At 36.5% G+C, this 109,398-nt stretch overlaps 20 protein-coding genes and 2 non-coding genes across 24 annotated transcripts; 16 read left to right on the top strand and 6 right to left on the bottom strand.

Annotated features, from left to right (window-relative positions):
* Positions 1-3,266: 3,266 nt before the first annotated feature.
* On the top strand, positions 3,267-4,957 carry LOC117636135 (dual specificity phosphatase Cdc25). Its single transcript, XM_034370614.1, has 3 exons — positions 3,267-3,523; positions 3,643-3,781; positions 4,555-4,957. Exons 1-3 carry the CDS (start codon positions 3,441-3,443, stop codon positions 4,729-4,731), a joined length of 399 nt encoding a protein of 132 aa, XP_034226505.1. The 5' UTR covers positions 3,267-3,440; the 3' UTR covers positions 4,732-4,957.
* A 619-nt stretch (positions 4,958-5,576) lies between these two features.
* On the top strand, positions 5,577-5,650 carry TRNAI-AAU. Its single transcript has one exon. It is a non-coding gene; the product is annotated as a tRNA-Ile (tRNA).
* A 60-nt stretch (positions 5,651-5,710) lies between these two features.
* LOC117634543 lies at positions 5,711-8,070 on the top strand. Its single transcript, XM_034368694.1, has 4 exons — positions 5,711-5,834; positions 5,909-5,986; positions 6,123-6,218; positions 7,709-8,070. Exons 1-4 carry the CDS (start codon positions 5,832-5,834, stop codon positions 7,784-7,786), a joined length of 255 nt encoding a protein of 84 aa, XP_034224585.1. The 5' UTR covers positions 5,711-5,831; the 3' UTR covers positions 7,787-8,070.
* Positions 8,071-16,287: 8,217 nt separating this feature from the next.
* Positions 16,288-19,941, top strand: LOC117635739 (ACT domain-containing protein ACR10). The gene is made up of 6 exons (XM_034370096.1): positions 16,288-16,701; positions 17,140-17,358; positions 17,523-17,628; positions 17,955-18,291; positions 18,784-19,068; positions 19,356-19,941. Exons 1-6 carry the CDS (start codon positions 16,548-16,550, stop codon positions 19,491-19,493), a joined length of 1,239 nt encoding a protein of 412 aa, XP_034225987.1. The 5' UTR covers positions 16,288-16,547; the 3' UTR covers positions 19,494-19,941.
* Positions 19,942-21,031: 1,090 nt separating this feature from the next.
* On the bottom strand, positions 21,032-24,121 carry LOC117635781 (heparan-alpha-glucosaminide N-acetyltransferase-like). Its single transcript, XM_034370141.1, has 13 exons — positions 23,858-24,121; positions 23,553-23,690; positions 23,275-23,356; positions 23,013-23,089; positions 22,787-22,902; positions 22,548-22,656; positions 22,349-22,465; positions 22,068-22,159; positions 21,910-21,976; positions 21,734-21,815; positions 21,522-21,613; positions 21,287-21,430; positions 21,032-21,178 (listed from the first exon to the last, which is right to left on the bottom strand). The coding sequence occupies exons 1-13, from the start codon at positions 24,119-24,121 to the stop codon at positions 21,032-21,034; spliced, it is 1,527 nt and encodes a 508-aa protein (XP_034226032.1).
* A 7,671-nt stretch (positions 24,122-31,792) lies between these two features.
* On the top strand, positions 31,793-34,693 carry LOC117634328 (protein NUCLEAR FUSION DEFECTIVE 4-like). Its single transcript, XM_034368394.1, has one exon. It carries the CDS (start codon positions 32,478-32,480, stop codon positions 34,371-34,373), a length of 1,896 nt encoding a protein of 631 aa, XP_034224285.1. The 5' UTR covers positions 31,793-32,477; the 3' UTR covers positions 34,374-34,693.
* Positions 34,694-39,603: 4,910 nt separating this feature from the next.
* On the top strand, positions 39,604-43,454 carry LOC117634206 (serine/threonine protein phosphatase 2A 57 kDa regulatory subunit B' beta isoform). Its single transcript, XM_034368178.1, is given in 2 exon segments — positions 39,604-41,231; positions 42,875-43,454. Coding segments are annotated over 2 exon segments (1,494 nt in total). The 5' UTR covers positions 39,604-40,061; the 3' UTR covers positions 43,199-43,454.
* Positions 43,455-44,020: 566 nt separating this feature from the next.
* LOC117634424 lies at positions 44,021-46,823 on the top strand. 2 transcript variants are annotated; one of them, XM_034368530.1, is made up of 5 exons: positions 44,021-44,414; positions 44,528-44,638; positions 45,406-45,474; positions 46,342-46,376; positions 46,508-46,823. In XM_034368530.1, exons 1-5 carry the CDS (start codon positions 44,262-44,264, stop codon positions 46,521-46,523), a joined length of 384 nt encoding a protein of 127 aa, XP_034224421.1. In that variant the 5' UTR covers positions 44,021-44,261; the 3' UTR covers positions 46,524-46,823. The 2 variants fall into 2 exon arrangements, with proteins under 2 accessions (XP_034224421.1, XP_034224420.1); XM_034368529.1 differs by lacking the exon at positions 46,508-46,823 and having other exon boundaries at positions 44,082-44,414; positions 46,342-46,488.
* Positions 46,824-47,587: 764 nt separating this feature from the next.
* LOC117635281 (transcription factor MYB27) lies at positions 47,588-48,649 on the top strand. Its single transcript, XM_034369627.1, has 4 exons — positions 47,588-47,720; positions 47,819-47,948; positions 48,093-48,190; positions 48,300-48,649. The coding sequence occupies exons 1-4, from the start codon at positions 47,588-47,590 to the stop codon at positions 48,647-48,649; spliced, it is 711 nt and encodes a 236-aa protein (XP_034225518.1).
* Positions 48,650-50,343: 1,694 nt separating this feature from the next.
* LOC117635275 (probable pectate lyase 12) lies at positions 50,344-53,079 on the bottom strand. Its single transcript, XM_034369621.1, has 4 exons — positions 52,752-53,079; positions 52,171-52,634; positions 51,194-51,845; positions 50,344-50,588 (listed from the first exon to the last, which is right to left on the bottom strand). Exons 1-4 carry the CDS (start codon positions 52,880-52,882, stop codon positions 50,372-50,374), a joined length of 1,464 nt encoding a protein of 487 aa, XP_034225512.1. The 5' UTR covers positions 52,883-53,079; the 3' UTR covers positions 50,344-50,371.
* A 6,585-nt stretch (positions 53,080-59,664) lies between these two features.
* Positions 59,665-61,865, top strand: LOC117635280 (alpha carbonic anhydrase 7-like). The gene is made up of 7 exons (XM_034369626.1): positions 59,665-59,921; positions 60,021-60,238; positions 60,333-60,439; positions 60,526-60,640; positions 61,060-61,227; positions 61,358-61,411; positions 61,531-61,865. Exons 1-7 carry the CDS (start codon positions 59,810-59,812, stop codon positions 61,621-61,623), a joined length of 867 nt encoding a protein of 288 aa, XP_034225517.1. The 5' UTR covers positions 59,665-59,809; the 3' UTR covers positions 61,624-61,865.
* An 871-nt stretch (positions 61,866-62,736) lies between these two features.
* Positions 62,737-64,666, top strand: LOC117635414 (alpha carbonic anhydrase 4-like). The gene is made up of 7 exons (XM_034369740.1): positions 62,737-62,830; positions 62,922-63,136; positions 63,492-63,598; positions 63,678-63,792; positions 63,880-64,041; positions 64,143-64,196; positions 64,403-64,666. Exons 1-7 carry the CDS (start codon positions 62,737-62,739, stop codon positions 64,664-64,666), a joined length of 1,011 nt encoding a protein of 336 aa, XP_034225631.1.
* A 915-nt stretch (positions 64,667-65,581) lies between these two features.
* LOC117635279 (alpha carbonic anhydrase 7-like) lies at positions 65,582-67,261 on the top strand. Its single transcript, XM_034369624.1, has 6 exons — positions 65,582-65,767; positions 65,861-66,081; positions 66,168-66,377; positions 66,468-66,677; positions 66,775-66,828; positions 66,964-67,261. Exons 1-6 carry the CDS (start codon positions 65,674-65,676, stop codon positions 67,051-67,053), a joined length of 879 nt encoding a protein of 292 aa, XP_034225515.1. The 5' UTR covers positions 65,582-65,673; the 3' UTR covers positions 67,054-67,261.
* Positions 67,262-68,430: 1,169 nt separating this feature from the next.
* LOC117635413 (alpha carbonic anhydrase 4-like) lies at positions 68,431-69,891 on the top strand. The gene is made up of 7 exons (XM_034369739.1): positions 68,431-68,527; positions 68,609-68,829; positions 69,023-69,129; positions 69,210-69,315; positions 69,403-69,564; positions 69,637-69,690; positions 69,796-69,891. The coding sequence occupies exons 1-7, from the start codon at positions 68,431-68,433 to the stop codon at positions 69,889-69,891; spliced, it is 843 nt and encodes a 280-aa protein (XP_034225630.1).
* A 753-nt stretch (positions 69,892-70,644) lies between these two features.
* LOC117635277 (alpha carbonic anhydrase 7-like) lies at positions 70,645-72,455 on the top strand. Its single transcript, XM_034369622.1, has 6 exons — positions 70,645-70,912; positions 71,007-71,233; positions 71,317-71,529; positions 71,627-71,836; positions 71,941-71,994; positions 72,101-72,455. Exons 1-6 carry the CDS (start codon positions 70,819-70,821, stop codon positions 72,188-72,190), a joined length of 888 nt encoding a protein of 295 aa, XP_034225513.1. The 5' UTR covers positions 70,645-70,818; the 3' UTR covers positions 72,191-72,455.
* LOC117635278 (E3 ubiquitin-protein ligase RZFP34) lies at positions 72,447-75,444 on the bottom strand. The gene is made up of 12 exons (XM_034369623.1): positions 75,125-75,444; positions 74,944-75,031; positions 74,778-74,837; positions 74,346-74,378; positions 74,174-74,251; positions 73,944-73,987; positions 73,731-73,771; positions 73,550-73,632; positions 73,375-73,466; positions 73,083-73,152; positions 72,947-72,988; positions 72,447-72,863 (listed from the first exon to the last, which is right to left on the bottom strand). The coding sequence occupies exons 1-12, from the start codon at positions 75,217-75,219 to the stop codon at positions 72,711-72,713; spliced, it is 879 nt and encodes a 292-aa protein (XP_034225514.1). The 5' UTR covers positions 75,220-75,444; the 3' UTR covers positions 72,447-72,710.
* A 3,554-nt stretch (positions 75,445-78,998) lies between these two features.
* Positions 78,999-80,367, bottom strand: LOC117633859 (aquaporin TIP1-1). Its single transcript, XM_034367674.1, has 2 exons — positions 79,746-80,367; positions 78,999-79,632 (listed from the first exon to the last, which is right to left on the bottom strand). The coding sequence occupies exons 1-2, from the start codon at positions 80,127-80,129 to the stop codon at positions 79,258-79,260; spliced, it is 759 nt and encodes a 252-aa protein (XP_034223565.1). The 5' UTR covers positions 80,130-80,367; the 3' UTR covers positions 78,999-79,257.
* A 2,631-nt stretch (positions 80,368-82,998) lies between these two features.
* TRNAH-GUG lies at positions 82,999-83,070 on the bottom strand. The gene has a single exon. It is a non-coding gene; the product is annotated as a tRNA-His (tRNA).
* Positions 83,071-88,974: 5,904 nt separating this feature from the next.
* LOC117634723 (zinc finger protein ZAT5-like) lies at positions 88,975-90,343 on the top strand. Its single transcript, XM_034368919.1, has one exon. It carries the CDS (start codon positions 89,261-89,263, stop codon positions 90,191-90,193), a length of 933 nt encoding a protein of 310 aa, XP_034224810.1. The 5' UTR covers positions 88,975-89,260; the 3' UTR covers positions 90,194-90,343.
* A 1,687-nt stretch (positions 90,344-92,030) lies between these two features.
* On the top strand, positions 92,031-93,952 carry LOC117634380 (poly [ADP-ribose] polymerase tankyrase-1). The gene is made up of 6 exons (XM_034368470.1): positions 92,031-92,322; positions 92,758-92,852; positions 92,923-93,001; positions 93,083-93,177; positions 93,343-93,438; positions 93,512-93,952. Exons 1-6 carry the CDS (start codon positions 92,151-92,153, stop codon positions 93,590-93,592), a joined length of 618 nt encoding a protein of 205 aa, XP_034224361.1. The 5' UTR covers positions 92,031-92,150; the 3' UTR covers positions 93,593-93,952.
* Positions 93,953-94,418: 466 nt separating this feature from the next.
* Positions 94,419-97,405, top strand: LOC117634988 (pentatricopeptide repeat-containing protein At3g57430, chloroplastic-like). Its single transcript, XM_034369301.1, has one exon. It carries the CDS (start codon positions 94,528-94,530, stop codon positions 97,093-97,095), a length of 2,568 nt encoding a protein of 855 aa, XP_034225192.1. The 5' UTR covers positions 94,419-94,527; the 3' UTR covers positions 97,096-97,405.
* An 8,425-nt stretch (positions 97,406-105,830) lies between these two features.
* LOC117634268 (ras-related protein RABC2a) lies at positions 105,831-109,187 on the bottom strand. Of its 2 annotated transcripts, XR_004586756.1 has the most exons (7): positions 108,792-109,187; positions 108,248-108,316; positions 107,999-108,064; positions 107,391-107,512; positions 106,572-106,700; positions 106,174-106,360; positions 105,831-105,923 (listed from the first exon to the last, which is right to left on the bottom strand). XR_004586756.1 is itself a non-coding variant. In XM_034368288.1 (6 exons), the coding sequence occupies exons 1-6, from the start codon at positions 108,925-108,927 to the stop codon at positions 106,250-106,252; spliced, it is 633 nt and encodes a 210-aa protein (XP_034224179.1). In that variant the 5' UTR covers positions 108,928-109,187; the 3' UTR covers positions 106,011-106,249. The 2 variants fall into 2 exon arrangements, 1 of the variants encoding a protein (XP_034224179.1); XM_034368288.1 differs by lacking the exon at positions 105,831-105,923 and having other exon boundaries at positions 106,011-106,360.
* Positions 109,188-109,398: the final 211 nt, after the last annotated feature.

Here is a 109,398-nt window from a genome sequence, read left to right as displayed (position 1 = left end):
TATGACACCCAAATTAAATAAATCCGGATGTGATTATACCCATTAACTATCTCTATCCAGTACCATTTCCTTTCCTTTGGACACTACTTCCCTCCTTTCAATACATTTTTTTCATGAATTTTATTTAATTAACAATTGTTTTAACCTTATTTGTTTAAGTTCATTTTTCACAAGTGAATTTTGTCACACCCCGATTCGAAAGTAATATTATTGGCTCTACTTCTATCATATCATAGTTATAGGAGCTTGTTGCTATAACCATGGTATGATTCATGCTTTAATTCAGAGATAATTCTTATTTTCGAATCGGGGCATGACAATTTTTATTTATATATATAGTTTATTTTTATGAATATTTTAACCTAAAAAATTTTGTCCTTCAACAAAAAAATAAACGTATGGTGTAATTTTTCCTAGATTGTGATAATTTTAGGAATTGATCTTATTTTGATCAATTAATATTAACATTTTTTATGTAGATTATTTTACCGCCATGTATTACTCATTTTAAGTTATGATCGTCGAACATGAAGTAGTCGTTAGGTTTTCATTTTAATCAAAATCGAATTCATAATATGTGGTTGTTGGATGGCAATGACCATATCATCTCAGTCATTAAACAAAGTTGAAGATGCCTTGCTAGTAGTGGCCAAGAAAAAATGATATTAGTGATAAGAGACTTATAGTTTAAGTTGTTAAGAGTATTTATTTTCGCACTCGAGGTTATAGGTTCGATTTCCCCCTCTATTGCTTGTATCAAAACAATAATGTTGGAAATGACCCACTTTTCTATCTCCCTTTCACATGGATTCGACTAATTTTGAATAGGATCCACCATTTAGGTATAACTAAAATGAGATATGCTATTTGGCCCCAGAATTTTAGCTTAGCTCCTCCACCGAAGATGGTCTAATCTAATCGATTCATAGTGAGAATTTGAAATTAAAAAGGTGAAAGTTAGGTTTTTTTTATAACAATAATACTAAAAACACAAACTTTTGCTTATCAATTGATGTAAATAGATGAAGTTCAAGGAGCCCAAATATAAAACACAATCACATCATTTGGTAACTAAAAATTTGTGTAATAAGTTGCTGTCTCTGATACTATTTCATTAAGGAGAAAAATTAGAAGAAAATTGTATTAGAAAAAGCAAAAGATTAACAGAAAATTCAGAATTATTTTTAGTTTAAACCGCAAAATTTTTATTTTAATATTTTCCTATTTAGAAAACAAAAAATAGAAAACAAAAAATAGAAAACAAAAAATAGAAAACATAGATCATAACAGACAGAATGAGGTACAAACTGAGTGATACTTATCCTCTATAACCAGCAACTGAGTAGTGTTGTCTTCCCAGTTCAATCTTTCTTCTTACCAGAATGAGTCTTTCTTTCATTTTGTCAAGAAACTGGAAATAGGCATGTTTCCAAGACCTCTTTACCATGAAATTGCCAAAAATAACCCAAAATCTAACAATGAATCCCAGTTCCATGCTTACATAGAACCCTACCTCGTCAGAACAATTGTCATCTTCAAATCCGTCTTGTTTAACTTGTGCATCCCCGTCATTGGAAGTCGAACACTCGATTGGCAATGGAGTGGAATTGGCCCGGATAGATTGTTGTATGACAAGTTCAATGTGCTGAGCAAAGTCATAGAGGTCATGCTTAAAGGAGTTGGACCTGAAAGGTGGTTACTTGATAGGTCAAGAGATTCCAATTGTTGCAAGCTTCCAATACTCTCTGGTATTCTTCCTATCAGTTGGTTCCGCAAGAGGTTTAAGGCAAACAAGTTCGATAGATTTGTTATCTCTTAAGGAATTTCTCCCCATAAATTATTGCTCGAAGGATTTATAGGTCTCGTTTGGTTAATGGGAAGGGAGATTTGGGGATGGGAAATCAATTGCTTTCCCATGTTTGGTAAGTCTAGACATGAGAAATTGTTGCCTTGCACATGGGAAAATAGAGGGGAAAATGAAGCTCTCCTCCCCCCTTAGGTTTTGTTTTCCTTCTTATGGGAAAGTTTGAGAAAATGAGCCAGCATTAAATATACATTTTTCATGATCATATTGTCCATTTTTTTATTTTTCTTTAGAAAAGATGGTATTTCATTAAACCGAAAGGAACATTACATGGTAAGAACTAGCATGTTAAAGGCGGCCTCGTTAAAACATTCCCAGAGAAACAAAATCCCGAGGTAGGAAAGAGTACCACCCATGCTATTGACTAAACAGAAGAGTCAAACAACTTATACGAAACAAACCAACCTAAATCCCAACCACAAAATCCTAAAACAACATCTCATCACTACGTAGGTACTGTCAAAGAAGTCCTCCTATGATCTAGAAAAAGCATTATAGTTCTTCGTACAGAGTCAAAAACATACTATGGGTAGGGTATCACAATAGATCCAGCCAATCACCCAACCGCAAAACCATTGAAACACATCACATCACTACGCAGATACTGCCAAAGAAAGTCTCCTATGATATAAAGAATTTAGAATTACAATATAGCATTAAATGTATTTTTTTTTAATTTGATTTCATATGGGTATAATTGGAAAATTAAACAAACTTTGTTTTACATTCCTATACAAACTAAACATGTGAAAGGAAATAAAATGATATTTCTTAGTTACTTTTCGAGAATTACCAAACATAGGAAATAAATCTTCATTTCTCATCCCTTGAAAAATAACATGAGAAGTGATTTCTTCTCAAATCCGTTCATGTTTAGCATATTTAATCGATCACTATATTCATATTGTCTTCCCTTCACAGTTAAATCCATGTAAGCTGCTATTACTGCACTCAGACAAAGAATCAAGAAATTGCTTTATCTCCCCACTCACAGAATTGCTTGATATATCTAAAACTCTGCAAGCTGTAAAGATTTCTCCATGCCATTTTTGGGATAGGGGCAGTAAGTTGACAATCATAGAGATCTATTGTGTCACAAGGGTACTGATATTGAACAGCCACTGAGGCAACGAAGAGTTGAAGTTGTTAAATGAGAGAGGTCAATGACCATGAGTGATGTGAAATTTACATATGGATGAAATTGAGCCCTTTGGTGAATGGGCACACCAAAGGATATGGGCCCTTAGATTGAGATTAGTGGAATTTGGATTAATCTAAACTCTTGGTATGGAAACCGGGAAACCTGGTACTTGGGGTAAAAAGGTTTATTAAATATTAAAATATGTTACAGTTCAATTGCTAATCTACACATCAATTGTCAAATCGATACCTATTAATGGGCAAATTGATACCCGTCATTTGCCAACTCGATGCCCCATTAAATTGCCAAAGTCACTTGGCGTTGTAACCACGGTGCAAAAGCTCGGAAATTCCAACTCAAATCTTGTAATCGATAAGACTGAGGAAGAAAGAAGAGGTGGGCAGAGAGATTCGTCTTTAGAGAATTAGCTTGTCCATGGCTCGGAGTATCTCCTACGTAACAGGCGCTCAGCTAGTCTCTCTCAAACGCCGCCCAAACATCGCCATCATAGATGTCAGGTTTACAAGTCTTTCACTTGCTCTCTCTGGTTCTCTCTCTGTGCTTCTTCCATGGAGTTTATATGAAAGTCGTATGCTGAAATTGCTAATGGGTTTTCTTTTGGTTTTATTTGTTGAAGGGATGACGAAAGGAGTTACGATGGGCACATAGCAGGGTCTTTGCACTACGCCAGTGGCAATTTCTATGAGAAGATCTCCAATCTCGTTCAAGATGTCAAGGGCAAAGACACCCTCGTTTTCCACTGCGTTCTTAGCCAGGTTCTTTGATCTCATCTGTCCTTTTCATCTGTGAGATTATTGCATAACCCAATTGAAATTTCAGTAAAAAAATTTCTTTTGATTTTGTGCTGAAGATTGTACACTTGGGTTGCCCAGAAACAGACTGATTTGATATCTGTTGTGGAGTTTTGATTTCTTAATTGCATGATCAGAGTGTTAAAGGCATAAAGCAAGCTCTAATATGCTTTTTAACATGCATTTCTTGGCATGTTTTGAAAGTGAAGACAAGCATCTTGAAAAAGGATTTGTTGGGTCAATTCTATTTTCGCTTCAAACCAGCAAAGTGCAAGTCCTATATGAAACTTGCTGATCAGCTTGCTATGCTCTTGAAAGTGGAAACCTTGTTTGATATATTTTGTACCTGTAACTCTGTACGTACTTGGAAGAGGAGTCAGCTAATTGTTCTAGTAGAAAGATTTAGTCTTTTCCAAGTTTGAAATTTTTGTAATTCTATATATCTCATAAATTACTGAATCAGGACTGTTTCTTGAATTTTAGAAAAGCCAATGTGATTCCCTTTTATACCACAGAGCCTCAGAAGACTGAACTGCTTTCATACAATTAAAATCTGCCCTTTAGACTTAGTTTATTGAAGGTCTTAACTCCTTCTACTTCCCCTTTCTGTTATTGGGTTAAAGAAATGAGTTGAGGGCTTTCTTGACACTGATTTCTCTCTCATGCTCACTCTGTCATGCTTGAAGGTGTTCTTGAAAGATATATGTAATGCTGCAAGTGTTGTGATGGTTTTGTAGGTCCGTGGCCCATCTTGTGCACGAAAGTTTGCCAATTATCTTGAGGAGGTGAAGGAAGACACTGGAATCAAAGACATTTTGATTTTGGAGCGTGGCTTCAGTGGCTGGGAATCTTCTGGCAGACCTGTTTGTCATTGCACCAGCGTTCCCTGTAAGGGTGAGACTGGGAGTGCGTAATGCTTGATCAAAGGACATAGCTGTGGGGGAGGGAGCATGCCCTTTGCCCCATTGCTACAGGCTATCTGCTTATAAAATGCATATATAGACAACTGTATTGATATAATAAATTAAGATATGCGACTGTCATTGCTACTTCAGCTCTGTTCAGTCTCCCTTTTATTACATAATGTTTTTGAAGATGAACAAGGAAACCCATTAATGGACAGCATATTTTACCACTTAATTGCAAGCTAAATTGTTAAGATGTAGTTTGTCAAAAGGCGGGCAGGAAATGGTAACAGAGAAAGATGGCCCTAACCTTAACTAGATTGACTATGGCTGGAGATGTGGGTTGGAGTTAAGACACATTCATTCTTGAGCCTATATGCACTTGTCCTCGTCATGGATCATATGGTGGTTGGGATTTCTGAAATTGATGCATGGACATCTGTTGCATCCGGTTCAAGTAAAGGGGTGTGGCCTATCTCCTGCTTAGTTTCCCTGTTTCCACATGAATTTCTTGCATGAAATCTCTCAATTTAAATTGCATTCACTGCTATCCAGGCCCAAAAAAAGGGAAAAAATGCGTACGGTTAAAACATGGAATGTCAATGTCTCTGTGCCATCATGGTTAAACCAGTGAGAGCAATCAATCGCTTGAACATTGTGTGGATTGAGTAGATTTCAATGAACGTATAATACGGTTACTAAATTTTGAGGGTGAATTCATTCAGATGTATTCATAGAAATTTTGAGGGTGAATGTTCACTTGTGCTGTGAAAGTGATGAAATGAAGGTTATTTTGGGCGCATATATATATATATATATATAAATAAATAAATTCGCTCCAAATTGAACAACAAGGCCTATTAGCTCAGCTGGTTAGAGCGTCGTGCTAATAACGCGAAGGTCGCAGGTTCGAGACCTGCATGGGCCAAATTTTCTTTTTCTTCTCATTTTATTTTTTTATTTTAGAAAACAAATAAAAAATCATTTTTAAATTTCATTTACTAAATTACCATTCGAGAGCTGGCTGGAAATCCCCCAACTCTGTAAACAACGACGAACATAAATCACAACAAGAAGAAGAACCCGTTCGATCAAAATCGCGTTTGAAGATGGTAAAATTTCTCTCAAATCCTCATCCAATTTCCATTTAATTTTCACTTCTAATTCTGTTTTCCTCTTTCATTAGGTTTGCGTGGCGTGTCTCTTACCACTTTTCCTCGTCCCAATAGTCAATTTTTTGCCCCTTCTCTTCTACTACATCGTGGTAATTTCATCAGGCCCTGTTTGGTTGCCGAGAAATTTAGGTCACCTAACAGGATTGAAATTGATTTGGGTTACCATCGAATTGTCCAAATTATGGTGATTTTTAATCAGAAGTTGAATTTTGTGTTCGTTTTCAGGGAAAAATTTATAGGCTTCTCGGGTGGGAGTACAGAAAGCCAGAAATAGCTCCTCCGGCATGCCCTTACAAGCCTATAGCTAAACAGGACAGCAAAGTGAGACGAATTTTCAGTTCTCTTCAGTTTTTTTTTTTTTTTTTTTTTTTTTTTTTTTTTGGTTCTTGAAATATAAATGTTTATATTTTTTACCTGCTTTGATTGTCCCACAGTTATAATCTGTTCAATTTGGATGTTTGTTGGGTTTTCTTCAATAGATTGATGTGGTACTGAATGGGATGCAGGATTTCTAGAACACTAGTTATATGCAATTTATGTTATTGTTTTGTTGTGTGGAATGGTTTAATGGTGAATTTTTACATTTTGAGATATCCACTTGTAGCAGCCTTTCATCCTATACTTGAAAAAACAAACAGAAATAAAATGCCATATCAAACATAACTGCTGTGTTGGTTGCAGTCCACTATATTAGTTCAGGTGGATTGAAATTGGGTTTGGTCCTATTCATCCATTGTTTTTACCCTTTTCTTGGTTTGTGTAAGTCAATCACTCAGCACATAATGCCATCTCATATAAATACGAGGACCGTGATAATGGTAGCTCCATATGTGATGAATAACTTAATCTTTTTATGGATAAATGTTGCCCCAAGAAAAGTAGTGGAGAACTGGTGACAATGAAGTTTGCTTGATTTTGAGATTATTTAGGGTGTTAATTACTTCTGATTTATACCTGCTGGGTTGTGTTTCTCTGTGACAAGGAATTCAATAATTAATTGACTTTGCCTATTGTCCCTTCTAGTCAGACTAAGTATATATATCGATGGTTGGTATATGAGTTGTGCAGGAAAATGATATGTAGCTCTTCAGGTACTAAGATCTTAGTTCGTATTTGTTTTCTATGTGTTGGTAGATTACAGTTTATTACTCTGTTTTTTGGGGATTTGAGGTAATGGTGAGATCTTTATCCAGTTGAAAGAAAAGATATATAATTTAATGAGAGCTAGTGGGAGTGAAGGGAGGTATGGATAATGGGTAAAATTAACATTTCAAGAAAAGAAATTCCCTCCTGCAGCTAAAGAGAAAAAGAAATTTGAAGTTGCTCATTTACTACTGAAATGAATATAGTTGTTGGAATCCCAATCAGTTGCATGTTGATTTATGGACATTCATTTGCCTTCTTCGTTTTAAGAGGGAGTTACTTGTTTCCAGCTGTGTTAGAATATCTGTAACCTAATGAGAGCTCATATTATCTAACTAATTTTGATTTGATTGTTTGCATTATTAATCTGTGAATGCATTACTCTTTTCTGGTTATTCTTTGTGCTTGATTCCTTCTTAGTTATGAAATTTACAGAAAACTAAACATTTTGAAATGTAATTGTTGCCCTGACACCACTCATTGCTGGCTGGTACAATCATTACATGTACTATGTTCAGCAGAGCTGGCCTCACTACAGGCACACCATCCATTATTGACCCTGTACTGCTGCTGCTGATATTTTTCTTGCATCGTTGGTTGCTATGATTGCTTTAATATTTTCAAGGCTGCTTTGAGTGTTGCTAAATTTTCATTTCCGTTTATTTCAGGTAAATGAAAAAGCTGAACTTGCGCAACCAGACTCTGTTCCCGAATTTGTTGGAGCTGTAGGTTTGAAGCAAGAATGACCCTCGACTTTTCTGGCGTTGTAGGCATGAACCTTACATATGTATAAGCTTAAGGCTCTCTCTCACTCTCTCGCTATTTTCTTTTTATTCAAAAAACATCTTCCTTCGTCAGCTGGGGTGACACAGATATGATGCAGTAAAATATGTAGTTGGTTTCAACCACGTCCTTAAAAATCTAGTTGGAAGCTTTCTTTTTTGAACACCTTTACTTCCGTCAAAAGTACATTGGCAATTGTTGTCCTCAGTTGATTATACAATGAGAAATGGTGAAGTACTCATAAACCTGTCTGAATTTGTTTTCAATCCTTTTTCTTCTTGGATACTTATATAGCCCAAAATAAGGCCATATCTCTCAACTGTTACCGTATTTCAAGAATTCTATAGTGAGGGCCGTAGGTGAGGTTCTATCTCTTAACCATTTGATCAAATTGGTTAGCCGTTGGATTAAATTGGTTGTTAGTATGATCCAATGATTAAGAGATAGTCTCACCTAAGGGCTATATATAAGGCGCTCACTATAAAATGACTCGACTGTATTTAGGCTTCTGGCCTTGGGCTCCTATTTGGGCTTTGGGGCTGATGCAGTATTTTATTCGTACGACTTAGAAATATTGGACAAAATGGCATTAACAAATGAAACTGGAGATAGCGATGTAATATTATTATAAACTCCTAAATCTTCTCCAACCTTAAAAATAGTACATGAATAGTCGCTGAAAGACACAGGAAAATTCACGACCTTTGCGCATTCTAATTAATTAAACTAAGTAACATATATTATCTGCTCTGCCCCCATTTTAATTACATAAAAAACTCTGCGGACCTTTGATCGAATTTAAGTTCTTGTTTTCCCCTCCATTGACTTGAGGAATCTACAGCAACGAATCTATGGAGATCCTTAGAGCCAGTGCACGACAGATCAGCCGGAATCAGGACCACCGTCCGATTGAAAACGACATGGACATTTACAATGATTAATTACAATAACTTATATAAGCTTCTTGATTTGATCCAGCAGACATGGAACACCGTTGGGGTTCACGGGTCATCCTCCAATGTTGTAAAAATTAAATATATTATATAAAAAAATATTGAGAAGTTGGGAATATATTTTTATTTAAGTGGGTAGGTGGGCAGCTGAGTGTGTTAGAAAATGGAGATGACTTTGCTGTAAAGTAGTTTAAGGGACAGTCAAGCATTGGCCAATGGCATCCATGGATGGTTCAGTTGAAGCCCAAGTGTTCAGCCACAGCTGTTAAAAATTCTTTAGGGTTTTGCTTGGGTTTGGTGTGATTCTCTTCTTACTTGCTTGCCTGCCAAGGAAAACCAAAGATTTATGGCCCAGTCTTGATGGTGAATTTTGAATGTGGGGAGGGTTTATTTCATGGATTAGGTCAGTCTTGACTTGGTTACTTGTGGGAAGGGAAAAGAATGTCATTTACTTATTGAAGAGCTTTGACCAGAAGAAATAGAGGGAAGAAGAAAGCCATGTGTGAGAAGTAGCAGGTAATGATGCATCATGTGAAAGATGCATGTTCTAGCATGTGCAAAGAAACTTAACCAAGTTCACCCAAAAAAATTAAGGAAACTTAACCAACGCAAAGTACTGTTCATGATATGGACCTTCTATATAGGATGTGCTAAGCAAGGAAATGCATAAAACAGTTATATTATCTCCCACTTGGCTCTCGTTTGTACCCAAAAAACAAATGTTAAATTATTTGTGCGAATGTGTTGAGCATGCACGTTAATCTGAATTAAAACAACTCTGACCAAATAGAAAATCTGAAATTAAAAAAAGTAACTCACATGTCAGGTTTCGGTTGAGCATCTTTTAGTTTGGTTCGATTAAGTTTGGTTTCTGATCCCAACTAATTAATAGTCTTGACTTGAACTTGAGTTGGTTTAGATAAATTGATTTAATTTACGGGAAGAAAAACTCGAACTTGAGTGCAAGGGAACGAATTCACTCCCCTGACCAACTGGCATAATTCACTTATGCAAAAAGAAAATAAAACAAACGGATTCAGAATTATTTATAGCCAATAACTCCAATAAGGTAGTAACACCAAGGAAGTAAAGCATAGCTTTTCAACCTAATATGACCCTCTCTCCTTAAAAAAAAGGAGGGAGAGTATTATGTCATTATACAAAGCCATGCCCAATCCAATCTTTTATTCTCCTCTCCCTACAGCATCTCCTTGCATCTTCTTCTTAAGGAATCCTCCTCCACTCACTCTCTTTAAAGTTCTCCTAGTTATAGTTTTCTACCCCTTTGATTACGTCAGGCCTTAACCTCTTCACATCCACAATTTGACTCAACCCTCTCGATTTGCTTTTCATTATTTTCCCACACCACTAATTAGGGGTGGCATTTTAAACCGAAAAACCGAAAAATCGCAAAAACCAACCGATATTTTACCGCAATAAAACCGCAATCGCGGTAAACCGAACCGCAATCGCGGTATTAAGAACCGAAACGGTATTTGATTTTCAAAATTTGCGGTTACCGCAAACCGCAAAGTATAGCCGCACGGCTATTCTCTATGAATAATTAAGTAAAATTGTAAACCCTTCTCTTCTCTCTCTGTAGCCGTGAGATGAAAACCTGGAATCTGTTTCTTCTCCTGATTCCCATTCGTCTCTCTCTCAACTCTCTTATTGTCTCTCTCTCTCTCTCTCTCAACTCTCAAAATCGGCTTCTCTCTCACAGACCTGAATCGAACTCATCTCTTCCTCTCTCTCTCGATCTCAATGAAGTGGATAAGTACTTGACGGATCCTTTTGAGAGCCCCTTGAGTAAACAATTCAATCTCTTGAATTGGTGGAAAGGGAACCAAACAAGATATCCTATTCTTTCACAAGTTGCCAAGGATATCTTTGCAATTCCAAGTTCTACGGTTGCTAGTGAAAATGCTTTTAGCCTAGGCAAGAGGATTGTGGATCCTTTTAGAAGCTCTTTGCATCCTAAAATGGTAGAGACATTAGTGTGTACTAGTGATTGGCTTAGAGCGGACGAATTTTCCTTTTACAAAGAACCAACGGATGATGAGGTTGAATTCTACAAGGAAATGGAAGATATGACAACTTGTAAGTAATTAGTTTATTTATGCTAATGTTATTTATGCTTCTTCTTATAATAAATTGTACTAAACTATGTTGTTTTATTTGTAGATAGCATTGGTGCTCAAACAACACAAAGGGGTTCTTCAAATCCACTCACCACCAACACTTGAGTTTGTAACATTGGTGTATTGCATTTTTCCTTTTAGTTTGTAACTTTAATTAACTTTGAATTGGATTTTTCTTTTTTGTTGTAACTTTAATTCATTTTGCTTTTGGTTTGCTTGGAATGCTTGAGTTTAACATACAAATGTTTTCAGAAAACACTCAGAAAACACTTCCAAGTACTTTGTCAGATAACACTTAAATTTTTAATAAGAACTTCAATATTGCTTTTTCCAACGGTTCTAGCAAAATCACTTCTATATGCAGAAATGCTTCCTTATAAAGCAGTTTCAATCAGATATGATCTCTAACAAAAATGGACATGGATTTTATTTAAAATAAATATATGATCTAGAATGCTTTTTTTTATTTAAATTTTTTAATGTCATGTCTTTGATGGAAACTACTTCCTCATACTATTAATAAAATTGGATGGCTAAACTAGAATGCCAGAGGCTAAAGCTAGCCACCCCCGTGCACACACTTGTACAAGTCATTATCTGAGACCTACATGGTTAGGTCAGGACTCACGCATGCCGCCCGACAACGCAACCGGCCACTGGACAATTTTTTCAACCAGGATCTTTCCCATCATCAATATCCAATATAACATATAAAACCCTAATATGCGAATAAACATAACTTGGAGCATTGAATCTTCCTCAATTTTCCAAAATTGAGCAGTACTCCACTTGGATTGCCGAAAGTGAAGTGTGTTCATACCACAACAAGAAGCCCACTGCTAATTCTATATTACAACTTGTATCCAATACAAATATACTTGTTTAATCATTAAATTTATAAATTATTAACGCGCATACCGTGACTCATGTATCAACTATTAAGTAATTGTAAATAATTCATACATTAACGGTTGAGAGACATACACACGAGTGTTTGATTCGTATTGCAACTCTTTAATAATTTCAATTTATATAAGTTGAAATTAACAGTATTTGGAGCAATCATCCATGCTCGCATATATGACTCGTGAATCAACTATAAATTAACTCTAAACAATTGATACATCAACAACTAAAAATCACCAATCATTTTGCACAGTTTCAACTATGTTAACGGCCGCTAGGTTATGGAAACTAGTCACGGATGCAATCATATCACTTGATTGTGATCCACTTAGCCATAAACACATAGGTGGGGGAGATATCTCAAGTTCAAGATCCTAGATATGCTTAGCCAACATAGGAAAATACCATGACGCAGTCTATGAATCACTGAGCCATAAGTAGATGAACATGCCAAAAGTGAGTGCTCACTGCTCAGAAGAAAGCAACCTCCCACAGAGCCACTGGTTGGGTTGTCTCCATCTCCTCTCCTAAAGAGGACAAGTGCCAATTAGCTATCAACAACACCAACAATGACTTTATTGTAAAACCCAAAACCAAGGCCAAGGGAAGAACTACTGGTTTCTTTCACGTGATTAAAGACTTTTAAGTCTTTTATCTCCCGCGCTAGTTAATTATTGTAAGAAAATATTTTTCTAATGATGGTTGTATTGACTACGTACGATGCAAGATAGTCCAATTTGAGGCATGTAACGTGGGATACTTGGCCACCGTCGGCTTTGTAGCCTTTATCTGCGACACACAGGCCTATTGTTGGAGTATTAGAAGATCTCTATCTCCATGGGATCTCCATGGGAGTATAAGTTAGGGAGTCTTTTCAACCATGTTCACGTCGATATAGATATATAGTTTATCAAAGCTTAATTCAACGGATTGTAGGGTAAGAAAACCATCTTTTTCAGGATTTAGTGTGTTGTGTTGGTAATGACAGCTAAACTAACTATCTTCTCATCTCCTACCATTCCAACACACTTGCAAGCAAATTCTTACTTTTTAATGGATTGAAGAATGTTTAAACCAGTCATGTTGGACGCACATAAATTTACAATTGACGGTTATTTATTTGTGTGAGATTGGGTGGAATTAGGTTTTTGAGGATAAAATAAATCAAACTTATATATTTCACTTGTTTTAAATATAGTCAAGTATGTATTGACCTATTAAAGTTTAATTCTTTATGAATTTAATTGCAAGGCATCAATAAAAATATACATGAAAACATGTACACTTTCAATTATGTTGCTGAACATATTTTTACTTTGATAATTTGTGTTTTTTGGTTGCATTTAATTTGTATTTGTTTTATGCTAAAGCTTATGAGAATTTAGTATTTAGTCTTGTACTCGAAGAACTAGTATGGTTTACATGATTTAATGTGTACTTTTATCTCTAGAAAGACAATAATAATTAAGAAAATGTATAAAAAAAATTATTATTAAAATTGTAAACTAATAACTTTAATCAGTCCACTCGTTAATAAATTTTGAATTCATCCTTAGAGATAGATGATGCCTTGAGTTGGGTTGGTTTGATAAAATTACACTACCTACCAAGGGGAAAAATTAATTAGAAATAATCATCTATGGCAAAAAGATTCCGATACCTACCATGCGCGCACTACAATATCAATGCAATTTCCGTGCAACTCGATTATAATAGGGATATTTTTCACAATGCTCTTTTGGTATTTTCAATGCGCAAGTACTTTAGAAAGATTCAAGCCCATCTTGGCCGTCCATTTATTTACTAATCAAATTATTATTATCTACCAAGATTGATGACATGGTGCACCTGACCTCACTCCTTTCCTCAGGAGGTGTCACCATTTTCTTTTCCAAGTTCAATGCATTTCTATGTAAAGTTCACTTTTTATTTAAAAGGTATTTAAATATTTTTTCTTTTTTCATTATTAAAATTTTTTTTCAAACTTTTACATATTTTCTTATTTAAATAACTAGATGGTGCCCAGTGATGCGGTCCATATATAAGAGTTATTTATATTCATATTTTTTGAGGTTTCTTGTGTTTTTATAAAAATTCATCTTATGCAAAGGACCCACTAGTGTAGTAGTTTGGAGTATTTACTTTCTCAGGCAAGGTTCTGGGTTCGAGTCCTAGCATCCGTGTTGTGTGTGTGAATTTAATATGCTATCGCCTCTTTCAATAGGAAAGGACCTCAATAAAAATTCATCTTATTTACAAAATTACACAAACACCCATTGAAGTTTTAGTTTGTTTCACAAAACTCCCTTTTGTTGATTGTTTGTCTAAAAATTGATGATTTTATTAAAAAATAAATTTATACAAATGAAAAAATTAACCACAATGAAGTATATGCAATCTAATCTCGAAAGCCAACTTTGTCATTTGCAGAATTTTTTTTATTATAAAATCATCAATCTTTAGATGAAAAATCAATGAAAATGAGTTTTGTGAAAACAATTTAAAACTTCAGGGAGTATTTGCATAATTTCTAAAACCTCAAGGAGTTTTATAAAAAAGTCGAAAATCTCAGGAGATGTTAGGGTAATAACTCCATATTTCTCCTTTAATAGGTTTTTGAACTACAATTGTTTAAGGATGTATCGATGATCATGATTCGTTGATTGCTAGATTCATATTATGATACTCATTTCAAACAACCCTCTATAATTCTTCATACTCACCAGGACACTTATTAATCACAGACAACTTTGTGGAATTTATGAGTCTAGAACAAGACTTGGATTCTCGTCTTATCACTATATGCAATAAAAAGATACTAACTTCATTAATTAAAAAGCTACAAAAATTTCCTCAAAAAGGTAATCAGAAAACTAATAAATAAAGCAAATTACATCCGATATATTAAACACTAATTAAAGCATCTATAATTATGCTATTTATTTTTTAGTTAAAATTTAGTTTTAAAAAAAATATATATTTTAGGAGCTGTCTATAAAATTTAAACTCCAATCATATTCTTTAGTTTAGAGAGTCATAAATACAAATTTTTTTAAAATAATCCATCTCTATTAAAAAAATAATTAACATTAATTAAAAGTTTAAAATAAACATTAAATAAAACAACATTTAATTATAAAGAGACACCAAGAATCATTTCTCTCTGCTCGGAAAAAATGAACTCCTTATTCTTGAAGGTGGATAAAGGGCACTTTTTTTTATTTAAAACGAAGGTGATTAGGTGGAACTGATTAAAATTAGCAAGTGGGGAAAGATAGCGGGAATTGACAAAGGAAGTTTTCTTGAAGCATCCGCTAAGATAAGCACGTGAGGGGACCGCAACAACCAAAAAATAAGGCACGTGATGGCGGCTGACGCTCCATATGTGCGCGTGTGGCATCGGCACTTTACCCGAGTCAAGTCACGAGCGGTGGCTGGTGTTACACTGTTACTTTGCATGCCAATTTATCGCCACGCGAGATGATATTTGTTCCACGTTCTCCGTAAATGAGTTGATGGAGTTTCGGGTGGCTAGGCCGACCTGTCTCAGTTCAACAAGGTCCAATGATATTGAACCGTGTCGATGCCACGTCATATTGCTGTTGATTGCTTACGTCTCAGATAAGCTACAGTGGCACCAAGTTGGCAATGCAATTCCAATTTTTTTAAAAGGGTGTTTAAGAACACCAACTTGGAAAAAAGAAAAAGAAAAAATTCCTCATCTTTTGAGTTGGCATGCAAATTTGAGTGCATTCCAATTATTCAAAAAATTTGTTCCTTTGAAATTACTTGTCCAAATGTTTCTTAAGTGCCCCTACTATCTTTGTTTTCTTTATTATTCTCAAATTTCTTTTGAATTACATATATTTTGTTAGTGTGTATAAGTTTTATGTAACAAGTAAAGAAACGATTGTAATTTATGAGATTTGAAATTTAATATGTACCTGTTCGAATAAAATGAAAATTAAATATCATTAGACTAATAGACTTAACATTGTACAGAGTAAATATTTGATTCATGTGTTTTATAATGCTGTAAAGTGAAAATGAGTTTGAGTTTGATTGTGTTGGGCTTTCCTATCCTTATTGTTGAAGATAATTATGATAAGTACCTTAGAAGTTGTCCTAGCAATATTTTTCTTAAAATTATTTGGACCTTTAGTCCTCTCATATATCGAAAATAATAATAATAATAATAATAATAATACAATAATTTTCGGACAATATAAAGAGCCCAAATAGCCAAAGTAATTAATTTTAGACTGAATAGAAAATAAAAAAATTTAAATAAATATGAGCATATTTTTAAAGGAATAAAAAAAAGGTTAAAGATGAACTTTGTGATGTAGGCAACAACGGGTGGAGCTTCTAACCCGCCAACCCGTCCATGAGTACCCTCCTCCGGAAACCAGTATATATCGTGGTGAGATTCACAAGACCTACAAAAACACGAGAGAGATAAAAAATAAAAAAGACAATAAAACAACGACAACAAGAAGAACAAGTGAAGCAGAAGGTGAGAAGTGAGAGGAAAAGCCTCAATTCTCTCTCTCTGTTCATCTTCTGCTTTTTATGCGTCTCCACTGTGCTCCTTGCTCAAACCAACAGGCTCACAAACAAGTGAACTCCTCTCACAAAAGCAAAGAATATTGCTCCAAAAAATTACACATCTCCTTCTTATTCAACAACTAAAGCAGGAAGAAGAGCAAGAAGAAGAAGAAGACATGGGTATTCTACATGATGATGTAGTGATCATAACGCAGGCAGAGAAAGAGGGAGACCCAAGTGTGATTACAATAAATTGTCCTGACAAGACTGGCTTGGGTTGTGACTTGTGCCGCATCATTCTCTGCTTTGGTCTTAGCATTGTCAGAGGAGGTCAGCTAAAATGGGATGTTAATGCTTTTACATGCTTATTACAATTAATTCATCTTCTGTTTTGTTGCTGAGAATATGCAGAGAGAGAAAGGATGAGAAATTTGAATGCTTTGGTTGAGCTAAAAGTTTCAATTTTTGTGTCTTTTTCCTTTCCTCTGCTTTCCTCAGCAACCAAACCGTTTTGATTAGGCTCTTTCTATTTAAAAAATAAAATAAATTTATATAGATTTTCTTAAAACCAAGTGATGGGTGTGTGAGAATTGCCTTATATTTTGCTAAACTAGACATGGGTAAATGAGATTTTCCAGTGAATTTGTGAAACAAATTTCGGGTGTTTTGGGTTTTGATAAGATTTTGTGAACCTAACAGAAAAAGGGGTACTTGAAGCTGAAAGTGTTTGCTTTTTTTTTCTTTTTTTTTTCTGTTTGTGTTTTGAAGATGTATCTACGGATGGGAAATGGTGCTACATAGTGTTTTGGGTTATTGGGAGTCCAGAGACAAGATGGGGTTTGTTGAAGAAGAGGCTAGTGGGGACCTGTCCTTCTTGTTCCTCAGCTTCTGGGATTTCTTTTTACCGGTCTGAATTGCAGCCACCAAAGCCTCCTGATGTGTTCCTTCTCAAGTTCTGTTGTTATGATCGAAGAGGGCTCTTACATGGTAAATTTCTGTTTTTGTATCTGCATGTTTCTTAAATTTTCTAAGTTGTTGGTAGCTGATATGAATGAGGAGCTTTGTTCTTCATTTTATTTCTAATCTTTCTAAAAGATCATCAAATTGAAGGTTATTAATTGGTGCCTTACGTACTTTTGGTTTTTGTGCAGATGTGACAGGGGTTCTCTGTGAACTCGAGCTGACCATCAAGAAAGTTAAGGTATCCACCACGCCAGATGAGAAAGTGATGGACCTGTTTTTCATCACAGACACCAGGTTCTATTTTCTTGATATATTCTCCTAAACATAATATTGGGTGATTTTCTGGTTTCCTGTTTTCTTTTTCCTTGTAATTTCTATGGGGTCCTTGCGGCTGTAAACAATCCCAATTTGAATTTCAAGTTAATTGACTGCAAGACATAGATGAGTACAAGTTTGATAGGCATATATTTTGCACACAAAAAATACAAAATGTTGAATGATTCAAACATTCCAATGCTTTCAGCACTTGCAGATTGGAGCAGCACCATCTCATGTTGCTCTATTAGGAAACTTATTCTTCTTTATACGTGACTTAATCTCTGAATTTGTTTCTTTATCAGGGAACTTCTGCATACAAATAAGAGAAAGGAGGAGGTGTCTGACTACTTAAAAGCAGTCACGGGAGATGCCATGATAAGTTGTGAAATTGAAATGGTTGGTCCTGAGATTACTGCATGTTCGCAGGGGTCTTCATTTCTTCCATCTGCAATTACCGAGGACATGTTTGATTTGGAAATGCCCGCTGAACTCCCAAGTGGATCACTCACCTCCAGAAGTGTTTCTGTGACTATGGACAACACGCTGAGTCCTGGTCACACGCTGGTCCAAATCATTTGCAAAGACCACAAGGGTCTTCTTTATGATATAATGAGAACGCTAAAGGATTACAATATTCAGGTAGATATATAAGTAATGTGACATTTGCATCAAATAAATATTCTAAGAAAGCAAGAGTGGTCAGTGGATGTCATGTACTCTATACATCATAGGAAAAGGAGCTGTTTTCTTTTTCAAGAAAAATTGCCGTTCTCATCATTCTTTCCGGAAGATTTAAAATGCATTCAAAAGATATTTAGTTATAATTTCCTCTAGAATGCTTTTCCACTCTTGACATGGAAGCCCATTACAAAGAATAAGTTTCAGTCTTGCTTTGGTTTTTTTGAGGGTTAAGATTAATTTATGTATCCATGTGGCTGAGTTATTTAGTTCTTGCATTATTAGTAGCCAAGGGACATATTTGCTCATTGTTTGCAGCATTTCATGCTTGGTTGGCATGCATACATTTGGTAATGGAAAATTTTGATCAAATTTTAAGAGGGTTAACAGAATCTTCTGGGGTTACAATATCTAATTTTCTGATGATGATATCTGAATGCTATGATGAACCAGATCTCTTATGGCCGCTTCTCTATAAAACAAAGAAGACACTGTGAGATTGACTTGTTCATCGTGCAAGCTGATGGAAAGAAGATAGTTGACCCTAGCAAGCAGAAAGCATTGAGATCCCGCTTGCAGCTGGAAGTGCTTCGTCCTCTCAGAGTAGCTATTGTTAACCGAGGTCCAGACACAGAGCTGCTGGTTGCAAACCCTGTGGAATTATCTGGCAAGGGCCGGCCTCTTGTTTTTTATGATATCACCCTTGCTTTCAAGATGCTGAACACTGGCGTCTTTTCGGTACTTCCTGATCTGCACTTTGTACTTTCAAACAGGCATATTTTGGCTTTCCCTTGTATGATCCAAGGACATTAATATTGGAGACAAAATTGTATGCTCTTTTACAATTTGGTTTTCTTCATGTGTTACATGTATAAGCAAATGGAACAAAGGTTTATGGTTCTTACTAAACAGGCTTTCCTATCTTGAACTGTCTTAATGGAATTTATTTTCTTGACCAATTGTTTCTTTGTTTACCTTTCTCTCTCTGGCTAAGTAACTTCTGCTCTCCTGATTTTTTTTTTCAGGCTAAGATTGGACGGCATCTAATTGGAGATAGGGAATGGGAAGTTTATAGAGTCTTGATTGATGAAGGGGATGGCTTGTCAGTTCCGAGGAACAAGATTGAAGAACAAGTTTGGAAGATGTTGATGGGTTGGGAGTGATAACAAATGCAAATGCTGTTCCTCTTGGATGCCTGCGTTGTTCTGTACAGCAGAATTCTCCCCATTACCACATCTCTAAATGTAATTGACGGGATGTATGCCGTTAAAAGGCGAAGCAGGTTGCATATCCTATATTACAGCTTGTCCATACTAACTCTGTATAGTAAGAATGAGAAGAAATCAGTAGTGAAGATGGAAAAGGAGAGTGCAGCTCTCATGGCACTTGCACATTGTTGTAAAAAGGTAGATATGGTGCCATTTCTTTCATGTGCTATTATAGTTGAAGTTCGTTCTTGTGATGGATGGATGTGGTTGGTCAGTTGGATCAAATTGTGCAGTTCAACATTTCCAGGCGGCTCTATCTTTATTTTTTTGTTGTACATACCTCTGTAGGCTGAACGTTGAATTATAATAGAAATTAAAGAATAACTATTTGTCATTGCCAAAACTCTCTCTCTCTCTCAAGTTTGATCAGATATTTTAAAAAATGAGATTCAAAGCAGATTCTTTTGATGCACCCCAAGTTGGATCAAGTTTGAGTGCCCAAGAATATTGTTCTTTATTTTTATTCAGAAGGGTTGAATGAGTTTTCTTGGCTGTCCTGTCTTCATCCTTTTTAATCAGAGCTGACAAAGTCTTTAGCCTCAGCATATTAAAAAAAATCAGCTTACATCAAATTATGAGTAAATTTATTTTGTCGGCAGATTATATTCCATCACAGGAAACATATTCTCTACATGGTCTTTAAGTCAATCAAAGGTGAAGCCAACATGCCAAATAATCTGTACTGATTGAAAATGACTTTCAATCATCACACAGGTAATTTTATTGTTGCTACAAATATCAACGGTCCAGAATCCAGATCATCATTGTTCTTTCTTAATTAGGTTAATGCTGGTAACATTAGGTCTCTGTCATGAACTTTGAGTTTGCCTTTTATTTATTTATGATTTTTGACCTTTAGATGCTTTTTTTTAAGCTCCAATATTTCATGGTTGCCCTGTTACTTACTTGTCCCTTTCTAGGCTTATTTTAACCCCTTTTTACTCAAATATTTCACCATCAAATTTGGGACATCTTGGTCAGGACAGACAGGGTAGGGTTCCTAGTACCATTGGATCTTATAAGTTTTATTTTATGCATGTTGTCTTGTTGTGGCCATTATTATTGTGGTTGTTTCTTTCAATTTACTAGTATTTTTTTTTTTTCTCATGCTCTTTATGAAAAGGTGAAAAGTCTTTGCTGGTAAAGAAGGTGGCTCTAACCTCTAAGGTCACAAAGTTTCCCCAACTTTCACTGGTGCAGATAGGTTCAGCTAGAAAGATTGAAACACTAATTGTGTACATATACACTACTTTCTGTATAATAAGCAAATAAAACAAAAGAACCCATGAAAAATCTATTCACTAGAAAATTTAAAAACAGCAAAAGAAATCCACACTGAAAAAGAACCCATGAAGGGTAAAAGTAAGATATGTCACAAATACAGCAATTGCTGGGTCCTCTTTTAATCTTTGTTGCCTTCTGTTTTTCTGCTTCTACAGCTTCCAGTATATTCTGAATTTGTGCAAGATGCCTGCAACTACTCCCCAGAATAAGATCTCACCAAATATGACATATAGGAGGGTTCCTAGCCTCTCTGAGTGCCATACATTGATGAAAACATGTTCCTGGATCCAATGCACCTGTTAACAGTTTGGTTCCTTCACTAAATTAGATTAAATTTCCAGACAAATTGTATCAAAGCAGGAAAATCTAGTATGATTTTGATAAAGGGGATTTATTATACTTACAAGTGAATTGTCTGGAGATTTATAATACCATCCATTTACAAATGCTGCAAAGATGCCCTGAGCTGCCATCACAAACACGAGCATTGCATTCATTCCTATCCATTCTAGGAACAAAAAGGGCATCCGGTAGCCCCAAACATCAATCTGTTTATGTAGAGGATAGTCATTAGTTGTCCCTGGATTAATCTTTAATTGAACTAGAAGCGATAGCTCAGATAGGTTTTAACTTGTTTACCAGTAAATAAAATCCAGAAAAAACCAGTCCAGCTGCACCAGCTGTGAAACAAACGTAGCTGAAGCTGTAGAGTTGCTTATTGATGGGAATAGCTGCAAGCAAGTTGACAAATTAAGAAGTTTAATTTTGGAACATAGATTGCTTCAAGATTTATTATCTGGGGCAGATGAAGATAGCCAAGAACTAGGCACAAAAAGGTCAAGGAAGATCACCATCTGTGAAATGTAGAATGATGGCTATGACAATCAAGATAAACCCCATTGAAACCCATTGTTTGAGCCTCTCAGAGTGACCCTGCATGCATGAGAATCCAACCTCACTATCCTAAATGAATTTCCAAATATAACTAAAAAGTGCACTAATCTGTGAGTTTAGAGAGATGGGTAACCTTGAAATGGATCAAAACGTGGCCATAATGGATGCCAATGGTGCCGCTAAGGATAGCTGAAATGGAACTGAGAAAGAAGAACAACCAAATAAATCCATGTCTCTAGCACAGTGATTAAAGTTTTATCTTTGTTCCTTATAATTATGTAATTAACATACCTCAGCAAGCCCTCTGGTTCAAATGGACCTCTGCACCAACTTGGAGCTCCCTCTCGAAGAGGACCGTCACTCGGAGAACTAAGAGTGCAGGCCTACAAAATTGTCACAAAAATAACAACAAAAGCTTAACAATTATTCTCCCTCTCAGTTTTTTTTTTCCCGCTCATTAAAGGCACGACAATTGAAATATGTGTAAAGCTAATGTAATGCAGAGATGGGTACATATAGTTTTTCTGATTATACAACTGCATCAAACATATATAGCTATTAAGAGCTAAAACCTTCAAGCGTCTCCAAACAGGTTGTGTGTAGAGATGGTTTATGCCCCAGACCTGTCGATCCACATATCCAACTGCATTGCAAGCAGGTCCTAGATGTCCTCTCATCCCACACTTAACCTGAAAAAAGCAGAAAACAAATTAAGGCATGGTGAAGTGAAAACTTCCTACATTTAGTCATTAAACAAACAAACATACATACCAAGTATTTTTTCGATCTATGATCGTTGTCTACCACGAAACTCCAATCTGGAACATATAATGAAAATGTTGTGATCATGTAGATGAGGAACGCGAGGAATCCTCCAATCCTGCAGAATGGTACTTTAAATCAATACTAGATATCCACATTGAACAAAGTTACAAAATTCAAACTGGGATAAATTTGCTAAACTTTGCTTATGTGATAGTGAAATTCAAGACCTTGGTCTGTTTACTTACCACTGCCATTTATATGCAGTGAAAATAGAGAGGTGGCCAGGCTCAAGGACAGTTGGTCTAAACTTGGTGGTGAGTGTCTCTATTAGAGCAACAACAAAGTAAACCAATGCTATTCTCTGTTTACCATTTACCAACACATACAATCCAAGAAAGAAAAACAATGTCAGGTGAGCCCTTGTGAGTTTCATCAATGTGAAAGAAAAGAAAAAAGGGTTTGGGGAAACACCTGGAGGATGCCAAACCATCGAATTTGTTTCATGTCAACTCCATAAGAGAGATCAGCCGGCGCATGGGAGTATCCTCCTGCACTACATGGGAGAGCGAGAGTTCATACACCAGAGCCAAACAATATATATTTTAGGGAAGAAGATTTGAATTTGGCACATTATTAATTCTCCTTAGCTAAGCGAAGTCAATGTGTTATTGTTTAAGCAAAGTTTATTGTCCTCTTGACAAGGAAAGCTACTTCCTTAACACAGGACTATTACCTTGCAAAATGATTCCCCAAAACATAAGCTTCAATGTCCTTAAAATAATCTTCTTGATTGCATCATTGATCTTGGGAATTTTCTGCAAAACCAAAATTTTATCATAAAGTGATCAAATTGGCACACAAAGTTAGAAACCTACACACAAAATTTTGGTGAAAGATTATTGTCTTGTGGATTAACCGATTAAGATGTCGTGCGTTACATAATATATCCAACATATAAAAACATTGAAACATTTAAAGGAGAAGTGTGTATTAATGATTAATGTATTAAACCTTGAGAGCAAGGGCTATGGCGACCCCCACAATGAAGAGGAAGAAGGGCATCACAAAGTCGGCCAATGTGCATCCATTCCATGGTGAATGGTCAATACGTGCGTATGCTCCTCCAGCATCATCTACCAATATCATCACCTGCATGCACATATACACATGATCTCTTACTTGTCACAATATGCATGCATGCATGCATGTACAAATTAGCAAGATCAAAGCAATCATACACCATAAGAAAAGGCACTGTGTATAATATGTTATGTTGTTAGATTGTGAAAATAGAATGGTTGATCATGAATATATACCACTATGGTGAGGCCTCTAAATGCATCCAAAGTAGCAACCCTCTTGCTTTTCTGCTTAACCACTAGTACTGGTTGCTCCTCCCCTTTGATTTGGTCCGCCTCCAGAGGCGCGGCCGCCACCGCTGCTTTGTTCTTCTCCTCATGATCATGGTCAATGGCATCTCCACGACCATTGTGATCAGATGTTGTATTCACTCTCTCACTGATCAAGTCATCCTTGTTATGAAGACGGCCTTCTTCCAACTTCTTAGCATCATCCTCCATAGCTTTCCCTCTCGATGCACTAAAGTTGTTGGATAAGTTAGGGGGTGATAGTAATAGAAGTGAGAGGAAGGAAGAGCTAGCTAGCTAGGAATCTCAGCAAAGACAATTGTGTAAAGAACAAAAGGCCGGCTTTTAACGTTGGCTTTGACTGGAGCAACTGGGCCATGCATATATATTGAAACTCTAAGTATATAGAATGAGAAAATTTTGTACATATATATATATATATATATATGTAGGTGATAATTGTATAAGAATATATGATGAGTCGGACAAATCAAGCAACTTTGGCAAGAGAAGACAGAAATGTGGTCTGGATCTCATGGTGGGTGGCAGTAACTGCCATAACATCCTTCTTTAAAATGGATGGTTTAGTGACATATATGTGCAAGAGGGTACGTACGTATATGTATAGTGTTTGTGCAACCAATGTTTTGTTTGTTCATAAACTGCATCTTTGGATGTATTAACACATTGATACGTGCGTTCTGTTGAATGTATATCAATTGTAATTAATTGTATGAATATTTTCTTGTCAAACTATGAATCTAAAAGATTAGATTGAACGCATGATTCGGATTCATTTTCTGAGTTTCTCAAGTACCACTTGTCTTGACAATAGAAGATTACTTCATGATAAATGTTGAATGTATATAATATACTTGGGCTTGGGGCGGATTGTTTCACCTTAATTTGCTGTAAATGCGCTAAGGCAAACCAAGAAAGGGTCTAATTAACAATTGGGACGGCCTATTGGTAATGCTTTTTAAAAGAAAAAACACATATACATGTAGAAAGGTGACCTCTCCTTTGACTAATCGTTTAGGCCTTTCCTGTGTCAGTCTTCAAAATATATAAAAAATGGAAAAAAAAATCCAACAAACAAGAAAAGCTAGTATTCTATATATCATGGCAATCATGTGATCCAATATAATACTACGTACCTAGATTTCTTGGCCGTCCAATTGTCAGACTGTTTATTGGATAGCTTGAGCATATACAAAAGTTATTGCCGACCACGTTACATATATTTTAAATCAACTTTGTTTTATTTATTTTATTAAAATTTGTCATATATCATCTCCCAACAAAGTAGAGACTGAATGTCACTAGACGAAGAACTAATTGGCATGCATAAAATGTAATAATCTAAACCCAACATTCATAATTTATGAATAATTTATTTTGAGAAAAGACAATTTTGCTCTTGAAATATTTTATTAAGAAAAAATTAACTTTTTGACCGGAAAGGAATTTGACAATTCTACAGACACCGTTGCGTAGAGCACAGTGAAATGAGTTCATAGACAGGTAGTGGGCCCGAATCGGAGTTGTAACGAGAGAGTTATGGTCAAAAGAAACTCAGTGGCACAATCGTAAATATTTCGAAATAGGATTTTATAAAAACCAGATTTCTCATTCATAATTTATGAATAATTTATTTTGAGAAAAGACAATTTTGCTCTTGAAATATTTTATTAAGAAAAAAATAACTTTTTGACCGGAAAGAAATTTGACAATTCTACAGACACCGTTGCGTAGAGCACAGTGAAATGAGTTCATAGACACGTAGTGGGCCTGAATCGGAGTTGTAACGAGAGAGTTATGGTCAAAAGAAACTCAGTGGCACAATCGTAAATATTTCGAAATAGAATTTTATAAAAACCAGATTTCTCTCTCTCTCTCTCTCTCTCTCTCTCTCTCTCTCTCTCCTGCGACTTCTCCCGCGCCGTCCTCCTTCTTTCCTTCGCAACTCCGACCACCGGCCACGGCTGTGGACGAGGCCGGTACCAAACAGACCGGGATGACGTCCTCTTCCAACCCCAGCCAGCTCCCGCCTCCAGCCGCCGCGGTTTCGTCGGAATTTGGAGAAGAAGCGGCCGACGTCGCCCGATCTTCACAGCCGCCGATCTCCCTCCTCCAGCCACCGTTTCAGTCGAGCTAGGTATGGATTTTGAACCTTTCGAGCTGTTCTAGCTGCCTGTTGGGTAGGAATTGATCGGTTCTCAGTGTAGCTATTGGATTTTCGAGTTTGAAAATTCGGCCGAGTTTCGGCCTCCGTGATTGGTTACTTCCGGTCAGTTTTTGGGGTAGGTCAAAGAACAAAAGTGGTTCCAAATATGGTGTTATACCTAGGATAGGAGTTTGGAGCCGTGGTTTTGAGTTTTTCCTGCGAGGTGTAATCTCTTTGGACACTCATCGTTGCCGGCGCGTGCGGCGGCGCATGGGTGAGGGTAGTGCAGAGACACTGTGTCTTGTTGCGATCTTTAGGTTGTCACGAGCGCGTAGGAATTCGCGGATCTCAATTTGGATACCGTTTGAGCCTCGAACGGATATTCCATATTATGCGATTTTTGGGTTCAATACTGTCGAGCCGTTGGATAGTACTCAATTTCAGATATGTTGTTCTAGATAATTTCAGAATTGTGTAGGATTCGACGGATTGTGAATCGGACTCCCGGATACTCCGAAATCGTGAACCCTGGGGCTAGGGTTTAGAAATTATGCGATTACACGATCGTGGTCAATCCGATCGTCCGATTCAGACCAGACTTACAGGACATGGTTACTTAAATGTGAGGAACCTATAGGAACTCTCAGATTTGTAATTGGAGGTCGTGGACCCCAAGGGATTCCGTATTGACCAATATGGACGTTTATCGCGTAGTGAAGTCTTGGGTCTTCTCAGACAGTTCTAAACATCTGAAATGCTTAAGCGGGCATAAGAATGACGTTAAAGTTAGTGTACACACTTCTAGGAGCCGGGGGTCAGGGTTTTAATTAAATACTTATACCGAGCAGTTTTATTAATTAAATATTCATGGTGGTTTAACCAAGCACCTGGGGCCAGACAGACCCGCAAGAGGGACCTTCAGGAGGTCTAGCTAGCTCGGACCAGGAGTGAGTGGACTTTTGACAGGACCCGACCCAATTTACACTTTGAAATTCGAGCCAAGTCCTGTGCGTGTCCGACACCTGGCAAATGTCGGGCACAAATGACCTTTTTGCCCTCTTACTTCAATTTCTCTTTAAATTTCCCTTAGACTTCTGCCGAAAATTCGGCAGAGTCTCCCCTGTATTTTGACCAGTCCCAAAATTTCACCTGTAAACAATCTCAAATATTCCACCCAACTGCCAGAATAGGATAAACCAAAATTGCCAAATTCAAATTTTCCAATAAACTCGATATCAGAGCAATTTTCTAAAGTTCACGGGTTTTCAGGAAAAATTTCTACAACTTTACCTGACTTTGAAGCGTGGAGGTTAAGAGGGGCCCGGTGGTGGATCCTATGCACTTCTACAACCTGGGGGCGAAAAACAAGTTTTAAACTGTGAGTGGACAAAAAGTGAGATTCTTAAAATCAAGTTAGAATATGATTCCCCCATTTTGAAATAACTAGAGATGTATATACATCGAAAATTTAACTATATCTCCATATAAAAGATTCTATAAGCATGAATTAGTATACTAATAAAGAAACTTACATAATCGATCTGATATAAAGATATTACTGCCTGGAAGAATCAAAGAACTGGTATACTGAATAAAAATACCAAAAATACACATGTGCAATTACTGAGAGACCAATATAAAATGGCTGAAAATCATCCTTGAATAAAAGAAAGCTCAAAATCCTTTAAAACTTCGTTCGACTGAATTTACTAAAAGAATGAGTAAACAATATCTGCAGTAAAAGCTTTAAAATCCTTTAAAACTGCCACCTAATTGTACCCCTGTTATATCCGTCAATTCCCTGGCAGGTCTCGGGCGCCACGCAGTCCACCCGAGCCGCAAACTGGCGAAATCAGGGGACTATGATCAGCCTGTCCCGCCGGCAGATTCCTCGGTGACACCAAGTCAGCTCGAGTCGCTCTGGCAGGATGCAGGGGACCGTAGTCAGCCTGATCCGCAATCCTGGCAGGTCTCGGGGACACAGAGTCAGCCGAGCCGCAATCCTGGCAGGTCTCGGGACACCAAGTCTGCCGAGCCGCAAATCCTGGCACTCACGGTCCGAGCGTCCCCGAAACTCGTGAGGCAAGTCAAGTGCACTGACTGAACTATAATCAGACTGGATGTCCGTAGACATCGGTCCAACTCTGGGTAATCACTAAAGAAAACGGGTACGATGTGGTTTTAAAATAATGTCCTTTTAAAAAGAAATATCTGAATAATAACTGTAAAACTCAAGTCGTGCTGCGGTCTTAACTGATTCAAAACTCAAACTCTGTTTCTGTAACTGGTAAATAAGCAGCACCGACTTATAGCATTATTACTGTACTGCTCATATTCAAAATCGAATTAAAACTTACTCAAAGACTGAATGAAGAAACTTACTCAAATAAACTCATTTATAAAACTCATGTAGATAAAATCATTTATAAAATCTATTTTATATAAAAGCACATCAATTCATATAAAAGCACATCAATTCATTCATAAAATCTGATTTATGAAAGAAGGTCCACTCACAGATGGTCCGAGCTACTTCGATCCCTCAGAGGTCTCCTTTTAAAATCTTGTCGGGCTCCTGGTGCCTCACTCGAAAGATTTGGTGAAGAAATGAGGGAGATATTCGAACTGGAAGTTCGGGTGGCATTCGGACGAACCGTCGGCTTCCATGGCAGATTCCGGCCGATTCTGACCACAGCAGCGGCGGAGGTGGGTCGGGAAATGTCGGCCGTCGTGTGCTGGTTCGTTTGGCACCGGTCTCGGAGATCAGCTCCAAGCGAGGCGGCCGGTGCGACGTCGGGAAGGGAGGAAGGTCGCGGGAGGGTTGCTGCGGGAGGAGAGAGAAGGAGCTGACGGGGGAGAAGAGAGAGAGCGCTATAAAAAGCTGACTTTTTGACCAAATTACCATTTTGCCCTTCGCAGTTTTTAGACCATATCTTCTTCGTTACGGCTCCGATTCGGGTCTACTCCGTGTCTACGAACTCCTTTCGCCGCGCTCTACGCAATGGCGTAGGCGAAATTCCCAAATTTTTTCTCGATTAAAAAGTCAAATTTTTCCCTATTAAAATATGCGAGGGCAATTTGGTCCTTTCGCTAAAAGATATTTTCTTTACTTTTTAGATATTTTCTTTCTTTTTAGATATTTTGTTTTGGGTTCTTACAACTTTTCTTTTATAAATGATTTTATGCAAATGAATTTCATTATTTGATCTTGAATAAGTTTTATTGATTGTGATTTTTCCTAGCATGATTTGTGAAGTTAAATATCTTTATTTATATGCTGCTTAGTTGAATATGCTAAAGACATATGGAAAGTAGAGATTGAGATTTATATCAGATAAAATGGCAGCAGAGTTCCAGATTTAACAAAAATTCAGTTATTTATCAGAATTTTCAGAAATTCTATATTTTCTTAAACCACTGTGGGTACCCAGTTACAGAAACAGTTTGCTTTCAGCATATGTTGCCTTCGGATATGACGATGTCCACAGACATCCAGTTTACCTTCAGTTTTGTCAGTGCACTTGATATTTGCCTCACGAGTTTCGGGGACGCCCAGACCTTGAGAGCCAGGATTGCGGATCAGGCTGACTATGGTCCCCTGAATCTTGCCAGTTTGCGGCTCGGGTTGACTTTGTGTCACCGAGACCTGCCAGGAAAATTGACGAAATTAAAGGGGTACACCTAGGTAGTAGTTTTTAATTGATTACAGTGCTTTTATGCGAGTTTTATTGATCTTGAACATGTTTTGCATCTGCGTATATAATTATGTGAATGCTTTGATTTCAGTATGGATATAATGAACAGGAAAAATCTAACTTTTGCATAACTGTTTTTACAGTGGGGTTAATATGTTCATATACTGTTTTCTAGAACTTTATTTTTGTCCACTCACATTTTCAAATGTTTTGCGCCCCCAGGCTATAGAGGTGCACAGAAAATCCACCACCGGGCCATTTTTCCGTCGTCCGCGCCTTTCCCTCGTTATAGACCCTTTGTTTTGTAAAAGGATTGATTTATCTGTAAATTTTTAGTAATTGCTCTGATATTTGCCCTAGATTGAGAACTGGACTGTGAATCGTATATTTAAGTATACTAGCAGTTGGTGGTGTAAATATACATGCTTGTTTTGACATGTGTAAATTTGGGATTGAACAAATTTCAGGGGAGACCCTGCCGAATTTTCGATAGGAGTCAAGGCTAAATTGAAAATAAGTTGTAATTAGAAGGGTAAATAGGTCAATTGTGCCCGACATTCGTCAAGTGTCGGACACGCACAGGGTTCGACTCAAATTCCAAAACGAAATTTGAATCGGGTCCTGTCATAAAATCCGTCCGCCATGAAGTTGTGAAACTTGTACCTTTGTTATGCATATTTCATTAGAAGCGCTTAAAGGCGTGAGTACTTTTTATATTAATAATTCTGAATTGAGCTCTTCCTCTCCCGACCCAACCCGCACTTTCCACTTGGGCCTTTTGAAAATGTTATTCTATTTTTGCTTGGGCTATAAGGATTGAAACTTCCAACCCAGCTGGCCCTTGCCACTTGGGCTTTGTGAATCAACTAAGACATAAATCCCCACTAATGGACACGTGTAGTTGACTAGGCAAGTTATCGACCTTCCTCCAATAACTCACATGTGATGGTATCTTTGAATACACAAAACCAAACATTCATTGTGTGGTCCAACGTGATTCTTGTGTCAAATTATACGAATGCAATTCAAATCCCATTTGGAATTTGATCACAAAACAACCACGCAGCTTTGCTTGTCCATTTGAATACATGCATGGATTGACTCGAACTGTGTTTGATTCGTGTTCTTTTGGGGTTTTCTCCTACTGGTCTAGTACTAATCAACCTTAATTTTGATGTTTAATAATATGCGTCTTATACCTAAACTAATTGAGACTAACAGAAGAAAACAATAATAATAATAATAAAAATTCACCGGTTTAATAATTAAAGATTCACATGATACATGTTTATTTGATGTTAACACAATTCATTTAGCATTTGTGTTAGCACCTATCGCTATTTTTTTGGTTTTATATTAAGCAATTATTAGTCCGAATCAACTTGCGTATTTTGATTCGTATCATATCAATTATAAGATTGTGTAACTAAATCATCAACCCACTCAAATAATATCTCATTTCCCTTATCCAAAGCTGGTAACAGACAAGCTTTGGAACATAAGATAGAGCCAAATCACATGCCATATTGCCATGGTTATCTTGTCATTTTCCTGAAAGACGGGCTTCCATTTTTACCCAAGTCTTTGCTCTTTAAAGGTATGATGCAGTTAGTGAGGTCACCATTAGGCAAGCCAATTGCTTCCTTGGCCATCAGAAAATTCAGGAGGGTCCATGAATTTCTGCTTTCTTTCTTTTTGGGTTTGGTAAGTTTATGCGCACAATGAGCTTTCAGAATGTGAGGTGAATGTGTTTGTAAGGCAAAACTCTGGACCACAAGTGATAAATACATTATTCATGCGCTTGGAAACTGATTTGGGGAATGGTGGATTCATTGGTTAGCTTTCATTTCATTCTCCAACTGGTTCTGAAAGGCCCTTGCTTGGGCTAATTCTGACCTTTGCTTTTACGACTTCCACCAAGTGCGTCAGATTGAGATAGAAGGGTCAGGTCCAAACCATCTAGAAGTAAATATACATAATGAGGAGGATAAATAAGTAAATATGTTTTGTTGTCAGTCGTTGATAAGATTCACCTAATTGCCCTATAATCACGTCGTCAACTGTCCCTAGTATTATTCTACCGACATGTCACTCTTCCAAGATGCAAAATTAATTTGTTTTGAAGATTTTTTGGGGGCCTGGATCTGGAGTTGGGAATCTGGAAGAGAACAGGACAAAGCGAAGTAAGTTTGTCTAATATTGAATTTTGACTGACAGTGAAAAGAATATATTCACCTCTCATTTTCCTTGCTCGTGCTAATCATATGATTCTGTTCACAATGGGTGTGATGTAACCACCAAAACTCCTAAATCAGTCATCCAATCCGTATGTTCTTTAATTGGATCAACTAATAAAATAATCATCCACATCCAATTTGTGTATGTATTTGGTTCGTTTGTGCAAGAAGTGCTTTTTCTAACAGCAGACACATGTCACAAAAGATGGACAGGTTGACCCAAAGTCTCCACCTTATCTTTTACTCTTCACAGAAAGCCTTTCATCCATTCCTAGTGGCAGGTCAACTATCCAGTCAATGTGAAACCCCTTATTCATTTCCCACCTCCCTTTCAGCCAAATCTCTCTTGTTCATGTATATATGTATATATATATATATGTGTGTGTACAAATGGTACTAAGTAACCACTAATTAAAGACCCCAACTGTGTTGGAAATTCTTTTGTTTTGAAGAAGAAGAAGAGAAAAAAAATGGTGGCGGCTGAGTTCAGTTTTGGTGGTGGTGGTTTAGGCCACAAGGAGATGAGGAGCTTTGGCTTGCAAGTTGTCCATGGAAGATGGTTCATGGTTTTTGCTTCAATGTTGATCTTGTCAGTGGCTGGAGCAACATACATGTTTGGCCTCTACTCCAGTGACATCAAAAAATCTCTAGGCTATGACCAAACAACAGTCAATTTGCTGAGCTTCTTCAAGGACTTGGGGGGCAATGTTGGGATCATAGCCGGCCTCATCAACGAGTTCACAGCTCCGTGGGTGGTCCTGTTAATCGGTGCAGTCATGAACTTTTTCGGGTACTTCATGATATGGCTAGCAGTGACTGGTCGAACGTCGAAGCCCCGGGTGTGGCAGATGTGTTTGTACATTTGCATAGGTGCAAATTCTCAGACATTTTCAAACACTGGTGCTGTAGTGAGTTGTGTTAAGAATTTCCCGGAGAGTAGAGGCAGTGTTTTGGGGCTCTTGAAGGGACTTGTTGGCCTAAGTGGTGCAATTATTACACAGCTCTTCTTAGCTTTCTATGGTGGCGACTCAAAGGCTCTTATCTTGTTAATTGGTTGGCTTCCAGCTGCTGTTTCAATGGTGTTTCTTCCAATAATCCGATTGTTGAAGGTTGTTCGACAACCGAATGAGCTCAGGGTCTTCTACAATCTTCTCTACGTTACTCTTGGCCTTGCTGGGTTTCTCATGTTTTTAATTATCATACAACACAACCTGAGATTTTCAAGAATTGAGTACATTGGAAGTGCTTCAGTTGTGCTTGTGTTACTCTTTCTTCCGCTCGCCGTTGTTATTTTCGAAGAATTCAAAATCTGGAAGAGCAAAATGAGAGCATTGAATGATCAATCTCAGCTCAAAGTAGTAGCTGAGAATCCAGCTCCTCCTGTTCAAGTAGCCCTGCCACCTGTTGCAGCACCACCATCTCCACAAACCCAGCAGAAGCCAAATTCTTGCTTGCAAAATGTTTTCAGGCCACCAGATAGAGGTGAGGACTACACCATACTGCAAGCAGTTTTCAGCATTGACATGTTGATCTTGTTCACTGCTATAACCTGTGGTGCCGGTGGGACATTAACCGCCATCGACAACTTGGGTCAGATTGGGGGCTCATTAGGCTACCCAACTCACAGCATAAGCACTTTTATATCTCTGGTAAGCATCTGGAATTACCTTGGAAGAGTTACCTCTGGCTTCTCTTCAGAAGTGCTTTTGAAAAAGTACAAGTTCCCTCGTCCCCTCTTGCTCACTCTTGTGCTTCTTTTATCATGCGTTGGCCATCTTCTAATCGCATTTGGCGTCCCCAACTCTCTCTACGTTGCTTCTGTGATTATTGGGTTCTGTTTTGGGGCACAATGGCCATTGATTTTTGCCATCATTTCAGAAATCTTTGGCCTCAAATACTATGCCACTTTGATCAATGTTGGTGGTGCTGCTAGCCCTATTGGGGCTTACCTTCTGAATGTGAAAGTGGCTGGTAATTTATATGATGCAGAGGCCTTGAAGCAACTGAAAGCTTTGGGTAAGGTTAGGAAAGCAGGTGAGGACTTGACTTGTGAAGGAGTGCCTTGTTACAGATTGGCTTTCTTTATAATGGCTGCAGTGGCTTTGTTTGGGAGCCTTGTTTCATTTATTTTGGTGATCAGGACTAGGAAATTTTATAGAAGTGATATTTACAAGAAGTTCAGAGAGGCAGCTGAGGCAGCTGAATCTGATGTAGCTGCTTCAAGTGGCATGGTGCCTTTGACAGAAATAGAGGCCAAAGCAGCTGTTGCTGCTACTGCTGCTGCTCCAAGTTCAACCTCCTCTGCAGCACCACAAGGTTCAGAGACCAACTTGGATTTGAAAAATAGGGCAGGGGAAAATCAATGAGGTGGCTAATTAATTGCTCAGCATCTTCTTGTAATTTTCTATGGAAATAATTTACAAAGGAAAAAAAAACATGATCTCTCTCTCTTTTCAAACATTGTAATTCAGATCATTAATATATTTTCTTAATTAGAATTTAGTTATAGTATGAGAAGCAAATAAACTATAGGGATGGTTTTTCAAGAGGGTGCTTGTACTTTTCTTTTCCAAAAAGCACTTAAAATGGTTTTCTTTTTAAAGTGCTTTTGTATAGCAATTTAGAACATGTCACTTAAAAATGATATAGCTAGTCTCCCTCCTATTTTGATAATGTTTTCAGTAAATTTGTTTCTTTTTCCAAAAGCTAAATCAATCCCAAAAGATTAAGTATTGTTGACTATGCCATTATGGCCTTGACCCATTTTGCCAGTTGTATGACAGAATCTGAATTCCTCTTGTCCATTTCCTCCTCGGCCTCTTGTGAGCCAAACCCACTGCATAGAAGCAATAGATTGCCCAGTTCTAGGTTTGGCTGGACCAAACTACAACTCTAGTTTGTCTCTTAGTTAAGCTAACTTCAGGCACTTGCCACCTTTAGCTATAACAACATTTGCCCAACTTGTTCTCTTATTCCACCTGCCTCACAAGTCTCTTCAAATATTTGCATAAACCTCCAGTTTGCTCTCTTTCTTGGTTCAAGTAGGATCAAAAAATCCCAGCTGCCACTCATTAATTAATGGCAGCAATAGTGCTCTTTTTCTGTAGGTTGTTGCCATTCATTAGTATGTCATTTATGTGGTGCGACGAAGCATAGATAAACACATAATTGTACATAACCAGTTGCCATAGGAAAAGTAATTTTCAAAATTCGGCCGGTGAAATATGCCACATAAAAACACACAATAGGACGTGTAACTTGTAAGCGTGCAATTATTACCTTTTTGACGTTTTGGGAAAAGTAGGGTATTTTGGAGGAAGGAGGAAAGGGACAAAGGAGCTTTCGCCATTATGCTTGGAGACACTTTTAGGCGGTGTGCTTTGAATTCCTTGCCTGGGTTTTGTATGAAAACAAAAGTTGTGCCCACCATTCATTCTCACTGTGCTTAATATCAAACCATCAATATTTTTGGGGCAACTTTTCGGTGCCTCACGTTCTTAGTTTGTTAACCCCACAGAGCACCAATAATACATAAGACAAGAAAACAACTCACAATCACCTTGCTTTCTGTCATATGAGTTATCCCCACAGCACCAGCTTGCGTCTTTGTGAACAATTCTTTAATTATACTCTTTTTGTTTTTGGGAACTCTTCATTCAAACTTTCAATTTAACCCTACTAATTCAAACTCGGAGCAGGGTACATTATTTTCGTCAACTAAATTAATTCATATTTGCATACCTACTTATTACCTCAAACTGTCAATTTAACCTAATTATAATACCATCAATTAATTTGCCTAATCACATGTCTCTGGTAGGTAAAATGTCCATTTCCCATCTATGCATGAAATTTTACCACTTTTAACAAGAAAGGGATTTTCTCTTCTTCAACTCTGTGCAATACTATGATGAGCTGCCTCAATCCATAGATGAGTAAGTAAAAATCTACCTTGGCCCTCTTACAAAATAGACAAAGCAGTTCTCTCAGGATCAGCTTTCTCTTCTTAGCTCAAAAATCTACTAGCTACATGGACCTTGCCCAAAACTATTCTTCATCCTTTTTCTTTCTCTTTTTTCAAATGATATGAAAATAGTAGTTAACATGTTTTTAGTATTGCAAGTATAAGTTTGTGTTGAAAAATGCAAGAATACTATATCGAAAGCTTAATTAAATAAAATACAATATATATCGAATAACTTCACTACTAATAACATCGATGCATTTTATGCTAAATCTAACACCGATAGTAGTTGACCATCTGTCAATCTCTCTAAGTCTTAACACTTTGTGCATGATTTATGAACATGTGCATAATATATATACAGATATATTGCCACTACATATCACTAGATCAGATACTGGTCACTGGGTCTGGGTGCATTGGTGGAGTGGTGGTTGTGTTAAGGAAACACGTGAGTCAACATTAAATATTTGAACCCGATAGAAAAAACAAAATTAAAAAGGCCACTTCTTCGTCGGAATGCTAACAAAAAGATTATTTTATTATACCCATTATAGAAGTCATTGATTGAGCAGTTGACAAATGATTCACGAGAATTTCTTCGGAGTCGATTTTTAACGTTTGAACCATGATATGAAATGGGTTCAATAAAACAAGCAGAACATAAATAAAATTTCTAAAATAATAAAACAAACGGTAAGTGCGCATGACTCACCCAAGACAATATTTTAATATGTGCAGTATCTCGTTGGACAATATAGAGTTTGTGAATACAATAATCAGTGCTGGATTTTCTTGGGACAAAAGAGGATTATCATTAGATGCATAATTGGCCAAGATTAACCACAAATCCTCAAGCCTAAACACTTTCTTTTTCTTTCTTTTTGGTTGCAGTAAGGGGACCGAGGCCCAAAATTAAATAAAAGCTCACAAAAGAATTTTCCTGGCCCTAGCCCACAACCCAAAATGAAAAACCAACTTCAATACATGATTTCAGTCTGGCTCTGGACGATGTGTTTGGTTTCACATCAATATACGATTACATTTGCATGTTCTTGGATTTTCCCTTTTTCCAGATTCTGCTGAGATGAAAAGGTTCTAATTCATGGTTGAGGTGGTTGGCTTTTATAATCAAACTAAAATTCCAATTTTTTTGGCTGAGGACTTCTAAGGAGACCCAGGGAAGGGGGCGCTCTGTTCTCTCTGATCACTATGCGGGAAGAGGGTAGGTTACCGGGTAGTTTGATTACCAAACCCTTATGTGTAGAGATGCTCGCCTAATCTCCTAGGACCTAGTCGATTCTTTGTAATAATTACTCCATCTCCTAAATAAAATCCTATAGTTTCAACCAAAAAAAAAAAAAAAAACTAATTTTTGTTGTATGCTTCCTTTAGTGTACCTTAAATTTGAAGTTTAATTAATAATGCATTTCCAAAACAAGGAATATCTAGGAAACCCCTACTAAGTACTGAATTAAGAATCTTCTTAGCTTGTTTAGCCTTTAATCAACCAATTTATTAGATAAATATATCCAACTAAAGTGGTTGTTTCTAACCAATTGATTCTCGCACAAAGATAAAGAATATTAGCCAACGATGTCTAACCCAATAAAAAAAAAACATTGACTTATAATTTAAATTATCGCTTGTATTCAAAAGAAAAGAAAAAAATTATGCTAATGACCAAAGCTTCACATAATTGGGTGAGAAATTTGACTAATTACAATTATCTTATCTACTCTCAATAAATTAAAGACTTGAAAGTCGCATCCAATCAGTTTTTGTCAAATTTGGGTCCACTTTAGTACTAAAATTCCTTTCCCATGCACTTTGACAAAATGAGGAGTTTTATTGCGGATTATAAATTTAAAGCAAATATAATCCTGTCCCAAAATATGATTAATAAAAAAATAAAACCTGCCCTTCAATCACTAAGTCAAGTCCTATAATTGAAACAATCATAGCAGCGTTAATGTCTGGTTGTGTGTTTATGACCTTGACGTGGATGGTGTTTATCTAATCAAACAACTCTTTTGGTTTAATCATTTCATTGAAAAAAAATCAATTTCTTTCTTGCCTACAATTCAACTCAGAACTGTGTCATTCATGTCATTGCCTAAAAAATTCATGATTCATAATGGATTGAATTTTTTAAGTAATGTTTGGTGTGACAATACTTGGGTCGTATTTAGGACCACGATATCCTTACTTTCTTATGTGGGCCAATGGCATGAAAATGGGATAGTTTGGTATTTGGTTAGGAAGATATTTGGTTAATTGTTTAAATAGGTTAAGATAACATGTGTTTTTCATCCTAGTGAGCCACATAAGAAGTAATGATATTAGGATCTTTTTGAGAGAAAGGCGATAAATTGCATTCATAATTCAGGTCAAAAGGCTGTGAGTCACAAAGACAAAATAAATAACCTCATAAGGTTAATACAAATGATTAATCCAAATACAGAGGAGTCCATCTCAATAACAAGTGCACAAGGTGTACCTCCACTCATAGCCACACATGACCTAAGAAATTCCATCAAAAAAGCCACAAGCTTGGAAAAACCAGACATATATCTCATTGCACCAAATTAGAACTAAAACTGCAACCCTTTAACTCTCACAAGTGAAAAATACTAGTAGAAACTAAAAAACATGCAACAAACTCAGAAAGAGTTAACACACTTATTACAACTCAAAAAACTGCACAAAACAAGTAAAATAAAACTTGATCTACTACCACGTTGTTGCTGATGCAGCCAAATAACCACCAAACTCAGTCAAGACGGAAGCATTAAAGGCGATGAGCGAGGATCAAAAGTGGAGAGGGCATGGGAAGGTCTAGGATAAGGAGGGGAAGGAAGGGGATGAGGAGAGAAATAGAGGCCACCCACCTAGGGAGGATTTAATTGTGATTTTAATAAATTTCAAAGAAATTTTAAAATCTAAAGTATTTAATTCGAACTTTTTAAAGAATCTACAAAAATTTAGGTATATTCAACTTGATCTAAATATCTTCGTTATATTTCGCATAAGGAAAAAAATTATGCTAATTGGACTTCCCTATGGATAATATAATATATCCAATACAAAAGATAACAATAAAATTTGGAGATGCTTGGCTTTTTTTTCTATTTTCTATTTTGGATACCACCCAGCAAATTACACAAAATTAGAACCAACCTAAAAATAGGAACTTTACTATTTTTTGCCCTCAGCATTATCCTCGAAACAGTGGGGGCCCACCAACACCTACAAGGATCCAATCCAAACTTCCATCCAAGGTTAAGGAAACATAAACATGGTAAGATCTCCCCAACCTGAAAAACAACACACACATCTCAGATTTTAATACCAAAAATTTAAATTTAAATTAAAAAAAAAAAAGTCTTATATTTTCAGATTTATCAGTTCCTTCACTCGTGCATCACGTGCAAAATAACCGAAAACTTAAAAAACTAAACTAAACTAATTTTTTTTTTGTTAAACTAATTTCCAACAAAAAAAAAAAAATAAATACAAATTATTCTTTAAATAAACAAGTGTCAGTGTGTTTTTTTTAAAATTATTTATAAAGGGCGTTTTTGCAATCATTCCCACTTTTGCTGTTTTAAACTTTTCTTGGTTTTTTAATTTTCTCATTTTCCTCAATTATCCGCCCTCCACTTCCATACACACTCTCTCTTTCTCTCTCTCCTTCGCTTTTTCTCTCATAGGGTTGATCGCCGGAACCACTACCGTCCGATCAAGTAGCCGGCATTCTGGCGATCCGACTCAGATGACTTTCATTTCGGATCCACCAACCACCACCCACATCTCTCTCCGATTCGAAACTCCAAAGACGGTACATTTCTTGGTTCCGCACGCCCCTTTTCAGTTTCAATTTCGTCTTCCGACGCAGAAATCACAAATTGAATAAGAGTTGCAGGGATTGATTGATTGATTGATTGAGAATCTGGGGTTGTTGTTCCATGCATGCTGAATCTGATCGCCAATCGTTTTTTTTTTTCAACATCTCCGAGCTCGTTTTGATTCCAATCCAATCCTCACCCCCAATTCTAGGGTTTAGGATTCGTTGCTGCATTGGGAAATTATGTTCAAGAAGATCATCAAGGGAAACAAGAAGCCCTCCAAGTCCGATTCTCATGATCCTTCGTCGTACGGGTACGGCCCGCCGGGGACCCAAAATTACGGGGCAGTCGCGAATGTGGTTGTAAACCACGCGTCCCTGGCCGGGCCGGCTGCTTCAGGTCCCAATTCGGGTGGGGCTCCGGGGATAACGGCGTTACCGCCTTCGGGCACCATCGAGCCTCATCCGTTCTTCCGTGACGCTCCCGTCTCCGAACGCCAGACCCTGTTTCTTCGCAAATTGCAGGTTTGTTGCTTTCAATTTGATTTCTCTGATACCCTTAAGACCCCTAGAGAAAAGGAAATTAAGCGTCAAACCCTTTTGGAATTGGTTGATTTCATACAATGTGGGTCGGGTAAGATCACCGAGACATGTCAATAGGAGATGATCAAAATGGTTTCTGTTAATATATTTCGTTGCTTGCCCCCTGTGTCTCATGAAAACACGGGCCAAGAGAATGCCGATCCTGAAGAGGAGGAGTTTTATTTGGAGCCATCATGGCCTCATTTGCAGTTGGTTTATGAGCTCCTTCGTAGGTACATTGTGTCATCTGATACTGTTACCAAGGTTGCCAAGCGTTATATTGATCACTCGTTTGTGTTGAAGCTACTCGATTTGTTTGACTCTGCTGAGGACCCGCGTGAGCGTGAGTACTTGAAAAACATTCTTCACCGAGTATACGGGAAGTTCATGGTGCACCGACCCTTCATCAGGAAAGCCATCAATAACATATTCTATCGGTTTATTTATGAGACTGAGAGGCACAGCGGCATTGCTGAGCTTTTAGAGATTCTTGGGAGCATAATTAATGGGTTTGCACTACCAATGAAAGAGGAGCATAAGTTATTTCTTGTTCGGGCACTTATACCGCTGCATAAGCCGAAGTCAATTGCAGTTTATCATCAGCAGCTGTCCTACTGCATAACCCAATTTGTTGAAAAGGATTACAAATTGGCAGATACGGTTGTTAGGGGTCTGTTGAAATACTGGCCTTTGACCAATTGCTAGAAGGAAGTTCTTTTCCTTGGAGAAATTGAAGAAGTTCTGGAGGCTACACAAGCTGCCGAATTTCAGCGTTGCATGGTTCCTCTTTTCAGACATATTGCTCGCTGCCTCAATAGCTCTCATTTCCAGGTTTGGGAATATTTACAAATTTTATTGGGTATGCTTCATTTTGCTGAAGCTTTAAACTAATTCTTTAACTTCTTTGTTTAAGACAAATGGATCCTAATGATATATTTTTTTTCACTGTTTATTTTATGAATATAACTTACTGGCATTTTTCCGTTTCTGCTTGGTCCAAAGTTTCACCTTTCCATTTTCTTTTTCTGAATTCAAATTTTTTTATTTTGTTATGCCTTCATTGTACATATATTTTGTTTTCATGTTATCGATGGATTGAGCTGTTTCTTCATATGACATGTTTCACAAATGGAAACTGCAGCTGTTTGTGAAAGGTGCCATATTATGTTATATTCTCGCATTTGCTTATGCATAGAGAACATTTATTGTAACCCAAATACAGGTTTCCAAAATCTTTCTGAAACTAGTACTCCTCTTTCTGCATGAGGCTGCAGCTTTAATCTGTTTATCTTTGTTTGATGAATTTACTTATTTGTAGTCCTTTTGATGCTGATAATGTGCTAATGAGAGTCCCATTCTGTTATAGTGGGGACCAAATGAATGTTTACTTGCGTGTTTCTCCCATGGGGAAAGATCTTTGATATGCTAATTTCTTAGAAATGCCCATGTAGTACGTTAAAAATGCTAGTGTTTTTGACATTTTGGATTTCTATTGAATAAGCAGATAGGCTGCAATAAAGTGGATGGAATGAGAGATCAACTTGTACTCTGTCTGTAGGAATAGATGCCAAATAACTTGATATGGGAGAAGTAGTTAGATACTTATCACATCAAGAACCATTATAAGATAACTGAAAGCATGCAGTGTCAACCTTAGGGGGAAAAAGCACAACTAGGTGGGAAATATCCTAGAATGGTTCACCTTAGATAACCTAACTTTCAACATGCTTGCTGTGTTTGACATTGTTTTGGTGATTTCCGTCCATCCCTATTTAGCTTTCTGCTGATAAGTTTCCTGATCTGTGAAATACATTCTATATTGATCCATGCATGAATTGTTATAAATAAACCTGGCACCAATATGTAATGATCCAATGAAACAGCCCGACTTATTCTTATTATAGCATCATCAGCAGTAGGTTTTCTTTTTCCCTTTACCATTGATATTTGTGCANACTAGTTTTTCTAGACTGCAGCAAAGATTTGAACCTAAAGTGCTCCACTTTTCATTTTTATGAATTAAATATTTTGGAATTTTGTCAACTTTTGTGCTTGCTGTTATGCATGTGCTTAGTGCTGCGCGTGAGGCTATATTTTGGTATTCTATTAAACAAGTTACAAATGTCAACGAAAAGAATTAAGGAGGTAAAAGATTGGAAATTTTTAATTGGGTTCCTGTCTTGTGTTATGAATGTTGTTGGCTTGAAGCAAGTTTTCTGATAAGAGTAATTTGTGTTAATTTGGTGAAGGGACATGTTGTTAGGACTATATAAATGTAATGTTTGTTAATTTTGCAATAACTTGTGTTGATCTGGTAAGAGTAATGTTGTTAGGACTTTGTACTAATGTTTCCAAATGTTCATCATTAATGAATTGGTGAGAGGATCAGACTCCAAATCAAAACTTCTAAAGTTGTATTTTACTCTAAGAATATCCTTTCTTGAAAATTTTGCTTAGTCACATTTGCAATGCAGGTTGCGGAACGAGCACTCTTTCTGTGGAATAATGAGCACATTGTGGGTTTAATTGCTCAGAACCGGAATGTCACTCTACCAATTATTTTTGAGGCATTGGAGAGGAATATCCAAAGTCACTGGAACCAAGCAGTTCATGGGCTGACCGTCAATGTTCGAAAAATGTTTTTGGAAATGGATGCTGACTTGTTTGAAGAGTGCCAGAGGCAGCTTGCGGAGAGAGAGGCCAGGTCCAGAGAGGTGGAAGAACAGCGGGAGTTGACATGGAAAAAACTGGCAGATGCGGCAACACAGAGAGGGGAAGATGATATGGTTACAGCCTAAATGATCAACGAGGGTTTCATGTGCCCCCGCAATTGGAAAATGAATGGATGGATTGAAGATAAATCCTCTCCTCTCATTTTGGTGGTATTCTTTTTTAATATATAATTTTTGTCTTTTAATTTTTTGATCTCTGTTCCAATCATTGAAAATATCAGAAGAAGCAGTGATAAATGTAATTTAAGATGTACGGAATTTGTTAGCAATATGCTGCAGATTAAGAATTATTTGTGAAATATATTGTGCACTTCCCCCCCCACATTTTTTGAGGTGTTTTTTTTCCCTCTCCAAGCGTTTCAGATTAATTAGGTGAAATTATGCCATTACATAAAGAAGCGTCCCAAAAGTTGTGAGATTTTTTTATTTTATTTTATTTTATTTAAGACCTTTCCTATTGAGAGAGGGATAATATACTAAATTCACACGTACTATATGAATGCTAGGACTTGAATTCAAGACCTTATTTGAGAGAGTAAATACTTTAAATTACTACATTAGTGGGTTTTTTGTCAAAAGTTGTGAGATTTAAATGTCTGTAATTTTGTATTTTTGATATGTGTTTCAAAAAGAGCTTAAGAGAAATAGAGAGACTGGAGATAAACTAACAGATTAAGATATGATCCAAATACAGATTGTGTATTTTCCAAAAAAAGGAATTTTCTTTTAGTTTTCTGAAAATTTATATAGGCTTTGACCTGTTCTATGCAAAGTTGCAAAGTTTTTCGAAAGAACAATTTTTCTAGATCAAAATACTAAGAAGAAATTCCTGATATAAAGCAAATAAAATTATGAAAAGAAATTAGGAATTGAAAGGTTTTTATTTTTATTTCTGTATGACAAAAAGAAAAGCGTCCAATAAAGATATATCATTTTCCCCTATCTCTTAGTCACAAATTAGAAAACCCCACAAATCAAAAACAAGAAAAGGAAAAAACAGAGGCCGCTCCAAAAGATACAAACCTCAGGTCCTGAGCGATTTATCCATCATCTTGTGGCTTCTTCAGCATCGATTCATCATCAACTCAAAATCAGACACACAGACTCTCTCTCTCTACGAAAGAAGGGCATGTCCCGTAAAGGAGGAGGAGGTGGTTCTTCACTGCCAAAGGACGTGCCTTGGAGGGCCTCAAACACCAAACCCATACCCAAAATTCACCATTCCCCTGTTCTCCGAATAACCCAGAACCCTACTTCCAATTATGCCATCTCTGTCATGAAGGTTCCTTTTCTCTATCTCACACACCTCACTCTCCTTCTACACTTGTAATTGCTTTGTTTTTTTATTATTTATCTTTCTCCTCTGGGTCATCGTAAAAAAGTCTAATTTTGCAGCACCCGAACCCGGTAGGAAGTGGGTTAGCAATGGAAGCCATAGTGGAAGCAGCAGGCCCTGAGTGCATTGTCCCGGGACAAGTTACACCTATCAAGTTACTTGGTGTCAAGGTTGCCTCGTACTCTTTTTCTTTTTTTTCATCACTAAAATATATGCAAACTTATTTGGTTCATTCTGCCTTCAATAAGTTTCTTAGCTCCCAAATTTTGACCAATGGTTTCATGGGTTAGTTCAATTTTCCTCATTTGTATGTAAGTAATGCGATTCTTCAATTATATTCACAAATAACTTGAGCATTATGTGGGTTGTGTGTGCAACTATGGTGGCATATGCGAATAAGTAGTAAGTATACGCCAATAGTTGCTGGCTGTAAATTCTTGGTAGAGTGCTATGGCTGTTATTATATGTTTTCCTCGTATATATGTTGTGCTAACTATGCACATTTAGAATAGAAACTTCTGCTTCTTCTTGGCGCCAATGTTGTTAGTTTGCCTTTTGTTCTTTTTTTACCTTTAAACCAGGTGTTCATTGTAAAGTTCGAACTTTGTACCATAAGACATTGCCTTTATGTTCTAACTAGGGTCTTATCTTTTTTCTCTATCTCATGTTACCCGTAAAATTTTATTACTTTATTAAAAGTCTGGAATTGTTTTGTATAATTATTTATTCTGCTTCTCCGGAGGTGTATTTAGTCATGTATTTCTACTTTTAGGAAGGCAGATCCTGTGCTTGAATAGTATAGAGAAATCTTAATGCTTTGATTTGCATATTGTGCCCGTGTCATAGATATATCAAGTTTTTACTTATTATTATGTATACCTTGCCTCTTGTGCTTCTTTGTTATTATTCTTTTAATTGATCCCTGATTTTCATGCAGGTATGGCCTATTGAAGTTAACTTGAAATTTTTGGAACCAGTTGGACGAGAGCTCAAGCAGCTTGGAAAGGTAAATTTCCATGTTTCATATCTGTTTTCACCTTTTGGAGTTAACATTCTTGACTCGGTAATGAGAGCAGATAGCTTTATACCAAAAATAAATACATAAATAAATAAAGTGCAAATGCCCTTGAGAAACGGTGCTGCCCCCAACTTAAATTGCTGATGAATTGGTTCCCAATTTCATGGAATGAAAAAGTACGAATAAAATGAAATTTGTCCAATAATAAAACCAGCTTGTGACAGAACATTCCTGGTTTGCCTGGTTAGATTTGCTGAAAATAATATCATGCCATTTTGTTCTCTTGTATCATTTGAAGAAATAAAAATTAATTCTTTTGTGTCAAATTGCCATAAAAATTCTGAAAATGATCTTCACACAGCACCATAATGAAATTCAAAACTGGATACATGCATATATTTCATTGCTGCCAAATGTTTTCTGTGGTTAAGCATTCTGTAAATTAATCAGCTTGTCTTTTCAGGCTGTGGCCTAGTGTATGCAGACTAGACCTGGTTTTCCTAAAAAGTTATGATTTTTGTTACAAGGTGGAAGGAGGTTGGGTTTTAGTTATAGCTGACTAGTGGAAGATTTATAGTGCTAAATTAAAAGTTCTCTGGAAATTTTTTGCCTTCACTTGTTCTGAAGTGAATGAGCAAGAAAATACTTTATGCTCCACCCTTTCTTTGAGTCCTCGGTCTTAAATTGTAGTTTCCACTATTTGTTGTTGATAATTGGTGGTGTACTCTTGTTTGATTCTTGTCAAGTACTTAGTTTTGACGGGAAACAACAAACTATGCTTTCATACATAAAACATGAAAATCCATATTTGCAAAGGACTTTTTAATTAATACATTTGTCATGTCTATGATGCAGTTCATGGATGATGCTGTCAATCTCATGAATAAATCATTCATAGATCGCTAGTGCATGCATTCCCGTTATCAAGAGGACAAGTACTTGCAGTCAGCCGAAGCCGGTTCAGGAAGAATGACATAATAAGATCTCCCCTTGTGTCGCCTTCTTGCTCTGCAGAATAAACATTCATAGATCGCTAGTGCATGCATTCCCGTTATCAAGAGGACAAGTACTTGCAGTCAGCAGAAGCCGGTTCAGGAAGAATGACATAATAAGATCTCCCCTTGTGTCGCCTTCTTGCTTGTTCTGCAGTTAAGGTGTACGTAGTTCCTAGTATCTATAGATCAGACGCGGGAGGGTTCTTGTTTTGGATTGTGGCATGAGTTCCCTTTTTTCAATGTTGTTTTGGCCCCATAACTCTACTGCTTTTAGTTCAATATGTTACATTAATACTTTAAATTTAAATTATATGAGGTTTTGAGTAATGTGAAGTTTCGTTATTTTTGAACGCTTTCGCTTCACTGTACATGCACTACGCGAATGTATGCATATAAAGTTGGCATGCAGCTTATGCTCTTGACCCTTGAAGCTTGTAAAATGGTTTTGAATTAAATGAAAGCCCCAAATCAAGTTCTTGGATCCAATCGCCATCATCAACACAATTCTAATTTCTTTATTAAATTTGACTATCATTTCTGGTTTCATTTGAGAACAAACCCTTCCTCCTCTCTAGGATCAAGTGATGTGCAGCCGGTCCAGAGTTGTTTCCAGATATGCCAATGAAAAGTATCCACAAGATCTATTAATCTATTTCAAAATCTTGCTTCACTTGGCCACCTTCCAAAACGTTATCTCTATCCTCTCTTTTTTATGCAATCATATAGCAATGTTGCTCTGCTAACTTTCTAAAATAAGCAGAGACAAAATAAATATCTATATATGCTGCAGTAAAATCAATAATATAATTTTCATGGAAGGACAACATCTGCTTATAGAGACAAAAAATGTGATGCAAGAAGGGAGATAGAACAAGAATTATCAACTGTTCACCTTCATAGATGACCTAATTGTTGCCTTATTAGCATGAATTTATGTAAACCAATGGTGGAGTTCCCACAAACTAGTGATGTGTCCACCTAGTGTGGCATGTAAGAGGTTCTAATCACCATTTCGTTTTTTCTCTTTTTTCTCTTTTCTCCAACTCCTAGTTACCTTTGCTTCTCGTATATAAAGGTTTAATGTCTCTTGGTTTGTCACACCAATAATGACTTGTCAAGCAGACATGGAAGGAGAAAAACTGCGCAAAGGTCCATGGCTTGAAGAGGAAGATGAACGACTCACAGGCTACGTAAATCTAAATGGAAATCGGAGGTGGGATGCTTTAGCGAAAGAATCAGGTACGTACATTACATGTGATTCTTATTAGTTAATTTTGGAGATAACTCAGTTTACATATATGGAGAACAGAAATTTAGAATCTGTTTACATGCTGCAGGTCTAAGGAGGAGTGGTAGGAGTTGCAGGATGAGGTGGTTGAACTATCTCCGTCCAAATCTTAAGCATGGACGTATCACTGTCGAAGAAGAGAAAATAATCCTTCATCTTCATGAACGTTGGGGCAACAAGTAAGGTTCTTAATTTTCTTGTCTTTACCTATTCAAGTTTTGACATTACCACCTTCATGCTGCACTACTAGCACTGCTGCCTAAGTGCATAAGTTATGTTTACCAATTTTGATAAGTGGTCCTCTAACTAAATCCGTCATGTAGGTGGTCGACGATTGCTCGAATGCTTCCAGGAAGAACCGATAATGAGATCAAGAATTACTGGAGGACATATTTAAAGAAGAAAGAACCAATTCAAGATGGTACAGAACTTCATCATTCTTTTCTGCTTTCTGATATATGTTACTGCTAAGGTTATTTATCTACTTACAGTTTTTTCCTCTGCATTACTAACACTTGCTCTGTCTGCAGGAAACTTCCAATGTACATCAAACAAAGGCCAGCAAAGTCTTTTCTTTCAGGAAGGTGATATGAGTGCTGAAAAACAGTACAACTTTAATCAACACCATGACTCTGTTTCAAATTTATGTGGAGCCAAGGATGCTTGCTCTGATGATCTGGGTTTATCGGAATTTGCATTGACAAATTCTCCGTACGAAACCAGGTTATCAGATTGGATATCCGAATTATCAAGCGAACAAAGCGGAATAAACTATAATCAGGACTGTAATAGTGTAGAGTCAGATTTGTGTCATCCGACATGGACTCCAGATGATAGCAATAGGTGGGAGTGTCCAAGTTTCCTCTGGGACATGAACTAACAGACGCTTAATATTTTGAATTGCGGATCACATGAACTCCGAGCCTCTAGATTGTAAATCGCGTTGCTGCTACGAGAAACACAACTTCTTCCTTCCAACTTCAGCATGTCTACATGAAACAATTATGGCGCAGCTGATTGCCTTACAAGAATGAATGGGCCAGAGTATGAATGGTGAATATTTTTTGTCACTTCGATCACTTAGAGCCTTCAAATTGTAATTCAAAGTGGCATGCATGTATGTGATGTAGAACCATCTTAATCAAATTGAAATTTTCTCAAGTTTCTCTTCTAAACTGTTGCAGTTTCCTATCATCATCGTAAATGCTGGTAGATATAATCATATAAGACAAACAGTTTAGGAAAAAAAACGACTAAGCTTAACTAATGCATCCAAACTTTCCACCCTAAAGAGAGAGAGAGAGAGAGAGAGAGAGAGAGAGAGAGAGAGAGAGAGAGAGAAGCATCCAACTTCAAATTTCATAACCAAATAATTCAAATTAACGAACAAAATAACCAATCTTGGCATATATATATATACTCTTCACTTCAGTAATGTGCTTTATGTCAAGTGGATTTCAAGCTGGCAGAGCTTATTTCTTGTTATTCTACATGCGAATTAAGGTCATCTGATGTATAATTAAACAGACCTACCAAGGTACCGTAGCTGCTAAGTAAGAGTTAAAACAATGAAGAAGAAAGTGATCGATGACCAATTTATTTTGTTAGAGAAATAAGATGCATGGTGGGAGATAGATTTAATCAGCAAAACAAGCTGCTAATAGAGTTGAGATCAGTAACAAGAACTAATCTAAGATGGCTGTGATTTAACCCTTCAACTTTAACTGATAAAAATTCTGCAGCATTTGGGAGTAAGAAAGCATCGCCGTAAATTAAGTTGCTCTCCAACATTGAATTATAAAGATCAGTTAACCAAGTAAGTTTGGTAATTACATGAATCTCTAAAGATTCAAAATGCGCAAAGGACTTGCTAGTGTAGTGGTTTGAACTTTGAAGTAATTGCTCCCCCAGACAAGGTCATGGGTTCGAATCCTAATCCGTGTAGTGTGTGTATGAGTTTATTATATTATCGCCCCTATCAATAGGGAACGTCCTTAAAAAAAAAATTAAAAAAAAAAAAAAAAAAAAGCTGGTATCAAAACCTACCACCAATACCTCGTTACCATTCTGTCCACCCAGCCGAACATTACTATTTAAATTGGTAACCTGGACTGAATGTTCCAATGGATATAAAGAGCTGTTCAACTTCAATATAAATTGGAACTAGCTGGGAACTGCATCACTCTTTGTCCATTTTTAGTATAGCTAAGGGCTCATGTGAGACTGCTTTTATAGGAAGCAGTTATACTTATGAGCGTTTTTTTAGAAGTGCGTAGTGTTTTTATTAGAAGAACGTTGAAATTATTTTTTATTAAAAATCCAAATACTTACTGGAAAAACACTTCGAAATGATTCATGACTTCTTCAGAAAGCACTTTTAGTCCTTTCAAATGTTGTACAAAACCTGCCCTAAGAGTTAGATGTAGATGCTCCAGAGAAGACATCTCATCCTAATTAAAAGTAAATTAAACTATAGTTATAACTAGTCTAAAGCAAAAGACTGCAGATTCTATTGCTCTTATGTCTTCTCTATCTTCTCTCTTGTGTACCAAATATGCAGAGACATTGATGATATAAATATAAAAGCAATTGAAACCATTGATTATTTTCTCATTGTGAAATGCATGTCTGGGATAATATACAAAAATAACAAGCTTGACAATGAGATAAAAAAGGAGAAGAGGATGGATGTGGATGAAAGTGGCAGTGGATTGTTCCTGCTGCTACTTCCCGACATGTCATCCGTATAGTCTGGACCTGACCCTAAACCGTTTCCGTCACCGTTGGATCCAGAGCTCCACTTCCCCAGGTTGTTGTCCCTGTTCATTCAAAATTGCATCATGCATTGCCATAACTTCCAGAGTATAACATTGCACGGGTCTTAGTTTTACCATTTCAACCCAAGACTTTACATATTCACAGCAACTACGCGCTTTTTGAAAATTTGTCCACTAGATAATTATGTTTCTTTGACCGCAAAAAGCACTTCTGTTTATTACCAAACACTATCAAAAGTGCTTTTGTAAATTCAAAAGTTGGTTTAGCACTAAGAAAAACCCTACCAAACACATCCTACATGAATTGAGTAGTCAATTTCAATTCTCTTTTACCAAAAGTAAAAAGAGACATCTTGGGCTCATTTTCATGGATGCAGAGATATCAAAGAAGTGAAACATTGTGCTACAAGTCCTATTTGGTCCAAAATTAAGCAAAATAGAGGCCCAAGATGAGCCCAACCTAAAACCAAGTAAATCTAACTTCTTCAAGTTTGAGCTTAGAATCAGCCCACCATAATTTTGGCATGAACTTAGTGGAGATAATCAAAGTAGTACATAGATAATTAAGAAAAGTAAAAAAGAGTAAAAAAGAGGGAAAAAGAGAGCATAGAGAAAGAAAAAGAGACAAAAAAGAAAAAGAGAGAGACCTGCCACCAACTCCAAGGGCACCAGCATGCATGATGAGCTGGTCAATGAGAACAGCAGACTTGGGCTCCACACTGTAGGCCTTCTCATAGTTAAACTCAACACCCTTCCCTGAAGCCACAAAGAATGCTCCGTTTACCAAAATGTCCCCCTCTGATCTCCAGTTCCAATCCTTCCACTTCCCTTCTGCTGTCTCCACCCTCTTTGTCACCTCCTTGGCATTAGGGTTTGATGGAGCAGTGTATCTATTGCCTTGGCTATTTATTGTAGGATTTCCACTGCCCCCGATCGCATACATTTCCCATTGAGTAAAGTCATTGTTGACCACATGGATGTAGCCTCTTCTGCACCTTGGCATTCTCTGCACCAGTTCTTCACCGAAGTGATTGAAGGCTATGGTCACTTGCATGCCTGTGTCAGGCAAATAGTCATCACTGTGTCCCAAAAGCATCACCTCATTGTGGTGGGAGAAGTAGTTGTTTGATATTGTGATCCCTGTGGACCCCATCACTGCATCTATCAGACCATCCTTGCAGTGTGATAGGCTGCAATGGTCTATCCATATGTCTTTGGATCCAAAGATGGAGATCCCATCACCGTCTGATTTTGTGCGGTAGCCGTAGTGGGTTGGGCTTGAACGCACATTAGCGTCACCTACATGGAAAGGAATCAAACTCTTAACTTATTCTAATCCTAACCAATTTTTCTCAAACTCCTCCGCCACTTGAGCTAATTCCAAGAGCGTACACCGAAATTATTTTTTAGTAAAAGCAAAAACAACTCGGCAAAGTGTTTCAAGGTAAATCTAAAGTAAATCTAGATACACTCGGTCTAAGTCACATATATTAGATAAAACTAAATATGTGCAATCATTCGTAAATCATAAGTATCAAGTAAATCTGGATAAACTTAAACTACGAGCAAACCATGCATATATGGTAAATAAAAATTCATGAAATGAAGTGGAAAACTCATGTACCTGACGGATAACAGTGGTGGATATGCACATTGTGGATGATGACATTGCTTATGAACTGCAACGTGATGCAGCCACCACCCACAATGTGGACATTGGCTCCACGGCCATCAAGGGTCTTGTAGCTGTTGAAGATGAGCTCTTGGGAGAGCTTGATGAGCATGTTGCCAGGGAACACAATCCAGAGAGGCTCAGTCTGTATCACAGCATATCTCAGTGTGCCTGGCCTTGGATTCACAGCATCATCATCAGAAGAGTCTGTGACAATATAATACTCACCACCTTTGCCTCCAAGAGCATATTGGCCAAACCCAATTGCACAATCTGCTAAGCTCTGCCTGTTGTTTGGCCAATTTGGGTCACATTTCCAACAGTCATCTATTGGGTTTCCTGTTAGGCATGAAGAGTCCTGGTATTTTATGGTTCCTTGCAGCATTTGCCTTCTTGCCAAAGAAGCATTAACCTTCCTGAAAAATAAAGGGAAAAAAAAGTTAAGATTGATAACTCAGATCTACAAAAGGCTGAGAAACAGAAGAAAACAGAGGAAGAAAAAACAGAGGAGGTAATTAAAGCTATGTATTTACCTATGAACTTCTTGAACAACTTCTTCTGGGTTGGGATGTTGGCCAGGAAGAGTGAGGTTGAGGAATGCTGTGGCAAGAGAAGAAAATGAGCAGAGAAGAAAGAGCAGGACAATGCAGGTTCTGGGAACCATTTTTGAGGAAATGTTAGGATAGTTTTTATAATTGCTAGGAATCGTATACCAATTTGGTCCAAGAATCTAGTTAGTGTTTCAGTGATTGAGCTGCATGTTTAATTTGGGAAGACAATAAACAGTAATTGGAGTGAGTGGAAAAGATGGTCTCTTGCCTTCTTCTCTCACACTCCTTTCTTTCTTACTGTACCCATTAGTGTCACTTCAGTGCTCTTCTTTTATAATAATTGATATAGACTTTTAGGGAATCCCTAATGGAGGTAAAAAGAAAAAGAACCACATAGAGAGACTGTTCGAGGAGCAAAAAAAACTTTATTGTAACGGGGATAGGATTGTTGTTCTATCCTCGGTCAATAATACAATGACACATAAAAAGGTTATTTCAAGTGTCATGTCGTTATTGGCCGAAAATAACAAAAAGTACTATTTCTATTACATGAAAGTCTATCTTCTAAAGGAGCTGGTCTCCATTTTGCTTTCCTTTTTTATTTTTTTTAAAAAAGAATTCAAACTTGAATGGTTTCAAACATTGTCATTTTAAGTGTTTTAAATGGAGTAGACTGATAGACAATAATTAAACATGATGGGTTAAACTGTGCTCCTAATACAAAATGGTTTATAATACCAAATTTCAAGCAGCTAGATCCTAGATAGAGTGACATGGCACTGGCTAATTGGACCATTATACCAATTAGCTAGGGTTTTGCAAATGGAAAGGTAGGTAACGAAGTTGGTATCTCGTGGTGTCTGGCAGGGCTTTTTGACTTTTTGGACCCTTATACTCCAAACCACATTTAATAAGGTTGTTCACTGCCCCATTAATTCAGCTCGTACATTGCAGCCTTGATTTTTCACCAGCATTTCATCTTTTCTTCTTCATCAAAAGCCATGAAATTATAGTACTAATTGTGAGAATGTGTAGGTGAAAAAGTGGGACTTAGTAGTATGGACTTATAAGGTGTTGGGCTAATCCCCCATTGTCAATTGATTTTGATGGAACCTCAACTTTCTTCAGATTGTCCACTTATAAAAGTCCAACAGCCACACATGCTTCACGTCACTCAATATATGTTGTCCACGTGTTATGTTTGAAAATTTGTCACACGTGCGGGGACGTGTGAGAATGCTAAGGTGGGATCTACTATAAACTTATCCTACTCCCCCATTGCTAATTGATTTGAGGTAAAACCTCAACTTCTTTCAGTAACGGTTTGTGTTCAAAACTCAACATCAATAAATAAATAAAAAGGTACTCAAAAGATGTAGCTTCTTTACTCTTCGTGGAAACAAACATATCAAAATATCCGGTTCCTTGAAACTAGCTTTGACAATTGGTGCTTTTATATGATTAACAAAGAGGGATACGTATCTGACAAAATGATACACATCTTTTTCTTGAGCTGAGAAATTTTGTTTCTTTTTGAAACATCAGTGCATGAATTAAGCTGAACAAATACAGTTTCAAGAGCAACTGGCCCTTTTCATCCAGTTATGAATCTGATTGGTTAATTCAATCAACCCCAGTTTCAAAGCCGCAGCAGTTAATAATATAAAGGGCCTACATTTACACATGCAGTGCAGTAAACCCAGCAACAACCAAATATAATTATGTCATGTATATCATCAAATATGTATGGAGCCTCCTCCTGCGGATCCGGGAACAAATTGATCACCTCATTCTTCTCTCTTTCTTCGACATGAGGGCCCCACTAAAAGAAAAAGATTAATTTGGGGAATCAGAAGTTAGGAAATAAATAATACTGGATATACATAGATGCTGCTATCTATGCTTTCATTAGTTTTCAAATACCCTACCCTGTTTTGTGCTTTCATTATGACATTACGCTACCTTTTATTATTATTATTTTTATTCTAAACTATATAGTATATACACTTTTGGCGTTGCTGCATGCTTTCATTGCCAAAAGTTCCAATGAAGTTGATAGGTGTAGGCCCTCCTAATTTGGTTTAGGATAGATGATTAGTTGAATAGAGACGACGTTCATTGTTGTGGACTTTTGTTAGGATAATTGTGTGCATATTCAATAATAAATTGTCATCCAAGCTGCATAAGTGACTTTCTACATTGTAGTTTCCTTCCTACATTGCACCGAAATTCTTTAAGATAAAACTATAAATTAAACCGTGAAAAAAACACACACTGAAATGGGAACATACGCATATTCTGTAAAACTCATCGTATCCAACATACTATGGAAAAACCTATGACCTACCTTAGTATAGGTCACGGGTGTACCAATGGCGGATACAGAAGTTTTCTAGTAGTGATTGGTGACTGCTCAAAATCGTTGCGCTCAATTTCTTGATTTAATGCACCGCGTTCACTTTGCTAGTTTGATACTTATGACTCGTTTACAATATGATAGATGCATTTCGTACGCTTCATCAGATTCTCAGAAGAATCAGACAAATGCGTGGTCCATTGTTGAATATTTATGTTAGAAAGGAGCTGTATTCATATTCCTTTCCTCTCCAACATGTAAAGTGGAAGAGAGAAAAGAAATACCCCCTCTCTCTACAACTTTAACTGCAAACCATGGCCCCCATTCAGTTGAAGGATTTCAAAATGCATCGATCCTAATCCCTATGCCTACACCCACCAACTTTTAGCTAGGGTTTAATGAGAGCTAGCTTTTGAAAAATTTGACGCACCCAATTCAGAATAATACCTCGAAAAATTAATCCAATATATAATCTCTCAACTCTCGTTCTTTGATCAAATCATATCCCTTAATTTAGGCTTTTCATTTTTAGATCCATGCAAACTCTCTAACTAGCTATATATAGTAACAGAAGAAAGAAAAAACTACTTAAAAATATATGAAATATAGATAGTTATTCTCTAATGTTCGCACGTTATTATCATGCATAATGTATTATAAACAGACAGAAAAGTAGGGAGATGTAGTACAAAATACGTAGTGTTCACACGATAATAACGTCGGAATGTCTGCATAAAAGAATTTTTCTGTATATATATATATAAGAATCTGCTTTTGGATAATGGTTCTTAATATATACAATACAACGTTCTCTTGTTGAAATCATTGGAGTAGTGAATTTGCTGGTACCTGATCCTCATCGGCCCACTAATACGTACGTTTGATGCCCTTTTGACTCTTATTACATGTTTGGTCCTACCTCTTTGACTGAAAGAAGATTTATGGATGTAGATGATTAAGTAGATCCCAAATGTATAATATATTTATATATATCTCTGTGTGTTTGCCTAGCTTCAACTTGAAGTCGCTGATTAGCAGTCAAGGGCTTTATGGTAAACTAGAGACTGATAGTTCTACGCTCCTAGCAAGTTGCTCAAAATGCATTACAACTTCTTCAACCTCCCATCAATGATCAATCCAATAGTTGGGCCTCTAGAGATCCCCTTCTTCCTAATATCCCTTAAAGAAAGAAATATTTAGGTTTCAAAAATGAGGTAGACAGCCAAAGAAAAAGTATACCGTAGTCTATAGAGGACAACTCAGACAATACAGAGGAAAATTTTGAAGCTCATAATGCATATATATAAGGAGTAGTTATAGTTGTTCACTCATGTTATAACGCATTGATGAATTATATTAAGTCTCTGTATCTTAATATATCATATAAAAGTTTGCGATTGTGTGTGGGGTTTTAATTGAAAGAAAGGGAAAACAGAATGAAACTCAATTTGTATATAATTTTTGTGTGTACATATATGTAAAATACCTCGAAACTCATCACTTAGATTTTTCTATAAAAAATGAACGGAAATTTTTTTATTTTGTTTATCTATTGTCTCCCACGTAAAAAATGTGTAAAGATTATTCACACCTAGAGTTATACGAAAATTTTCAAACTCTTGAAAAAATCGAAGTGAAGTTTCCTCAGCTAGTCTTGAAAACGCACAAAATATGAACAGTTGGAGAAACAAATAGTGTGATGACTCCCTTCATGCTTTTATACCCTTAAATAATAAATTTCACCTATTAACCAACCATTTGCATGATATATTAGAATAAATAATGCTTGTTGGAATTGATAAGTAATGGTAAGATTGAGATTTTAATCTTTGCTTGTATGGGTGGGTATAACACTATTTTCTTATTTTATTTAAATATATTTTAATTTACATAAGATATTAGAGTGAACTAAATATATTATTATAAAATCATTTTATAGTGTGATGTGGTAGAATAAATTGAGAAAGATTGGACTAAACCTAGTGTACTCTATAGAAATCCCGAATTATATGAAATTCTACCTACATATATACTGGCTCAATCATCTTTGCATACTCATATTCATATCCCAAGTTTTATTTTGGTGAACTTAATATATTCACTAAGAGGTGATTGGCTTCAATGTCTTGAGGTGCAGGAAAAGAGTGAATCAAAAAACAATCTTGAGAAAAAATACAAAATGATATAATTGTTCAAAAAGAAGAATTGAATGTGGGTGTTTGTGTTTGTGTTTGTGTTAAGATCAGAAAATAGAGAAGAGATAATGAAAAAAACAGAGATAAAATGAAGATCATAAAATAGAGAAGAGGTAATGAAGAAAACAGAGAGAAAATGAATTCTATTATTGGTTCTGTTAGGTTTTGTCTAGCTAATATTTTTAGCTTTTTTTTGACAAACTTGTAATCTCTTATGTAATCAGTCAAGTTCAATATTTTAGGCTATGTTAAATCTGCACTCAAGATAATTACAGAAATTGAGATTAACCTTGTCATGACTCAAATGGAATCAAGATCCTTCAAGATAAAAATCATACAGTGCATTCATTTAAATATTAGGTAGTATGATTAGTCAACCGAAATGACTAGTCATCTATTCTCATGCGAATTTGTTTTTACTGCCAGCTGTACAACTCACCTATTCTAATTTTGTTTTTTGTCTTATTGTGAAGCCAATGTTTGGCAGCTGGGGGAATTCAGGGTGGACCTTATTTTTGCTAGAAAATGAGGCTACATCACCTTGATTTCAATTAGATGAAAGTAAATTCGATCTTAATTTTTAATTTTTAATTTTTTTTGGATTCATGGTCATTGTAGTTGCATTTGAAATTTAAGCGATCACGTTAAAAAATGTCCAACTTTCTGACCCTTTTCTTTTTCTGATAATGATTTCAGACCATATTGAAGCAGGTTCTGTTCATGTCAATTTCTTTAATCACCAAAAAAAAAAAAAAAAAAAGGTGATATACGTCTTGTTTGGCTTTTTTGTTTGAGTTCCAAGATGCTCGTTTTTGTTTTCTGAAGTGTCAGCCGCAGCCTAGATATAGAACTTGTAAAATTACATTTGCAGCCTTCTATTCGCAAATTAAGGGCCGGGCAGGAGCTGTAAAATATTCTCGAAAACACACCAAATGTGAACCAAAAGTAAAACGAATAGTGTGAGGCACTCAAGTCATGCTTTTTTATATCCTAAATAATAAACAACTGACTTCTTAACGAACTGTTTGCATTGCATGATCTGCTGCAACAAAATACAAGTCTGTGTATGCTAAGAGCATAAACACAACTTTTACTGTTTGTTTGTATTGGGTGAGCTCTTTTTTGTAGAAAGATGTTAACTGATTTGACTACTCTAATTTGTGTGAGATATTGAAGCGAACTAAATATGCAGGCAAGTCTCACAATTTCAAAGGCAATTCCAAAGTAAAAGTTAAGAGTCACTACAATGTATTTTAGTTAGCAATTTTACATTATAGCACTTGTTGTAACTAGAGTTAAATTAATTTGGTATAATGAGTACACCCTTTTTGTAATTAACTCGGGTTGAATTTAGGATGAGATTTTGATTCTTATGATAAACGCTTGGGTATATGAAGCTCTTAGGCTTCCTTTATTTATATTGATTTTCTGATTTTGATTCTTGAATTCGGTGTTAGTTGCATTTAAACCAGCTTTTAATTTCTTTGTTTTTATTTGGCATTGCTAGCTTGGTGATGTGCAAAGTTGGTTATAATTTCGGGTATTTCTCCTCTGCCAAAGTAAATGCTATAATCCTGAAAACACACAAAATCTGAACAGTAGATAAAATAAAAGGGATCATCCAAGTCATGCTTTTTTATACCCTGAAAAATCATTTCATTGACCTATACATCAATATATTTTGCATGATATATTGTTGGGAAACAATTTAGATTTTAGAATATTTTCTAGATGCATGTATGGGTATGGCTAGTTGTTTAGAAATTCTCCTATTTATGAGAGAAATTAAGAAGAACACGAAGGTTCATTGTATTGCTAGCTCAAGCGTGCGTGTGTGTCTCTATATATATATATATATATATATTATCATACAAACAATATTCTAATTTTAATTTAATTTAAATTATGGGAGGATGATTCAAACTCGGGTGCAGAGTGGGGAGTACATCCGCTCTAGCCAACTTAGCTAAGTCCATGTTAAAATTCCAAATTATGCATTTTCTTTATTTTCTTTGTCCAAACAAATTTTACTTTATTTTCTGTTCGGCATAAACAGATGCAATTACTTTGGGTTTAGAGTTTCCAAAGTAATATAAACCAAAGTGAAATCCTTGGATTGTGAAACTTTCCTTTTACATGTCTTCTCAAGCGTGATGCGATTTATACCTAAAATCAACCCAAACTCTACCCAGCTCATGTTCGTCTAAGTTTTACCGGCTTTTCCTCATTGATCAAAATCATGCAAAACTTTCGGTAGCAAACTCAAAACTGGTAGTGTACAATACAATTGCCTTTGTAATTTATATGGCATTCATTAGTACTGAGACGTCTCATGTTATACCGCCCAAGACTATCCAAAAAACTTGTGATTGCAATGCCTCTCCCTTTTTTGTCCTCAATTTAATTGCAGTGGTTTTTATCTATATATACCAATAAAAAAACTCCTACTGATCAGAACATCACAAAGACTTGCATGTTTTATCTGATAAATGATCAACATGAAGCATCGAAGCAAACCCATCTTCATCATTTCTTGTTTTCTAGTTTTTGTACTTCTGTTCATGCATTCGACAATATCAGTCGTCAAAGCTCAAGAAGTTGGTATGCAGAATGAAAATGCATGCTTTTATTCTTTAACATTTAATTAGCAGTTCTTAGATTGAGTTGCTCATACATATATGTTATATTATATTGGTGCAGAGGATGAGAGAGATTTTGATTATGTTGAGGGAAGCAAGAAGGGGCCAGCTTACTGGGGAGAGATCAAGAAAGAATGGGCAGCATGCAAACATGGAGGCATGCAATCTCCAATAGATTTGCCACGTAAGAGTTTTCAAATACTCCCAAGCTTAGTGGAGCTAAAGAGGATTTACAAGCCTTCTAATGCCACTCTCAAGAATAGAGGCCATGACATTATGGTAATTAAGGAAACTCTGAAGTTCATAATCATATTTAGGAGATATTAATTACGCAAAAGGGTAGTTCATAATCATACTTATGTGGTGGATGCAGCTTGAGTGGGCAGGCAACGCCGGATCGATTGAGATCAGTGGCATTCAGTATTTCTTAAAGCAAAGCCACTGGCACTCTCCCTCCGAGCACTCCATTAATGGCAAGAGGTCTCTGTCTCTCTTAATGCCACATAATTCTGACGCATAAAATTTGTTTGTTGATATGTCTCTCATTATCTAGTTTCCTGTGTTAGGTACGATATGGAGCTCCACATGGTTTATCAAAGCCCGGATCCGAAAGTGGAAAGCAATACTGCTGTTGTTGGAGTCCTCTACCAGATTGGTAGCCCTGATGCCTTCCTCTCAAAGGTGAAAGAGCATCCTACATTACACCACTTAGCCCGAGTTACCAGTATTAATTTTTGACAAAATATTTTTTTTGCTTATCACTAATACAAAATATTACCACGCATCAAATCTCATACTATATGCCTTAATATACTACGTACATCACATGCCATGCTATAGGCGTAAGACTATACATTGTGCAGGAAATCTAATCTTTCTTAAAGACATGACGTGTCGTGAAAACCTCACTTTCACTCAATTTTCTTCAACTTAATTCGATATTATTTATTAATAGTTGACTGTTTTAGGGTGCAGGATCATCATTTAGAGCTTAGATTTTTAGGTTTTCAATATCAAATTTCTAAGAAATTAGTGAAGTCTTCTCAGGACGTACCACACGTCCTAATAATCTTTAACATGTGCTGGTTCTGAATTTCCAGTTGACGAGGGATATAGCATCTATGACGGATAAAAATACGGAGAGAAGCATTGGGGTGATTGATCCTGCAGAAATAGTAGAATTCGATGGAAAAAACTACTACAGATACACAGGCTCACTCACCATTCCTCCATGCACTGAAGGCGTTATTTGGATCATGAGCCAACAAGTAAACCCTCTTCAACTATAGGCCTTTTCTTTTTAATTGCATTAGTCTTTTTTAATTTCTATTTCTTGCGTGCGGGCCAAGAACGTTATCTTATTAGTTCCTTACATAAATTTTAATTGCCTCAATGCAGTTTGGGACAGTTTCAAGCGAACAGATAGACCTACTTCGAGTGTCTGTGTATGATGTAAGTGGCTGTCTGTGCTTCCATCCTTTGATCACATAGAAAATATTTTTGTTCTGTTTATTTATTTATTTATTTATTTATTTATGCTTTTTCTAATGTGGTTCTTAAACTAATTGCAGTATGCAGAGATGAATGCAAGGCCATTGCAACCTCTCAATCATCGAATGATCCGCCTCTATTTCCAAAAACCAAAGATTATTAAATACAATTGAAGATATAAGAGAGTTCGCCAGAAACCCTAATGGACTCACAAACTTTATAATTGGCTCACAGCAAGATGGAGAAAAAAAATTGTTCTCTTGTCATATTTGATTTGTAAAAATAAAATTTGGAACACATATATGGATTTCAATGTGCTCGATATATCTCTTGTTATAGCTTGAATTTCCTCTGTTCTTCAGTGTATTTGTTTCTAGTTGGAGTTCCTAATTTATAATGGCATCACAAATGATCATTCAAAGTATTTGTATACGTTAGTATGCATCAAAAAGAAAAACCATGCATTAATGAATTGTTAAAAATGGACTAGTACTATAGGACACGATATCCTTACTTCCCAATCATATGGGGTAATTTGCCAAATATGATATAAATTAATAATGTCACGAATATAATATCTATCATTATTTTGAATTTTTTTTCTTGTTGTTTCAAGAAGCTCCATCAAACTTTCATCCAATGGCATAAAATCACATGGGACTAGCCGTTGAACCTAATCGAATATCGAAATCATTCAAACCCCATTTCTAAAAGAGTGATATTATATAAGTATCTGGCATCACGTCATTATGGAGTTTCTTTAGTGAAGGAGAAGATGACCTTGATGATGATTAATCTATTATCCAATCGTTCTGGTAAAATAAAATTAAAAAAATAAAAAAAACCACCAAGTAATTGGCAAATTTTTGTGTATCTTTTTTTAATTTTATTTTCTTTGTCCCTTAGAAAATATAAATATAAATTGGGACTCTGGATCCAGCCTGAGCTGATTGGTTGTTGGCAAATTCTCGTCTCTCTCTCTCTCTCTCTCTATATATATATATATATATATATATATATAATTCTTTTAATTTCAAGTGAACAAGTCAAGGCAATGTTACTTATAATTAGCATCTAATATAGGTGACATGGATTTAAAACCAACAAAGGGGATAACATTAGCTAGGGTAAAGGGATATCTGATTTCTTTCCACATCTAGATCCTGTTACTTATACAGTGATTGCTGCCATGTGTGATTGAGGAAGCTCCATAACATACACTCACAGTTCATCAATATTGTCTTAACATTTGCATAATCTTAATTGTTTTCTTTCAGCTGTGAATGATGGTTGAATCAAAGCAAGCCCATCTTCAGCTCTTAGTTTTTACTTTTTTTCTTCTCTACTGGCATCCAACACTGATTAGAGCTAAAGAAGCTGGTAATGCAATATATATGCTTGGATTCATATCATTATCAAGAGCAATATAACCATTATCACATTTTATATTGAATTTGGGTTTTTGGTGCAGAGCATGAGTTTGATTATAAGGAAGGGAGTAAGAAGGGACCAGAACACTGGGGAGAGTTTAAGAAAGAATGGGCACGATGCAAGGATGGGAAATTTCAATCACCAATAGGTTTGTCGGATGATCATGTCACCAAAGTGACCCCAAGTTTAGAGGATCTTAAAATGAGTTATAAGCCTTCAAATGCAACTGTCAAGAACGAAGGTCCCTATCTTGCGGTGAGAAATTGAAAATCCGATTGAGTTTTCTTTTGGTTGAGATGTGGATAATGGTCTTATTTATTTATTGAACAACTATCGTTCCTGATATTTGAATCCAAGATTGATACTAAATGATGGCGTTAATTAATGCTGAAATTTTTTTTTTTATTTTTAACAATTCCTTATTTCAATTATTCCATAGTTCATTGGTCCTAAGTATGTTGACACTATATTTGTTATTAGCAAAAATATTAGTGTGTTGCTTTTCACATTGTTACAAACAGAGCTTTGGTTTTGTGATCTTTTTGCTATTAGAAAACTTATTCCTTTGTCCATTTCTTTCTTGATTTTGTATTGTATTCAATTGGTGCAGATCGAATGGGAAGGTGATGCTGGATCAATCAAAATCAACGGCACAGATTACTTCTTCAAACAATGTCATTGGCACACCCCCTCTGAGCATTCCATTAATGGCATAAGGTCTCACTCTCTGTCCCTCATCTCCTTTGTCTTAAAAATCCAAAATGTTTCTTCAATGTCTAAAGAGTCTCTTCATTAGGTATGATCTGGAACTGCACATGGTTCATCAAAGCACCGACCCGAAAATAAAGAACAGTATTGCTGTACTCGCATTTCTATACCACATTGGCAACCCCAACTTTTTTCTCTCAAAGGTAATTAAAAGGCCTCAAGATTAACACAATTGTATAAAAGAAACTATAGGAGATGAATGGTGTTATTCCAACTCTTACAATATTCAGGTGAACAAAGATATAATGTCTGAGGTTGCTACAAAGGAGGTACACTTGGGAGTGACTGATCCAAGGGAAATAAAATGGACTAGCTTCAGTTTTTACAGATACATTGGATCACTCACATCCCCTCCTTGCACTGAAGGAGTTATTTGGACCATAAACGAAAGGGTACAAAACCTCTTCATCAGCCCTAATTAGTTAGCATTTCTTCATATCCTTTTTAGCCAAAAAAATTATGAGAGACTTAGCTTATCATAAACTGCCCTCAGGTAAAACATGTTTCAAGAGAACAAGTGGAGTTACTTCAAGAAGCTGTGGATGATGTAAGTAACCTTATCTTCGTTAATTGTTTCCTCGATTTTTGTTTTCTTCGTATTCATCTACCGGCGTCTATGAGATTTGAACTGACAACCTACTTCAAGAAAGTGAAAACTCGCGAGAGTAGTGTCTTTCAAACGATCAGTACCTATCATCGAAGTAACAATTTTTCACACAAATTAATTTGTACTGTTGCTTAACTTGAATGCAGTATGCAGAGATGAATACAAGACCATTACAACCTCTCAATGACAGAGAAATCAAGCACTATGGCCTGTCGTTAACTGATGCACCAAGCCCCCATGAGGGCAACCACGGCCCCAAGCAATATAGGTCAGTTAGTGCACAAAGCCCCAAGGAATCTGGCTCAAATAATGCACCAAAACCAAGCCACCCAGAGGGTAACCAAAGCCCTAAGCAATCTCTCAGATTATTTACGCACATAACAGTGTGTATCTTCACATATCTTCTCTAAATTACTGATTTTTTTTATTTGATTAGAAAGAAGATATATTGTATTATTTTCCTTTATTGTTTTCTCTTTTCTACTTTTTTTAATAGTGAGGTTTGTGCACTATAGAAGCGTAGCCTTGTAATTCCTGTGTTAGTTTGTTGAAATTATGAAATTTATGAGAAATTGTGGCATGAATTTGTTGTATCTATCAGTTGTGAGTTTGCGTTGTTTTATTTGAGAAATTAAAGAATAGTACGATAGTATGATCACATGGTACGAACAATGTGATGTCCATGATAATAATAAATTACAAGCATACGAGCCTGGAAGATTCTATATGTTCTTCACAATGTTTATGAAAAATGTACTAAAACCATCCGTTGGTAAAATGGACTTGTTTTATGACAGATCAGAAAGCACGCATCTCAATTCCGTTAATTTGGTTGGTTAACAACATTCTCTGTTTGATTTGGTTAGTTCCTTAAGGTGAACTTACAACATATTTTTCGTGAAACTAATTCTGCTGTAGACATGTTTGCGTGGATGTCGTCGTTAGTTTTTAGTTATAGCAAAACAAAAACAAAAAACTACCAAGTCATTTGTCTTAATTTTTATTTTTTGTTCTCTGTACCAAGACGTTCTAGAAAAGTGTATAAATCCCCCAAAATCTAGCGCTAATTATGAGGATATGCTTGCTTAATCACAACAAAAAAAAACTGCACCAAAACTTCTTATTTTCTATATATAGTAACTCTTGTATATATAGACAGAAAAATCTTCAATACTAGTATAAGTGGGAGAGCTTACATAAATCAAGGAGTTAATACAACTTCTTAAATTTCCATTAACAAAGTATAATTGCAATGCCAAGAAAGGTAAATTATATAATTGCTTAAAAGTGGAGAAGCTGTGATTTGTTTCCACATTCAAATTCTGTAACTGGAATTGAACATTGCTATATAAACCCCAACAGAAGAAGGCTTTTGGGTGGTAGCAATTTGAAACTCAACTGTTGTTGGCTGTGAAAGATGGCTGGATCAAAGCAAATCCATCTTGGGTTACTTGTTTCTACATTTTTTCTTCTGTGCTGGAACCCGAAACCCGTTAGAGCTGAAAATTCTGGTAATGTCAAATACGTACATACATATATAAACTTACATTATTCTCTTATTCTTCTTCATCATAATTTATTGAGTTTGGGGTTTTTGTGTGCAGAGAATGCAATAGAATTTGAATATAAGACAGGGAGCAAGAAAGGGCCAGAGCACTGGGGAGAGCTTAAGAAGGAATGGAAAACATGCAAGGATGGCAAATCACAATCACCAATTGATTTAGGGGACGGGATTGCCACCAAAGTAAACTCAAGTTTAGAGCATTTTAAAGTCAGTTATAAGCCTGCCGAAGCCATGATCGAGAACGAAGGTCCTGTTATTGCGGTAAGAAAGTGAAAAACTCCGCTTTAACTTGTTTATGTACAAATTAAGACATGAATTTTTACTGCTTGTGTTGTAATTTGATGCAGGTTGTGTGGGAAGGTGATGCTGGATCAATTAGTATCAATGGCACAGATTACATCCTCAGACAATGCCATTGGCACTCACCCTCTGAGCATTCCATTAATGGCAAAAGGTATGATTTGGAATTGCACATGGTTCACAGAGCCAAGAACAACAATGTGGCTGTGGTTGGATTCCTCTACGAAATTGGCAAACCCAATCCGTTTCTCTCTGAGGTAAAATCCTTCCAAATTATGTGCTAAAAATTCGTTTTAGTTAAATTAGAGAAGAGGATAGGAGATCAATGGTGTTGTTCCAACTTTCAGGTGACAAAGGAGATAGCATCTATGACTGATGTAGAGAAGAATGTACAACTGGGAGTGATTGATCCGAGGAAGATGAAGGAGGCTCAGACAGGGTTTCAAGACGCGAAAAAAAGGAAGATGAGAGAGGATAGCTCGAAATTTTACAGATACATGGGCTCATTCACAACCCCTCCTTGCACTGAAGGAGTTACTTGGACCATAAACAAACAGGTACAACCGACTTCATCATCCCTGAAAATTTTTCCTGCTCCTGTAATTTCACATTTCAGTTGCCAAAAATGAGAAGCTAGTTATAAACTGTCCTCAGGTACTTTCTGTTTCAAAATCACAAGTGAATCTTCTTCAACAAGTCGTTTTCGATGTAAGTAAAACCTGTCTTTGTGAAGTGATTCTTGTGCAACAGATTCTTTGAAATGATAATGTCCACCAAAAAGCATATCAAAATATCCATTTTTGAGCATATAATAACTTTTTCTGTTGATTACCTTGAGTTCAGTATGCAATGATGAATGCAAGACCACTACAACCTCTTTATGGCCGGGATATCAAGCTCCATGGCTCATCGTTCTCATCCTTTCTCCAGTGACATACGTGTAACTAACCACATCGGCCTCCATTGTCGCCAGTGGTGGCTGCATACTAAGAAAGTCTTTAGATTACCTCCAAGCTACTAAAGCAAGGACAATGGAAGTTCTGAACTGATGTAGGACAAATCATGTGTTTATTCCTAGGAAGGAAATTTCAAAATCAGAAAATTGGGCTTCAAAATTGGAAAATCATGCTTGAGCATTAATTATGGCGGTAGGAAAAGAAGGAATGCGTATCTCTAGGATTTTCAGGTTGCCTGATTTCTTGAGAAGATCTATATTATATTTATATTTTTGGACAAGTTATCAATCAGGATATTATTTTCCTTATATGATTTAAAGTATTTTCTTATTAATTAAGTTTTAGGAATATTCTATAACCTAGTATTTCTTTGTTTTCTATTTAAGTGGACTCATGGCATTGTATTAATAAGTTTTATCATATTATTAATCAAAATTTAGAGATTTCTCTATTTTCTAGTGGATTTCAGTTTATCTTTTCGGGTTTAGGCGTTTGTCGATCCGTCTTCCGTGCTGCATCATGAACACAAACTATTTCCAACTCCAGGTCTCTCTCATTGCCAAGTCCCTATGCTGGTTTTTAGTCAAAAAAAGAATTAGAATGAATGTGTAACATTTTATGAAATTTTCCATTAACATTGAATTGTTGTAAATGGATTGAAATCATTTATCTTTCCAAATGCTATCCACGGGCACTACATAGCACAATGTACCAACTTATAAAAATAAAATGAGAAGAAAATTCAAAATGAACCTAGGAAAGAATTGAGGTAAATCTTTCTGCTACCAAACAGAGATAAAGACTTTCCAAAAAATAAAAGGGCAAGATTGGGACATATCCACATTTATTAACAGATACCTTAGTTAGCAGAGACTGATGATTCTTTCTAGTTTCCACCAAGAGAGAGTCCAACTCGTTAAGAGGTTTTCTCAAAATGCAAGTGTATTAGACGAGGATACAAATACAGCGAGACACCGAGAAGCTAACATGTTTAATACGTGGATTAATAATACCACGTGGCGGTGTTAGGTCACATAAACTTCTCCATCGTAGGGAGTGAAAGTACTTTCGCATGCAAACCACAGATGCATGCATGTCCTAGCTGTTGAGCGTCATCAAATTTCGAAAATCATTCAAACCCTATTTTAGTATGCAATAAAAGTGATTAGTAGTACAAAGATATTACTAGAGGGATGATGTATGGATTTTTTTCCACATCTAGATCCGGGAAATTGTATATAGGCGTAGGCTCATAGTGCATCATTCTATCATTCTTCATTGTAGCAATTTCAAACAAAGAACAGAGGCTCCTCTGTCTTAACATTTGTATGATTTTAGTGGCTGTTGTCTGTGAATGATGGTTGAATCAAAGCAAGCCCATCTTCAGTTCCTTGTATTTTCTTTGTTTCTTCTCTACTGGCACCAAATACCAATTGGAGCCCAAGTTGTTGGTAATGCAAATATATTTACTTCTTGCACTCATCTCATTTACCAGCTTCATCATGATCACAGCCATTGGGTTTTTGGTGCAGGTCAAGAAATAGAGTTTGATTATAGGAATGGGAATGACAAGGGACCAGAACACTGGGGAGAGCTTAAGAAAGAATGGGCAGCATGCAAGTATGGAAAATTGCAATCACCAATAGATTTATCGGATGACCGTGCCACCAAAGTGATCCCAAGTTCAGAGGATCTTCAAATGAGTTACAAGCCCTGCAATGCAACCATGAAGAACGAAGGCCACTATATCGCGGTGGGAAAATTAAAAATCTCATTGAGTTAATTTATTGTTTTTTTCAAATGTGTAGCATTCAAGGTCTTATGAATTTTTACTACATATGCTGCGTGGAAAATGTCTAATTTGTCACCAAAAACAAAAACATATTTTAAGAGACATTCATAGTGCTGCAATTTTCATTTCTTCGTATTATATTCAATTGATGCAGATGGAGTGGGAGGGTGATGCTGGATCAGTCAAAATCAATGGCACAGATTACTTCCTCAAGCAATGCCATTGGCACACCCCCTCTGAGCATTCCATTAATGGCATAAGGTCTCTCTCTTTCTCTATCTCAGCTCCTCTGTCTTAAACATCCAAATTGTTTGATCAATGTCTAAAGAGTTACTTATTAGGTATGATTTGGAGCTGCACATGCTTCACCGAAGTCCGGACCCAAACAATAAAGCTGTAGTTGCACTTCTATTCAAAATTGGCAGCCCCAATCCTCTTCTCTCAAAGGTAAAAAGACTCAAAACATATATGTGAAACAAATTATAGGAGCTCAAAGGTGTTACTTTTTCAACTATAATATATTCCAATTTTCAGGTGCACAACGGCTTAGAGTCTATGATTGGTACAAAGGAGACACAACTGGAACTGACTGATCCAAGTGAGATAAAATGGAGCAGCTTAAAATTTTACAGATACATTGGCTCACTCACAACCCCTCCTTGCACTGAAGGAGTTATTTGGATCGTAAACGAAATGGTAAAACCTCTTCATCTGCCATGAACATTTCTTGAACTCTTGTAAATTCACATTTAGATAATTTGCCCTCAGGTAAATACTGTTTCGAAAGAACAACTGGAGTCACTTAAACAAGCTGTTTATGATGTAAGTAACCTTGTCTTTGTTATGTGATTCCTCTGTTAGAACTAACTAAATTAAAGTATCAATTTTGAGCACGTATTTAACTTGTGTTCATTAACCTGAATGCAGTATGCAAAGATGAACGCAAGACCATCACAGCCTCTCAACGACCGAGACATCATGCTCTACAGCACGTTGTTAAGACAGCCAGTGTTGCGAAACTAGCAACATCCATGATTGAAAAGAAAATAAAAAGTTTGCATTCTTTGCTGTAATAAATTAGTACTTGCACAGATATATATGTTAAGCATACCAGCTTGGAAAATTCTTTATGTTCTTTAGAATGTCTATGATGTCTTCAATTTTGAACCGAAAATAAATTCCATGGACAGATTACATTCTCAAGGAGTAACTCCATAGAAACTTGGACACCAAGAAACATGAAAATCTCGGACTCAACAGTTGATGCTATTTTGAGTCGTGCTCGTTTGCCTTCACAGTTATTTTCGTTGGTTAAGGACATTCTGTGTTGGACATGATTAGTTCCTTGAGGCCAACATACAACATATTTTTCGCGAAACTAATTTTGTTGTACACATGTTGTTTGCGCCGGTGTCGTTGTTAGTTTTTAGTCAAAGCAAAACAAAATTACAAAGCCATCGGCAAATTTTGGTGTCTTTTTTTATTTTATTTTTATTTTCATTCTACGTTCTAAAAAATTTTGGATCCCATAAATCTAGGGCTAATTATAAGTAGAACTGCACCAACTTCTTGTTTCTATATATAGTACTTTTGTATATAGACAGAAAAATATTCCATATTTTTAGTGTTAGATAGATAGAAAGAGAAATAGAACACCTAAATCAAGGAGTTAAAAAAAAATGAGTGGCCAGACTGGCTGTATTGAATTGATCAAATTCAGTTAATGCAACTTCCAAACTTTCCATGAAAAAATGGTATAATTACCCCAAAATGTTGAAGGATTGAAATGCCAAGAAAGGCAAATTAGAATTGCGTAAAAGTGATTGATATCTCATACACATTGATCAAGGACTTGAACATTGCTATATAAAATACCTAACAGGAGCAGGAGGCATCCATCCTGTTGGGTATAACCATTTGCATCCTAGCTGCAATAATTGGCTGTGAAAGATGGCTGGATCAAAGCAAATCCATCTTGTGTTCATTTTTTTCACATTTTTTCTTCTGTGCTTGGACCCAACACCAACTAGAGCTGAAGTTTCTGGTAATGCCAAATACATAAATATATAGAAACTTGCATCCTTCTTCTTCTTCTTCTTCTTATTCTTCATCATAATTTACTGAATTTGGGTTTTTAGGTGCAGGGCGTAAAATAGAATTTGAATACAAGGCAGGGAGCAAGAAAGGACCAGAACACTGGGGAGACCTTAAGAAAGAATGGATGACATGCAAGAATGGCAAAGGCCAATCACCCATAGATTTAAGGGATGGGATTGCCACCAAAGTGAACTCAAGTTTAGAGCATTTTAAAATCAGTTATAAGCCTACAAAAGCCATTTTGAAGAATGAAGGTCATGCTATCGCGGTAAGAAAGTAAAAATCTTGTTTAACTTGTTTTATGAACAATAATGAAGGGATGATTTTCGACTGCTTGTAAATTTGATGCAGGTTATATGGGACGGTGATGCTGGATCAATCAGTATCAATGGCAAAGAATACAACCTCAGACAATGCCATTGGCACTCCCCCTCAGAGCATTCCATTGATGGCAAAAGGTATGATGTGGAATTGCACATGGTTCACAGAGCCAAGAACAACAGTGATGTAGCTGTGGTTGGCTTCCTCTACAAAATTGGCCAACCAAATCCTTTCATCTCAAAGGTCAGAAAAAGCATTAAATTTTTTGTGGTAAAAACTTGTTTTGGTTCAATTAGGAAAGACAGATATAGGAGATCAATGGTGTTATTTCTACTTTCAGGTCAAAAAGGCGATAGCGTCGATGATGGATGTAGAGAAGGATGTACAACTGGGAGTGATTGATCCAAGGAAGATGAAGAAGGCTAAGCTCGGGTTTCAGGACCCGAAAAAGAGGAAGATGAAAAAGGCTAGCTCGAAATTTTACAGATACAGTGGATCATTCACAACCCCTCCTTGCAGTGAAGGAGTAACTTGGACCATAAACAAACAGGTACAGCCAACTTCATCAGCCCGGAAATTTTTTCCAACTCCTGTAAATTCACATGTTGGTTCAATATCACAAGTGAAGTTGCCCTAATTAAAAACTGTCCTCAGGTACATACTGTTTCAATAGCACAAGTGAAGTTGCTTCAACAAGCCGTTTTCGATGTAAGTAACCTACCCATCTTTCTGAAGTGAGTTCTTCTGATTTAACTTTGACATGATAGTATCCGGAGCACATATTAACTCCTTATGTTGATCAACATGAATGCAGTTTGCAGAGATGAATGCAAGACCAGTACAACCTCTCAATGGCCGGGAGGTCAAGCTCCACGGTTCAACGTTTGTCAATTTGAAAAACTAACGACCTCCGTGATTGGAAAAGAAAAAAACTCTACATTTCCGATGTACTAATTAGTCCTTGCACAATGTTGATTAAGATACCCATCTTGAAAAGTTCTATATGAACTTCAGAAGCTGTGTGGGCAAGTCTATCTCAGGAAGTCAATGATTGTCTTCAGTTTTGCTCCAGTCTAATTCATTGTCTCTTCATTCAATTTATATGTACTTTTGAAGTTGCAAACCTATTTGCAATTGAATTACAAATTGATATCATGATATCTTTGTCATATGTTGAAACATTTTCCATTGATGAAGCTTCATACAATGTTTTCCCGTACTTTCAAATACATCCTGCTGACCCTACCCACTGGCATATAGAAATTGGCTCAAATATGAGCCAATGTTTTGCACAATTAAACCTACAAAGAAACTAGTAAAGGGACTGGCACTACTAATTTTCCCTCCTTTGCCACAACTAAAGCTTCCTTTTGTAATACAATTTCGGAAGTAATACATCACAAATTTTGATGTATTGAAGTCATTCATCTCACCATATCTGTAATCCTTGATGAGCATGAGGCTGGCCCTCCTTGTGTTTGCCTTGTATTGTAGGAGTTGCATTTCAGGCACTTGTGTGCTACAATGTGGAAATTTACCTCTGATGTTTGCCCACAATCATTGCAGAGGATCCAAACCTAACCATACAAAAAGTGTATGCGGAATTTAATTACCCAATAGTTGGAGAAATCAAAGATAGTAATCATATATGTATACTTACCATCTTATTTTGATACATTTCAGGCATGGGAGTTGCAGCAATCTGATATTTAATTTGAAAGCGATTAGTAAACTAGAAATGACAGGCAGTCATGTGACTCATATCGTTACATTGAATCATCGAATCATAGATTTACCTCCTGATCAAGTTTTTCCCACACACGGGACATATCGCGATATGATTTTGAGCAAACCGGGCATGAATACCTGCAAAGTTGTATACAATTACTATGGGGCTATTGTTTCATTACTCTTTATACTAACGATTTATATCAGATAATCCTTTCATTACGTTTACTACTAACGATTTATATCAGATAATCTTTTTATATGTATATGTATGTATGTATGTATGTATATATATATATATATATATATAGAGAGAGAGAGAGAGAGAGAGAGAGAGAGAGTGAAGAAAAAAGGAATTACTGGCAATGTCGCTCCATCTCTTTTACACATTCCAAATGTATAGTGTGTCCACATAGCAAGACAGTAATGTCTGCCCTTGTGTCGAAAAGAAACTGCACAAGTAACCGATGTGAGTTGGTGCACCATAAAGCAGAAAACAGGATAATACTTGGGCATAGCAAACTCCAAACTTTACCTCAAAGCACACAGGGCAATTATGATGCATTGCTTTCTCCACACAATTGTGTGAATCCTTCAACACTTTTGAGTAACAACATTCTAAAACACAGATAGAGATATTCCAATTTAGACTATTATAAATAAAAAAATGATTAAAACGATGAAAAATTAATGAAAAAACAGGGTTAACATCTTACCACATTTGTTACAGTGGAAAAAATTCTGCTCGCCTCCGGTTCTGTAATACCAATTAAAACAAACTTAGACACGTGCGAATGTTTTATCAATGAAGAAGCTTTACTGACGTAAGATAATGAAATGTAACGCGCATTTATTAAAAGAAAATTTAAAAACAACGAAAAGACAAACAACTGAAGGGAACAACGAAAACGTGCAGAAAAGTGTCTAACCTGCAGATACCGCATTCATCACAATGGTACTGTTTTTTCGAAACCTACAAATTTTAGAATAAGAAAAAGTGAATTTCTAATAACACATTCATCACAAAAGGAACTGTTTTTTTCGAAAACCTACCAATTTTAGAATAAGAAAAATTGCATTCGAAACAGGGTTTCATATTTATGAGGATATGAACTTAAGAAGCTCCCTTTTTTTATTAGGTAAGAACTCAGAGGCTTACATCATCATCAAAGAACTTGCATTTGGAGCAAAAATAGTTCCCCATGCAAACGCCGCATTGGATACAGTGCTGTTGAACCTGAAAGGTTATCAGAACTAGAGAAGTCATTAACCTCATCCTTCAATTTATAATTAATAATACAATTATCAGAGTTTTCTGCAAGAAGGCTTACATCTTGTTCTGTGTTGCACAGGGAGCAGATGACCTGAACCATACAAGGCAAACAAAGTGAAACTTTTTAATTATTCAATATAAACTTAAAATGATAAGGGTAGGAAGAGGGAAGAAAATAAAAGGAAAGAAAAGAAAATGACTATTTCAAGTTGGCATAATATGTGCAAGTAATCAACAGTCCATAGAGAAACAAAAGATAGATGCTCTGAACCTTATCCATAAAGTTCAGATCTTTTGATGTGAACCCTTTAACGCTCAGACAACACAAGGAGATATAAATGGAAAGTAAATAAAAGTAAATTCATATCCAGCAAAATCCGGATAAAATCAAATCTACTTGAAAAATAAAAAGGCCACAGTTTCTAATTCCATTTCCCATTCCTTTTTTAAACTAAGCTGCTATGAATCAGAGACAGTAAAAGCAACTAACCCTTTTCACATCATGGCGAGGAACGTCATGGCGATCAAGAGGATCAACTTCCAATGTATTCTGCTCCAAAAACAAAGACACCCAAATTATAACATGCTTATCAATATTAATCAAAGTTAAAACAAAAACCATTCCCAAAAAAAAAAAAAAAAAAAAAAAAACTGACCTTGGATTCGTTATGGCAATGCCTGCAATCGAATATCTCATCACAGCAAGGTGCTCTGATCTTGCACCTCCGTCTATAATGGGCGCACCTTTAAATTCATTTACCAGCAACAACAAAAATCAAAACTTCAGCTCAAAAAAATCAATTCTTTTTTAACAAAAACAAATTTATAGATGAATACCCGAAACTCCCAGATCCCATCTCCATGATAGAGTGATCATTCTGATGAGAAGTGTTGTTGTTCAAATCCATCTGGGTCTCGGATCCGCTCTCCATTCTCAAATGCTACTTAACTACTATGATACCCAGAAGAAAAAGATTGAAGCTTGAAGAAAATTGTGAAAATGGCGAAGATAAAAGGAGAGAGAGGAAGGCCAAAGGCCTACCTGTGCAATGCTTTCAAGTTTTCAAGTAAGCAACAAAACTGACGAAAGCCCCCTGGGAAAATGAGATGCCTTTATCAACTGGATTGATATTTCCTTTGCGGGAATAATGAAAGTGCTGACGAGGCAACACACCAGCCTTTGCCGGTCTAATCTAATCCTAAATAAATGTAATAATTGTACCCAACTGATTAGGGGTCCTAATCATATGATTTCGAAGTTGATATCTTTCAATTATTTGGCTTCCAAGGGACCCCAATACGCCGTCGTTTGGGTGTTCGGGTGTGCGGGTTGAAGAGATTGGGATTTCAATAATTGTGAAGAAGGTTTTTCATTGTCAATAAAAAGGAAAATCAAATTCAAATATAACGAGACGGGTATATTATCTTAATTAACTGAATTAATTCACGTCAAAGACAGAAAAGGTTTGTTACATGAGTAATGGTTGTGCAGGTCTAAATGGGTTGGCGGGAATGGAAAGGAGGTGTGTGATTTTACGAGTTGAACTGAGTGAGTTAGTTGTACAAGGCAAAATTAGGAGGGCATTTTAGGCAGAGAAAATTACCCTTTTTGGGATATTTTTATGTGTTCATGGAAATAATGAGAGTCGTATTGGATTCGGATAGGATTGGTTTGTTGGGCTTTGCTGACGCGGGTCTCCGGATATGGAAAACGCCTGGTCCCGAAATCAACATGCTGTTTGTCGTTTGGCGGGCACACAGTATTTAGAATTTAGAAAACGCTTTTTTAGAAAACAGCGGTGTTGTTTGACTACGTGTCGGCTAACTTTGGGGTTCAGGACATTTGTATATATCCACGTGGTTAATGACGTGAGCGTTATCAAGTCTATGCTTGCGTGGCCACGTGATAGCAACCCAACCCAACAATAATTCATTTGGGCCTTTCTGAGTTTGGAGGCACCCCTCTGTTCTTGCAGTTATTGGAAGAGCCCAGCCCATTTTTAGTGTGGCACTTTCAACCAATGTTCATCAGATTCTGAGTGAGGAAACAAGAATCATTGGTGGCCTGGTCCGAGCTCAGAGGTCTAAGACCACAGGCCCATAATCCAAGCTTTGGACTTGAGTCCTAAGTACCACATTCGGACTACAGCTCGAATCTTGATCTCGCCTTGCACTCTCGAGCTGTAGGTTGGCGACTATTTGCATTTACGGCATGTTTACTTGCTTGGAATATGGGAAGTCATCTCATGAAGTGGGAAAGTAGAGAAGATAATGAATAGGTCAGGGATCGTGCATGGCCGGAGCTAAGATTTTAAATTTTGGGGAGCCAAAATATAAATAACAAGCTTTAGTTGGATTGATTTTTACACAAGTTTAACAAATTTCACATCCATACACATGTTTAGAGGGGCCGATTATGTAAATATGAGAGTTTTCCAGCAATATTTTCGGGGGCAAGGGGCAAGGGGCAGGGTCACTACTAGCCCATGAGTGGCTCCACCTCTCAAATCGACCATTCTCTCCTAGTCAATTTAATTCATGGTTTTATGGATATTAAATTATGAATTTTAATGTGAAAGTCTCGTAATACCCATGTATAATTTAAATAAGTAAACATGTCATCTGTCTAGCTTTTATTTTAATTGGTTAAACTATGATATATAGCACTTATGGGGTGTGTGTTGGATTGACCCAAGCGTTACCCCTACAGTACTCGTGTGTGTGAGTTTTCCCCCATCCCTTTTTTAACTTTTAAAAAAAACAGAACACTAGAATAATTAAAATTGTTCTTGCCCCCACAATAATTTTCCCACCATAACAACTCAGGCACCTACCACAAACCATTATATTCAGTACTCCAGACAGCTTCCTTAATCATATAAAGTCCCTCAATATTTCAATATTTCAAATTCTCTAGTATTATTGTATTCTGAGAGCAAGAAATGAAGGCCGTATTCGGTTCCCCACACAAACAGACATTTGTTCATTATCATCATCATCCCCAACCTCTGCCAAACTTCTCTCACGTTTTGTTAATAATTCTAGCAAACTGGGTAGGGACAGGTCACGTCAAAACGACGTGAGAAGCCAAGCCATGGTGCAGTCTCCAGTTGCAACTGGTTCGACATAACTGGCTAAGAGCCAAAGGCTTCATTTGGGTCAGAAGAAAAAAAAAATAAAAATTACTTTCCACCAGCTTTGTGTGGTCAATCAATCACTCCACTGCAAAGTTTCACTAATATTGTATTGTGTGCTTCAGTGAGTTTCGTCTTCACTCGTTTACACAACATGAGAATATCAATCTCGATCATTAATCATTTGGTTCTTATTTAAATATGTGACGTGAGTTTTGATATTGATCATATTTAATTTTTATTTGATTGCATGGGCAATTCGGATTCATAGTCTGTCAATATGCATATAAATATTTGTGTGGTAACATAAAGTTTGGCAAGAAATCAACATTACCATTTGAAAAAGTAAAAACTATTTATAAACCGTGTGATAATAAAATTAGAAAACCAGAATGGACGGTGAGCCATGGGACCCCAAATCTTCTTTAGAAGATCCTATGAAATTGAAAGGTAGCATTGCAAGTTGTGCGGTCAGCTTGAAACCACGTCTTGGCCAATGTTTGCACAGTGAGAACCAGAACATTTACGAGAGAGAGAGAGAGAGAGAGAGAGAGAGAGAGAGAGAGAGAGAGAGAGCGGGGCAGCTTTCGGGTTTGAAAACGACCGGGCCACAAAGGTGGCCAAAAGATGCAGATTAAAAAGGACAAGATACAAAAGTATGGTCCAGAAAATTATCATGTGCTCTTCATCTTCTTTTTTCTTTTTTCATGAATGAGAACGAGATGATGATGACGACGAGGAGGAGGAATCTCTATGAAATGAAAGTAGGTCATGCCATTCCTCTAATATTTAAGTTGATCACGTTCATTTCATATGGGTAGAGTCTTTCAACGTGAAACACACACCTCTTGTGCTTTTCACATGAAAACCCAACCACCCAAAAACATATTGAAATCAATCAATTTCAAAATTCCTTTTCCAAGACCCACACCACATGATTGAATACGCATGCATAAATAATATTATTGCCTATAATATTTGCATTTATGTGTGTCATATAGGCTCCTAGTAGTCACATGTCAAATAGTTCTCTACCAGAGTATTTTATTTTAGCTAGCTTGGTTTAATTACTTCTAATTAGTAACTTCATGGACGAGGAAATTAATCTTCTAAACAAATCATTAGATCGTATTGTAAGTAATTAATCAAATTATCCAGCACGTGATAATGATACATATCAGCAACCTACTTAATTACCAACTAAAACATTAAAAGAAATTCTAAATTCAAATCCGACGTTCATAAAAAAGAATGTCCTCATTATTCAAAATATTTTGTGTGACATGATATACGTAATTTATTGCTGGTCTAAAATTATGATTCTTAACATTACTCATGCATGTATCTTCCCCCGATTAACTACTACTACTATTGGCGAATGGTTGGTGTCGGCAGGGCCAAATCAATCACATGCAGGAACAGTAGTTATTCACTTTAGGGGGTAGGTAAAAACTACCAAAATCAAGCACATTCTAGATTTAACTGTTTAATCCAACCCAACCCTATCTCTATCATATGACGCGTGGCCGCATAGGTCCAAATTAAAAACAGTAAAAAGAAGTAAGAAGAAGAGTATCTTCAAGAAATAAATTACAGAAAATTTATAATAATAAAAAAGGATAAATTAAATTAATCACACAACCGGAGCATGCAAATCGCGAAACAAATACAATCAACGGTGGCAACGAACTCATGATGAACGATCATGATCTCTCTTGATGAAATAAAACACAAGAATTCAAAGGTACAAAACCCTCATAAAAACAAGTGAAGATCCATCATGCATGCATATCTTTTGATTGAATCTTAATTAGGGCTTAATTAAAGCTTAATTAATTAGTAATCAGCAGTCGGGAGTGGCTCGTGGCTAGAGTTGCCGATGAAGACGAACTCGTAAATAAGCCCAGCAAGCCCACCGCCGATCAAAGGCCCGGCCCAGTAGATCCAGTGGTTGTGCCAGTTCCAGCTCACCAAAGCCGGCCCGAATGAAACGGCCGGGTTCATGGATGCTCCATCGAAAGCCCCACCCGCCAAAATGTTCGCGCCAACTATGAAACCGATCGCGATCGGCGCGATTGTTCCCACGCTGCCTCTCTTCGGGTCAATGGCTGTGGCGTACACCGTGTACACCAACCCAAACGTCATCACGATCTCGAAAACGAACGCGTTCCATACCCCAACCCCCTCGGAGAGAGCAAATGCGGAGGTAGTCTGCAAAGCACATAATCAAAACCCGTTAGTCACACTTTTAATATAAAATGATATATTAACGAACTTAACGAGAAACTTATAGTTCAAAAACGGCCAGAAAGTGATAAAATTACCTGGTAGTTGGTTGCGAACTTGAGGAGACCGCAGGCGACGGTGGACCCGAGGAGCTGGGCGATCCAATAGAGGATGCCGCGGAGGAGGGAGATATTGCCGCCGACGAAGGCGCCGAAAGTGACGGCGGGGTTGACGTGTCCGCCGGAGATGTTGGCACTGACGGCGACGCCGACGAAGAGGCCGAATCCGTGGGCTAGAGCGGCGGCGACGAGGCCTGCTGGCGTGGTCGCGGCCCCGTGGGTGAGCTTGGCGAAGGCCATGCCGGAGCCCTCGCCGGCGAAGACGAAGATCAGCGTGGAGATGAACTCGGCGAGACCCGCCCTCAAGGCGTCCGGGTGGTACGCCTCCTCGGGTCGGCCAACGGCAATGTTCCGGATCGGCATCGTCGGAGGATGATTAAGATCGGACGGTGGAGATTCGCTGCAGAATTAAGCTGCGTATGGTCGCTCACAAACTACTTCACTCTTGGCTCAGTATAGTGATAGTGTTTGGTAGTGGCAGTGGTAGTGTTTGGTGTTATATACTGAAGTTGATGACTGATTTTGAACCGGCTGTAGCCGGTTGCCGGTTCGTAGGGAATTTGAAGGTGGAACGTGATTGGTGAACAGCCTGTGAAATAGCGAAATAATTTTTCTTTTTGGGTTGAGGCGTCGACGTATCTCACAGTAATCTCTCGTTTCTGTATCGTTGCTGTTCATACAGCGGAGCATTGCCGCCCATAAAGGCTTGTGGTAGTGACACGTGTAGATAAGTGACAGGGGACACGTAACGTGCGGATGTTACTGGGTTTTGTCATCTCTGGTTCGTCTCTAGAAGGATCAAATGGTAGCTACGATATAAAAATTTAAATACATGAGTAAAAATAATTTGTTGTGATTTTCTTTATTTGCAAAACTAAATAATTTTATAAACTGGGGTATACTTGCTTGTATCAGAATTATTCTAATTATAAACTTCTCATGATTTATGATTTCTCGCAATAGAAATAAATAAACGTAAGATGACTTCTCTCATTTCAAATAAGTTAACGTGAAAGACTATTATATAAAGGTGACGATAGTGTGTTGGTTATGTTCTAAGGATGCCTTTGGCATGTTGCCTAAAATGCCATTTTCTTTTTAATCCAATAAATATATTTACTCGATATAATAAATATAAATACATTTTCTTATTAATTAAATGCAGGGGCAGAGGGAGGCCTAGGGCATTAGTAGCCATGGCAGCACCACCCCTCCCCGGAAAGATTTTTTTTCCCCTATGAAATTAGATGATAAGGAAAATGATAAAATTTCCGCTTATGCCTTTCCAAACCTAATAAACGGTTTGCTAAATTTCCATCCCAACATGAATTTATGGTAGTAAATTTGTACTATATTGTAGCGTATAGCCTCTCAAACATTGAATTTGGGCTCCGCCATGTTGATAGGCACGTATGTATATGCCCTAATAGGTAGATCACATCAATACTTTAATGGGTAAAGGATAGGAGCCATTTCCATTTTTTAATTTTACTTTTTGTGGTAGCACCAAAGCCAAAATAGTGGACACATAATGCCAATCTTTTTTATTCCTAAAAAAAGATAGTATTTCTATTTTTGTGAAATGAAATTATATCATCAATTACAACCAAATTGTTCTTCATATTTTCAAAATTTATAATATTCCATTCATTTTTTTTATTTTATTCATTTCTGTGTGATAGTTTGTGCATGTTTTTTTTTTTTTTTTGCACAATCCGAATCTTGAATGCTTGTGATTGAAGCATAAGATATCAGATCAACTTGATTTATGAAAACAAGGAGTGCATATCTCCATACGTATTATAGTTTATTTGTTGAGTAAATAATGGCTTAGCGAGCTTATTTTGACTCACAGTCCGTGCTTAAGTTACCAAATAAGGGAATTGTCAATTTTTTCTTTTAAATTTTTAATTTTTAGCTAAATTTCGAGTTATATTCCCTCATCTAAACGGAATGTTTTATCATTTGTGCAATTTTTGTGATCATTCAAAATGCTTGAAAAATCAAGGAGATATATGTTATATACAAATCTTTTAGTTTTCTCTGAACGTTTATTGTCTACAGCTTCTTCAGTATAAAGTTGAATGTTCTTGAATCTACAAAGGCAAATATACATGAAAGCTTTGAAATTCTTGTCTTTATATACATCAAGTACTCCCTAGAAGGTTTGAAATTTATACACAATATTACTTATTTGGGCAATGAACCGACTCATGGTAGGAGGTAGAGGCAAAATTTGAGACAAATTCAAGTAGGAATTTAACTAAAATGACGTTGATATTTTGATAAGAAGTATATGAAAAGGAATATGAACCGTAGAGTCGTTCTTAGGGTCATCCTTTCAACCAATCAACCATCTCCTTAAAAAGGACAACCCTATTCTCAACTTAACCATGGTTTTGGCGATTGGGATATACCCTCGAATATTACCTGGATTTTTCTTTTAAATTACTGTTTTTTCTATTTATTTTTGCCTATTATTCAATGTGGAACTTACCAAATAGCCACATCCAATGTTGATAAATACATAAATAAAAGTAGCCACATCAAATTGTCTCAAAACCTTAAAGATGAAGCAAAGTACCCACTATAGTGTAGTGGTATAGAGTATTTATTTCGTCCCGGAAATAAAAACTGATAGTTTTTTACTAATCCTAATTTGACATGTTCGTATATATTTTCATAAATTATTTTTGTATATTCGTTAAACTATGATTTGCAAGAATAAAACAATTAGTGTCTTTTGATTTCATTAGTTTCATGTATCTGTTGATTATGACTTTGTCAATATCTGATGATGCAACTTATGATAATAATAATAATAAATAATTACATCCCAAATAGAATGAAATTATATATGGATGATGGTCCAAACATTAACGGAAGTGATTAACTCGTGGATACTGGCCAATTAATATAAAACTGCTCACGTGCTATTCATAAATTCAAGAGTCTTCCGATTCATGACTTCTCGCAATCTTTTTAAACAAACATTGAGCCAAAAAAATGGTCCCTTCCTTGTCCACTGGTATAATATGAGTAGTCAATATTTTGAGGTGGTTTGGTCAAGCTTTTGTCTTCAACAGCAATCATGATGCATAAGGTTCCCACATCCACTCGTGTAAACCGACACGAAGACATGTTTTTTGAATGACAATTGTACTTGTACAAATTGAATACTTGAGGAAGAATGAAGAAAACAGCGTAAAATATAAACAAAATAAACAAACGATGTGGCTGCTGGGATTCGAGCCCAGGTCTTCACGGCCACAACGTGAAATTCTCACCACTAAACTACAGCCACCGCCGGTATTCCGGCTCTGAAATTAACTATTTAAATAGAACCGGTGTGAGTAAATTGACACAAGAAAGAAATAGTGGTGGGGCCCAGCAATTGACCTCTCGATTGTTAGAGACAAATACTAAAGCTTATCAACCTAAAACAATAAAATAAATAAATAAACTTACAATTAAATATAAAATGCATAGAAAATGAATTAAATATATCATCCTAGTGTATAATGGGTGATGTGACTTACATTTTATAAGTTATCTAAATACTAGAAGGGGAGCACGTGAGTGCGTACGTGGAGGTGGGGTACATGAAGCACGATGCACGTTCAGCTACAAGGCTGGCACTGGCCCTTTTGATTGGTCACTTCACAGCTGTACCCAATCCATCTTGCTTCAGGAATGGGGTGTGGGACACCATGTGCTTGGTGGTGGGACCCCTTGCCTTTTCAGCGGATTATTGGGACCAAAATTTGGACCATGCCATTTGTCAATTTCATTCAATTTTTATTGCAATGATAAAGTTAAAAAGCAGATAAAGCGTTACAGTTCAAAAGTGTTTTTGTTTTGTTTTTTGGGCACTAAGGTTTTCCCGGCATTTACTATACAAATCCAACATTAGATTCTTATGATAATTTCCTCAATTTGTCGTTAGAGTTGTTAATTACTTCGTTTAGTGACAATTTTATATAACTCAATTGGTTTAATAATTACATTTAATGGATCGCTATCCTACTTTTCAAAATCTTTTAAATAAAGTAAAGAATATGATAAAAAAGAAAGGACATTGCTTTCCTCCTTAGCTGGAAGGAGGCATTCCTACTTTCTGTAAATTAAAGTTTGACACATAGTCAAAAATAATTCATAAAAAACACAAAAAGAAGAATCTCAACACACATATCAAACTATAATTAGCAGGAAAGGACATTGCTTCTCTCCTTGCCCATAAGGAGAAACTTCTCCTTATCATGATGTGGCTCAACTACAAACTAACAATTGTCATTTTATTATTATTATTATTTTATCAAAGTTGCATTTATTTTTCACTTTAATTATTCTTAATAAGAGAGACAAGTGCCATATTGTGGCTAAGCCACATCAGTAAGCGAGGAGGAGTTCCTCCTTATGGACAAGGAGGGAAGCATTATCCAAAAGAAAAAGAATGTTATTCGTACTCTTGGTATTGTCCAAAGTACTCTAGACATAAATGATTACTATTTTAGAAGTATTGTTGCCTAAATATTCGCGTGTGGCCAACTAACCGTTGTTGATATAAGCTCACACTTCTATTAATGAACACTTGAGTGATTGTACTTAGCTTAAGCATCTCCAGGAGGGTCTCCAAATTTTAGCCAAATTTTAGCTAAAATATATAGAAAACTATTATAGCAAATTACTTAAAAGTAGTTTCCTCCATCAATGTTCTCTACTTTGGCTAAGCTCTAATATTTTATTATTTCTCTCTTCTTCTCTCTAAAGAGAAGATGAAGAAATGGAAAACCCTCAAATTCTCTCTCCTCCTCTCCATATGTAGAGGCCACTAATCTCAAATCGGGAGTTCTTCAAAATAAAAAGCCAACTAGTAAGTCTACTGGAGTTGTGTTTTGCCCTCATTTTAGCCAAAATAGCTAAGAATTAGAGTATAGCAACTCTACTAGAGATGTTATTAGCATAAATCCTAATTTAAAGATAAACATCACCATCATAATATTAACTACAATTCATGATCTTACCTCCTACTAAAAAGTTTCAAGTATGTTTCATTTCATTTTTTTGAATACAAGTGACAGTTTAAATTACGAAAGGGAATGAAATTTCTCACAAACACACACTATTAAAGTGCCATAGGATTTGATATTGTCAAAGAAGGGCTTCGTCTTGTACCAAAAGCACGGAGGGCTAAGTTTCTGGAGCTGCATTTCTAAAACAACTTAATTCCAAAAATTATTGATGGGGATCGGTCCAAATAGGTCATTTTTGGATGTTAAAATCATGCAAGGGGCAAAATACCACAAACAAAAGGAAATAAACACCATTTTGGGCCTATTATCTTTTGCGTACAAAAGCAAAACAAATACGTTGCTATTACACGTTTGAATCAATGCAACTCAACTTGCACAAAAGTCGGTTGTGCGTTATTTGGCAGCAACATCAAGTCATTTTCATAGTCATAAAGTATTTGTTTTCAAATGGTAGCAACCCACGCCTGCATATACATCTAATCTCTCAGTAACCAAACTGTTGCCAGGTAAAGTAACCGGAGTTGGAGTGAGAGTGGTCAAAGGTAACCACCACACCATCTTGGTCGGCAATGAGATTTTAGGGAGTCCGAGGTGACAATAAAAAATAGCCCCACACTGGACTAAAAATTTTCACTTATTTAAAAACCTACAAAACACAATATGGAAGTTGAAATTGGGCCCTAAAGTTAGAAAACCGACATTCTACTAACTACTACCATATTGTAAAATTTGTAAATTACAATATTATTTCAAAGGGCTTCCTTTAAGTACGATCTTGATCAAAGTTGAGATAAAACCTTAACATCAGTGAATCATCATCATGATGTCTATTAGCCAGCAATTGCACAAGTCCTCTGCAATAATGTAGCAAAACATGACCCTTGGAATATTTTCGGTATTTAAAAAAAAAAAGAAAAAAAAAAGAAAAAAAAAGAAAAAAAGAAAAGCCAGTTATATTTTTTTCCCAAACTTACGGATTTGTGGTGAGGTTTTTGATTGGGCTCTTTCGGGCTTTGGCCCTTACTGGTTTATTTTCTTGTTTACCTATTTGTTGGGCTTCGTAATCTTAGTTTGAGCCCTTTGTGTTGTTCTTTATTTTGGGCTCTGGCCTTTTACTTTCTCTGTTTGATAAAAATTCCTTTATTTAAATTAAAATAAAAATAAAAAAAATCTGTGAATTATGGTTCAGCTTGCCAACTTTTCACAGAGGGACCAAGACCAACTGTAATTTGAGTGATTTCTATCATAGTAAATTTAGGTTTTGTCCATAAAAAAACTTTCACTTTTGGAAAAAGTCAAAACTTTTTCAAAAAAGACAGAAAAACCTCTCAACTTTCAAACCAAAGACATGCAAATGTAAAGGATTCTTTAGGAAATCTAAAAATAAATAAGGGCAATTTTGTCCATTTTGGCTTCTTTTACAAATTTTCTCTCTCCTTTGGTTTTTTCCAAAGTCTCCCTGAAAATAGGAGTTCGTATATTTTTGTCAATAACAGTGTGACATATGTATATAAATTTTTCTTTTTATGTTTTGGATGAATTATTTTTACATACGTGTCAAACTATTATTCGTAAAAAGAAAAAATATCACCATGCAAATAAATAGTCAAGTGGTGTCCAAATCATAATATGAGTCAAAAAATAGGAGAAAACAAAGACGTTTTCTCTTGCTTCATGTGAGTCTGTGAGTCTGTGACTGTGTGACCAACTAAACCTATAGCCTAGCTTTAGTAGAGACAGAAGGCAACCGTAGTTCTATGGAAGCAAGTGCCTTAACTAGGTCTCTAAATTAACGTGAACTAATTATATGCTTCAAATCATAAGAAAATGACAAATAATTTTGAGGCTTTGATTGACCCCCCAGCAGCATCCTTATCAACTATCAGAATGTGTTTTTTAGCACCGACCAGGCTTTTTTTTTTTTTTTCTTCTTTCTATCAGCTTGCATAATTTAAAGAGTAAATTTGAAATGCATACAATTATTATCGATATCAATATTTTTATATTATATATATTATCTCTGCGTATATTTTTGTATTTTAGGATTTTAAACCGTCTAAATCATAATACTCGAAAGAAACTGTACAGTTTCTGTACATTGTATAGACATTTCGCATAAAACAACGCTCGATAGGCAAGAATACTGTTTCTTTCATTTGTTTATGGAACTAAAACGGTGCTTTTTACACTTGAGAGAGAGAGAGAAGAGAGAGAGAGAGAGAGAGAGAGCCTTGACTCTGTCTTGCAGCTAAAGCTGTCATGAACTTATAGCATTTCGTCATCGTTTTAAGATTTCAAGTTATGTATTTTTTATTATTTTCAAAACTGACTTCAAAAGAAAAAGTTCTGAGGAAGAATATGAATTCTACACGCACATGTGAAGTGGAGTGAACACATGAATTTTGGAAAAGTTTTAATATTTTTCTACAGATTTAGGAGCTTTGGAGGATAAGGAGTGGATGAGAAGTAGCAGAATTATACGAACAGTGCAAAAGAGAATTATATGAAGCAAACCCCATGTTATGTCACCAACCAAAATCCATAAAATAAAATAAATAAATAAAATAATTGAATTTGATGCTTTACTTTGTGTCACTAACTACTGCTGATGCTGGCCTTGGCATTTACGTGCCCCTCACAACCTCTCCTCCTCTATCTCTCTCTCTCCCTCCCCTATAATTCCTTACGCCAAGAATCTCTCCCTCTAAGTCTAAACCCTATTCCTCTCTACCCTCTACTTCACACTACTCTACCCTCAATTTAGTCACCGTCCAAACAATATTTCTTTATTTTTATAATATGTCTTTACTTTTTCATTCACATTAAGTAACAAAATGACACGTAAGTCGTAACCGCTTACAATTATTATTAATCACTAATAAGATCATATTACGTATAAGGAAAAATAGAAACTCCTTTTTTTCCCTTTCCCATTCCATTTCTACGGATTAATGTAATATATAAAATTTGTTTTTCTACAATAATGTTAGCTTGGTGGTAATTTGTACTCTTGCTGTTATTGTTATTACGCAATCATTGGAGATAGAGTATGCATGCAGCATGAGGCTGTTTGAATTCACTTTTATAATCATGCACAAGTCATCAATTAGCTCACCTTACATAACTTCAACTTTTAGAATCTAACCATTTGCTCACCTCATTCCATTGCCATTATAAGTATTTTTAGAGTTTCGGCTACTTTTCGTAGAACGAGCAGTTAGCGTTGTATTAACTTATTATAACTGTTTAACGCTACTATACATATATATCACTGATTGCTTTCGAAAATTGTAAGCATTCATGTGATTTTGCAGCTAAGTTCTACTAAGAAAAGTGTTATCATTTTGTGCTTTTTACCAACCATTAAATTTTATTTCATTACTTCTTCTTTTTTTTCTAATGGAACAGCCCTAATGATTGGAGGGAGCATAAAATGTCAATCCAAATAATTGGATCATAACACAGACTTAGGGCGGCGTGATTTTGGGGTTATTGTCCATCCAAGAAGTGATTAGAGTATAATATGAAGTGGGTGGGTCAACTGCACATGAACTGCTTAATTAGTTTGATCAAGTCACTAATGAATTTGCAGTCTATTAATAGTTAAAAAGATTATGAAAATCCCCTCCTCACAAGTCACAAAAGATCTCCTCCACCAACAATTTTCAAACATTTGGGTGATGGCTTATTAAATTAGTTAATTAGTTAATTAGTTAAGAGTCAGTAATGCTACATTGCTGATCGTGATTTCCGTCACGTATCTCTCACCTCTAATGTAATAAATAATGTGATCGATAAATATGATGTTGATTAATTAAACTGCACTGTTAAAGAACCCAAAAATAGTTCAAACTAATGATAATTAACAGACGTGTAGAGAGCAAGAAAAGTAAATTAGTAAGAAATAGGGAAAAAAAAACAAAAAAAGGTGGGCGGAGATGCACAAATTCTGCGGCACTCACAGGCTTGCAAACCAATTTTCTTCCTCTACAGAAAGGAATCGTTGGAAAAAAGTAATGGGTTTGCTTCAAAGCCAACCGAATCTCACTCGTTGCCTCGCTTCCTCACACTTACATTGCATCTCTCTCTCTCCCCCAATACACACCTGTAATATGTTTGTATAAATGCCCCACAGAAAGATATTCAAACTTATATTTTCCTATTCTGTATTTCTATATATAACTTCCAAGGTTGGAAATCGAAAACGCCAAGCTTGGCAATTAGGCAAAAACTCACGGTTACTATACTATTCATCACCTGGGCGGCTTTTTTTTTTTAGACTCACCACTACTTAAAACTCGCTCTTCACCACTATAATTACAACCCCACTTTCTTAACGTTGCTTCTTCAATTCAATTCACAGCCCATCTCTCTCTCTCTCTCTCTCTCTCTGCTTTTTCTCTCTGGTCTCAAGCGTTTTGTTGGTACTGCTCTGGTTCCTGGTGTGGTGGGTTGATCAAGATGATGATGATGATGATGATGGACGGTGCAGATCATCAAGATCATGAAGAAGCTGTGATGGGTTATAAGGATCAGAGCCAGATGATGATCATCAAAGGCAAACGCACCAAACGGCAGAGGCTGGCTTCTCCGCTTGCTCATGCCTCAACAGCAACAGCTTCAAGCTCATCTAGTGCAGGTCATGATCATCAACATCAAGTCCTTGTTGGTCCCACAGAAACCTCACCAGCCACCTCAGCTGATCAATTCACAGAGATCAGTACAGAAGAAGAGGAGGACATGGCAAACTGTTTGATTCTTTTGGCTCAAGGAAATTCAACCCCAAAAACCCAACACCCCATATTGGTTCACAACAATAAGGCTTCAGCTTCAGCTGGGTTATATGTTTACCAGTGCAAGACATGTGACCGGTGCTTCTCTTCGTTCCAAGCTCTCGGTGGACACAGAGCCAGTCACAAGAAACCCAACAAGGCTAACATGAATAGCACACAGGACAACAAGAAAGCCTTGTCGTTCGTGGAAGAAGCGGAGGAGTATGATCGGTTTAACAACACGAGCACCACCCTTTCGTTACAAATATCGAATCGGGATTACAGGGCATCGAGCAGTGTTGCTACTCCTGTTAATAACAGCAAAGCCAATAAGGTTCATGAGTGTTCAGTTTGTGGTGCTGAGTTCACATCTGGTCAAGCTTTAGGGGGTCATATGAGGAGGCACAGAACATTTATGAACACAACAACAACAGCGACAGCAGCAGCTATGAGTTCTCCGCAGCCACAATCAGGATCAAAGAGACCAAGAAGTATTTTGCAGTTGGATCTTAATCTTCCTGCACCAGAAGAAGAACGCCTTGAAACCAAGTTTCCCTTTGGCCCCAAGAAGGAACAAGTCATTGTCTTCTCTACCTCTCCTTTGGTGGGTTGCCATTACTAAAAACACAGCTAGCTATAGCAGCAACCCCCAACATCAATGTGACCCAATTAATTGTTAACACCATTGTTACTCATTCAATCTCCATTGTTGATTCTTTTATACATGTCCAAACTTTAATCATATAGTTGAAATTGATGAATTCTTTGGTTACTTAACTGACTTGTGTATTAATTTTTTGTTGGGGCCATGTAGCTACTGTCCATATATGGTGGCATTTTTTTTGGCCAGTCCTTTCTGAGTCGGAAAAGAGCATATATCTGAGGAGAGTTAGAATTGAGAATGAGAGCAAAGGAGGGTAGGGGACTGTCAATTGAAATGACTTTGCCGGCACCACCAAAACCTCAACCGAAAGTAGGGGATTAGGTTCCCTTGTTTGGTTTGCAAGAAAGCTAAAAAGCTTTGTCTCTGTCTATCTTTTTCATACATAACTGACCAAAAAAGTTTAAACGGATGGCAAGCAAAGCTAGTAGCTCCAAGCTAACTGCCCTTCTTTTATGGATCCACTTTTGCATTTATATGGGGAAAGTGATATACCACACGCTCTCTTATTCCGTTATGTTATTTTGTTCAATCAAAACTATATCTATAATGATGCAAAGTATACGAACGTGTACTAACTCATGCTTTCTTAGGATAAGATGTAACGACAAATATTAATTATACTATTTAAAATTATAACGATAAAACTATTTGTACCATATCTATACATCATATTTTCAAGACAAAAATAAAATTTCTGATCGGTTATCTATCAAGCTACTTAGACGTAACCATTCATAAACATGTGCTCGTTTGTTGAAAAATTAGTCACATAGGTTGATCTAATTTTTCTTGTATTGTTGGCTATGTGCTCATGGTGGGTGCTGAAAAGGTTGGCATGTGATCACTTTGCGTGAGATGCATATCCATCGATCCATTTGCATATTATATATATATATATATATATATATATATATATATATAGAGAGAGAGAGAGAGAGAGAGAGAGAGAGAGAGAGAGAGAGAGAGAATGGGGCCGTTGGCAATTTGGCAACTGTGTGCATGGTTTACACGCTGCCTTAAACAAGGAACCCCAAAACTCTAAAATTTCAAGGCTCACAAGAGGCTCATATTTAAAGTTGTCAGTCGCTGGCTTTTGTTTGAGCAAGGACTTTAATTTATTGGTGCTACCCCCCCTTAATCCATACACTATGGAAAAGATGAGTGCACCAAATCTTCATCATCAGCGGGAAATATGGGATAAATATTTACCCATGTTTCTGTATGAGATTTGTATAATTGCATATGACCTTGGACTATCTTGTAATTTGGAATTATATGGTTTTAAATCTGTAAATCTGGGCCAAACCCAATAAGTTAAGCCCAACCTAAGCTTAGACTGCGGCTTTGCAAAATTTAAAATAAAAAATCAGTTGCAAGTGACGTGTGGTTAAGTGATTAAAAATATTTATCATTAAGTTTTTTTTTTTTTTTTTGAGAAACTATCATTAAGGTTCTAAGTTTGATTTCTCTATAATATCGCTTATATTAAAATAAAAATTCATAAACTGGTTTGTTCGAATTTAATTTGACTTTTTTGGTCAACAAATTTTTTCTTTCTTTAGTATGTTTCGATTTGGTTCACCAATTCACCATTTCAGATGTCCACCCCTAATTTCCAACAGTTAAAACGTTATACATTCCATCAGGAAATGAAAAAAATTGAAAATACTAACATGTGATTATTATTTTTTTGGTCGCAAGTACTAACATGTGATTAATCACATTATTTGAAGACTAAAAATGTGATCAGCATCCTAATTGCAACAGTCCAGTGTGGTTCCCAAAGGCCCAAAACTGTAATTTATCAAAACGCATACAACTTCCGCAGTACCCTTTTGGCCTTTTAACCCCTAGTTTCGAAAATTAGAACGCACACGAAGCATCGAACCAAAAACCCACAAACATTCAGAAGAGAATGGCGGTTCCAGGGAGGCGGAATGGTATGGAGGAAGATGACAACGAAGACGAAAACGCTCTGTTCGAAGAAGAGGGCTTGGAGGACCTCGACTCTCACACCCCTCCTCACCTTCGCGCCATCGCTGACGCTTCTCAGCAAGGCGACCTTGACGCCCTTCGCCTCGCTCTTGGTACCCCTTCGCCTCTCAATTTTCATACCCACTTTTCTTTACCAGATTTTTTAGCTTGATTTTCTCAATGGGTTTATTGCGATTATGATTTGGTTTGGCCATTTAGCTCAATTTTGTTAGACTTATGGACCCAAAAGACTTAAACAAAGAATTATGCTGAAATATTGTCACAAATTGGTTAATTATGTTTGTATTTCGGTGGTTAGTGTAAGAAAGCTGGAAACTTTCATTAATATGTGTTTTCAAACTGGCCCCTCTTAGTTATTTGATTGTACTGTATTCAAATGCTTTGGGAAATAATATATTCATGGAACTTCATGAAGTTATTTATTATTATTATTTTTTTCGTGGAGTGTTTAATTGCCCCATTTTGGTTTTTGGTTCATATAATCTTTATTTCTGCTGATGCTTGCCCTTCATTCTGATTGTATATAGATAACTTAGAAGGAGGCAGCATTGATGAACCAGTGGAAGATGGGGACACAGCTCTCCATCTTGCATGTCTCTATGGCAATCTTTCTTGTGTGGAGGTTTGTTTTGATAAATTCTTTGTTCTTTATTTATTTGTACTTTGAGCTGATAATAATTGTTTCAATTTAGTTACTGTTGGAGAGAGGTGCAAACTTGGAGGCTACGGATGAAGATGGAGCAATTCCTTTGCATGATGCTTGTGCTGGGGGTAAGCACTTGTTGCCATTGTGATGTCTGAATTCATATTTCAATTCGATTTGTTTGACTTTTCCTCAAATGACTATTGCAGGCTACACTGAAATAGTTCAACTTTTGATTAATGGTGCTAATGACGCTGCCCGTGTAAAGAGAATGCTAGAAACAGTTGATGCCGAAGGCGATACTGTGAGTATTAACCAAATCACATCCTTTTGTTTTACATGGGAGTTCCAATTGTGAATTTTTCTTTAGTTTTCCAGATGAACTGCGTATTAAAAGCAGTTGTACTCTATCCTTATTTCTTGTCGGTTTTGTGAACATTATACTCATATACTGCCATTTCTTCCACAGCCTCTTCATCATGCAGCGAGGGGTGAACATGCTGATATTATAAGATTGTTGCTGGCTTCTGGAGCTTCTCCTACAAAGGCGAACCTATATGGAAAGGTTTGTATTTGAAGGAGCTTTATAAATTATATGTTTCCTGTTGTTGTGGTGTTTCTCATTGAAATTTTGGCAGATCCCAAGTGATTTACCAGAACTAGCTACAGAAGCTAGGACAATTTTGGAAGCTGCAGCTGGTGCGACGGCATGCCAGTAGGCTTTACTTGCTGAGGATTTTGTGAAGGATGTGACTGTGCTGCTTTTATCTTATTAGTATTACCAGTCAGCAACACCAAAATGTTGACGATTTTGTGCCCCTTTGTTTATCATACAACTTTCAGAATTTAGGATATTAAATATAGAAAAATAGCACATACTTGTGCAAGGTTTTAGGCTATGTTGTTTCTCAAACCCCATGTATGCAGATTTTCTGTTTTAGCTTTTCTTTGCATCTTTCCAATGTTCTTTGGGTGGGGCGATGCAATATCCTGTAAACCATGGTTTTCGCTTTTTGACTAACCTGAGGATTGTTGGTTCATTAGTATCACAGTTGAAACAAAATTCTATTTATTTTTCTTATGGTTACAGTTAATAGTTACTGCCCACATGGACTTGCGGGAGACTAAAAGCCAGCAGAAAAGTTCTCAACCTATGATATAAAAGACGTGTTTTGCTGGAAATTGAAATTGGAGTTGGCTAGAAAGCTGTATAATTATATGCCATGGTAATTCAAGCAATGAATTGGGAGTAGGTCACACTTGCTCATTTTGTATCATTCAGACTCGGGTGTATATTGAACTAGGGGTGTGAATGAGGATTTTAACTTGGGTTCGAGGCTAGTGTGTAAGTAAATACTTTACTTTTAACCACTAGAGCTACAAGTTACCCACAAAGATGATGATAAACGGATACAATCTCTGAGCTTCTCATTTTCTACAAATTCAAGCATTCCTTCAAGTATTTAAAAAGAAAGATAACATGAACATAGCACTGCTTATATGATCCCTGGTAAAGACCTGAGAAAAGAAGAGACAAACCACTAAACCGCCGCTAATAAACCAACAAAATAAATAGTATAAGGAAAGAACCCCTTTGATGTTGGTCTATCTTCTATCTTCCTCACATTCCCGCCAAATGTGAAAGCCTCCACTAATGGATATGCCTGTCAGTCTTAGCCTTCAAAATCTACCAATCAAAGAACCAAAACCAAAAGACTGGAACTTGATCATAAAGCACCACGCCAAGCTCAAAAATGACCATGCAATCCTCTCAACATATACCCAGATGGAATCTCTCGGAGTGGCACCCGATAACACCTCTCTGCCTCTGGTTCTCAAGGCATGTGCAAGGCTGAGTGCCGTCGAGAGAGGCAAGGGAATACATTCGAGTATTCGGAACACGGGTTTGATGAAAGATGTTAGAATTGGGACTGCCCTTGTTGATTTTTACTGCAAAGGCGGGCTTATCGATGATGCAGTCGAGGTGTTTGATGAAATGAGGGAGAGAGATTTGGTTTTGTGGAATGCTTTGATACATGGGTATGTGAGGTGTTGTTGTTACAAGGAGGCTATATCGTTGTTTATGCAGATGCAGAATGAGGGATTGAAACCCAATTCGCGTACTGTGGTTGCATTGCTTTCCGCATGTAGGGAGGTTTCAGAGTTGAGGTCCGGACAGGAGATACATGGCTATGCCTTGAGGAATGGTCTCTTTGATTTGGATGCTCATGTGGGTACTGCTTTGATAGGGTTTTATCTGAGATTCGACATTAAAACAACACGCCTTACGTTTGATTCGATGGTTGTGAGGAACATTGTCAGTTGGAATGCAATAATTACAGGGTATGTTGAAATTGGAGAGTACTTGATGTCCTTGAAGCTTTTTGTACAGATGCTTGTGGACGGGGTCAAGTTTGACTATGTTTCAATGTTGGTTGTTATTCAGGCCTGTGCAGGAATTGGATCTATTGAATTAGGCAAGCAAATTCATGAAATGGCTATTAAGAATAGTTACAGTGATGATCTGTTCATAGTGAATGCATTGATGAATATGTATAGTGAGTGTGGATGTTTCGAGCTATCACGTAAATTATTTGAATTTGTCTCCAGCCGTGATGTTGCTTTGTGGAATTCCATGATATCTGCATGCATTGAATATGGCTTTTATGAGGAAGCTATGAGCTTGTTTTCTAAAATGCGAATGGAAGGAATCAGAGAAGACGAGAGAACTATTGTTATAATGTTGTCGGTATGTGACGATTTAGCTGATGGCTTGAGGAACGGTAAAAGTTTGCATGCTCTTGCAAGAAAGAGTGGGATGAAAATGGATGCTTCTCTAGGAAATACATTGTTGAGTATGTATGCTGAATTTAACTGTGTTGAATCTGTTCAGAAGGTTTTTGCTGAGATGAAATACTCGGATGTTATCTCATGGAACACTCTGATCAGGGCACTAGCCTGCAATGGATTGCAAGATGAAGCATGGAAAATATTTGGGGTGATGCGAGAATCTGACACCAAACCTAACTCACACACAATAATATCTATCCTTGCTACTTGTGAAGATGAAACTTGTATAAATATAGTGCGAGCAATTCATGGTTTTGTGATAAAACATGGTATTGAAGCTGACCTATCTTTGAACACTGCACTAACAGATATGTACATGAATTGTGGTGATGAAGCAGCAGCTAGGACTCTATTTGAAGGCTGTCCCAGTAGGGATGTGATCTCATGGAATGCTTTAATTGCAAGTTACATAAAAAACAACGAAATCGGCAAAGCTCAGTTACTCTTTAACCGTATGATTTCAGAAGTGAATCCCAACTCTGTGACAATCATAAATATTCTATCATCATGTACCAAGCTTGCCTCTCTGCCTCTAGGTCAATGCTTGCATGCTTATGCAAATCGGAGGCAATTCTCATTTGGTTTTGATTTGTCTCTTGCAAATGCTTTTATATCGTTGTATGCAAGAAGTGGTAGCATGCAAAATGCTGAAAAGATGTTTAAAATTTTACCAAAGAGGAATGTTATCTCATGGAATGCCTTGATTACTGGGTACAGCATGCACGGTCACGGACATGATGCTATTCATGCGTTCTTACAAATGTTAGAAGATGGTTTTCGACCAAATGGGGCAACTTTTGTAGCTGTTCTATCTGCTTGCAGACATTCTGGTTTGATAGAGATGGGATTGCAGCTTTTCCACACTATGGTACGTGATTTCAAGATATCACCTGAGCTTGTTCACTATGGTTGTGTGGTTGACCTTCTTGGTCGTGCAGGCCGCTTAGATGAAGGTAGAGAGTTTATTGAATCAATGCCTGTTGAAGCAGATGCATCAGTGTGGAGAGCCTTGCTCAATGCTTGTCGACTTCATTATGCCACGAAGTTAGCTGGAACCATATTTGAAAAACTTGTTGAAATAGAACCGATGAATGCAGGGAATTATGTTCTGATATCTAATATATATGCTGCAGCAGGTCTGTGGATGGAGGTCAGGCAGATAAGAACACGGCTCAGGGAAAAGGGTTTAGAAAAGCCTCCCGGAGTAAGTTGGATTGTTGTTCAAAGCCAGGTCCATTGTTTCGTTGCCGGAGACACATCACACCATCAATCAGACATAATTTATGCAAGTTTAAATTCTCTGTCAAGCTTGATCAAAGAAAGTGGATACATTCCCGATCTTCGATTGGTTTTGTGTGACGAAGAGGGTTAGGTTGAAAGTGTGGTCATAATCTTCAGTTTTGCGTACTGCTGAGGGTTGGGAACTTTTTAATGATCACTAAGAACTCAAAAAGGCTCTGTGATGGATTCCATTGATTAATGTGTCTCTCATTGTTGGAAGGGAAGAACATGAAAAATTTTGCATCTTTTTTAGGCTTGATAAACAATTCCCTCGTGTATATTTGTATTGAGAGTCTGTGACATACATGAAAGAAAGCTTCCAGATATAGTTCCTCAAAAGAATGAAAGCATCAATTTCAAAAGATGGAGAAGGAGCAGTCAATTTAAGTAGTTTGGTTATTGAGTTTCAGACCAAATTGTACACTAATAGAAACATTGAACTGTATATACAATTCACAATTCCAAGCCCAGATGGATTAATTTATAGTTACCTCAGGCAGATCATAATTGTAATTTTTTTTTTCAAGAGAAATTATTTGAGTCAAAGGCTAATTCGTATAGCAATGATGCCACAAATGTACAAAAAAGGCCGTCAATTTCACTCCGCAAAGATAGTTACTAAACCAAAATTATCATTATGATTGTGTATTCAGCCAAAATTCCCAAAGTTTGCGTTTACAACAAATCGTCCCCAAATTTTAACAAGCAACTCTAAAATTCTTGAGAGGCAAATCAATTGTCTCCTTTCACTTTACCAATATTCTTCGGCAACAAGGTGATGAATGTTTCGCAAAACACCGCCATTACCAATAGTAACAGTCCCCAAAAACTATGGTTTTTTGTTCAAGACTTGGATTTAGGGTTTAGAGGCTAAAATCCATTTTTAGAATACAAAAACGATTTTCTAGGATTTTTAAATAATTGAAACCATTTTAAAATTTCACAAAATTATTTAAGATAATTAAAAATAATTAATTAGTATTTATGAAGTAATTTATGAAATTAATTAAATATTTAAATACTAATTATTCATTAAATAAATAATCATTAAATAAATAATCATTAAATATAGCCGCACGGCTATACTCGGCTATACTCGAATATTTAAAGTTTACAGCCGCATGGCTATACTCTTTAAATAATATATTAAACGGTATAGCCGCGCGGCTATACTATTTATTAAAATAAAATAAAAAAAGAACCCGCCGAGACCGCCTAGACCGCATAGGCGGCCGATTTTTCGAAAACTTGTATGGCGTTTTTTCTAAGAATTTTTTTTTTCTTGGCGGGTCCGGCATCTCTGCAAATACTCAAAAATGGAGATCATCCCTCCTGTTGGTGATATGAGATATGAATCATTCTTGGACAAATCAAAGCAGAACATAGCCTCTTCTGCAGGGTTGGTGCTGGGAAGGTCATTGTTCATGAGCCACTCCTTGGTTTCCATAAATTAGGGTGAACCTTGGGAGGTGCCTGCATTCAATCAATATCATCAGAATCAAATGACCAACTATCGCTTCGGTTTCAATTTCGAAAGGAAAGGGAGGAGAAATCTAATAGGAAAGAATTATAAAGCATGTCATTGTTTACCACTCCACCAGAATTAAGGTCCTTTGGCCATTTCCAGAGAAAATGAATGCCATTTGATGCTAACACCAAAATGGCATCACCTCCATTTGTGTAGACCAGCCTTGATATCTGAATTTCCAGAGACAAAACTAATGAGAAGCTGAGAAATTGCAATTGAAAATCAGTATTTTCCATTTTCTGTTTTGGTTTATGTTATGTTTGGTTGCTAGGAAGCTGATGAAGAACAGATATTCTCTTACCTAAATATTCAGTTTCGTGTTCCTTGAGTTGTTTTGATTGTTTACAAACTGAGTTGGTCTGGTTAACTGACCCAAAAGGAGTATGCTGCTTTCTGGGGCTCCAGTTGTTGAGTCATCTCATCTTTTGAATATTGGTTTTGATCATTATGTCATCCCTTTCAATCATATTTCAGTGCATTCAGATGCTGAAGAAATGTTCAACGAGCATAAAGATCAATTTTCTCCGATATGAGTAGTTGAGTCAGTGCAAAACTATGAGGGACATCAGCGTAAGTTATGCATCTGCAGCGGCATCCAGTGATTCTTCTTCTACATTAAATGCCCCACTAGTTAGATTGTTATCAGTCTAGGATGAACTCTGTATATATACAACAGAGTCATTATTGTAGTCAGTCATGATGAAGGATCAATATACAAATCTCTCTAAAAATACTGTCTTTCTTCTTCAACTCTCTTTTCTCTCTCTCTCTCTCTCTGTTATCATTATCTTCATCTTCCAAAGGCTCAGGACATGGAGCTCACCATTAGAGAGTCCCACTGCAAACTGGGTTGGTTTTCGTGGATTTTCAGCCATAACAAGTGGGATACATTGTAGACAATGGTATACTGATAAACCTTTACTTTGCCCCTCTTAGGTCCCACTATAAGTGTATTGCAAGCAACCGTTCTGCTAGGGAAAGACAGTTAACAGAGAGAGGTTACACTGGAAGCAAATCAAAAGCTTTCTAGTTTGAGAGTTTGCAAAGAAGGGTGCCTTATAGCAATTTTGAAATTTTGTGGCCTACTTCCGTTATACTTTATAGTTATTAATTTGCTAATTTCAACATATCCAAAGCAGATATTGAAGAGAGAGAAATTTCACAATAAATCAATTTGAGAGTTCAATTTTTTCTTCTTTTTTTTCGTGGGAATGTTTGCCTTTGATCCACCTCGTTCTCTCTAGTGCTACTAAATTATGTTACTACACACATTACTTGTCATAGAGAATTGCATGATGAGTTGGAGTGGTCTTGGTAATTGCTTCACTTTTCAAACAACACTTTACATGAAGAATACTACCACCTCTTACTACTATACCCATAAATTTTGTTTGAAATTGTTGTTCTGGTTGGCAAAGAGATGGCAAAATCAACATCTTGCATTTTTGTTACAACAAGTAAGAAATAATCTTAGCCTCTCACATTCTTTCATAGTTAGTAAAATACAGAAAGGAAAAAACACAAATAAAATATGTACGTGTTTATTCTGCAAAATTTTGGCAAGTTACAACTTAAAAGTTTGGCCAATATATAATATTTTAATATTTTAATATAGATTACTTTTATTCAAGAATATGTGAAAATTATTTGTACAATACTTGAATTTTGTGTGTATTATTGAAATTTTTGTAAAAAAACACTCGTTTTAAACATGAAAAATATGTACATATCTTGGTTTTTTTAAACGTTATTTTACCGAGTCTTTAAGACGTGTACGGAAAACGGAAGTATTATTAAAAACTACATACTTACGTGTATAATACAAAATATTAAACCGAAAAATGCTAAATTTTTTATTTGTGTATTAAGTAAAAAATCAAAAAGGTATAATAAAGACTCCGGTAATGGTCTAATAGTAATGGATAATGCTCTAAACTATTTTTATCGATAAAGGAAAATCTGGGGGGAAAAAAAAAAGAAGGAAAAAAAAAGCATACAGCCACTCGGCTATAGTTTCTAAATATATTGGTATATTTAAACGGTATAGTCGGGCGGCTGTACGCTTTTAATATATTCGAATATTTAAAAGGTCTAGCCGAGCGGCTATACTATTTAAATATATACGAATATTTAAAAGGTATAGCGGGGCGGGTATACTCTTTAAATATATTAGAATATTTAAATGGTATAGCCGCTCGGCCATACTCTTTAAGTGTATTACGTTTTAATTATTTTTTATTTAGTGAAGAATTAGTATTTAAATATTTTAATTAATTTCCTTAGGCTGCATTTAAACATTAAATAAACTCATCACTCAGCACAGCAGAACACGAAGCGTTTAAACCGAAGCAAAATTACAAACTGTTTGCGCTGTTTGCTTTAGCAAACCTGCCGTCAATGGCCTCGGTGATATTCTTATCATTCAAAAACTTGGGGCCATCTCGTATCCAAGTCATCTTCCCAGACGGTACCTGTAATATCAGAACAAATTTTCACACATTAGAAGTGAAAACCAAGTTGCACACCAGTGTTAGCATGAACTGATACTCTCAGAGCTACTTTACAACCTTGGTGGCCAAAACGACGCTCCTCACTCCTCCCCTGACCCTGAGTCTAGGCTCGCTGAACCACTGGATACATTTCTGTAGAGTCGAAGAAATTGATGCTGGACAGCAAAGCTTGGTCGAGGAGGCCAAACGACCTTGGATACGTGTTTTGCTCCCCGAAAGTCATTGTCCCTACGAAGAATGAATTTGTATTTGAGGATGAGAGGGAGGGCCAAAGAATCAGACTCAAAGTCGGTATGATTGGGGCGAGGTTGAAGAGAGGCACCGCCATTGCTTCGCCTGAGAAGCTCTTTTGAGTTTGTCAACTGTCAGTGGAACGGGAAGGAGAAAAATCAAATCAAAGTATCTGCTATATCGGCGCAAAGTTTGGTGGATTTTCAGGGGTTCGAAAAATCGTCCAACAAAAAAAAAAAAAAAAAAAATTTAATCCGCTTAGGCGGCCTGGGCGGGTTGAGTATAGCTGAGCCGCAATACTTTTTAGATAAACAGTCTAGCTGGACGGCTATACTTGTTAAATATACTGGAATATTTAAAGGGTATCGCCGGACGGTTATACTCCTTAATATATTTAAATGTATTATGTTTTAATTATTTTTTATTTAGTGAAGAATTAGTACTTAAATATTTTAATTAATTTCAAAAATTACTTCAAAAATTGTAATTAATTATATTTAATTATCTTAAAAAGTTTTGTGGAATTTAAATTATTTTAAAAGTAGTTTCAATTATTTAAAAATCCTAGAAAATTATTTTAGTATTCTAAGTTCCTACATATCAAAAGATGAGATGAACAATTTGAAAATTGACCTCTAGAATCTACCGAGCATCTGCACTGCAGGACCCCCATTAAGTCTCCAAACCACAGCCCTAACGTGGACAAGAACATGATGAAACTATAAATAATTGGAGGGAGAGGTGTCGAACCTATTGCAAGAGATATACTGGATGAACACTGTACTTCCCTGCAATATCAATATATCCTGTGAAAGGAAATAAAAGCAGATTAGTAAATCAAGATGCGACGGGCAATATTCGATAACTACAATATGCAGTAAAGAGACCAAATGCTGGAACTAGAGATAATTTTCAAAATAATTTTCCTTTTAGACATTCATGAACTGTTATGGCACGGATGCAGAAGCCCAGGCTTGTATATACCCCCACAGCCAAGCATGCACGCATGCACTTAATCAAAAGTAATATATTGCCTTTTAAAAAAATATTAATAAGCACTGGGCATCGTACCAATAAGACGTAAACATGACATTGAAACAAAACCAGTGGCAATGGCCTCGGTGAATATTAAAATTAAAATTACAAACTGGGCATCGTAAATATTAAAATTACAAACTGTTTGCCTTAGCAGACCTGCCGACAATGGCCTCGGTGATATTCTTAGCATTCAAACACTTGAGACCATCTCGTATTCAAGTCATCTGTCCAGACGGTACCTGTAATATCAGAACAAATTTTCACACATCAAAAGTGAAAAGCCAGCTGGCACACCATTGTTAGCATGAACTGATACTCTCACAGCTACTTTACAACTTTGGTGGCCAAAACGACGCTCCTCGCTCCTCCCCTCACCTGAGTCTGGGCTCGCTGAACCACTGGATACATTTATGTAGAGTTGAAGAAATTGATGCCGGACAGGAAAGCTTGGTCGAGGAGGCCACACGACTCCGGAAACGTGTTTTGCTCGCCGAAAGTCATCGTCCCTGGGACTCCCTGCGAAGAATGAATTTATATTTGAGGATGAGTGGGAGGGCCAAAGAATCAGACTCAGAGTCGGTAAGATTGGGAGCGAGGTTGAAGAGAGGCACCGCCATTGCTTCGCCTGAGACGCTCCTTGAGTTTGTCAACTGAGTGGAATGGGAAGGAGAAAAATCAAAGTATCTGCAATATCGGCGCAAGGTTGGTGGATTTTCAGGGGTTCGATAAGATAAAAACAGAATCGAGTTACTATCTATGTGTTCGAAAAAACGTCCAACAAATAAATAATAATAAAAAAATCCGCCTAGGCGGGCTAGGCGGGTTGGGTCCCTTTTTTTTTTGCCTGAGTTTAAATAAAACCTATTCTTGGAGAGATATGGAGAGGAGGAGGAAGAGTTAGATTTAGAGGCATGTTCATTTCAAGTATTTTTCTTTGTAGTAACTTTTACCCATGTTTTATATCAATTATGATTTTTAATAATTTATATATCCTTTTATTTTGCATGATTTTGGTATAAAGTTTTTTTAAAAAATTTAAAAAAAACACCTAGGCCCGATTACTCTTCTGGCCGCTAGGCCACTGCCTATCGCCTAGCGATTTTTTGAACATTGCTATCTACATCTATAAAATTCCTCATTGCACCTCATAATTGATACAAAATATTTATTTACTAAAAACCACCCTCAAATCAAATTATTTTTACATTGACAACTACTTCCTGCTGATAATTGGTACAAATATTTATTTACTAGCATTACCATTTCCCCAAAAAAAAAATTTATATCAAATAAACAACTTTATTACTTCTTCAGAAACAATCAAAATAACATTCAAGAAAAACTGGAGAAAGGAGGTGCACCCACTGGTGGATCTAGAAATTTTTTAGCGGAGGTGCAATTTTGTAAGACTAAAAACCCTTTGTGGATTGAACATCTAAGGCTTTTTACATAGATTGATCTTAGGTCCGTTCATGCATTTTCTTAAGATCATTGGCTTATTATCACAAAACGTCCCTAAGGTTTGCGAAACTATCAGATTGCATCCTTAATGTTTTTTTTTGTCATTCGTGGTCCTCAAAGTTAGCATGCATGATCACAAATGGATGCCGTTAGTTCCGTCAAAAAAGTTTGCTGACGTGGCATATATGTATATCACAAAACATCCTTGAGGTTCACACACCTATCACAAATGGTCCTTACGAAAATTTTAAATTTTTTAAATTTAAAATTCATAAAATTTTTATTTTCTTTTTAAAATTTTATGAATTATAATTATTTTAAAATATATATTAAATTTTAAATACATGTGACACTATATTATTGTAGATGTGGGCTTCATATATATGCCACATCAACAAACTAATGAAGTTTTTAAAAAATAATTTAAAATTCATAAAAAAAAAATGAAGATTAAAATCCTTCTATAAATTGTTTTTTCATTTATAAATAATTTTAAAAAGAAAACCAAAACTTTATGAATTTTAAATTTTAAAAAAAATAAATTCGTAAGGACCATTTGTGATAAGTGTGTAAACCTCAGGGATGTTTTGTGATATATATGTATGCCACACTAACAGAGTTTTTGACAGAACCTAACGTCAGGGACCATTTGTGATTGCACATACTAACCTTGAGGACCATAAGTGACACAAAAAAACATTAAGGATGCAATCTGATAGTTTCGTAAACCTTAGGGACGTTTTGTGATAATAAGCCAAGATCATTTTTAGCGGCTTTTATTCCTTACACATCAAATAAGAAAACTTGATTTTATGGGATTTTATTATGAAGTATATATTGACTTAATGTGCAATCATTTTTAGCCTAAATCATATTTTGCACAAAACCGATTTTCCATATTTTGATTTGATGGGAATTTGATTTTCTAGTATTTTTATTTGAATCTAAATGAGGGATACTTCCTTATTTACATTGTAAACTTAGGTAAATGGAGTAAAAGGACAAAGACATTTACTTAAGTGCTGAAAATGGAAATAAGGTAATCTGTGCACTATGCAATTGTGCACCACTACCAGCTGAGCAAATGGGCAATTTGAAGCACCTACAATGGTTTTTTCGATGAGGGGATGTGCAATTGCACCTCCTTGCGCCTTAATAGGTCCCCCACTGGATGCATCTAGGGTGACCTCATAAAACCTTGCCTTGAAAACTCCAGTGGAGGAAATTTCGGTCAAAAAAAAAAGAGTCCACACACCTCCTTCAAAAGCACTAAGCATCTTCTCTATTCACCACTAGCGTAAGCCAGCCCAAAACAATTGCCACCGTTAATGTAAGCCGAAGTGAGCCAAAAGGCACACTTCACGCACTTGCAAATGCACCAATAGATTCCTCACATCTTCAACCAAATTGCCTAGATTGCTCCAACATTCACCAGATCCAATAACAAGTGACACTGCCTCTTGAGAATTAGAAGCCAAAAGAAAATTTTGGTAACCTCTCCACAAAGCCATTAACAAACCTTCCAGCATCGCAGCAAGTTCAGTTCCCAGAACATCAAGTCCAACATGTCCATCACATGCAAAACCGAAAAAAAACTCACCATCATGGTCCATTTCCCCTTATTCATATCTTATTAAACTATTTTCTATTAATTTTGGCCAAGAAAAACTATTTTCCATTAATACACTCTTTTAACTTGCTCTCTTTTCCATTTCCCAAAATTAAAAATGGATTTAGAACGTTTGTAATAACAAAATAAGTGATAAGCGGGCAACTAATTATTCTTTAGTTTACAATTTAATTTTAGAAAATCCATCAAATCATTTTGGTGACATTGAATTAGATCTTCAAACATCTATAATTTTGATTTAGAAACCTAAAACATTTTCATTTTACTTTTCATTTTCTGAGTATGTCATCCGTTTATTTGAAGGGCTAAAATAAGATAATCGATGTCATATATCTTTATATTTTCAGGTTGATTTCTCAACGGATAAATGATCTTGCATAACATGACATGTAGAAATCTTCAGAAAACTTATGGCACATTGTACTATGTGTCTTTAAGTGGGTCCTTTCAAATTGCAGCATCCCAACATGTCCATGTGTATGTATTAAATGTTGCAATACAAAAAGTTCTAGCTTTTAGGATATAGTTAATCTGGAAATAACAGTTGAGTAGCATTGTGCTGGGCATAGGAATCAGAAAGCGGCTCATGTAATTTTTTTTTTCTTATGTGAAAAATACAAGCAATTCTGTTTCATAACATGGCTGAAAAACAGGGAAAGCACATTTACACAAGCTAATATGAATGCTATTTGAGTGGCAATTTGTCTATTTTAATTGAAACAAACAATTATGCAACTCAATAACTTGACACCAGCAGTAAGAGGAAAGAAAATGGAAATTACATATACATGATCTGTTCATGATGTGAGTCAAGCTTCATATAAGGTGCAATGCAAACGGCGGCATTTTACGAGCAACAACCGTCGCTAGGAGGTGCTTGATTTTCCTGTTTCTGCTTCAAAATATTTCTCTTTGCTGCAGTTGAACCTTCTTCCAGGAGACTAGGAACTTCCATTATCTGTTACAGAATTCCAGTTGGTTAGAATTGAGAACAGAACAAAATGTCACATATGTTCAGATAGTCTCAATCATCTCCCTAATCCCACGACGACTGCTTTCGATCTTAAGTTCTTAGCAACATGACAACAAAAATTATATCAACAAGTTTGTAGGGATGAAGTTGCATAAGAACTTCAGGTCTGAAATTATCAAAACTTTCTCAAAAGTACCTTTAATGCTAGCTCTTCGAAGCATTGCTCCACATTTTCTCTAGTTTTAGCGCTACATTCAAGAAACAAACATCCAAGATCTTTTGCAAGAGCAAGCCCCTCTTCTCTACTTACAGCCCTTTCAGATTCCTGAAATCACATAGAATTCCTTTCTTAACTTATTCAAAAGATTGAGATAATAACAAAGGCCTTGTCTTTTCCACAAGTAAATTTAGGCTTTAATAAATTTATAAAGGATTAAAAAGAAAATTACACAAATGAAACCTAAAAGAAGTTTGTGACTTGGCAGAACATGCCTCAAGAGACCGCAAAAGTGTTTGGCTACATGGAACATTTAATAATGATCCTAGGCTTCATGAGGATTTACTACTAGAAAAATCACACTCATGTTGACTAGTATTATGCAGACTAAGATACTGGTTCTGGGTGTGTGTGAGCACTGAATACATGTCCAACTGGCAATGTTTTGATTTCTCAAATATGTTAAGAGAGCCTGCAGGTACCCCTTAATCATGCCATGTCGTCATCATATGAGTCTGGCAGGGATGAAGGGCACAGGTAAGACGGAGGTCAACGAAAGTTGTGCTAAATTTCATCACTTCAAATCAAGAGTCTTGGTTTTCTATGTGTGAGCACTCAAAACACACAAACACAATGAAAAGCATGGAGCTAAGTAATAAGACCTTTGCTGGCTGTCAACTTACTGCTAGAGACAAATTCCCTATAACTTTTTATCTAAGTTGAGGACCATCGATCACTTCTTGTTCATTTTCTGGGATCAAGTTTTTAAGCAGTAGACATAGAGGATTTGAAACTTACTCTGTCGACTTTATTTCCAACAAGCATCTTGGCACAGTCCTTATTAGTTGAGTAGAGCTCCACTTCTTTAGCCCATACATCTGATAAGTTGGTAAAGGTGTCTCTCCGAGTCACGTCATACACTAAAATAAAGCAGAGGAGTTGTTCATTAGCTGAAATCAGGCAACTATTGTATTGTATGCAAGGCATTATGAGAACTTTGAATTAGGTATAGTTCTATATGCCTATGAGGGGGAAACTTCTTCAATGCCATTTTCCCATTTCTTATAGCTCAATAAGAAATACACATGAAAATAAAAATGTAGGAAGTTGGAGAAAAGGAGTTAAATTTTTTGAAATTTTTGCGTAATGATGCCGGCTTAAACAATATGACATGATTCATGCCCATATACAAAATTCAAGATTGTCACTAGAAAGATCATAGATACGAAATATTCTTTATTTCAGCAGTCAACCACACATGGGAACCATGTTCTCCCTTTTTTCTCTTTAACACGAAAAATCGGAGCTACTAAGAGAAGTGAGAGTACATGCCACATTTTCCTCAACAAAATTTGAGAAAAATACAGATTTACAGACAAAAAATGATGAGGCTTTTGATAACATACCAAGAATGATTCCTTGTGCATTTCTGTAGTAAGAGCTTGTTAATGTTCTGAACCTCTCTTGTCCAGCTGCAATAGACAATATGATTTGTCATGTTATGAACTTTATCAATTCATCGTTATACTTTCAACATATAGAATGATGAGAAAAATCAGTTTTTGCTCTGAAATCTGTAAGCATTAAGCATTTTAGACTACCTTCGATAAAAATTGCATCATAGAATGAAAGAATGGACAAGTTTAATTTGCTACCTGTGTCCCAAATTGTCATCTTAATTCTCTTCTCAGCTACAGTGAGCAGCTTGATTTTAAAATCCACACCTACAAAACAAAGGAACAAAACCCATCAAATGCCTCACACAATGATTGTCTCAATCAATCCAAAATATGCACAAGATTCGTATGAAGAAACCATTCAAGCAGCTAACTTTTTATGATCCACCCTCTGGAAGTTCACAAAAAAATTTGATTCTTTTTTCTAATCACAAACATATTTACTTATGAACTCAATAATTGAGTTCAATTTACATCAATGAAACAGGAAATGTAAGGAGCCATAAGCCTATGATTGAGAATAATATACAAGAAATCCAGCTATTCAACTATCAAAATCCAATCATAGATCCAACAGTAATAAACTCCCTTTGGGTTCTTACCAACACTTCATCCGTTCATCTCATTGGCAGTAACAAAAGAATCAGCGAAATGTTTTATTGCCCAACATTTTTATCAGCTCCCAAATGAAATGCTAAGCTAAAAGCAACATAAAGAAAAAATGGGGTAGAAAGATTATTACCAATGGTGGGGGCAAGATCGTCAACAGAGTTGGAGATGAAGCTAACAAGAAGACTGCTTTTGCCGACGGCAGAGTCTCCGATCAACAAGATCTTGAATGACAGATCGTAGTTACTGCTCTGCCCTGAAGAACCCATTTGATCACTCTTCTGTGTTTCTATCTCTCTCTCTCTCTGTGTCTCTGTGGTGATGGTGATGGTGATGATTAGAGCTTTTTTTTCTTAAGTATCAATGTCTGTTCTATCTGAAAAGTACAGTGAAAGAAATGCATATAAGGCTGGAAGAGAAGAGAAAAGAAGACAGAGAGAGAGGAGAGAGAAAAAAAGAGGAAAGGTGGTAATGGTGCCAATGGGCATCTATCTATCTTTTTGGAGGTGAAGGAGAGAAAAAGCTAAAGAAAACGGCTATACCTGAACAACATCCGCTGACAACTACCAACGTATCTATTCTTTTCTTCTTTTCTTTATGTTAATTCCTGATTTCCATGTTAACGGGGTTTTGTCCTAGACTCTTCCTTTCTGTTCAGTTCTGTTATGTTATGTTCTGTTCTGTCCCACATTCGATTCTTTTGATGCACACCACTGAAAAGCATCATCAAATGGGACTTA

Source organism: Prunus dulcis, chromosome 7 (genome assembly GCF_902201215.1).
Source record: "Prunus dulcis chromosome 7, ALMONDv2, whole genome shotgun sequence".
NCBI lineage: Eukaryota > Viridiplantae > Streptophyta > Magnoliopsida > Rosales > Rosaceae > Prunus > Prunus dulcis.
Note: the sequence above shows the minus strand (reverse complement) of the source record. Positions and strands in the feature narration are given on the sequence as shown.

Excerpts from the sequence above, each read along its gene's own strand:
- LOC117634723 (XM_034368919.1), top strand. The coding sequence starts at position 89,261 with ATGATGATGATGATGATGATGGACGGTGCAGATCATCAAGATCATGAA.
- LOC117635281 (XM_034369627.1), top strand. The coding sequence starts at position 47,588 with ATGACTTGTCAAGCAGACATGGAAGGAGAAAAACTGCGCAAAGGTCCA. Across the intron at positions 47,721-47,818 it reads TGCTTTAGCGAAAGAATCAG|GTCTAAGGAGGAGTGGTAGG; the intron begins GTACGTACATTA and ends TACATGCTGCAG. Across the intron at positions 47,949-48,092 it reads CATGAACGTTGGGGCAACAA|GTGGTCGACGATTGCTCGAA; the intron begins GTAAGGTTCTTA and ends TCCGTCATGTAG.
- LOC117636135 (XM_034370614.1), top strand. The coding sequence starts at position 3,441 with ATGGCTCGGAGTATCTCCTACGTAACAGGCGCTCAGCTAGTCTCTCTC. Across the intron at positions 3,524-3,642 it reads ATCGCCATCATAGATGTCAG|GGATGACGAAAGGAGTTACG; the intron begins GTTTACAAGTCT and ends TATTTGTTGAAG. Across the intron at positions 3,782-4,554 it reads TCCACTGCGTTCTTAGCCAG|GTCCGTGGCCCATCTTGTGC; the intron begins GTTCTTTGATCT and ends ATGGTTTTGTAG.
- LOC117635279 (XM_034369624.1), top strand. The coding sequence starts at position 65,674 with ATGGCTGGATCAAAGCAAATCCATCTTGGGTTACTTGTTTCTACATTT. Across the intron at positions 65,768-65,860 it reads CGTTAGAGCTGAAAATTCTG|AGAATGCAATAGAATTTGAA; the intron begins GTAATGTCAAAT and ends TTTTGTGTGCAG. Across the intron at positions 66,829-66,963 it reads TTCAACAAGTCGTTTTCGAT|TATGCAATGATGAATGCAAG; the intron begins GTAAGTAAAACC and ends CCTTGAGTTCAG.
- LOC117635278 (XM_034369623.1), bottom strand. The coding sequence starts at position 75,219 with ATGGAGAGCGGATCCGAGACCCAGATGGATTTGAACAACAACACTTCT. Across the intron at positions 73,467-73,549 it reads ATTGCCCTGTGTGCTTTGAG|TTTCTTTTCGACACAAGGGC; the intron begins GTAAAGTTTGGA and ends TTACTTGTGCAG. Across the intron at positions 73,153-73,374 it reads GAGATGGAGCGACATTGCCA|GTATTCATGCCCGGTTTGCT; the intron begins GTAATTCCTTTT and ends ACAACTTTGCAG.
- LOC117635739 (XM_034370096.1), top strand. The coding sequence starts at position 16,548 with ATGGGTATTCTACATGATGATGTAGTGATCATAACGCAGGCAGAGAAA. Across the intron at positions 18,292-18,783 it reads TAAAGGATTACAATATTCAG|ATCTCTTATGGCCGCTTCTC; the intron begins GTAGATATATAA and ends ATGATGAACCAG. Across the intron at positions 19,069-19,355 it reads TGAACACTGGCGTCTTTTCG|GCTAAGATTGGACGGCATCT; the intron begins GTACTTCCTGAT and ends TTTTTTTTTCAG.
- LOC117633859 (XM_034367674.1), bottom strand. The coding sequence starts at position 80,129 with ATGCCGATCCGGAACATTGCCGTTGGCCGACCCGAGGAGGCGTACCAC. Across the intron at positions 79,633-79,745 it reads AGTTCGCAACCAACTACCAG|ACTACCTCCGCATTTGCTCT; the intron begins GTAATTTTATCA and ends TGTGCTTTGCAG.
- LOC117634268 (XM_034368288.1), bottom strand. The coding sequence starts at position 108,927 with ATGGGTTCTTCAGGGCAGAGCAGTAACTACGATCTGTCATTCAAGATC. Across the intron at positions 108,065-108,247 it reads GATGACAATTTGGGACACAG|CTGGACAAGAGAGGTTCAGA; the intron begins GTAGCAAATTAA and ends TGTCTATTGCAG. Across the intron at positions 107,513-107,998 it reads TGCACAAGGAATCATTCTTG|TGTATGACGTGACTCGGAGA; the intron begins GTATGTTATCAA and ends GCTTTATTTTAG.
- LOC117635277 (XM_034369622.1), top strand. The coding sequence starts at position 70,819 with ATGGCTGGATCAAAGCAAATCCATCTTGTGTTCATTTTTTTCACATTT. Across the intron at positions 70,913-71,006 it reads AACTAGAGCTGAAGTTTCTG|GTGCAGGGCGTAAAATAGAA; the intron begins GTAATGCCAAAT and ends TTGGGTTTTTAG. Across the intron at positions 71,995-72,100 it reads TTCAACAAGCCGTTTTCGAT|TTTGCAGAGATGAATGCAAG; the intron begins GTAAGTAACCTA and ends ACATGAATGCAG.
- LOC117635781 (XM_034370141.1), bottom strand. The coding sequence starts at position 24,121 with ATGGAGGATGATGCTAAGAAGTTGGAAGAAGGCCGTCTTCATAACAAG. Across the intron at positions 22,657-22,786 it reads ACTGCATATAAATGGCAGTG|GATTGGAGGATTCCTCGCGT; the intron begins GTAAGTAAACAG and ends ACCATTCTGCAG. Across the intron at positions 21,977-22,067 it reads GAACCAGAGGGCTTGCTGAG|TTCCATTTCAGCTATCCTTA; the intron begins GTATGTTAATTA and ends CTTCTTTCTCAG.
- LOC117635280 (XM_034369626.1), top strand. The coding sequence starts at position 59,810 with ATGATCAACATGAAGCATCGAAGCAAACCCATCTTCATCATTTCTTGT. Across the intron at positions 60,239-60,332 it reads ATAGAGGCCATGACATTATG|CTTGAGTGGGCAGGCAACGC; the intron begins GTAATTAAGGAA and ends TGGTGGATGCAG. Across the intron at positions 61,412-61,530 it reads TTCGAGTGTCTGTGTATGAT|TATGCAGAGATGAATGCAAG; the intron begins GTAAGTGGCTGT and ends AACTAATTGCAG.
- LOC117635414 (XM_034369740.1), top strand. The coding sequence starts at position 62,737 with ATGGTTGAATCAAAGCAAGCCCATCTTCAGCTCTTAGTTTTTACTTTT. Across the intron at positions 63,793-63,879 it reads CCAACTTTTTTCTCTCAAAG|GTGAACAAAGATATAATGTC; the intron begins GTAATTAAAAGG and ends TACAATATTCAG. Across the intron at positions 64,042-64,142 it reads TTTGGACCATAAACGAAAGG|GTAAAACATGTTTCAAGAGA; the intron begins GTACAAAACCTC and ends AACTGCCCTCAG.
- LOC117634424 (XM_034368530.1), top strand. The coding sequence starts at position 44,262 with ATGTCCCGTAAAGGAGGAGGAGGTGGTTCTTCACTGCCAAAGGACGTG. Across the intron at positions 44,415-44,527 it reads ATGCCATCTCTGTCATGAAG|CACCCGAACCCGGTAGGAAG; the intron begins GTTCCTTTTCTC and ends CTAATTTTGCAG. Across the intron at positions 45,475-46,341 it reads AGCTCAAGCAGCTTGGAAAG|TTCATGGATGATGCTGTCAA; the intron begins GTAAATTTCCAT and ends TCTATGATGCAG.
- LOC117635413 (XM_034369739.1), top strand. The coding sequence starts at position 68,431 with ATGATGGTTGAATCAAAGCAAGCCCATCTTCAGTTCCTTGTATTTTCT. Across the intron at positions 68,528-68,608 it reads AATTGGAGCCCAAGTTGTTG|GTCAAGAAATAGAGTTTGAT; the intron begins GTAATGCAAATA and ends TTTTTGGTGCAG. Across the intron at positions 69,565-69,636 it reads TTTGGATCGTAAACGAAATG|GTAAATACTGTTTCGAAAGA; the intron begins GTAAAACCTCTT and ends ATTTGCCCTCAG.
- LOC117634380 (XM_034368470.1), top strand. The coding sequence starts at position 92,151 with ATGGCGGTTCCAGGGAGGCGGAATGGTATGGAGGAAGATGACAACGAA. Across the intron at positions 92,323-92,757 it reads CGCCCTTCGCCTCGCTCTTG|ATAACTTAGAAGGAGGCAGC; the intron begins GTACCCCTTCGC and ends GATTGTATATAG. Across the intron at positions 93,439-93,511 it reads AGGCGAACCTATATGGAAAG|ATCCCAAGTGATTTACCAGA; the intron begins GTTTGTATTTGA and ends AAATTTTGGCAG.
- LOC117635275 (XM_034369621.1), bottom strand. The coding sequence starts at position 52,882 with ATGGTTCCCAGAACCTGCATTGTCCTGCTCTTTCTTCTCTGCTCATTT. Across the intron at positions 52,635-52,751 it reads GTTGTTCAAGAAGTTCATAG|GAAGGTTAATGCTTCTTTGG; the intron begins GTAAATACATAG and ends TTTATTTTTCAG. Across the intron at positions 50,589-51,193 it reads GCCCTTGGAGTTGGTGGCAG|GGACAACAACCTGGGGAAGT; the intron begins GTCTCTCTCTTT and ends TTGAATGAACAG.
- LOC117634543 (XM_034368694.1), top strand. Across the intron at positions 5,987-6,122 it reads TTCTCTTCTACTACATCGTG|GGAAAAATTTATAGGCTTCT; the intron begins GTAATTTCATCA and ends GTTCGTTTTCAG. Across the intron at positions 6,219-7,708 it reads TAGCTAAACAGGACAGCAAA|GTAAATGAAAAAGCTGAACT; the intron begins GTGAGACGAATT and ends CGTTTATTTCAG.
- LOC117634988 (XM_034369301.1), top strand. The coding sequence starts at position 94,528 with ATGGATATGCCTGTCAGTCTTAGCCTTCAAAATCTACCAATCAAAGAA.
- LOC117634328 (XM_034368394.1), top strand. The coding sequence starts at position 32,478 with ATGGTGGCGGCTGAGTTCAGTTTTGGTGGTGGTGGTTTAGGCCACAAG.